This window comes from Streptopelia decaocto (genome assembly GCF_964273445.1).
Source record: "Streptopelia decaocto genome assembly, chromosome: 4".
NCBI lineage: Eukaryota > Metazoa > Chordata > Aves > Columbiformes > Columbidae > Streptopelia > Streptopelia decaocto.
The window spans coordinates 7,101,346-7,245,524 of record NC_138658.1 but is presented as its reverse complement, the minus strand read 5'-3'; the positions used below and the strand labels follow the sequence as shown (position 1 = coordinate 7,245,524).

At 44.3% G+C, this 144,179-nt stretch overlaps 1 protein-coding gene across 5 annotated transcripts; it reads left to right on the top strand.

Annotated features, from left to right (window-relative positions):
- Positions 1–73,591: 73,591 nt before the first annotated feature.
- LEF1 (lymphoid enhancer binding factor 1) lies at positions 73,592–141,781 on the top strand. 5 transcript variants are annotated; one of them, XM_082051943.1, is made up of 12 exons: positions 73,592–74,008; positions 74,381–74,609; positions 75,461–75,524; positions 77,031–77,164; positions 112,447–112,579; positions 116,365–116,455; positions 118,657–118,740; positions 120,579–120,701; positions 121,356–121,518; positions 123,448–123,555; positions 127,406–127,454; positions 139,482–141,781. In XM_082051943.1, the coding sequence occupies exons 2-12, from the start codon at positions 74,400–74,402 to the stop codon at positions 139,559–139,561; spliced, it is 1,239 nt and encodes a 412-aa protein (XP_081908069.1). In that variant the 5' UTR covers positions 73,592–74,008; positions 74,381–74,399; the 3' UTR covers positions 139,562–141,781. The 5 variants fall into 5 exon arrangements, with proteins under 5 accessions (XP_081908069.1, XP_081908068.1, XP_081908070.1 ...); XM_082051942.1 differs by having other exon boundaries at positions 74,378–74,609; XM_082051944.1 differs by lacking the exon at positions 73,592–74,008 and adding an exon at positions 128,117–128,157 and having other exon boundaries at positions 74,162–74,609.
- The last annotated feature ends 2,398 nt before the right edge of the window (positions 141,782–144,179 follow it).

Genomic DNA, 144,179 nt, shown 5'->3' with positions numbered 1-144,179 from the left:
ATATAAAATACATACAAATTATATTTGATATATAAACATATATATCTGTGCATGCACACACAATGACACAAATTGGCTGCGAAATCTTCTGTCAAGACCCCCACTAGTGAAAAAGCATTAGAGACACCATTGTACGCAACTGAAGGGACAGCTGAGCAGGCTGAGATGTGTCAGCATGGAGAGACACAACCTGGACAGGTGACACATGACAGAGGTCAGCAAGTTAAAGAGTGTCTTGGAAGAGGGAGATAAAAATTGACTGTTTGCTCTTTCTTCCAGCTAAAGGGCATCAAATGGAACTTGCAAGTGCACAGCTCAAGAAAAATAAAAGTTCTGTTTGCTGCAGAACTCCCTGTGAAAGGGTGTTGTGGATGGAAAATGTTTGCATGGGCTTAGAGGGAACCTGTACAAGGACCTTGAAGAGGCGTATATTTAGGGTTATTAAATAGAGAAAAAACACAACACATCACACACATCTGGTTTATGAAATGATGAACTGGGAGGGTACTTGAAGGAAGTATATTTCTTTCCTTATTTTTAGTCTTCCCTACACATCTGCATATAACCACCAGGATAGGGGGCTTAATGAACCCTTACACCAAGCCAGGGTAAGTGTTCTTAAATTCTTCAATTTGATGCCTATTGCAAGAGGACCTATTTTGGGTTCGTGTTTATGTGGGCCCCAAATCACTAGTCACACAGCAGTCAGTAGATGAGCATAAATTTGAACTTGGATCTCTCAAGCCTAGAACCAATGTTTTAACCACACCAGAGCTTTCCTCTCTGATACAGAGCATATTGGTGTATCAAGTCTTTTTCTGAAGGACAAAGTATCCCAAAGTATCCCAAGATATGGCTTGCAGATACAACAGCTCAGATTTACAGTACATTAACTATGGTCATGGGAAAAGGTTGGGTTTTTCCTTCTATAAAGAGGGTCTTGTGTAATATGTAAATGCCATGAGGGATTAGCGCAAGAAATCATTTTTGCAGCGTGTGAAAGTGTGCTGTGCCAATTCTCAGAAGGTCCAGCTCCAGCCAAGCCTCATGACAGACCCAGAGGCAAGTGCACAGCTCCCAATGCCACCACCCATTAGAGATGGGCCAGACCAGCTGAGAAGTCACAGAGAAACACACACAAAACAGCAATTTACAATAGATAGTTTCATTGCCCAATCTATCTGAACTGGCTCTGACAGAAAATCCCCTTTTTTGGTAACATATTTTAAAGAAATTCCATCTTATAGAAAAGTCCTATAAAGTTAAAATGAGTTGAAATCTCATATTTCTGTAAAAATTGCTTTCACCACCTATAAAACAGCAAGACTTTTTGTCTGAATTTTTATTGTCCAGATGCAGAGGTCTATTGAAAAACAAATAACATTTTAATTCAAGTGGTTAAAAAAAAAAAAAAACCCAAACAGTAAATGTTTTCCTGATCATGTTACAAGTGATTCTATGTGAAGACAGTAGCGCTTTTCAGACTGTGAGATAATTAAGAGGAAGCAAGATGCTTCTGCATGGCTTTTAAAGTATATGCAACACTGTCACAGAGTACATGAAATTGTGTAGGCTCTCTAAGACTGGGTATAATGAGATAATAAGGATTTTACCATGTTTGTTGAAATACATGAGCTATTTTTATTTCTAAAAAAGTACAACCTTACCCAATGCACCTGTTAAGCAAAAAACTTTATCCTGATATCTTTTTGTTAATTAATTCTTATTGTTGTGGGAAGAACCACATAATAAGTAGTCAGGTAAAGACCACAAGGCCTTTACAAATACATTTTTGAGCCTGGTATGCGTTCTGCACTTTATATAGCAAAGTAATACAAAAGGACTAGAAGATGCAGCCATGTCAGGAGTGAGTTTTTTATTATCTATGCACAACTGTGCCATGGTAAGCTAACTATACTTGTAAAAATTGAGCTTCTTTTTGGTCAAAGTACAGAATAGAATGGTTGAGGATAGACCGAGAAGTTATCTGAAGTAAGATCACCCTTTTTTATAAGCTAAAACAAAGGCTTTTAAGGACTGGCTTAAATGAGTCACAAGCTACCTAGTAGTTCCCAAAACAATGATGTAGCAGTTCTCCAAGTTTCATCACCTGCTATCTGTTCATATTTCTAAGTTGGGGTTTGGGGCTATAAAATGGTACTATGGATCAGATATCTCCCAAATGAAAAAGCCTAACCAAAAGAATGAAGCCTTTCTCACATTTGAAGACACCAACGTAAGGTAAACACCCCAAATAATTGTGAAAAAGAAAGGAAGTCTAGTAGACTACAAACACCACAAAAGAAGTTTGCAGGATTAGATACAGTTTAAGTAATATTCTCAAAAATAGAGTTTAAATAAGAAGAAAAATGTAGTGTGCCTAAGGACTTGAACAAGACTGAAAAACTACAAGCAAAGAGGGAAGTGAACAAGTCTATTTGATCTTTCCAGCTGACTTAAATGAAAACTCAAAAAAATAGTGACAACTAATTTACCATATAAAATTAACTAGTTATGTAAACTGGGATAGGTGTCTACCCAGACAGAATTCCTCACTTAGACCCACTGAGGGGAAGCAGGTGGATCAGGCTGACATTAATTTGATTCAGTGTTGGAAACCAAGAGTAAGATTTTCAAAGCTGTCCAAGAGATTTCAGCTACATCCCACATCTTCTTGGCTGCAACCTCTGGAGCATTGCATTTGCTTTTCTTCTACCTGGACTATTTTTTCCTGCTATGATACAGCATGTAAAGTCCACATGATGTTATTTGATTTGTCTACTTTTCTTGTAAACATAAATGACTTAAGTAAGGTGTGGATCAGATGTTACTCTTACGCTACTTCCCACCACATTATTTTGAGTCTATCCTAAGTGTCTTTTTGAAAGTTTTTGAAAAGGCAGCAGCACAGTTTGTGTCTCCTGGGTATACTGCCTACTCTGTATTAAAAACTCTAATACAGAGCCGCTGCTTTGGTTATGGAAGAATAGCATTTCTGATATATTAAACAAAGATAGACTTCCCAAGATTTTTTTTTTTACATAACCTCCTGGCCTGCCAAGTGGCCCAGCACATGGTGTATACAGATGCACTAGAAGACAGACAACTTTCATACCATAAATTCCTTCTCCGCTCTACTGCTGTGAATGACAACAACATTTTCCACTCATTTCAGTGCCAATGATTCCAGTCTTATCAAAGATTGCCAGTCTAGTTACTCAGGCTTAACAGCAGTTTGCATTTTAGCATAACTTTTTCTGATCCTCTTTTTTTTCCTTCTTCACTCCCCTTCCTCCCACCTTTTATTTTTAAAGCAGCAATTTGCTTTCTGCCATTTGCTTTCTCAGCAGGGCTGTTATCATCACCAGTCACTAAGGGAGGACAGCTGGTAAGGGAGGAAAAGTCAGATCCTTAAGAACATAACCATGCATTTAAACTTGTAAGCCTGTGCTGTAAATTGTTTTGTTACGCAATTTGTGTCAAACTTATTCCATAATTCAGGGGCATACCCTGCAGCATGTAAAGTTCGTAGAAACAGTCAAGACCAATAAGCACACACTTGTATGGATAAAGCAAAGGAAGAGACCATTTGTTGCAGAGCAGCATTTGTGACTCTGAGAACTGGCCCCGCATTCTGAAGCAGATAAAGTGGTTTGCAGAAAAAAAGACGCAACTCACAGCTGGAGGAAACACAGGTGTCAAAGTCTGTTGTTACTGCTTTTGTTGTGGCTCAAAACAGGCAGGTGTACCCAATATGCAAGAAAGACAAAAAAAGAGACATTTAAGCAAATTCAGCCCAGGACTAAATAGGTGTAGCAGCCAGGTGGGCCATATTTTCTGTTGCTTATTCGTTGCACAGTGCAGTCTTTTCTGGTGAAGACAACCCAGATAGTGCAATGCAAGGTGAAGTTCTGGGCCACTTAACCCAACTTCATCAGCAGTTTCAGAACTAGCTTTAAGTAAGAATTGCACTGACGCTGGAGCTGAATTTGACTCACTGGGAATTTTAAAACCCTTGTGCTAGTTTAGCTGCCTGGGTATTATCTCATTGTCTTCCTCCAACATATTCAGCAGCAAAGTTTCAAACTGAACACGGTGGTCTGAAGGGGAGCTGGAGCTTACTGAAATCACTACCCAAAAATCAGCTTGGCCCACTTACAAACCAGTTGACACCATTACTGACTTTCCCCTTTGGTTCAAACCTGTACCAACTAGCACATCTTGGCAGCTGCCTCCATTCTTTCCTATTAAAAAGCTCAGACTATTATACATTTTAGAGGAGAAAATGGCAGGGAATAAGACTCTGCACTGGCATCCCAATGGTTTAACTGAAGACGAATGCTTTGTTCAACTCTTGCCCCTTTCCCCGGGGTGGCCAGCATCGCTTCAAATGCCTCCTGACTTAAACGGTGACAGCTGCAGGACACCGACTCATGTATCACAAGCGGCGGGTGACAGGAGAGGCAAAACTTCAAAGCTGCTGGTTGTAACCACCCGGGCAGCACAGGCTGCTGCCAGCTGGTAGCTCCAAGCTCAAACGTGGGGACATGGCCTCACAAGCAACTGGACATTTGCCATATCTTGGAGGTGCTGTATATCCACCCCAGAGAGGGGCTGGAAGACAGAGGTGAGGAGAATGCTGACTGCCTTAACATTTCTACTGGGCTTGTTCAGCTCCTCCAAAAACTGATAGCAGTACATCAACATGTTTTGGTTTTATTTTCCTCCTCTTTCAAGGAAAGGACTGCAATAAAGATAAGAATTGAGCTGATTTTAGCTTGCTTCCTCCAGCACACCAGTTTCAAACAATGTTTTAAAACTGTGGTGGAGTAAGAACAACCACACTTTAAATATTATTTCTTGGTACTTGAAGAGTAGCTTGAAATTCTTCCACCTTTGCAGGAAATTGTCCACATCCTGATCAGTGTCAAAATCCTCAGGCAGCATTGGCTGACAAACACACATTGGCCTCTAACACCAATTTGGATGCATAATTTATTTTCAGATTCATGCAGAAGAATCTAGAGCAGAAAACAATTCAGTTAATTCAAGCGAGATTGTCAGTTGTATGGTGGCAGTGCTGAAAGAGCATGTTGGACGGGCTGACCACGCTCAGAAAATGCTTTCATAGGGCTTACCAGATCACTTTCCACATTTCAATTGTTGCATATGAGATCTAAATCTCCTAATTCACATACATCCTATGTTTCTACAAGTTGGCACCAAGACTCTCTTGCTCTGTGACGTCTCATGTTAGCTTTACCTGGCAAGAAGGGTCATAGGAAAGGAGGCAATAGTGCTCTGCAGGTACAGATAGTCTATCGGGTTGGGCCCTACCTCAAAGGAGCTGGGGTAGAAGGCACACCTTCCCCAACCATAGCCTCATGCTCAAGTTCGTTCACCCCCAAACCCATGGAGACAAATGCTAAGCAGCCTTCCTCCTTACTGCTGGAGCACAAAAAAACTACAGAATGATGGAAAGCTGATATCATGAATGCATTTTAACCGGAGGACCACAGTCCTATGTTCTTATTTCCATCCCAACTTCTGTTCCTGGGCTCACAACATTAGCAATCATCCAGTGCTTCAAATTAAGAGCAAATGAAAGGTATAACCACCAGAACTGATGGCCCAGTGTTGTTGAATGTTCTACATAATTTAATAGCCCACTTCCTTTCCCCCCCCCCTGCTGAAAACAATGGGGTAATTCACTCAACCACATTGGGCCTATAGCATTGTGGTCCAGATGAAAGAGGTTCTGGGGAATCTTCCACAGGTCCTTCACATTGCAAACTATTTAGGCCAAATTACTTCAGGAAACCATACAGTTTCATATCAGAGATACTAGATAACAATGGATCTACACTGATGCCACATTTTTCTGTGATATAAATAGGGATGCTCTGGACAGGCACCCCTGTTATTGTATTTTCTGTCACACTACACTTCAACCACTTCTTGTCCATGCAACACACTGTGCAACTCTTATGTTTAAACTCTGTAAAATACTTTTCAGCAGGTGTAGCTGTCATAACTCATTAATGGACAGTTCATAGCAGATCTGTTAGTAGAAAATAAAATCTTCTCACTATTTCTGTCCAATTAGGAAGACCTCCTTTATTCAGGTAGTAAAGAACTATGATTGCAAGCACAGGCACCAAAAGTCCTCGTTCCAAAATCAGCGCAAGTGATTTGGGTGAATGACACATTACTAGTGGAGCTTAAAGAACACTGATCTGCTGCACAGTACGAGGCACATTGGACTAAATTTGTTTATCTTTTGCAGGGTGAGATTCTGCTTCCAAGTATATGCATACAATGCCATTAATTTAGACAGCAGCTGGCCCAATGGCCTCATGTTAACTGTTCCAGAGCCTGTAGTGTGAAAACCCTCCAAGTGTTGAAAGCACCATATAGCTAGAGCCACAGAAGGGCACTACACAGCAATAGGAGAGACACAAAGCCATACAAAGATTTCTCACGACAAGACATTATATCAAGGAAGAAATCATCACTGCACTGCTTCTTTTTCCTTTCCACAGCAAACAAATTTCCAACTATCATCTGTATGCTAAATTCCACAAGGCTGAAAGCAAACAGATAACAAAACCACCATCACAGCACTTGAGTGAAGATCTTACTTAAAACTTTCCTATGATGAATAAAATCCATCTACTAGTATTAACTACCAGTACACTAGCAGGTTCTAATTCTCATTATAAAGGAATTTGAAGGGATATCAACAATTTGAGTGTTTACTCAGTTCCAGAGTACTTGACAGCACAATGAGGAATAATACAAGCATGATTGCTGTACTTGCAAATGTTTTTCTGTCTCTTAAACATCCCTTTCATTGAACTGATGAGGCAGGTACAGAATGACCAAATGAATACAGTATGATGACATGGAAAAGATTTTTTCTTTTTGAAGACACAAATTTCAGAGAGCAAACTGTGAGAAAAAAATATGTATATCAACCATGATTTTTTAAGGCAGCTTATGACTGGGAGCAATTGGAGCTGGTCATACTGCAAGCTGCTGTAAGTATGTACTATTCTGCATTTTATCCTCAGGCAGCCATACCAGTAGGGAGGCATAGTATAGCTTTTTATTTATTCTAACCTGCTCTGTTTTCTGTAGCACAGAGATCAGTAAGAATTTTTTTTCGGATATAGAAAAACATAGCCCAAATTTTTAATGACCTCTTCCAGTTCTGCACTGCATATGCAGTTAACTGGTTTTCACTTGCACATTTCCTGGGCCTTTCTTCATTCTGGTCAGTCAAGAAAACCTAAGAGCTACTAATAAAATGTGACCACTCCTCTAAACATTCTGACATCTGGGGAGAAGATGTACTGTGCACCAAACATTCTTCTGGTCTTAACTTTCAAAAGTTTTGAAGACAATACAACAGAGGTGGCACCTCCTGTAAAAATCAGATTTTCCCATTTGGATTCCAAACCAAGGCAGGAAGAGCAGAAGCAACTACTCCTGGGATTTCCAAGCTGCACCTGGCTGTGCCTCCTCTGGCATTCATTCCATACACACAAATGAAAAGGACAGAACACGAGACAGAGGAGGCTCTTTCAGAGCAGAGGGGAATTTTGCAAGAGTTTGGGGGAATAAAAGTAACTCAGAAGCATTATAACTCTGTCAATAGCGCATTATACTTGAAAGGGCCTGGGTATATCTATCACTTCGCAAGTTAGAGTCACACTTTTGCAGGAGTTTCTGTGTATAAACCCCTTACCTGATTTGATGGACCAGTGCTTTCAAGCTAGTCAGCACCTGCTCTCAAACTTGATATACTCTCAAACCGTTTTAACTGAAGCCAAAGGATCAAGACTTAATTAGCAGCAAAATACTTCTTACACTGATCGGTGTGCTCCAGATCTCCTGAGGGACATAGATTTGTCTCTATCTGGAATCCTCGCCCTGCCCTCAGCTGCTCGTTAGGAGGTTTGTGTTTTGTCGCTTGGCGATGGAAGGCGCTTTCGGCTCCGGGAGCAGGGGAGGCAAGTCCTAGCAGCTTCTTCTCTTACGAGCACTCCGGCTCTGCCAAACCAAACAAGACTAGGTGACATGCTTTTCTTGCTGCTCCTCAGTAGACAGACTCATTAGTTATTTGTTGGTCCCATGAGGTTTTGGGGTTTTGTTTTGCTTTTCTTTCCTGCAGGGATAACAGTCATTCAGGTGTAAAACTTCAATTAAAAGGTTTCTCTTCTCTGGCAGCCACAGCAGTGAGAGTCAAACCTCCACTCATGAAAAGAGATTTGCTTCCAGCAGAAGCACAGAGGTGAAGCTGTAGCCATTATGAGTGGGATTTTCACTGGTATCAGGTGCTCAGTTCAGTCTCTCACAAGGCCTGAGCAAATTCTTCAGCATCTCAGACAACATAAAGGTACAAAGTATTGTTATAAGGGAACAACACTGACAAGAATTCAGACCATAAGGGTCTTAACAATTTTGCTGAATAATGTGTGTTACTAACAGAAGGACTAAAAACCTCCATCAGAGCCCAGAACAGCTGAGCCCTGATCTATTGCTCACTTGCTGTGTCAATGACTTTTTTCTGGTCACTTAACACAAAGTGAGCTACCCTTGTCATTCCCTTAATTTTTGCAAATCTCTAAGAACATCTGTCTAAATATCCATGACCTAGAGGGGAAAAATAATATATTTAAAATACAGAATAGGTGCCAGATTTAACTCATCAGTCTCTCCTGGGATTCCTGAGAGTCTTGGGAGGTTGGACCTCAAGCAGTTTATTTTGGCATTGTTCTCAGCAAGGGAATCTTTTCATGGCAGTGACTCTTTAAGGAACCTACGCTTTGAGAAGAAAGCAGCGTAAACATTAACATGAGAGCAGAAGAAAGTCTTATAGTGCAAAAGCAGGAAAAAAGTGACAAAATTCATCTGACTCTCAGTGTTTTTCGTTCAAGGAGAGTAAAAAGGCAAGAAAAAGAATAAAACACAGTTAAAAGTTGTGAGAAAGTCCTTGTCATCTAGGTAATCCTTTTGACTACACAGGATTGCCACTACTACAATGTAGGTGTTTTGGCCATCCTTCCCTTCAATGTCCAAATGTAAGGAAACTATCCCAATCTATTGATCTATTTTTAAGATATTTTTGTGATTAAAAATGTTTCCATTGCTAATGCCATGCTACTTGTACTGGGTCTTGTAGCTCTGACCCAGGATTCAGCCTTAGAAACAAACAAAATAAAGCAAAAAAATGCTCCTGTAACGGGAAAGCTTATTTATCTTTTGTCTTCTGTATTCATTTTGTAGTCTTAATGTTTTTTAGTTTATTGTCTGATCTGACAAGGTGTTATTAAAGTTCAGTTTTCCTTTCTCAAGCCTACAACTGAGTAATCAAGGTAAGCATCAGTTATCTTTTTCAACTCGTAACTGTGATGAGTTCATCAAGAAAAGAACCAGGCAAAAGGGTGGTTTCTTATCTTCCTGCAGCTATTTTTAACATTGGGCCAATGTTTTCAGTTCTGTCTGAGGAGAGGGAGGAAAAAAAAAAAAAAAAAAAAGAGAGAAAAGCAAGTTATTACTAGATTTAGATTTATAAGTCTTCCAGCATAGCTGGAGAGCTGTCACTCAGGTACTAAGTGGGGCTGTGCCAGAGCTGGGTCCCCTCTCTGCCTTCACCTGGACAACACATGAGCCAGTGTCTGCCAGGTATTAACCTGCCAAGCTGTCAGTCTGGGGTCAGTCTGTCTTGGTCTCTCCCGCTCAATCTATTCTACTTTACATAGAATAAATCATTCATTAGGGCTCAGTGTGCAAAATAACTTCATCACTAAACAGTCAGGCGAGCCATGGGGGAAGCAGAAAAGGCTCACAGCCCCTGCTCCAGGAGGCATTGCCACTCTTAAATTAAGTAGTCAGTGTAACACAGCCTGGAGCACAGATCTCATTCTCCTAGGTGAGTGCAGTAAGCCACAGAATTATTCTCTCCATGGCGTCCAAAATATTTCAAGTATTTTCCCAATAAAAGTAGAACAAGAGGAGTTAAGAACTCCTCTCTCCTCCATCTAAATAAAGCCCTAATATCCGAGTGATATTGATTCAAATGTCCTCAAGGTGAGGAAAAAATGTAATTGTGGCCTCCCACATACAGAGTAAGTGCCCTAATCACTGAGTTCTTTGATGAAAGGGATTGCATCTACTTTTTAATTTCCTCTCCTTAAAACTACCATTAAAAAAAAGTTACATTTGACACTATTTTGTCCTGAATGATAAAAATCTATTCACATTGTAGTGGAAAAGAAATTTTACTTAGCTGAAGTTAACCTTTTGTTAAAAATTTCAGTTAAACTGATCTGAACTTCTCTAGTTTTTCCCATTTAGTTGCCAACCCAACCTGTAGTATCAGTGATTCACAGAGGCATAGCTCAAGTCTTTGTTAATCAATAAGATGATTTAACCAAAACCTTCTGTAAACAACCTGTTTGAAAAGCCAACATTTTTCTGTGTTGGAATATCCAGCCCTCCTTTCTTGGGGATTTATGTTGTAACATGGGAATAAAAAAAAAAAAACCCAGTTCTTATTGAATCTTGTCTTGTGCAGTCTTAGCTTGTAAGGAATTTTCTTTAATTAAATTGCCTATATATATATATATATATATGTATGTATGTATATACATGTGCATGTGTGCAATTTGCTTTAGAAGAGAGAGATCAGCTGGAACCTGCTTCCCACAGCCAGAACCAGGTTCTCTCTGTCATGCAGTCCTCACATGGATTGCCAACACATGGTTCACCAGGAAACTGGGTTAAACACCCATCCCACCAGCCAGCTGAACTTGTACCATTAAGTATCCTCTGTTCAGGGTTTCCAACTGTCACATTGGAAAAATTAAAGCTTCTTTTTTCAAGATATATAGGTTACTCTTTCACATTTTGTCTCTTATTTTTAAGATCTTCATCACTGCCTCTTATCTGCTCCTGCTGTTCAGAGACGCTACCGAGGATCCATCCCAATTATTCTCTGCTACTGACAAACCCAGCAAGACACCAAAATCCTCAGCCCTGACTTTTTGATTCACCCACTTGAATGGCATCTTAAAAAACAAGAAAAAAATCATTATTTATACTTAACGGGGCCGAAAACTCTTGCCATAGATATTGACAATATCCATTTCAGAAGTTCTGGACTTGGATACTGAAAGTTGCTGAAAATGTTCCCAGTCATTAATCCTGGTAGGAGCAGGGGCTGGAACAATCAGTGCCACCACAAATACACTGGAAAATCTGTCTTTTTATGGCCTGGTTTATAGTCCTCCAGCTCTTCCAGGATTAGAGAGAATCTGGAGAGTCTTGAAAAATCTGTGTCCTTTCCCAAAAACAAAGGAGGCTTTCTGAAAGGCTGGTATTTTTCTTGCTGTCCTTGGATATCCAAAGCTAAAAGGAGTTACTCAGCACTTGAACAAAACAATTGGCCATAGCTTACAACCACTAAAAAGAAAAAGCTCAAGGTTGCTGAAAATGGAACTTTAATTCAAAACTTTTGTATGTTAAATGATGAAAAGAGGAGAAAAGAATATAAAATTTCCTGCTCTTTCAGGAAAATCAGAGCTCCAGGCAGGGACCCAACGCCCCCAGAGGCAGGCTGGTGGGAATCTGGGATGCCAGACTGGCAGAAGCACCAGCAAGCCTTCCTCCCCATCTGTCAATGAGCTCAATGGGTTCCTGAAACACTGTTTGATTTCACCCAGCCCCTTCTCACAGCAAATTGTTAAGCTTGAACATTTGGACTAAATTTTTGAACCACCCTTGCCTCCCAAGTATCCAGTTCCACATTCCTTCCATAGCCCAGCTTCTCATGGGCAGCGCAGGACATTGTATGGTGCTGGTAGATGCAATTCTGCATGTTACCAGTACCTTTTAATACCACAGAACAGTACAGATGTAGTCCAAGAGGATGCAACATACTTTATCTACAGTATATTTTGGTAGCAGAAAAAAAATAGATTAGAAATGTTACTGCATATCTAGTCAATGGAATACATCTTTTCTGGAAGGAAGTATCAGTCAATATCTAGTACTGGCTGTGCTGAGCACAACCAGTACGTGTGTGTACACCTGTGTGCATGCAGATACGGACTTGTTTGTGCGTAAACAGAGCTGAAGCCTCTGCCATGAAAAGCCCACATTCTTTTAAAGCTTTTAGCATTTTTCACCACATCTATCGCATGACTCTCCCTCTTAGCATCCTGCTGACCTCTGCAAACTCACGAGAGCTAACCCCCTTCTTTACACTTTGCGTGCTGTAACGATTTGTGCCTTTGGGACTGCTGTATCGGGCATAGATGAGGTCTGCATGCTATGGACCGCAGCAAATGCAAAGGCACTGGTGAGCTTGTGGGGTTACCAGGGAGGCCTTTGAAACCTGCAGACAGGTCTGCCGAGCCACTTTTTCCCAACCAGAGCTCCCTGTGGCCTATGGTTATTCACCATTTAGACCCATTCAGCAACAGAACTAAAACACAGAGGCAGTAAATCCCACTGCAATCTTCTCCATATACGACACACTTTATTATAACAGAATAAGGGGTTCAGCTCTGCTGGACCAAATCGAGTTGGCCTGTGTTAAGTATCACATTTTAGATTCAAATCCCTGCTAAACCCTCTGCTTACGCTCATGGTTAACATTATTTTTATATCTGTCTTCAGAAATGAAAGACAGCAGCAGCTCACACATAACAGCAACAGCATCAGCAGCTTTTAAAGGCCGACTCCATAGATTAAAGGGTGATACACTGAGCACCAAAATCCCACCACCCCAGTGTCTACTGATTAGGTTGGGAGAAAAGCTGAGTGACAAACATATTTCCAATCTGCCTAGCCCATGCAGCGAAATGGAGCAATCTGGCCTGAAAAGGGATTTAGACTTTTGTTGTGCACAAGGGGGGAAAAAGCTGATTTAAATCCATCAACAATGCTCTCCCTCTTGGTGATCTCAGAGATAAGGAACAGAGTCTGGACACAGCTCATATCCTACCTCTCACCAGGCCCCACACTTCCACTCAAAGACAAAAGCTGGCAGATGAGGGCAAACGATGCTGCCGTGCTATTGAGCCACCCGCTCACACGAAAACACATTGTACGATGCACATAGCCTGCCGGGGGAATTTGATCCAGCAATTTTTAAACAGAGAGTGAATCCCCAGCCCATTGCAAGAGAAAAGTTCATCAAGACCATTACTACTAATTAATATGTATATAGCACTGTATGTGTAAAAAGGATCTTTTAATACAGACAGAAAGGTCTTGCTCCTACCTGTTTACAGACTAAACCAGACAGGCTTTTACACCAGGGAATAACAACCTACAGCTGGGTACAAGTGGGGCAGTCAATAAGATACATGGGAGGGGAAAAAAAAGGTTTCTAAGAGAGGGCTATTAGATCCCCTCACAAGGAAAGCAGATCACATGGTTTCCTTTATTCTGGTTAGTTAATATATGCCATCCCTGTGCATTTCACTGTGACTGCCATAAGGAGTGAGCCATTACGTTCTCTCTTTATCTCTTGTCATAAGGACTGAGAATGAAGGGATAACCCTTTTTTTTGAAACCTCTCTCAGACCCTTGGAAAAATAATATTGCCTTGTTTTACCTGAAGGAGATGAAAAGGTTAAAATAAAACACAATCTGGTTGCCTATAAACAAGCGTGCTCTTTGCTTGCCTTTAATTGTAATTATTTTTTAAATTGAAAGTAAAATGAAACAGCCATGCAGGGATGCATATATGGAAAGCCAAACCGTGCATAAAGCACAGCCTTGTTTTCTTGCGGCAGAAACGCAGATGGTGCCCTACAACAGTGGTGAAGAACACCAACAAAATGGTTGCTGGAAAACGGCAGCAGCAACAGCAGCAGCATCACCTCCGTCGCTCTACAGATGGCCCTCACGATAGACATTGGTGCAGAGCTTTCTCCTTCACAGTGATTAAAACAAACTTCAGCAAGCCCTTATTGCTACCGTCTTTGGAGAGCAGCATTCAGATGCAGATTGCCTTAAATCCCATCAACCCATCCAGGCGTTTGTACGCAAGTGTGTCTGCCTCTGTGTGCATGTGTGCGTGTGTTTAGATGCATTTATACACATACGCGATTCTCACAATGCACACACCTTCTCTCCACCCTCTCGTTCGGAGAAAAAGAGCCAAAATTGTCAAAGACGAGAACACATATTTTCCAGGCTACTTTGTCAGATGTTAGTGTGTGCATCTTATAAATATTTCATACCAAATATTTAACATCATTCCTTCCCCAATCGGATCAGCTTTGAAATGCTCCTCAAAGTGAATTCTCCCCTAACAATGGCTTGATGCAAAAGCCTTTTTTCTCTCTTAAGAAGAGGAGGCTGCACATGGTCTGCTGCCATAGCAGCATGAATAGTTCTTATTTAATGGAAAATAAAAGATACTTTACATTAATTCAGTGGGGGATGGAAAGCTGGGCACATGCGTACCTTGTGCTTCAAACATGGAGGAGCATCATACCTTGACCTCCCCTCTCCTGGTCCCATGATTATTACCCAGCTTGCATTAGAACCGTAATGGGAAGTGACAAGTTTATGTAAATGATCCACACAAGGATTTTGCTCTTGTAAAACAGAGCAGTTACTCTGGGCTTTCTAATTATTTCATGCCTTGTGGTTCTGTGATGGGGCAGAGATGACTATTACTTGAAAAGTATATTGTGATTGACAAGCCACTGTCCCCCTGGAACTCATTAAGGCCTGTGCTTTGCAAGAGGGGGTAGAAAACCCTACCAGGCACACCACGCATGCACACACACATCCTCGCCCCAGTGCCGGCTGTTCTTTCAGATCATTTGTTGGGATTTTTGCACCGGTAGAGAAAAGCATAATCTGCATGTATCTCAAACAAGCACCACCTCCTGGCTACAAATTGACCAATTATCCTCTGCTTTCCCATTCTTATTTTAAAATCTATAAGATTAAGAGCAGCACACCTGTCAAACAGGCAGTAGTCTTTGGATTTTAGCATTCTGGATGGAGAAGTCTATAATTTCACAGCACACTATTCCACAGACCAGGGAGCAGTGGACCAGGGCTACCAGAAAAGCTGCCATTGGGGCATTTCTGCTGCTACATGACTTGTGCCAAGCACCTTCCAGCATGTACAGACGGCCATTCTGCTGCTACTGTATGACCTGCTTGCCTGCCTTTCTTAATTGATTTTTCTGGCCTTCAAACTTGCAAACAAAATGACCATTTATTTGGCAAAAGCAGAGCCCCTGTCTTTTGAAATATATACTGTCCTCCAACCATGGAGAGGGGAAAAATTCTCTTCAGGCAACTGCATTAATGTTTCCCATTGTAGAAGTGGTTTTGAATTCTGCTGCTGGTTTGGGATGTAACACAGTTTAGCATAAAATCAATTCATTGTTAACTCCATTGTGGTTGGATCTTATGGGCACGCAGCATTTCTTACTTTTAGTTACGTTTGATTTGTGATTGAAGTAAATCCTCTGGAGATACTTATGAAAGGCACATCGCCCACTTCAATTATTCCTTTAGAAAACACAGGCACTTCGGTAAGTAAGCTGCCTCAAACTTTGCAAACAAATAAAGCAAAACCAATCAACTTTTTGGTTTTTCAGTTTCAATTTGACCAAGAGTTGGGTACTTAATTCATAACATTTCCAGCAACCCACTTAACTACATCTGCAAGAATTCATCGGGGAAATTTATTATTTTACTACTGTGATCCGTAATAGCAGTGCATTGCAATAACAGCAACCCATCAGCTCTAACACTTGTTGTGTCTATTTTATCAGTACATTTTTCCCAAAAACATTTGGGTTATGGATATTCAGTAAACAAACCAAATCTTCAAGAGCCCACTCATCAAGCTTATGCCAAAAGCTGTATATCATTGATGATCAATCAACATAAAGATAGAAATTCAGAAAGAGAGAAGAATAATAAAACAAATGAAAAAAAGGAGGGAAACACAGAAGCATCTCTGTGTCAGCTACATTTTTGAGCTGTGAAAAGTGAATACACCAGGAACTAAGGAGGATTTTCAAGCACACTGGTTATTGATGTGACTCCTCTGTTGTGAGTCTCATAAGCATAGGCATCAGTTAGTACAAGGGTTGCCAAGGTCTGCTTTTTGAGTAGGTGCAGTTTGCAAGCAACTTAACAGCACTCTCAGGCTGAGGATGAATTGCACGGCCAAAAGCAAAGCTCAGCAATCATGTAACTCCTGGGTCAGTCCAAAACTGCAGCTCTAGAAGTGAGCTAGCGGGCAGAACAGAGGGCAGTATTGCTAAGCTTCTCCGGCATACAGTTCTATGCCCTCCATCCTGCTTTTGCAGTGAGAGGCCACAATCATCTCCTGCTGGTGAACTCACCCACTGCTTCCCCTTCCTCAGCTCCCCAGGATACAAGTCTGATGTCTCTCAGCCACTTGAAAAGTTTGGCATGCAGCTCATTGGGAGAGGAAAGTCACTTACCCTTGTTCAGTGTGCTCACCTGGTACATCTCTCCTTTGAGTCAAACTTCTTGGAAGTGACAGGATGAACCTCATTTGACATCTCATCTGATTTGGAGGCCAGCAGCTAGAAAATACATAATTTTACATGTAAGCTGAGCAAGTACGCACTGAGGGACTCATTTTCCATAAAGCAGAACTGTCCACTAATCATTTCACACCAACAGTACTTTTCTACTAAGCAAATTTTTATCTTATCTCTGCTCAACCCCTTCCAGTTAACACTCCAGCAATAGCTTACCCTCCCCTTGAGTGTCCTTCACAGGCAGCAGTGGAGAGCTACTGGTTTTTATTGGAACATTTGTATAGCAGCTGAGAATCTGTTGTTTACACATCTTCAGTAACAGAAAATACATGGGCTGCAGGTAAGCCTTCTGCTATGTTTTCCATCCACAATTGGATTACAGGGCAGTTCTCAAATACTTATTCTGAGACCCAAACTGAAAACAGAGGACTCCTTGAAACAGAGTCATTTGGAAGCTTGGACCCGTCTGGCTCCAGGGGATAAGCAGACACATTTTCAGCTTTATTGAGAACCTTTTGTCACTGCTATAACCATTAGCCTTCGACCACACAGATACAGAAAGTGTAATAAGTACTTCAACAGAAAATATTTTAATAGACAAGAACACTGCAGTCACTTCTACAGAGACTGTCAAAAACATAAATGATAGAAAAAAAGAGCTTAACAACAGTTTGAGAAAAGCAAGCTCAACTAAATTCACCAAGTGACTTGGAAGAATAGGTCATTTACACTGGAAGGGCATTGAAAGGGACTGGTAAAACAAAATAAATCTATCGATTATGGTCATATTCAACATGCCTTTATTTTAACAGCCCGACTGCTCTGATGAAGTTTCATTATCATTTTGAAGAGCACAAGTCGCAATCACATACATGAAAGCTGATCTCTGGCAAGTCTTGATCATGAACATGTAACAGCCACAGCTGCTAAATGTGTGGAAAACACAATAGAGAAGAAACTAACAGTTTATTCAGAAACATCTTGGAGAGTTTGGTCATAAAGAGACACTCAAAGAGGCTGAACCATTTGCTTCAGTGCTGGTGGTAATCAGGCCTATTATATTACAAAAGAGAACTGCTGTCAGTGAAAGGCACGGGGTAAGTGCCTACAGCCTGTACTTTGTGGCTATAAGATTACCTATGGAAAAAGTTAAGACAGCTCAAGTTCATATCAGTACACTAATACAAATATTTATGTGAACTGTGCCTTTAGAGTCATCTAAGCTAAAATTCAAGCTAACATACTCTTGGCATGTTTATCTAGTCTCAGTGAAAGTGTCTGACTTTTATGCCGCTTTATGTGGATAATGCAAACTGTTGTTAACAACACACTTTAAGTTAAATTGTGCTTATTTTGGAATGAAGCAAGTCAGACTGTAAAAATCACATATCTTCTCAGACCAGTCAAGCCCAAGACCTTGCTTTTTATGAGAAAAAAGTGCATTATTTTACTAAGTGCTTATGCATATGCGTGTGTATAGATTTACATTGTATAACTATTTGAATATATTAGACTATATATGTAATAACTATATAGTGTACAGGTGTTTAAGGTCTTTAGACCTGGTCATTTCAAGTTATGCAAGTTTGATGATCTTCCACAGGTTTTGGAGCATGGGGGTTTAACTTCCTTTTTTGATATTTAAGCAAAGGACTCATTACACAGGGAAAACCTCAGTCTCTCAATTCCATAAAACTGGGCTGAAAGCCTCCCCAAGCCATATCTACTTGCAGTTTTTCTTGTACTTTTTCTGGTTTCTGAATTCCAGAAACAGGAACCCCAGCACATTAAAAAAATAAAGGGGGTGGGGGGAGGCAAGCAGAGCAAAATTTGATTTCAGCTCAGGAGTGCTGCCCCCTCCAAAAACCACAGTGAAGATGTCAGGGCTGCAAAGCTGAGGTGGTCAAATCCTCTGCCTCCTGGAAAGAGAAGCTAAACTTCTTCCAAGAGCTCAAACCACCCACACAGCACCACCAGGAGATACAGCCACAGGAAGAGTTTTAAACTTGAACTAGCCATTTAGTTTAAATACATTATTAACAGCAGAGGCTACAGCTAAATGCATCAATAAGCTAAACCCTGCCTATATGTACGAGTTCTGTCAGCTTCATTTGCTGAAGGTTAGATGAGTCCGGTGTGATACACAATTGCATCCTGAAGGTCTCAGTAAAGAACACTCACAAAACACGAGTCTTAAGCACTTGGGAACACAACAGAGGCTGTCCCATTTCAGAAGGAAAATCATGCAAAGTTTCAAACTCAGCTGCAACTAAATCGTTTGGATCTAAAATCTATAGCTGGCCTTTCCATTTACGTCTGTTCTTTACCTTGCCCCTGTCCTGCTGTGAAATGTGCAATAATTGCACAGCAGATGACTTTTGTTTTCTAAGAACATGACATGACCATTATTAGTGTGGCCTGGTACTAGTCTATTTTCCTTTTCATCTTTATCAGACATCTATCTCCCTCTCAGAGGTCTTGTTTACATAAAACAGTGCACTGGGTTGCATGGTGCTTAATGAGTTTCTGTACAACCAGAGCAGAGTGAGTAAAGTACACTACTCTTTCTAATTATGAATCATTTGGCTGTGTTAAGAGAAAGAGAACTTGAGCAAATGATGCCAAAAAGCTTTTTTTATTGCTATAAAGAACAGCCTTAAATTATGAGTTAGGACAATGTTGCTTTGGCTCCAAGCAGAAGCAGTAGGAAGAGAAAAACCCCTGGCTGTGCTCATATCTCATGCTCCAAGATCAGCAAGTAGTTCCTTCCTACATCTATAAGGCTCTATCAGTGATGCTATAATGACATTGGTCAAACTCCAGACTCAGTGGGTCAAACTGCACTGGGGATCCTGAAAGGATCACAGGTTCACATTCTCCCTTGGATGCTGGTGAGCCTCAGGTGTACACAGTCCATCCCACACCTCCTGCTTTCGATTGCAAGAAAACCCAGGTGAGGGGGCAGTGATGGAGTCACCATGTGCAGGTGCTCTGGACTGCAGAGCTCACAGGCCTCACAGACAGTGACACCCAGGCTATCAGTGACATTTCGATGGCCCTGGGCATTTTACTGCATACTACAAAACCTGAGGGTTTGTTATGAGAGTGAGACATGTTCATTCCATCATCCACACACCTACCAGTACAGGGAGAGAGACAGCATGGCTAACTGGCTTTATGCCCTTAGCAGACAGCATGGTTTCCACAAAAACCTACCCCAGAGGACACGATTTATCTCCTTTATCTAAATTTTGCTAATCCAGTTATAAATGACTGATTCTTACCATAAGTGAGGTAAATCATCACAATGTTTTACTGCTGGTTTCCTTGAGTGAGCACTACATAGTACAATCATGAGGATGGAGCCAGGCTCTTCTTGGTGAAAACCAGTGATAGGACAAGGGGTAATTGGTTCAAATTGAAACACAAGAGGTTCCACTTAAATGTGAGAAGAATCTTCTTCCCCGTGAGGGTGACAGACACTGGAACAGGCTGCCCAGGGGGCTTGTGGAGTCTCCTTCTCTGCAGACATTCCAACCTGCCTGAACACCTTCCTGTGTAACCCTATCTGGGTGTTCCTGCTCTGGTGGGGAGATTACACTGGATGAGCTTTTGAGGTCCCTTCCAATTGCTGACATTCTGTGAATCACAGGCTATCTTGTGCAAGCTTCCATAAAGCCCCAGCACAAAAGCACACCAGAGGTTGGAGGGGCAAAAGCAACAGCCCATTGCACATACTCTCCAATACTAGTCCAGGCCATCTCACCAGGACACAGAGGATCGTGTTTCTCAGAGAGCTGCGGAAGCAGCAGGAAAACAAAGAGCATGAAGTTGCTTTGGGGTCAGCTTTGTCCCCCTCCACCCTGCTTTCCCTTCCCCTACCCTGGGCCACATCCCCAGGAGAGCCAGCCTAGCTCTGTGGGGTGTCTGATGGAGTCCAGCACTACCAGGGTGGCCAAAGGAATACTTCTTTTTTTGGTTTGTTTTGCAATACAGTAAAATGAATCTGTCAGATTAGCCAAAATCGGCACCCTCAGCCCAGAAACCCAAATGGGATTTAACAGCAAATAAGAAAAGCAATATCATCCAGCAAATAATCGAAAGCCAACTTGCCTGAACTAGAAAATAATTTCAGAATATTATGCTGGTACTTACTTTGGGGTAACAGAAAACTCCCATTGCAAGTCAGCAATAAACTTTGATTTTGTCATCAAAACAAAGCAGAAACATCCTCACTTTTTGAATTTTTACATGACTGTTAGGTAAGATATTCCTTCCTCCAGCAGAATTTCCCGTTAAAATCAAAGCCTTGGCTATGTGTAAGAACTAGGTATATAAACTATCCTGACTTCTCATTTAACTTGTGGAACATTATGCCCTTGTTAGGTGGTCAGGCAGTTGGGAATATCATAGGTCATGCTGCATGCAAGCACTCTTAACTAAGAGACACATTATAAGATGTCAGAACAAATTAAGAGTCAATAGCAGCATTAACTCAGTCATCTATTAGAGAAATAAAATGCTCAGTGCTTTAAGAATCTCTTTACATCTGCTCATAGGTGTCATTTGGCCAGGACATTACTGATCTCAGGCTGGAGTATCATCTTTTAATTCCAATTATTTTGGTTTATTTCTACATGCATCATCCTTTTCAGATTAAAAAGGTCATTCTTTAAATTAAAAATTATTCAAGTTATTTCCCTGGCTGAAGACTGATACTTTGCAAACTTGCAGGATTAAAAGGCATGATACATGCTTGATAAAATAGAAACATGTACACAAAAAGAATTCCAGATAGTCACAAAACAACATTAAAACTGAACTTTGTGTGCATTTAAAAGACTGATCTTGCCTTGCAAAAGTGTCAGCACAGCTGCAGATAACTCACAGACTCACAGAAAGGTTTGAGTTGTAAAGGACCTTAAAGATCTTCTAGTTCTAAGCCCCTGCCATGGGCAGGGACACCTTCCACTAGACCAGGTTGCTCAAAGTCCCATCCAGCCTGGGCTTGGACACTTCCAGAATGGGGCGTCCACAGCTTCTTTGGGTAGCCTGTTGCCCAGCATTACCAATTCTTGGTATTCCAAGTGAGGAACATAAAACAGCAGTTTCCTCAAGAAATACCATTTAGGGGCTTGGAGCTCTAAAGGACATCAATCCAAAAATCATGTGAGAACAAAAGCCTGTAATTGCACCACAGTCTGAGCCGATGTAGCAGATACAGTAAAAAAGAAGCAAAGCAGTAAAGGGTTCAGGAAAGCAAAAAAGCATTTCAGAAGTCAAGATTTTCAGAAACCCAAAGCAGAAGAGAAAACATAATAAGGAATAGTAAACCATAAAGCAGTCCCTTTTTAACTTACAGAAAGACTTAATTTGAATATGAGCTGATGGTTATAGAGAGCAGGAAAAGGAAGGGTCCTTTTTTATTTAGCTTATGGTTCAACTCAAAAACAACTAGAAAACTCAAGTGCTTGGTGTTTCACATGTTCATCATAGATTCAAATGGTCCTGAGCAGTACACTGCTCAGTTTCAATGCAGCAAAAAAAAAATCCCAGGCTTTCTAGTCAAATAGGATATTTATTTCTGCAGCACACTGTCTGATTATTGTGGATCTGCTCCCACAGGCTTCATGCAACCCCTTCCTTAAGACTATTTCCTATAGCTCCATAATACACAATGCTGTTCCACATAATAACAGGCTAATCACTGCCCTACTTTTAAAAATGCAAAAAGTTTAACATGCTGTATAATGGTACTTCCCAAACAGCCCATAAACCTGTCCAGCAGATTCTTCCTCCGTTTCCTTGCTTGGTGTTATCTTCCTCAGCATCTTGTCTTGTAGAGTTCAATTTAAATTGCAAGGTCTTTGGGCCAGAGGCCATGTAAATCACCTATGGCTCCACACAAACATTGAGTAACAGCAGAATCTGACTTTGGAGCCATAAAACATTAAGCCCTAGAAGAAGTCTCAAACTTCCAGGCTTTCCTAGGTGGATAACTGAAAGGCAGTACTCCATAGGCTTTCAAATAAATGAGAATAAAAGGTGAGGGAAAAGGGAAGGTTTTCAGAGTCCTCCTGAGCATTTTTGCTACATTCCACAAGTATTCAAGCTATAAATTTAGGTTCCTTATCACATGAGTATACACCAGTAATTCAGTATCCAATTTTTTTTGAAAATAAAACTTTAAATCCTGGCTCTGTTGAAGTCAAAGATAATTTTGTACCATCATACTGGGAAGGTTTTGTGTCCAGGTGATAGGCTTGCCATAATGAAATTTACCATCAAAACCACTAATGTTCATGCACTGAACTTGGCGCCCCTTTCACAGTTGCCTTCCTTTACATCATTAGGCTCTATAGGAAGTCCACGTTTATCTGATAAAATTACACATTACAAGAAGTGCTGAAGTCCAAATTTTACAAGCATCTTCAAAAAGCTGAGGCATGGAAAAAGAAGTCTGAAGCAAGGAATATGTAATTCAAGTATAAAATAGAACTGTTGAGATCCTGAGAAGGAGGGAGGCAGTTACTTGCACCCCGCATCACCATATGATACTTCAATCCCCAATCCCATGAAATAAGGTACAAGTAAACAGGAGGAGAAAAAGGAGGTCGTTCCATCTTGAGCAGAACATTTGACTGAGGAAAAGAAATACTTTCTGGAGCATCCATAAGGCAAGAAAAACTTGCTCTAGGAACTCCAGAGGGCATGAGAGCAATAAATTACAGAAGTTAGTTTTTGGACAGACCTGTGGAGTGTGTGCAATAACCTTTCCCTTTGATCAGAATTACTTTATCAAAAAAACTTCCCTGGAATGAAAAAAGTGGCACTCAGGGATGTGCGTCACTGGTCCAGGTCAGTATGCAACGGTTGCCTGCAGTCGTGGCATGAACCAAAGCTCACTGATCTTGTTGTATCAGCTTCACTGAGCTTCTGATTAGAATTTTGCTATCTGCAAATGAAGTGTAAGGATGAAGTTATGAGTCCTGCCTCTAGTTTTTCGGGTTTTTTTTGCTCTTCAGTCAGTGTAAGAGAGTCACCTCTAAGTATGAGTGACAGTACACGGGCAACCACTGTTGTAAGCAGTCATAGGGACTTGAATTGGGAAGTCCAGATTTGGCTCTGAATTTTTTCCCCAAAAAATCAGTGCTGTTCAGATGTGGAGTTGAGTTTGGTTTGAAGCCAATGTAAGAGAGGTCAGTCCTGGTACACCACAAAGTCCTTGTGTCTCCCTGGGGAACAGTCCAACCCTTCAGACTGTAATACGTGGGAAATGAGCAGAAAAGAATAGAGACAAGAAAGGCTAAAATCCCCTTATTTTGCCTTGGGGGGTTGTACATGTGCAAGCTGTTCAGTCCTCGCTGTATGCTGTGCCATGTCAGGATGGGAGCCCAGTTTCCCATGACTTTTTACTGGTGTGCCAAACACAAGCATTGAAGGCTGTTGCAATGAAATGAGAACATGGATCAAGTAATTTACATATTTCTGCTAAAGCACAAGCAACTTTATTAATAATGTGCCTTCTAGGCTCAGCCTTTTGTCTCGGGCATCTCTGCTTCACACAGCCTGATCCCACATAAAACACTTTTCATCAAAATGCAGTTAGGTTTATCAGCATATGCTGTATAGATATAAATCAAATAGTCTTTGTATAATAAGGTGCTCAACTCCTGAATTCCGTGCTGTGAGATTGAAATTACCTATTCACCCCAAACACATTCAAGTATTCCAATATAAAAGGTGGTCTTAATACCAATATGCAATAACACCTCAGTAACATGTTATATGCTTGGTCTCTATAGTTTGAGATAACTGACAAATACAGATACACATGCTATATTCCTTCTTAGCATTCTGATGTTGCCATGGATATCTGGTTCCTATAATAATGCCCCTTAAAGACAGTGACCACAGAAGATATCTCTGGCACCAAGAAAGGGCTTCATGTGGACATTGTTCAAAAAGGTGAGCTCTGACATTCAGGTCCATAACTCCAAGTAACTGTAATTTTGATCTGCTCTGCAGAGCTGATATGGTGCCTGGCTGTCTCTTTGTTGTAAGAGTCTGGGAATTTCCTGCAAAGCATGTAATATGCTTGAGGCATCAAGGTTCCTTACATTTATTTGCCAAAAAAAAAAAAAAAAAAAAAAAAAAAAGTATTATTTGGCATTTTTCCATGGTGACTTAATTCAAGGGCTATGAACAAAATGGAAATGGAAAACACCTTTCAGTTACAAAATGCCACTCAAGTGCACTCTGAATCTTGATAGTTTAAACCACAATAAGAATCATCATAACCAAAATAAAATCCCAAATAGATAGATAGCAGTTTACTGTAAGCATCATTAAGCTAAGCACATCAGAACCCTTAGTTCAGCAGCCAATGCAATGGGGCTATGGTGAGGAATAGTGGTTTGTCCTCATACTGTGGTGCTGGGAGGAAAGACCTCACTGTGTCTTGTCCCAGCTTCTCCATCTCAGGCAGATGAAATGTACCTACCCTGTGGTCAAAGATGAGGCAGGACATTATACATAGTACTGCAAACTTACTTTCTCTCAAATCCTACGTTTAAATTTTCTTATTGCCCTTCTGGAGTGACAGGATTCTGTAAAAGTCCTTCTTTCCTTAAAACAGGTTTCAATCTCCCATCATTATAACGTGCAATGCCTTGAGTTTTCAGGAGGCAATGCAGAGGTGGCCACATTATCTATGAACTAATCTGATTTAAGAGCGTGCCTTGCTTTGAACAGAGAGATTGCAATATCACATACAGGAAAAGAAGTTTTGAGATCTCTAAATGAAACACTCTAGAACCAGGTCTTTTAGTTCTTTTTTATTTTGTCTGTTTGTGATTTCTTCATGCTGAACTTGAGATATCAGAAAGCACTAAGAGGCAGCAACTGAGTGTTTAGCTTTTTGCCTTTCATCATACTCCTTTAAACAGACTCCATTGTTATTACCAGCAATTTCAAGGAGAGTCTTGGTCCCAACCTCAATTTTAACAGGCCTAAATATCACTAATCCAAATCTTATGCTACCAGGATAAGCTCAAGAATACCTGTCCACAGTCATGCCAAACAGAAGAGACTGTCCTCGAAACCTTTTAAAAAGGTAAAGAAAATGGGGCTTTCATTTTTTAAGAAGGTGAAGTCCATTTCTCTGCTTTAGAAGGGCTACTTCTCCTAGACCACCAGAACAAATTGCTTTTGGTTTTTGTAGCATCCTTGAGGCTGAAATTGGGATAGTTCACAGAAGTGTCTATGAATATGAATATAAGCTGAATTGATGGTGTCCATCCATGGTGACAGCACTGCATAGCTGTTGGTGAAATAAACCCAAAAATCAGGGAAATGCTAAATGTAATGTATTTTTGTGCTCCTGGGGCCTGCCTGTCCTTTCAACTTCAGCCTTATCCCTTTGCTGCTGGTCACTTCATGGTCAGAGCCACTCTACTGTATTTACATAAAGTAACATTAGTTTAACTAGCCACTTCTATCCCAAAGAGGGTTTGGCTTTGACTTTTTTCATGTGCAGTGTAGAAAACAGGGTGATCCCATAACATTCCTTCCTCATGGAGACCCTAAACCCTCTTGTCCCTTCCCACCTTGTTTCTCAGATGGGAATCTCCTGCAAAGAACAGTGAAACCCACTAGCTACTCAAATCAGCTGCTTCTCTGAAATTTCTGTAGACAAATTTTCACATCCAAAACATCAAGTTAAGGTCAACAGTTGTAAGCGTCATGAGATAGATACATCAGCAGGGCAGTCAGAAACAAAGAGTAATTAACATCTTGGAAATCCAGGATTTATCACATGATTATTGCCAGAATTTAAGAGCGATCCTTTAATGCAAATGTGGAGTGCAGATTTCCTTGATGTAAACTATTTGTAAGATTAAGAGTTCACATGTGGCAATAGCTAGATTGATCATTAGCAAGTGAAGGAAGAGCATCTTCAGACTTCCTACAAAATAATGCTCTTCCAGCTACCATTAATACTTATTTCTAAGTTCTGATAAAAGGCAATCTATAATATCCCATCATACACAAACATTTCAAAGCCTAGATCACTACGCAGTTTTGTAGCAAAATTCTACAGATTTTAAAATAAACTATTAAATTGCTGTTGTCATTGTCTTGACTTTGTCTTTATTTCATACAGCCAGTTGATGTTCAAATGTGTTTTGTGATTTTAATCTTCTCCCTTAGGCTTACCCACAAAATTCTACCACATTCTTATTCAGCAAATTAACTAAATTATTTCCTTCCCAAAGAAAAGCTTAGATCTTCTTGGGGAAGGCTGATGGGTTTTGGCAGAAAAGTCTGGAATTACGGAGTCACTAACTATAAATCAGCTACAACCATGGATCAAGGAAGTGTGGATTCAAAGGCGGCCATAAAGAGACAAATCCTGATTTTGTTTGTAATCTGTAACTTCACTAACATCAGCTGAACTACAATCAGAGTCCTTCAAGTTCTCATGCCCACAGTACATTGAGCTATGCATATACAACAAAATTTATCTTTACCACAGCCAGCCCGCTAGGCTAACTTGTTCCCTTTTATGTCTATTAAGTGTATGTATTACAAGCATTCTATATTTCAAAGATATATAACTTGTAATTCATTTTTAAGAAGCATTGTGAAGCTCATTACATACAAAAAAAAAAAAACAGAACAGGGCAAATTCTCATTCAACATGTCAGTCTCGAGGTGCTGTATTTCAGCAAGAAGTAATCCTTCGTACAGCCATGAGGTGCAGCACAAGCCACAGCCACCCTTTGAAAGACAGACACTTTGATGGTCAGGCATGGACACACCAGTTGGCTGCCTGCCTTCTGGACAGGAAAACTTCACATCCCTTGTTTCCTAGGCATGACCACACTGCCAGGCCCTCTAACACAACCTCAGCAGGATAACTAGTTCTCCTCAGCAGGATAACTAGTTCTTCCTCAGCAGGATAACTGGTTCTCTAGAAATAACACTGACACACACAGCCCCCAAACAAAAGGTGCAAAGCCTCTCAAGCTAAGAAGCCCCTCGCCCTGCACTCCCTCCTCCCCTTTTCCTAGGGCTGCCAACAGCTCTGGGTAGGTCCTGCAGGACCCAAAGGTGCCCAGTTGACCAAGTGGGAATCATCCTTCTTTCAGCAGTGGCAGGACAGCTACCCTGCTGCTGTCCATCCCACACAGGCAAGGGAAGAAAGGGGTGGGGGGTTCTCAAAACCGCAAAGCCCATGCAACCCCACACAGTGCTTATCTCAGTGCTCTTTCATGGGCTCTTGGCTGCAACACTTGTACCTTGGCTATAACTTTCAGTGCCTACCGCTCTCTAAGCCTACTCAACTCATGGGTGGCCCTTTAGGCAGATGCTGGAGACTGTCCCCCACCACATATTCCAGTGGAGAGATTGCCTCCCAGGGCATGCTGTCTGCACCAGTGCTGGGCAGGATGATGGAGGGTCTTTGTTTCCTTAATTTGTAATGGAGGGATTTGAGTAGGAGCAGAATCCTGTCAAGTGCTTCCTGTCCTGCACACACCCCTGTCAAAGAGCTCTTTGGAGAATACAGAAAGAGGATTAATGCTAATAGCTATCTGCCTGTCATTTGAAAATCTCAAGCAGCACTTGCTGGATTTTCCTCATGAATCTCCGAGACACAATACTGTGAGGGCACCTGAAAGGAAACTTTGCAGGGAGTACACACAGCAAACAAGGCACCATGCAGTGGACAAATGACCCTGTAGGGTATGAGTGCAGATCACAGCCTACACACCAGATGTGATGAAGCCTTCTGGAGCAGGAAAAAAGCATGCACTTGAAGCCATTTTGCCATCAAAGTAGGTTTACCCAATTCATTCATTTCAATCGTGCTATAATTCATTCTGCTATGTGCTTTAGAAACAGTCACCCTGGGACTGCATACTTAGTAACATAACACTATCCAGGCAGTCCTTACCCATCACCAGATCTTAGACTTGAAAGTGTGTAACAGACATTACATTTCTTAGACCAGGCTATACCGCTTCATCGGTCAGGCCCTAACAGAGGGTTCAATCTTAAACCCATAGGAACCTTCAACAGGAGCAATTTCTGACCCTCAGGAGGGTGTTCTAGCTGTGTTTCACTTAAATAAAGAAAATAACCAGAGCATTGACATAGCATTTGGATATGCGGCATGTAATTCTTGGAACAAGGCAGCATAAGAAAAACACAAGGTGTAAAGAATTGATTAAGATGACCAAGAGCTCACCAGCTAATCATACACATTAGCACTCAGCTGTCAAAGAATGAGGCCACTGTCCAAAAGCCCTGTGGATTAGTGACATTACAAGAGGAAAGGACACTAATTTGCAGCACTTTGGATTTGTTTCCTTTATTTTAGCAAGGGGAGGACTGGAAGAACATTTATGGTGACCTCTTTGAAGAACATCCTAGCAACTCAAAGACACTTCTTTGACTCTGAAGACAGTTCCTCTACAAACTGCACTCAGCTGTACTCTTATTTACAGCTTTCTTCCTCTTGCCATGCTCCTACTTCACCTTCTGCACATTCTCCAGCTATCCAAAAAAGCAGCCTCACAAAATGCACAGCAACATGTGAAGTTTGACTTCATATTCTCAGATCAAATGCCCTCTATGGATTATTTACATTAGTCAGGCAGCCAGGTACCCAACACCTGCTCTCCCCTTGAAGCGCTTCTGCCCTGTTGTGGGTTAGCCCTGGTAAGCAGCTGAGCCCCACACAACCACTTGCTCACCCCCACACCCCCCAAGGGAGATGGGAGAGATAATCAGAAGGGTAAGTATAATATGAAAACCATGGGATGAGATAAAGACAGGTAATGGAAAAGCTGCACACACAAGCAAAGCAAAACAAAGAATTCATTCACTATTTCCCATGGGCAGGCAGATGTTCCGCTATCTCCAGGAAAGCCAAGCTCCTTCAGACATCACTGTTACTTGAAGACAAACACCGTAACTCTGAATGTCCCCTCCTTTTATTGCTGACTGTGACATCATATGGTATGGAATATCCCCTTCGTCAGCTGGGATCAACTGTCCCAGCTGTGTCCCCTTCTCAGCTTCTTGTGCACCCCCAGCAGCCTAAAACACCTTGACACTGCGCAAGCACTGCTGAGCAGTGACTAAAACATCAGTGTGTTACCAACACCATTTTCTCACAGATCTGAAACACAGAACCACACAAGCTCCTACAAAGAAAAGTAACGCTGTCCCAACCATGCCCAATACACATCCTTTTTGCAACCACAAAAAGTAACACTAGGATTGGTGTTACACAAACAGCAAACAGTTGCCCTCCATCTCATTAGGGAGTATTTTTTAGGCTTTTTTAAACCTACAGAAATGCAAAAAATAGGGTTTTTTTCTTTTTCCTTCTCCCTTTGGTCATGCTTTTCAAAAGCAACAAAAACACCTGCAAGATACGTGCTGAAGAGTGGGAAGCAGAATATGTTTTAAAATAGGAAAGTCACCAGCCACTGGTGTTCGGTGTTGTTCCTTCGCAATTAAAAACTTTGATAGCTTTTGCAGATTATGCCTTATTTACTTGCAGGAATTTAAGCAAAGAAATGCAAGAATTTTCATAAAATGGGCATTTCCACAAAGCTCAACACCAACCAGACTAGGTGTCAGAAAGAAGCACATGGATATATTTAAGACACTGCTGAAAGTAGACATTGTATAAAATAATTTAATTGTTAGCAGGGGGGGAAGTGTCTGAGCCTTAACTGAAAAAAATGGGCTATTCCAACTGTGTCTCTGTAAACAAAAAGAATGGCAGAGAGCAGAGAAACAGGCTGGGCTTGTAGCTGTGAAGGCCAGTGCTCCCCACCAGCCCCAGGCCAGAAGGCTTTTACTCTTTAATGGCTTCATGCCCTCTAATTAAGGTTTCCAAGTACAATCCCTTTGAACAAATGTTTACATTTGTCTTGTTAACTCCCATTACTTAATAATCAGAGGCCCCTGCAGTTACCTCAACACAGGAAAGATGAACCAAAGACATGATTGTATCAGGGGTTTTGACATTTAGATAGTCGATTTGCACAAACATAACAGAAGTGAACACCTGCAGATGTGAAAAATGGATGAGCAACACTGACAATGCACATTTAAACTCAAGTCTGAAAACACAACTCCTGGGATTATAAAATAAGGTATGACGTGGTAGCCTCATGTAACATCTTATTTAATGCTTTTTAAAAATATCTTGCCAAAAAAAATTCTTTAAAAAACAATGAGTTACCCAGAAAAGAAGGAAATTTGCCTTTTCCTTATAACAGATCAGACTCTGTCATTTGTTGTCTGCGCTGCTCCCCTTTGGGCAAGTCATTAAATCTCATTTGGGCTACATTTAGTCAAACAAATGGGGGCAACAGCAATTCCTCACTTCAGAGTGCTGTAAATGAGCAGTCAAAGCTGTGTTGAGGGAACTACAGAAGCACCTGGAGAGCTGAGCTAGAGGCACAGAAGTCAAGAAGACTAGAAAATCCAACCAGGGAAAGACCTTGTTCTCAATTATTTCTCTCTCTTGAGAGGGCATTAAAAGCTGTGCCTCTAAAAAAGAGCACAGAGCTACAGAAAAACACATAGGTGTGTAGGAATCAGTGACACTTTGTTGATTTTTTTTATTTCTGGGTTCTCGTGATGCTGGGAGACATTTAAAAAAAAAGTTGTTTTCTGTACTTTGAAAAAAGAAAACCAAACCAAAATCCACTACACAGGGCCCAACTACAATATTTTCTTCAAAATAATGATGCTTCCTTATAACTTAAATTCATAGAATGGTTTGGGTGGGAAGGGACCTTAAAGATCATCTATTGATAGTTCCAACCCCCCTGCATGGTCAGAGATACCTTCTACTAGACCAGGTAGCTTAAAACCCCATCCAACTTGGCCTTGTAATAGATATTTACATTTTTCCTCCCTCCTAACTTATAGATCACATACCTGCCTAGAGCAACATTTTATGGACAGAGGTAGAGTTTAGATAATGAAAGTTTATTTTAAAAATGCTGGCACAACTGGTACAACATGGGACAAACGAGCGCCATTATAATTAAGCAGACATTTAAACGGGCAATTGCTTGTTCAGTTAGACGCCCATTCAGGTGTACATTTCTCAACACCTCATGCTACCACCTTATCCAAACAGCTTTCACAAATAAATACGTGCAGCAACTGCTTTTTGCAGTAACAAAAATGAAACACAGGCATTCTCATGTTCTCCTCACATGCTTCATGCCAGGAGCTTCATGTTCATCTTTGCTAGAAGCAGCCCAACAAAATAGCTGTCTGTCCTTGGTACCTGAACTACAAAATTTAATCAGTCCTTCCTTTAATGGCAACACTTCCACCTATTTTCTGCTCTTTCTCCAAGGGGCCTGCTTATATCTTCTCAGGGCAGTATTTCTTGATTCTGCTGCTTCCAGCAATGCCCACTTTGCCAGCTGTACCATGCCTGCAGTAATACCAAGCCGCTCCAGATCCAAACACATGAAGATCAAGGTTGGCTGTACAGGTCTGCCAAGAAATCCAGCTTTTATGTGCACAGCGGGAGCCACATCTCCTCAGCTCCTGGGAAACCAGGTAGCCAAGCAGCTTGCAGCCCAGTGCCACCAGCACAAGGAACATGCATTATTCTGATGTACTTGCTGTATGGGGTGAAAGTGCTCCATAAAGCCTCTGCTCTCATTTACCCAATCCAGTTTTCAGTTGTTCCATGAAAGTTAAACTGCAATAGGCAGTGATCAGTCCTAAAATCTGTTAGGTAATCGGTAGCTTGTGGAGGAGGGAGGTTTTAAAGTACTGAACCAGTTGTTCTGTATGGACAGGTTTTCTTGCAGTTTGCTAGAAGGTCCAAAAGAGACCTTGCTCTACACAAATCCCCATGTTTTTCTTACTGAAGAGAAATGCTGAGGAAGGAAAATACTTTTACTGGCCTGAAACAATGTCTTGCTTGACTTATAATTTCTTAAACCTTTTGATACAGAAGCTGAAGGACAATGTTTTAAGATGGTCTTAGAAGAAAACAAATCCCTTTACAAAGGCATTTTTAAACAACCTGAAGACACAAAAATAAACTCCGACAACACTAAGTGGCATCACTGAATTCCCATTTTAATGCACACTATGCCCTTCACCCAGGCTCTACAGGTAAGAACCAAGATGTTTGCTACGCTCCTATATGCTTGCTTCCTCCAGATGATATGTAAGCTCAGTTTCCTCAGACAACCATATTCAGCCTTTTACCAGAAAGGTGCTCTAGGGGTGCAAACAACCAGCCATCCCCTGTGTTAAGACACTATTTTTTCATATACAATGCTTGCTCTTAGTGAGCTCTGCCTCTTTCTTGTTTCAGCATTGCACCTATTACTCAAACTTATTGAGAAGCAGCTTATCTTGCATCTTTTTCTCTCACTTATTTCTCTCCATCCTCCTGTATTAAATTAAACAATATCATTATGCAGTAAACAGCCCAATAACCCAAGTCAGCATATGGTATTCATAAGTTCTTACTGTGCAGCTCTAAATCTGTCACAGTCTCCATTTAAATATCCCGAACTTTGCAAAGGTCTGAACCATGTGGTAAAGATACAACCTCAACAGTGGGGAAAAAAAACCATCCCATTGGAGCTCAACCACCATCTAACACAGAATGGTCAGAGACTTCATATATGGGCAAACTGTGAAAGGCATGCGGGAGAGGGACATCCAATTTTACTGGAAAGTCCCAGGCCTACTCTATACGTGTAAATCAAATCACACTGTGCACACACTAAGTCTGCTCGAACCACGTAGAAGGCGGCCACAAAGCACAACCTGCTTCTGCTGGTAGGTCTGAGGTCTCTAGTGACCAGAACGTGTGGGCACAACTGCTACAAAGCACAAGACAGGACAGCAAGTATCCCCCTAACACAGCCTGCCCACAGGGTGACACGATCATGGAAGAAATCCCTTTCTCTCCTTTGCTCATCTATGATGGAGGAGTAGCAACAGTTGCCACCATAAGAATAATGCAAATCATTTTGTCATTGATCATTAGATGAAGGAATCCTCTCTTTACGGCGGCCATTGAGTCTGGCAGCTAATTTAGTCATATATACACAGAAAGCAACAGATATAGCAAGAAAAACAAGGCAGCACAATCCACTCCAATGTTGTGCTTGGCGGTGCTACACAGGTTACACTGGGAGCTGTATTAGCATATGACCTACATTTTAAAATTAATTTTGTTCTCAAGTTAGATGTTCAGGGGTTTTTTTCACTCCTGCAGGCAATTGGTGCTATTGTATGTGTATTAATATATCAGCTCCACCATGTGTTTTCCCTCCCCTCCAGTATTTGCAAGGGAGGATTCAAGGAGCAGGGGGAGGATCTCCTCATAATCAAGGTCCAAGCATTGCTGACTCTCCCATTCTGCACACTGCAACACTCATGTCAGCAAAGCAGCAGCAGCAGCAACTGATGAGTGTTCACACGGGACTACTCAAAGCTCCAAGGACCAAGAATAATCTGTATTGGAAATGGAGGAGGAGGAAGAAACTAAATGAGAAGGCAGAGCCAGTTAAGGTTTGCAAAGAAAAAAATAAAAGCCTATTAAAAAAATCAGGAGAAGAGGAAAAACAAGTTGATCTGGGCTGGAAGAGGGTTAGAATGAAATGTTTCTGCAAGTATTTGAAAGTGCAGCACAAATGTTGAAAGTTGATGTGAATAATTAAAGTTATTAACATAATAGATGCCTTTTTGAAATCATCTAACAAGAAGCAGAAACTTTGGATAAGTGAGAAATCACATTTGATTTCTGTTCATTTATCTTACAGGCAAGGTAACATATGGAAATGCTACAGGCTGGGATGACATTTTTTTAATGGGTTTGGGGAATTATGACATGGAGACATTTAGAGAACCTTTAAGAAACACTTTAAAAGTGCACTTGGGAAGTGGGAAAATATCAAAAGGAAAACACAGATACACTGCATTTGAGGCAAAGAAGGATGAGTACTTATAGCAGTTGTCACCCAGCAGAGCACTTAAAAATTACTTAGTAATTTCAGACACTGAGAAGAAATTATAGGAATTAATACTGGGGACCAGCCCTTAGAGACAGCATCACACCCACTGGATCAGTGTTTCATAGGACACTACAGGAACTAATACAAGCTGAAGCAGGACATTTGCCTGGAGGACAGTGTTCCCACCTGGGACTTATTGTACAATACTTTCTTGTATCACTGGCTGTCCTGCTGGGACAATGACTCTTCACTCTTTCTTCTCCTTGTGAACTAGACAGATATACGGAGTTGAGCAAATTAGAAACAGTCCCATCTATAAAAACCTAAACAGAATAGGTGATGATGCTGTTTGCAGTCTGTTTCTCACAAAATTATTTAAGTCAAAGAAAAATATTTTTTTTAACCTCACACTTACAAATTTAAAGTAAATATTTTTTTTCCTCTGGATGCAATAGACCAAACATAAATGTTCTTTTGGCAGGAACACTAAATTTAGTGGCCAGGCTACATCTGAGGTGGACAATTGGTTGAGACATACTGCCCTTGATAGGCACATTTGCAGGGTCTACATCAGGACACCTTCCCTCACATTGCCAGATATGTACTACTCACAATTGGAAGTATTCACTGGGTCCCACCTCTAACAATTTCCCCAGCCAGGGACAGGAAGGACTATCATGCAGCTCTTATCAGGCAAGCTCATATAGATGCACATGCTCCATCATATGGCACCACACATGCTCCTCGTGTGAGTGACGCTGTCATTTTGAATAACAAGAAGAAGCAGGTCCCCCTGCTTGTGCACTGGGACAGGAGAGGATTCGCACAGTTTTGAAGTGAAGGCAACAGGGAGTAGATAAGCAGGGGACAGCTTACCAGGGAGCTCTGACAACTCATACCCACCCCACAGACTACACAATGCCTTCTGCAAGCTGGGGTGCCCTCTTGACCTACATGGTAGAATTATCTTCATTCTTTTCTGGCCCTTTTTTCTTTCTCTCTAATAACGCTTGAATAATCTCCATGTTTCCTATACCTCTTATAGGAACTATGGGTATTCTTTAATTTTCCTTTCTCAGTTTGGATAACTCCAAGATAAATTTAACAAGAAACTCCTTCTGTAATGCCCTCAGGATAAAAAGAAGAAAAGGGAGGTTTAAAAGTAGATGAAAGATGACAGCTAAATCTTTAAAATCATAGTAACGCTAATCTCTGTTAAACTACAGTATCTCCAAACCACATGAAGTTCATTGATCAGAGCATGCTATTTGTCCTTCTAGGTAGAGAGAGATACGTTTTGAAAAGCTCTACTGTGAACCAGTGGTATTGCACATAGTGGAAATAATTAAAATGATAACTGTAATCACTACCAAGAAACACTTACAATTTAATTAAAAGGCAAGGATTCTTTGTCAGTGCCTAACTAGAGCTCTCTATGGACGTGATTTTCAGAAATACTGAAACTTCAGAGGGAATAAAGTAATTTTGGTCTTTCTCTTTGCCTAGCTTCCAACTCATGAGAAAGGCTGACAATATACGAACATATCTAGTTCTCAGAGGGATTTTTAGGTCATCAAATCCAGTCCCTTGCCCCAGAAATCAAACATCATATAACCTTTTTATAGACATACCAAAACCAGCGACAGCTACAGAGGTGTCCTTCAGCAGTACCATAGAACTTGGGTCACAGATGGTGAGCACCTGGTCCCACAGACATGGGAAGGTGAAGCTCAACTCTGAAAATGCTCCTTGGAAGGTTTGAAACAAATGCCTTTCTATGCTTTTAAATGTCACGCTCAGCGATGAAAACCAAAACAAGTAACGCTCCCGCTCTCACCCATTATCATCAGTGGTGCTTGTCAAAAGATGATCAATATCACTCATATACAGGAAGACAAATGAGCATTAAACAAATGCAAGCTTTAGGGCTCTCTTTTTTGCAAGATAACATCAGATATTAGTTACCATTTCTTGCCTCATCACATGCTGATCCCCTCAGTAATCAGGATTTTAATTATACAAATCTGTCTCCGGGTATTTTCTTGCATAACTACTAAAAGGCATGAGTGTCCTGAACTTGTGGCTATAGTAGAGATGTGCATTACAGACAAAATACCAATCAGGATAAGGTTTTCAAACTCTTCAAATTTGGGTATGCTGAGATGTCTGGTTTTATATCAAGGTGTTTAAAGATTTGGTTCTGCGGAATTTTTTACTCCAACCCTGGAAGGAGTCGTGGTAACTAGAGATACATGCATTCATCTGCATAATCAACATTAGTCTGCATGATAGGATGTTTATTGTTAGCAGTTTGAGGAGTGCTGGCTCTTGCTTTTGAAAACCTGTTGCAGGGAAACCTGACAGAGGATCTGACCTGTGATCTTCAACTCCTGACAGGACAACTTCAAGCAGTTCAGAAGTCTGGTTACTTCTGATAAACACTCTGATGTGATTGCTTAATGACCCCCATCTGGTGAGCCTTCAGCCTGAACCAGGCAACCCCTCAGGTTCAGGCCCTCTCCAAGGTTTAAACATTTTCCCATTCTCTTCCCAAGCCCTAACTAGAACCAAAAAAACCTGACACTATAAAGATAAAAATTAGAGATAAACTCAGCTCTTCTGCAGAGGGAGCAAAGGCAGGGGCTTAATCCTTGTCCAAGCACAAGGATTTTGCAAATCTCTCTCCAGTTCCTATCCCTTCAAGGCAGAGTATGGACAACAGCTACTTAGTTTTTAACCGGGTAACCAAAACAAGAACTTGTCTTTGGGGATTGTGAGACGAAATTCCTTACCTGATATTTTCTCATCCTGTGTGAGGATTATGAAACACACCACCCATTTCACACACTGCTTGTGTGAAAGCACTGCTGTTCCTGTGCTTCAGCACCAGTTAAAATGATGCTGGCAAAAAGCACCTGCTTGCTGCTTTTATTTATATGCCATAGGTGGATGTAGCACTACTCCTTTCACATTAAGCGCCCTGCTAATTCACATTAGTTTTTGCACAGATCTTTTTTACTATGGAAAAAAACTAAAGTTTGCTAAAGCTGGAGCCAAAATGGTTTCGGTCCTGGAGGCACAGGAGGCTCAGTAGCATCCCACATGAGCAGCTGCCAGCAGCCTGTGCTAGGAAAAGTTTGGAACAGAGCTGGACCCCAAATGACCCAGTCCAGCAAAACATGTGATGGGACACAAGCCTCAAGCTCTTCCCACTGCAGAAAGATTAGTTCACGGTTTAACTTCTTTCTTACCAGCCAGCTTTTGCTGCCACTCAAAGACAATATATGGATTGAATTATGATCTTTAACAAGATACTTAAGCATCACCAAAAGCCTTAAACTGAACTAAGATTAAAAGATAGGTTCAAGGGATATGGGGACGAAGAGGCAGACTGATGCTGAGTTGAGGTAAATATCCATGGAGGAAACTGAGGCATAGCTGGCCACCTTCCATTTCTGTGATATAGGTTGGTGAGTTTGCAAGGTAGAACCTTGTGTTGCAGGGAAAACAGAAGTTCCCAAGCTAACTTTTCTTTGCCTTTTGATGGTATTTGTTGTTTTTTGTGTGGTGGGTTTTTTTTGTTTGTTTGGAGTTTTTTTGTTTTACACTTTATTAGCTTCATTATTTCTCTCTTCCTCTCCTCAAAGTGTTAGGCCCCATCTCCTTCAGCAGCTTCACAAATGAGAGGTTTTCAGGTCTTCATATCCATAACGAGGGATTTTACAGGCGCTGTAATTCCAAAACAGAGAAAAATTTTGAAAGAGGAAGGCCTCTAGTATAGGTACTCTGAGTTTCTCCTCTGAGGAGCCTGTCTCTGCATTCACCACAGGGAGATTAAGCTCCTAATCAAAGCATTTCCAGTGCCCAAAGCCAGATGATGCAGAGCCTCCCCACTCCAACACCTCTCCTGTACTGCACGGGATGCACTAACGGGAACATTCCGCACACCAACTTGGAAGTTCACAAGACCTTCAGTTCCCATCCAAAGACAACAATGTTGAGCGCTTGACAGCTTAACTTGGCAACTTAAATCTCTCAAGGCAAGGCTGTTGGAGATCATTCAAAGACAAAATTATAGGAAGTCTTTCACTGTAACACTGTGCTGACGCACTTGCATCTTTCAAAACCAGCTGAATGACACCTCCACTTCCATATTGCTAGAGCCAAGCGGCGAGCAACACAGAAACACAACTCCCATCAAAGCCAACTCTTCTGCAGCAGAGAAGAGCTCACGCAAAAAGACGACAGCCTTGGGTTGCTTTTAATTTGTATAATATACAGCTTGCCCTAGTTTATACACACTGCAGCATTAGACAATTAGACATGCTGAAGTATCATTATCTGCCTGACTCACAACAGAGCATCCTCTGTCTCCACTCCCCTTCTCTCCCCTGAGTGTGGACCATTATCCTCATTTTTGCAACTCATGAAATAGCTGCCCCACAACTATAATTAGTCCACTGCTTGTTTGTTTTAATAGCTGTATTTTCTAAACCAAAATTGACATTCTTTACTCAACAATCTTGATTATTTGCAAATTTTTGCCTAGGATATTTCTTTCAACTGTTTTCCCCCTATTTTCACATCTTTGTGGGGAAAGAGCTTAATTGAAGTTAAGATTGCCAAACTTAAGTTCTGAGCTTAGGTAGGATTATGATGTTTCCATTTTCAAAAATTACTCATCTTTTGCAGAAGGTGTCAAAAAGCAGGAGAAAAAGGGCATTGCAGAATAAGTATTTGCAGCTGTTGTTTTATAAAGCAACTATTACAAGGTTTACAACTTTTTCCCAAGGCATAGAAACAATGAATGCTTCCCCGTGACCTGGAGTAAAATTAATATAATGGATGTATATACAGCCAGATACTTATAAATTGTCTGGCTGTTGGTAAACTTTGCCATACAGAAAGCACATGCAAAATGCACAATATATAGCAAAATACTGTGAAATGCAGTACATATAGAGTGCTTGGGGATGGGCATTGGAAAACTCTTTTCATGTTATTTTAAATTATATGCTACGTTAAGGTAACAATAGTGTCCCATACTCATGCCAACAAATCAGGCCATGTGATTTATTTACAGTATCAGATTAATGTTGGAGAGACTTAAAATTGCTTGCTTGGACTCCTTTTTGTCTAAACCTACACTGCATTAGTTACCATTAATCCTGCTGTGTGGCTCCCAAATGGCAAGAAAAATAGACATTTTGAAAAATGCCTAAAAATGACACTACTTTAACATCCATCATCTGGCTCCTTTCTATCCCTAAGGAGTTCTTGTGTAGTCCTTTGGGAGGCTTAGAATAACCATCACTAATAGCAGAAATGCCCTGGTTTTACATCTATACGCTTGTGACATATAGCTTCCTAAATCTAGCTTCAGTTTATTCCTAAATATGTTCTTTTCTGTACATTAGGCATTTGTAGTATTTAGAGATGCAGGTGGGAGAAAGAAGAAAATCAGGCTACAATTTCTTAGCTGGTTAAGTTCTTTTCTGAAGACTTTCACATAAGTTCAAGGGATTTATTAAGGTAATGGCAAAAGTGAAGCAAGTAAAAATAAACTAAGTGTGGTTTATCACACGAAGTTCACTATGCCAGACACTAGAATCCATGAAGCATTAAAACAGAGAAATAACTTAACCTACACTTTCAGTATCTTTTCCTATTCATTGCATAATATTAGCTAGCTAACTCCCTCATGTGGGGTGAACATAATCTTTGTACATTTTTTCTGAAATGACTTATGTATTAAAGCTCTATCACTTCTGAGGATCAGTATTGCTGAAACTGGACAGACGGTCCAGACAAGTTTCCAAGCCACCAAAAGCAGAAAGAGTGAAGAGTAGTTCAGCACATCCAGTCCAGACAACTTCCAGTTCTACTCATGATCCTTTCAAAGGCTACAAGAGTAGATTAATGTGGATTTATTCAGAGAGTTCAGAGCTTTTCTGGCTCAAGGGAGACTGAATAGCTCAAGGAGGAGTATCTTCTCAGGCAAAAGCTGGTGAGTTCGCTGTAGCTGAACTTCACAGTTCAGAGCCTCCTTATTTTTTACTCCATCCACCCAGGCAAGACACAGGAGTACTGGGAGTTGAAATCCGCAGGGATTTCTTATCCAAGCTGAAAAACTCTGCTCTGAAGATCTATTCCATTTTTACTAACGCTTGCTCAGGTAGAGTCATATTTGAGCAGAGATACAATCACCAGGGGTATATTTTTCTCCAAATAAAGCCATTAAAAAAAATTTCAAACCATGGACTAAAACAGCCAACCCCAAAACTGAGGTATTTCATTAAAAAAAAAATAAAAACCACACAAATGCAAAAGAACACACACAGAGTCAGGTGCATCACCATTGCAAGTACCCAAGAGGCACTAGGAGCTACCCGGCAGGCTCTTGTGCCATCCCCAGTTTCTGGAAGCTCAGCACAGAGCTGCCCCTTGCAGCTCCTCAAGGATGGAGGGCAGACAGCCTCAGTGGGGAGCCCAGCAGGCTCCTGGTGCATCTGTCCTCTTATTTCTCCTGCGTGGACTTCCTGCAGCAGAAGGGAACAGGATGTTCATCATTCGTCAGCCACCATCTGCAGCTAAAACGTCAGATGGCAACAAAATAGGAAAGGGGAGCTGCTATTCTCTTCCAAGCCTATTTTTTCCAACAAGATGGAGGTGACATTCAAGACATAAAACAAAAAAAATGGCCATGGCAGAATGGAAGTTTAGTCTATGGATCTGAGTGGCCAAATGTGACCAGAGCCCATAGATGGACAGTCTCTTTGATGCTCTGGAGTCTAGTCTTAAACACTCCTTGAGAGCTAAATATCAGGAAAATACAGACTTGTCTGCAACAGTGGTCATTGATTGAGGCAAAATATATTTTTGTATTGGTCATATGCCACAATAAAGATATGCAGGCAAGAAAGGAATATTATGCAGAGGAGAAAGAAACCAATAACCCATCAAATTGAAACACTTTCAAAGTCTCACATCACAGAGGATCATGATTAAAAAAAAAAACAACACACACACAACCCCACACACTGACACCTGCTCCTGCCCCAACAAGTGCAGAGGTTTTCCTTGAAGACCTCAGCATCCAGTTAATGAAACTGTTCAGTTGCCATAGGGGGTTAGCAACAGGGTTTAACCTTGGGACTATTTCACATGGAAACATTTTGAAAGGCTCAGAGAGCATAACAAACCTAGAGAAAAAAAAAATCTGAGCTTGTGTGGTTTACCCACAGCCTTTTTAGCAGAAGCAATATGATCTGTGATTGTGACATGACTCAATTACCCATGTGAACATGCACCAACATTAATAGAACTCTTTGGCTCCAGAACAAACCAGCAGGAGATAACCAAGTACCCAGCAGCTTGGGCCCTGTGTTCTTCCAACACTACACCGGGGCTTAAGCAAATTAACATGATTTGGATGGATATTTTCAAGTCTCATACTCTACCTGTTGGATGATAGGCCAGCCTTTTTTCAGATTCACAGACCTCTGACCATTCATTCACATTCACTTGCAACCAGTGGAGCAGAGCACCAGTGATGGCCTGTTTACCTGACACAAGAACTTACTTCACAAAAATGGACCCACCCCAATTAGTACAAATATAGTGAAAAGAAAAAGTAAAATTGGAGGTATTGTATCAACTCCAGTTTTATACTAGACTAGAAAACTGAGAGGAGTGCATTAACACAGAGACAGAGAACCTTCCAAGTACCTAATTCATTCCTTTACACCTTTCCTTTAAGTGTTATTCTTAGACCAGTTTTAAATATCCCAGGCTATGCCTTCAGCCCTTCTGGAATTCAATCCAGTTTCTATAGAGCCATCTCTAGCACATCTGTCCCACACCACAGTGTAAACCAACCTGGGGACAGTGGAGCTTCTTCATATTCTTAGGAAGGTAGAAGGAGCTTAGAAGGCTTTTAGGAATCCCTTTCAGAAAACCATCCACAAACACACAGATTAGACTATGGGAAGTCACCAGTATTGCTGTCACTTGTGTCATTTGGCTCATCTTCAGGGTTTTTTCCCATATTCTTCAATGAACACTAGATGTTTATCAAGCATAAAAGGAATTATTATTAAAATCCCATAATATTATAATTATATATATGCAAAAGTACACAGTAATGAAATAGAGAAATTAACACTGAGCCAAGACTATATATAACATACAAAAATATTTCACTGCTGAACTCCAATGGAGATTAATAAAGATAGAGCTTTACACAGCATTTAGCTATGGATAAATAATTCAATTAATCATGTGAATTTGAAGGAGAGAGAGAATATTATCCCTTCCTGTTCTGTAACACTGACAGCCTTAGGTTAAATATCATTTCAAAGCATTTCTTGGCTGAATCTTGTATTCCACTCTTTTGAGTAAAGTTGTTGTATCCCACTTAAAAGACTAATAATACTGCAAAGAGGAAGACCACATTACCACAAGCAATTAAGAAACCCTCCGACTATCAGTTATTAGACAACATTCACCAACAGGCCTGGCATGCTTCAAAATCAGTTAACATTATCTTATAGTAATTGCAGGATATGTTGCTGTTTAAATCACACACTAAGCACAAGAGATTAATTCACAGGAAGAAAAGACAAGTCTCTTGGTAGAAGCTCCAAAGCCCTCAGCACAGTAAGACATTTCATGATCTGTCCCTTACACGTTGACATTATTCCCATAGTCCAGCTCCAGGCACAACTGATTTTTCAGGTTGGCAACAAACCAGGGAGGGCAGGGGAGGGTCTTGACTGCAACCTTTCTGAAATTTTGATTTATTTTCTCACAACAGTGAAAGCTGAGCCATTTCACTGGGCACAAAGCATGTTCTCAGTATGAAAACACTTCATTTGTGGGCACTTGGAGGTGAATCAAATGAAGCAAAGGGACAGATGCACAAAACTGCAGAAGGCCACTGCATGTCTCACTTATTTAAAAGTGGATAGAGCACTCACCCAGTCTCAAATCCCTTCTATGCCCAAGAGGGCATAAATCATCTTCATGTACACAAGAGTATGCTGGATAGAGGCCCTTAGTGGTACCCTGGCAATACAGGAGATGGGAACCCAGGAAGGTTGTGCTGATGGGTACTATACGGTCCCATATAAATTGGAAACCAATTCACAAGAGCAGAGACCAGAACCTCTCTGCTATGTCCTGACAATCTCACAGCAGTGGAGGTGACTGCCTCTGAAATGCTTGGCTTGCAGTTTTTCACAAATTCCAAGTCTCATATATAAAATACTTAGACATGAGTTAATAAATTGGTGGAATCAGATTTTTTCCTTAACCAGAGCTCAGGACAGCTCCCTCAGAGGTAGGACCTCTCATGTCTATGCTTCACTACACTCTCTTAGCATCAGGAGGGAGGACTGAAGGGTGCCCTTGCTTGTCTTCTTGACTCCTCCTGCCAGCATCTAACAGCTTGCTGGAAGGCTGTGGGTTCACATTTCCACCAGCAGAAACTCATTGACTTCCACAGCCCCATCTCCAGCACTAAACAAGATGACTGAGACCAGTGCTCCCCCAGAGCGGCCCTCCCCTTAACACCTACCCCCACTCCCTCTCTCCACACACTTTGTCCACCCAAGAAGTCCATTATAAGCTAGACAACAAACTTTACCAGAGATATCAATAGCCTCTAATTTGGGGAAAATACTCTCTTTCCTCTACATTTTCTCTAGTGTGATTTTGTCCCTTCCTTCTGTGAAGAGGCTGCTAATTCAGAAGGTGACTCAGGCCAGGGGACCTACAGGTCTGCGCTCAGGAAAGGTGATGCCCACGCTTTCACAAGCAAGTTGGTTGGAGACTTGCCTACTTGTGCAGTCACCCCTGCTTCCTCAGGTCTTTTGCTTCTCACAGCAGAGGAGGTATCAGCCCCCACTCTCTACACTTGGAAGACTAAGCCTTACGGACAGACTGTTGTATTATTGAAAAATATCATCTTTCCAACTGCATCACTCATCACACTGAAACGTTCCTGCTTCGGCATTCCAGAAAGCCTTCTGTGACCCTCCCTCGGCACGCTCTGCGCCCCAGTGCTCTGCAGCCACCAGATAGCGTTGATGTCCCCTAATGAAAACAAGCCTTTCCTTTTCCCGGCTGTGACTCAGCAGAAGCTACTGTATGAATAAACACAGTGGGACAGATCCTCCTCGACACAAGCAGCCCTTTGGCACACTCCGGCAATGCCAGAGGGCCCTGATATGACCACATGTGTGCCTTATGCCAACTTTAAAGGTATTTTTGCAGTGCCAGGGACATGTAAAGTAGCCTCAGAATAAATGAAATCAGGCCCAGCAAGGGCAGAAATGCTACAATGGCATTTCTGTGGGAACTTTCCCAGAAGTCATCTCCCACTGAAACTCTACTCTAGTCTGATGCTCATGCTGCTGGTCACATGTGGCTCCCAGACCTCTTCAGCTCATCAGCCTCTGAACATATGTGATGGCGTCTCTGTGTGGTGGAGGAAAAAAAAAGGAGCAAAAGAAAAAAGGTGGCTCTGCTTCTAACTCCACAAAGGATATGAGCAATCTGCATACACTTCTGCAGCCCGTGTCAGCCTGTAAAATTAGATCCTTACAGCCCTCTCCCTTGAAGACACATAACTAGCTACACATCGAGCTGTACAAGGATGTTACAGAGGCACAAGTGCAGCAGGGGAATGGTAAAAACAACACTGGCTTAATTCTGCCATTGCCAGGGTCTTTCCAATAGCTGGTCATCTCAAAGGCAGTGAACAGGCTGCAAGGGCTTTGTGGAGATACAATGGGTGCTTCACAGATTACTACAGTTTATATCTATAGCGTTTTCTTTTTATTATGACATTCTGATGAGCTTTTTAAGTAAAACATAGAAATAAAATACTTGCACACTCAATTATTTTAAATTGTAGATTCACTATTTTGTTTTCCTTGCTTGCTTTTGTTTCAGTTTTAAGATGAAAGCAAATAGCCCAAGGTTATCCTGAAGAGAAGCCAGGTACGCAAAGCTCTTGTTAATTCTGCCTATAGGGAAAAATAGGTTGCTTCTCTTTAAAATAATGCTTCATACCATAATCAGTGCAATAGAATGAACAGATTGATGGTTTGAGAAGTGCAAGAGGTGCTGATTTTCCACAGAGATGGCCAGTGCTGTCTATGCTGAAGATTACGCTCACGAGCCTTTTACAGTACTGCTGACATTCCATGCAAATTCCTTTACCAACTGTGTGTTAAAAACATTCAGTGATCTTTTTAACCTCTGCCTCTGTGTCCTCAGGAAGAGGGAAGTTGACTGAAAATGTGGAGATCCGTGAACACTTCTATGAAAGTCAAACTGAGGATGTCCCAAAGACGTATGTCCTTTTGGACACTTGCTGACTTTTTCTCTTTAAATTAAGCCCAGAGCTTAAAAAAAATCAAAACAGGAAAAGAAAATAAAAATAAAATTAGGGATAAGCCTCCTGAAAGGGTTAAATTTTTCCCCTACGGCTTCTCTAAGCGGAACTGATATTCTTAGTCTGACTTAAGGATATGGAATAGAAAGGCTGCCAACATCTGTTGTGGTCAGAGACAGATAAAAGAGACTAATTCAGAGCTGGAAGAACCCATGTACAGCATTCTGTGTTGCATTACCCTTTTCATAAAAGCATGCAAAATAGTACTTGATAGTATGGAAGATAGATGCTCACCTAAACTTCTCCACTGTAGAGACCTAGGAGTTTCTTCACATGTATACAGGTACCCCCATCAGCACATCAAGGGACAGAGAGGGCACAACATGAAACATTTAACTTCTAACTGGGGAATTCCAGGCTGAGAATATTTTAGGAACGCTGAGCATATAATCACACTGCTATATAACAGAATGAAAGAAAAGAGACAGGTGATTTGTAAGCAATATTGATTTAGCCTGCCAACCATGGAAAAAGTTACCACTGAACAGATTAAGATGCTAATTAACTTTGGATGTAGATTAGCCCAAACTCTATGAAGGCACTCAGAGCAAGAGTATCCACACAGAGACTTGAAGAAAAGCTAACGTGATTTACATTCACACCCTAATTCAGTTATTAAACACACTCCATGTAGCCAAGCCTTCAAATTACTGCAATCAGCAATTATTTCCAAGGAAGCCAGTTGCATTATGACAGTATATAACAGGCATACAGTCAAAACCGGGTCAAAAACCTACAGACTACAAAACTATTATATCCACCTGTATTTACTTTTGCCAGGAGTGATCTCACTATGGGAAGGGAACTTCAGTATCTGAAATGGATTTCAAAAAACAGTTATTTTACTACAGGAAGGGAACATCTTACAGGCAGGTAGCTTAACCACATTACAACTGAGACCAAGTGACACCAAATGTTTAGTGTCTAAATGTTCTTCTGGTGCATGCCCTGCTGTCCTTATTCCAAGGAAGCATCCAGTGAAGTCGGCAGAAACTCTGCCCAAAGAAGGGCAGCCAGCCTGTCTCTTTTGTCATAAAGCAAGAATTATACCTCACCTTCCATATGTATCAGTAGATAGGATGGAGGTGTAGAACTAGAACTCCCTGGCAATGGGACCATGTTTTGCACCGCTGCTGAGGGTAGAGAACAAGAATGGTCACAGCACTGGGCCAGCAGCCCAGTTTCTAACAAAGGTAGAATTATAGAGAAGTCCTGACCTAATGTCTTCTAGGAGGTGTCCCAGTCCTTACTCCAGTGGGTGACTGAGCTTAGCAATATTTCTCTCTGTATCTTAAACCCTGACATGCCACTAAAAGCACTTTCCTTAGCTTCCACAAAGGTGCAGAACTTTACTAGCATATATAGTAACCAGTCAAAATCTCACCAGTTTAAAGAAATTCTCCTTTAGCTGCCTCCATCCATTTTAAAATTCACCTTGCACTGCTTGGCTTTCACAGCCTAGAGAGCCCCACCAAACATTCATCACTTGATACAGAGCAGCTCAGCTGGAGGGGGATCTACAATGATTATCTGGTCCAACCGCCTGACCACTTCAAGGCTGGCCAAAAGTCAGCATAGTATTAAGAGCGTTGTCCAGATGTCTCTTAAACACTGACAGGCTTGGGGCATCGACCAGCTCTCTAGGAAGCCTGTTCCAGTGTCTGACCACCCTGTCAGTAAAGAAATGCTTCCTAAGCTCAAGTCTAAACCTCCCCTGGCCCAACTTTGTCACATCATGAAGCACAGGTTTGCCTCTGCACTGGATCAGTAATTAGGGATTCTTAACATAAACACCAGTTTCCTCTCATACACTTATAATTGGGCATGCCTTTCACAAAACAAGAGTAAACTTGGGAGATGGTGTTGGAAACTCATACCCCATTGCCAAACTTTTAATTAAAACTTTTGAAACTCAATAGCATGCTTATGTATTAAATATGCAAATAATTATAAAATAATATTTATTGCGGTTTTATCACTGTTAGAGACATATTTTCAACACTAAAAGCCTCCAAATATGTTTTAATTTATTTATAAGTATTTATTTTGTCATACTGGTTTTTTTTTTGCAAATATAAATGTTTTGAATAACGGTTCTTTAGATGCATGGAAATCAATTATTTAAAGCATATTTCGAGGTTTAAACAGCTATACCATATCTACCCCTTCTATAATTACAGGCTTCACATATCAAAATCAAGATGCGTGCTGCCACTTAAAGACATCTTGCTAAAGCTAAATGAAGCATCTGATACAGCTCTTAGATCCCACTGCATGTCTCCAGTTGTTAAATAATATGCCCGGGAGGCTAACAGCAGTCTTTGTGCAAAATGAGATCCAGTAGGCTTTTGCCATCCAAAACCTGCCACCCTCCAGATCTGTATTTCTGCAACTGCAAGGGCAGCTCCCTGTGAAGAGACAGGGTCTGGGCAAGAAGTAGGAGGCTTTTATGCACCACACAAGTTCTTCATGTTCCACAGTCCAAAATAGACTTGTCTGGAGCCAATTACCGAGTGTAATTTATACCAGACCCTTGCTGAAATGACTTGCAGTCTTGCAGCTCTTCAGATGTATATCCAATAGGGAGCTGTCACTCTGTAGGAGTTTTCATATAGAGGTCCAAGCACAAAATCCAGCATCCTGAGAGACCGTGCAGCTTTCGCAGCTCTCGAGAGAAGCAGAGCCAACAGCTCAGCAGCTGGGCTGCACACATCCTTGGGGTTCTCCTACATGTGACAGGTATAATATGAATTATTTCCTTCTTTGTAACATTTGACAGTGGTCTCCAATAACAAGACCAAATAGTTATAATCAATGTTTCAACCTAATTAGTTTGGTTTTAACTCTCTTTTTTTCACAAGTACAGACCTGGTCCTTAGAGATGCTGAGCATTGGCTACTCTTATTGGAACTGATGCATGAGTAATATACCAACCCCTTATGAATCTGTAAGGCCCTCGTAGCCTTTTTCACAGTGTTTATGAGCACAAAATTCAAAAGGCGCTATGTAAGAGTCTCGTATATATCTCATGCCCAGTTCCAGACGTCACATACAGAGAAACTGAACCACAGTTCATGCACGATTACAGCAAACCTGGAATGTCATTCTAGACAGAGTTTTGTTCTCTTTACTACAAAGAGATGACCTGCATATAACCTGGAACAGCAGCCACTAATCAAACATAAATAACAAATTGTATTCACCAACAGGAGTTGTGCTTGTGTTTTTGTGTATTTCCTCCTTACACAACACTAGTCATTTCCACAGTTGAAAGATAAGCAAGAACTCACTTTGTATTTAAGTGACCAACACAAGGCAGCAGTAGTCACTAAGGACTATTTGCTGTACGTGAAGGACCAGTGCTCAGGAAACCATCTGCTGAAGGTTTGCCTCCCCTGCCCCCTGCAATGCAAAGCAGGTATCAAGCTTTCACCAAACCAGTTCCCACACCAGAAGCAGCCCCAGCTTGGCAGCACACAGCTCAGCAGGTCACCTCCCTATGAACACTGCAAGAGAGACCCACAATGAGCAAATTTAGTTAATTTTGTTGCAATTATAGTATCCAGAAGGCCTTAACTAAAAAAGTAAAGTAACATTCTTGTTCCTTTTCCTTCAGAACGCTAGGAGCAGCTTTTGTGCAACCCACTGCCAAGTTTTCTAGATGTTAGTATACAGAAACTAGATTATGTTCCCCTGCATGGATACCTTAGACCATACTACCGCTGTACTATCAAAAGGCAGTTTTCAGCAGTCTCACACCACCGCTGTGTCCTCATTATGTCTGTTTTTCAACAGGAAGATGAGGTAGAGGGAGGCTAAGCCTAATATCAGACAGGCAGTCAGTTAAGGAGCAAGGAGGTGGACTTAAATCTGTCATATCCTAGAACACTCTAATTTCCAGGGCATCCTTTTCCTTTGGACACAAGCAAGAAGCTCTCTTGAACTCCATGCCCAGCAGTTCCTGAACTACAAAGCAAGACACCAAGCTGACGAGGCAGCAAGAACTTCACCGAAATTAAAACAAGGAGGTTTTCAGTAGCTAAATATGCAAATGACTTGCACCATCAACATGGCAAGTTCTTAGTCATTCATTTTAATAGGCCCACTCCCTTCTGGGAAAGAATTAGACATCTCTCCTGGAATTTATTTTTTTTTTTGCTATAGTCGCTGAAATTGTTATAGCATCAGGTAATCGGTATTTAAGGCTCTTGTATTGCAAACCCTCAGCCACACACAACAGTCTCACCTTTGAGTCTTGCTTTGATATTTAGCAATGCTAGAAAGTCCTGTTAAATCCTCAGAGCGGGCAAAACAGGGCAATGACCCCAACCACAGGGAAATGCAGTTACTGTCGAGACAGGTGGTGTTGCTGCCCAGCCCCACAGAGCAGGGCACCCACAAGTAAAGAAGGGCAACAGCAACACCAGCATAGAGAACCCCAACCCTCATAGATCACCAGTCACTTTGTTGGGGACGGTGTGGTGGCCCAAGTATAACCCACAGCTAAGACTGCAGGAAGCTGAGATGGGGAAGGGTGAGGAACAGCCCTTAGGTAGGTGCTCAACTAATCAGGTACTGAGGAAAAGACGGACACAAACTCCCTGTTTCATGACAGACCTTTGTCTCCCTCTGTTCTTGCAAGTCTGCCCCATGCAAGCTTGGTCAGGGTCACCAGACACAACCTGCCAAAACTCCCTGCAAGACAGCAGCCATCCCATCTCTCCATCCCAACACAAGCCATTACACATTCACTCAAGTGCTTATATACTAGTTAAGCAGTATGAAAGCAGGCTTGCTGCCTCCTTACTTGAAGGTCTCACTAGCCAAGAGACAACACATGCTGCTCCAAGAGGGGTCTTGCTGCTGATAAAGAAGAACATGAAACTCTAAGCACATGTTGAAATGCTATTCTGAACCAAGAGGGATTTAAGCTTGTGTTTAAGATTAAAATTTGCCTAGTGCTTTACTGAATCAGACAAAAAAAAAGACACCAAAAACCCCACCAGAGAAAGCCCGGGTGAGACCAAGGAGAAAGGAAAAGCCTGGATTCATTATTATTTTAACAGCAGCCCACTCTTTCAAATTAGTTGATACTTTTGAAGGCTGTTTAAGTGGTGGAACTGTTTCTAGGCTATTAAGTTGGTGTAAGTATTTACTCTGAATAATATTTTGTGATTCAGCTGCCGGATCTCTTTTATCTGTAGCAATTTCCAGTTAGTAGGTGTCATTTGCACATTGCTTTACACATATTTAAGATTTTATGGATTAGACGTGTGCTTTCCAGCTTTGTTACAGCTTTCCAAGCCTGTTGCAAAAGCTGATTCAGCAGTAGGACACCACGGGCTACAACATCATCAAATACATCCTGGGCAATAGATACATATTTTGGCTTTATTCCTTACAGTGTATCAGAGGTGTGTAAAGTATTAGGAATATGAGCTTTAGAAAAAATAACATATTGCACTCATAAGATCACACATTAAGGTATGAGTTAGTAATGGAGGACGTGCCTACAGCATTCCAAAGATCATCAACATTTTAAACAAGTAAAATAAAGGAATGCCTTTCCATTCTTTAGCCCTCACACACCATGATTTTAAAGCACTTTTTACAGTCTGTGTCTAACAACACCTGTGCTTGCCACCAAGCAGTCACAAAAGACAAGAACCCAGCCTCAAAAGGCTTACAGTTAAAAAACAAAACAAAAAATTATCTCAAGAAACCCTTGTGAGATCAATAAATATTATGCCCCCATTTCATAGATAGACAGACCTCTCCGTGCTGTATTTAATAGACACAAACAAGGCCTGTAAAATAAAATAGCACAGGTTCTAGCAAGGCTAGGGATTAACACAAGCGAAAAAACATGGAGAGTTTGCCTCAGTTCTTCAACTAAGCATCTCAGCAAAAAAACCCAATACTTCTATTCATCACAGACTTACACCAACTTAGATACCTCTTACCCTCTCCTCCTTCAAAGCCTCAACTTGCTCCATGGTACAAGGAGAGCAGCAATCACACACATCAACCCCTTCACGCAGCAGGGAAGATGGGAATCCACATCCTCAGCCCTTTATAGTTTGTTTTGCCACCTGGTGAGAAGCACAGCTGGGATGAATCTTCCAGAATCACTCCACCCAAAACACAGGGCTGTGTAATTCATAGAGGCTTCATGGCTGTCAGAGCGGGAGCAGGAGCCAATTCACCGCAGCAGCAGTTCTCTCTGCTAACCAGAGCAATAGCGAGTCCCACAGAAAGCCCAGGATAAAAGTGTAGTGAGCTCCTTGAAAAGGTCCTGCAGAAATCTTTCCATCCTTCTGAAAAAAAAAATAAAATACAATAAAGCTACTCCCCCTCTTCCACTAGAAACACTGATGTGCTGCTCACAGTCAAAATTATTCTGGTGCTTTCTTGACACAGACCTTTCCCAAACACAGACCACAAGAATAATCAAGAGTTGTCAAATGATGGTGAAGCACCAACGTTTGCCCATGGCAAGAGAACAAGCTCTCATCAGCAGCCTGAAAAGAAGAGGGTTGTTTTTTGTTTATGATACTTGAATGTGAGAGCAAACTGGGCCACCCGTTTAGAGCTGGATCCCGCTCCCTGACTGCACAGCTATTTTTAACTTCTGTGTTTTTATAACAAGTCTGGCTACGAACTTTGCTGCAGCTCCTCATACAAAGAGAATTCGTAGACTTTCAGTAAGACTGCTGTATTTTAGATTAGATGGCAATTTCATTTGAAAAGTGACAAAGAAAAAAGTGGCTTCTCTTACTTGGCAGATCTGTGCCCTGTGTGTATTCGGTTATAATTTATTCATGCCGGTGATGAAATACATTCCCCTGATCTTCAATTGCTCAGCCCCGCAGAGCTGGCAGAGCTCAGAGAGAGAAGACCATCCACATCTCAGGGCTTCCCAGTCCACATCTGTGTGAAACTTGAAGGCTTTGTGTTTTTCCTTTTTCTTTTTTTTTATTAATTTGGCTGGAAATGCTGCAGGTAGCGAGTGCAGGTGGATGTTCCCTACAGCAGCCCCACCAAGCTTTTGCGTGTCCAGATGCTTGCGGCACTTGAGACCCACAAGATCTCTTCAGCTAGCGGTAGGTAAAACATCATCAGATTTTCACAGACATCCTTGCCTCCAACAACTAGGGCTTCGAACAAAAGTTGTGAGGTTTATTATAAAAGCCACCAGGGCTGTCAGCAAAGCGTATAAAAATGCCACTAAGCTTAAGCAAAAGCTTTACAAGAGCTGAGTCTGCAAAGGTAGACAAGGGTGGCCATGCCACCTCTTTGCCACAACAATCAGCTTCATCTCCTCCTGCCAGTAAAGCCCAGTGCCAGCTAACGTGTCACAAATGTCATCATATTGATTAGCTACCATGTATATCGTGTAATGTGTTTTTTGTACAGTAAGTCAAATCCCAACTTTTAGAAGCATTCCTGCAAACAGGCACACAGGGAGAGCAGAGGAGGAGCAGCCCTGCCTGCCCAGGGACGTGGTTGACTGCTGGTTTTGAAAAGAAACAACGATCCTGCAACATTTATTGCATGCATTTGTTTGGTGGCACATCCAAATGGTATTCCTTAGGGACAGCCACGAGGTAAACCACACAAATGACACACATGGAGGTGAAAAATACACTCCTCCCCAGTGGCTCCCTCCAGAGTCCAGCTTTTAGCTTCCTGAACTTTAGGGGAAAGTTTTGTTTTGGGGCGGGCAGGGACGTTGGTGATCTATTTTATTAATTTCTGTATCATTCCAGTAGATTCCCTAAGATAGGAAACATTACAAATCAAGCAGCCAAATATATAAATAAAAGGAGAGAAAAAAAAAGAAAAATAAAATGATGTCACCCTCAAGCAGTTCCATCAAGGGATGACATTTTAAATCACATCATGTCTCACACCCATTTCTTAGTGCAAAATAAATCACTTGAACAGAGTGCAAGCCAATTTTTACTTTAAAAAATGTTGTGTCCTAAGGCTCTCTTCTTGAACTTCAAAAGCATACTTCATAATTACTCTACCTATCAAAGGAAACTCAATATTTCACCTCCAACCTCTCTCTGCTTGTGTTATCATTTTTAATTGTTAATAAATTATATTAATTTTAAACTGGTTATTCTCTCTTGAAATTACATATTTCAAATTAGTATGCAAGCTTATTTTAAATTAACATATTTACCTTAAAATTATATTTCAGTAATTTGTTTATGCTTTTTCTTCCCTGTTAATTCTTGTATTAGGATTTCAATCTTGGGATACCCCATTTAATTTTATTTGAATACTACTGTCTCGATTTAAGAGTCAAAATGTATTTATTTCATAGAGCTTGAGATTTCTGGAAAGCAAATATTTCTCTTTTCTTAGCACATTTATACATTTCAGTTTGGAGTCATCATTGTGCACTGCACAGGCTTTTGTCATTGTGCACTGCACAGGCTTTTGTCACTGTAAGCTTCAGAGACAGGAGGAAAACTTGGTGGTCTTACAATCTAAAATCTACTCTTTCAGATGCACCCTTAAAGAATATACCATATCATTATTTTAGGTTGAGCTACATTAATTTCTTTAGCTAGCAAGTATTTTAATTAATGCTCAGTCCTTGCAAATACATTCAAGAAGGCCAGATCCAGCAGGCTTCAGAAATGCTATATTCTGTAAAGGTGAGTGTGTTTCTGAAATGAACTGAATTAAGGTCTGATAACGAAGGCATCATTTTTCAAGTAGTCCAGCAGTCAGCATTTAAGCGTTCTCACTATTTTTTAAAGGCTGTTCACGTGCTGGAATGGATGAATAACTGTTGCAAAATGACAGAAAAATGTCAGTACGCTGATGACAAAGAATCGGTGCTCTTAAAAATTCCAGCATGTAGAAATCACCCTCATGGCAAGAACAACTGAAGCAGGTTGTGCCTGAGAGTGACCTGAGCTGGGAAACAGGCAGAGAAGTTCACACCCAAGCAGCACTCTATTGGCTTCTGAGGCTCTTGGGGTGGACCAAGGCACATTGGAGCACGCTTCAAAGGGAAAAGCACACCCAGCTGGTGAACTCAACTACATGGCTGAACAAACAATTCCCCCGTTGAAAGAAAAGTCTTCCCAGAGAAGCCTTTGGGATTTCTGGGCAGCACACAGGAAAGGAAAACAAAGCAGAGATTGTCCCTGGAGAGCACATTGAGAATGTTACATTAAGACCAGTGTCTACAAGACACCACCCAGTGCCAGGTGGGTGCTTCTATAGTCTACAGGCTCTGCAGGGGCTTTTTATTAAAAAAAAATAAGAATAAGACTGTCTCAGCATCTCAGTAAATTACACAGACATATCTGATTTTTTTTTTCAAAGTATCAGTAGAGAACTACAAATTGCCCGTACTAGAAGAACTCTGGCTATCAAAGGTGGGAGACAAATAGCCTGCATTTCAGAGATTGCTGCTCCCCAAGACTGCCACATTTTGTCATCTTGCCTTCATTATTCCTTATACACAACAGTCCTCCTGTAGGAAAGAAATCTGTGTTTTGCTCTTCCTTCAGTCAAGCTCTCTGCTCACAATCAAATTCACAGAGTCAACAACTTTTTCTGAGTCCTGACGACACCCATCACCGGTAGATCACAGAGGGCTAAATCACAGGAAGATGGAAGAAGTATAAGCACAGCAAAGAATAGTTTCAAACCAAATTCACGCTCTTGCATAAATCTCAAGACATGCTCCCAAGTCCCAGCTCATCAAGATCAAAATGTAGCTCCTAATTCTTCCCATATGTTTCAAACAGAATGTTGTGAATGAAAGACGGAACTTCTTCCCAGTTGTTCCCTTCCAGTGCAACCCACCCAACTCCGGATTAACCCACTTTATTCTAGTTCGGTCTCCTCTGCATGGTCAGAAGCAAACGAGGGAGCTGTGCCAACAGGGACCCTGGACTGCTCCTCACCAAAGGAAAAGGCACATGAGGTAGAAGGCAACACAAGCTGGAAAACTCAGATGTCGAAACACGTGTTTTTCTCCAGCAAAATGAGAGAGGGAGGGCTCATGTGGAGCGAGGCAGTGCAGTTCCTCTCTTTTATGTTGCGAAGGGTTCCAAAAGAGAAGTGTCTTTCAAACAAAAGTGAGGCACGGGTAGCTTTCCAAATGTTCTCATTTATTTCTGATAGTTGTCTTCATTTAAGGAGCAATGTGTTTTCTCTTGAGTCTGGCATAGCCACCGGCTGAAGCAACAGATGTACCACATTGATGATCCTGAAGAAGGAAAAACACATCTGTCTGCAGTAGCTTTTTTGGACTCTGAGGACCGAGTGTGTAAGCCTGTGGGAACTTCACAGACACTTGAAGTCCTAATTTATTCATTGTTGATTTATTTATATTCCTTTATGCAAGAGCCCTGGTGATGTACAGTAACGTATATAGAAAAGTTTTAGCATATAAATCACATTTGTTCCCCATTTTAAGATACCAAGATACCAAGAGGCTGTAGGTATCTGTGAAGTGGCATGTCATTAGATCCTTGGTTATTGATGTGGGCATCGGACATTTTATAGTATACACAATTGGCACAACTGGGAAAATGCATACACTGCCAGCTAAAATGCCTAATCTCTTCTTTAGCACTTTTGTGGTTTAATTATAAAACCTAGCGAACAATTAAAATTCAGGTCAGCACACAGCAGCAATACCAGCCTTTGATGTGGGGTCAGTCTTGGTCACAGTCCTGTACTCATTACATAGGTTAATCAACTTAATGGAGTAAATATGACAGGACTGACCAAAATCTATGTAATTGCAATCGCTTTGAGATGGTGAAGCAGGGCTGTTTTATTTGTTTGATACATGAGCGTTATTTCTTCTAAATAAAACACAGATCCGGAGCTGTTGCTGCAAAGCAGATTTTTGCCCTCTCGTAGCCGCCGTTTGTCTGCGCACGCGTGTGCACGCAGCAGGGTGTGCACCCCCACGTACACTCGTGCAAACACACCCCCACACAACACTCGTGTCATTAGATTTGCACAGGCGACCACCTCTGCCCCCACGGCACCCCACTGACCACAGCCCATTATGTCCTGCGCTGACTCGCAAAGCCGCTGAGCAAACCTCGTTGCAGTAATTTCATACGAAATAACACACGTATCAATTTTTGTCTCAGCAAAAGAAAGGCACCTGTGTGACAGCGGCACTGAAATGGGCTGGGAATATATGGCAATCTATGCTTGTGACTCCCCCAGCCGCCTTCACCCGGCACACAATACCCACTTTCTGTCACTGCAAATTTTGGGGCGCCTTTCAAACAGTAACTACTTAACGAGAATGGATCACTACAGCCAGATCGAGTACCGCTTTCTCTCGCCCAGACATAGATTCTCCTTGACCCCCGAATAAAGGAAACCCATCACAAGCCTCAGATCAGACTCTGTCCAGCTTGAGGGATGTAGCTAAAGGCAAAATGTCAAAACCCTCTGCACTGGAAAAGAGAGATTCCTGCTGACTTTTGGGTAGGATGCACAGTGCTTGCTTCCCGGCCAGAAAGCCAGGTGTTATCAGGCTGTTCAGCCTGGTATTTTCACAATAGGCACCCAATTCCCCCTGATAGGAGAGTGACAGCTAGAAGGTTTGAGCTGGGATTTTTGCAACAGTCACCAAACTCCCAGGGAAATTCAGTGAAAGCTGAAGAGTTTTGATCCCTCACATGAAAGTTGATAGCAAATTAATATGCATTTAAATGGGGGAAAGAGTGGGTATGGGTGCCACACTCCCAATAAGCTCCTTTGAAAATCACAGCCTTAAATGGTAATATTCTGAAATTCCAAATATGTGGAGTTAGGAATTTTTTTCTGATTCTTAAAAATGTATTAGTCATAATTTTCTTCTGCCTTTCAATCTAAATGAGATAAAAGGAATCTGGCTTTACAAGCAGCAAGATTTACCAAAATAGCCCCGGAAAAGTTTTAAACCATTTTCTACAATATTTCCAAACTATTTTCCAGTTTTCCTTGCTGTAAAATGTGCCACACAGGGTGTAGGACCGTGGGCATTGTCCCAGCTGGGCATGTCTGGGCTGACGCGTGTGTGTCAGGTGAACATTGTCACTTACCTTGGTAGCATCGTCCCTCGGAGCAGCCAGCAGCCATAGGGGACAATTAACCAAGGAAGGAGGCTCCAGAAACACACCGGAGGGTACACACAGCCACAAAATACATGACAACAGAGTACAGTATATAGCATTGTAGTGGCAGGCTGTGTTTTCATTAGGGTGTGCCAAAATACTAAACCAGGACAAGAAAGAAAGAAATGTTTTTGTAATAAACCACGGATCGCCCCTTTGTAAAACAAAAGCTTAATTGCTGTAGAGACAAGGTCTGTGTCTTCTTGTGTTTGTTTTCTGGTGTCTATCTCAACAGCCTCTTTATATACTATTGAAATAGCAATAAATAACAGGAGCCTTTAAGTGCTGATGCAGCGTTAACACTTACTACTAGTAATAGGTGTTGATGAACAGATCTTTACTGCTCATTTTCTGTTTGAGCCCTACTCCGTACAACACTCTGCTCTCTCATTCTCCCCACCCACTGCATTTAAATGAACAAACCAGGTTTTCTTTCTGTCATCTCCATCCATCCTAAGAGCTTTGATCACCAAAGGGAACATGCCAGAGCTGGCAGTGTTCTCCTTCTGGGGGAAATGTTGATATTTCAAACTTATTTTTGCTGTGCAGCTGAATGACAGCAAGTATTGTCAGTTGGTTTAGTTTTCCAGGGAAAACAACACCCTGGTCAGGATAGCTTATTTAGCTTACATTTAACATATCATTTGTAATTTGACTTATGTTATTTTTTTCAATGACTTTTTAACTGCTTCCTAAAAAAATACAAAACAAACCTTCAAGAAAAAATCGCTTGGAAACAAAACACTGAAGCTGCTTGTTGTGGCAGTAATCAAAAGGGACATATTAGTATCTTGCTTTTATATTTTCAAATAAAATTCACTGAAGTGGCCACAAACCAAGCAGACATTTACCCTTTTAATAAAAATGGTATTTTTATTGGAAACACATTCAGAATAATTTTTCATGGACTAGTTGAAGGGACAAGCACAATGTCACCCTGCTATTTCTCACCTCCCTATGACCAAGTTTTCCTGCCAGCTCTTCTGTGGACCTCAGCTGGGTCACCATGGAAATATGAGAACAGAAAGTGTGTTACGACCCTCCTGAACTGAGTTAGTGGAGTACAAATACTCCATCAATGACTATATAGATATGTATCCAAAGCAGACCGGGTAGCGTCAGTCACCAGTGCTGTCCCTGTCACCACTGACAGCAGCAGAGCCGGTCACACACTGACCATTTTCCTTTACCTAACAAACCTCGCTTGGCTTCCGTCTTTATTCCCAAGCCTGGAAAACAGCAATGCAAGGGCAGTGCAGAGCAGAGCCAGCAGGAGGTGCTCCTATAGCAAGAAAATATGTCCAACAGAGTAAATCATAGATATGTTGCACCCAATTTCCCTTCCGCTACAATATCATAAATGTCTGGCATACTCAAAAAAGGGGTTTTGGCATAGCAGGGAAACCAGTTTGAGCTCTCTTACTGCAGAAACGTAGACAGCTGCAATATTTCTCCTGTTTTTAAGTTACTGTAATCAAGCAGATTGCAAAAGAGGAAAAAAATAAATGAAAATACGTTATTAGGTCCTAGTAGACTTGCAATTTCTGAATTTCTTTTACAAATGCCCATAGAGTATTCCGTCTTTATCCTCCCAAGTCACTGAGAATAACACATCAAAGAGCATGTTTGCATTTCTATAATAGATAACAGCATTGACATAAGCTTCAGGGTTCATACAAACTATAAACTGAATTACCAATCTCCTATCTCACATATTTATAAACTGTGAGTCAAGCCTGGAGAAAAAATTCCAACTCCAGGTGCAATAATTATTCCAGAGCTTTCAGAGTCACTTCTGAGCTGCAATCTGAATTCCAGTGCATGTGAATTATCAGTTTGGTTTGTACCAGCCTCTGCTCGTGTAGCAGGAGACAAACAGCAACCCAGACTCTGCTGATCACTGCCTTGGCAAGGTGGGCATCGTCATTTGGACGAGAGATATTGTAAAAGCCATGGGTCTCTGTCTCCCCTGGTTGAGGAAAGAAGTGAAGCTCACACAGAGAGGGCCCATTTTTGGCAAGACGAGGCATCTTCCAACCTTCTTTGACACCAAAACACCAAGGGGGGACCCTGCCTAACAGATAGAGCGCTTCCACGAGACCACAGGTAACCAGCCCAGCAGCAACTGACAAAGGCCAAAATGGGAAAAGTCACCAAAAGCTGCCTTTCTCCTGCTGGGTTGAGTGTGACTCACCTAAATAACAGGGCTGAGAACATAGTTCTCGGGTTAGGGTGCACATCGGTGAAACACAATATCTGAAGGCAACATGAGTCATTCACGCGGCAGCTCTCTATACAACCACATTCAGGTTTCATGCACTATATTGTCAGAAAGAAAAACAAAGTGGAAAGGAAAACATTGCTAAAAAAAAAGGCTATTGTTTCACCTCACGCAAATACTTTAAAAGAGAAACCAAAAATCTTAAGCCAGTAACACTTCTGGAGCGCCAATACTGGTCTGAGCCACCAGCTCCTTGTTGTAACTCCCCAAAATGTCTCTTCTGCTACTACTGTTCAGCATGCCCACAAGGAGAAGAAATAATAGGTGTCAGAGGAACTAACAGTGTGGGATTTGATGTAGGATGTTCTTTTCCTGTGTAGTTTGACGAAGACTGACTGGAGTCCAAGGTGGACACATCTGTTTCTAGACCTCACACAAAAAGAGTAGACCAAATATTTTATGTGAACTTCTCAGTAGTATTTGATTCTGGAATATATAACAGCATATAGGCATTTAAGACATGCAAAATTAGGGGACTCCAATTATTATGGTTTTGTTTTGAGAATTCAGACTTCTCCTCTTAGGGTCTTAAGAAACTGTTTTGATAGGAATTGCTCTAATTTTTCATCTTAAAGAATTTATGTTGCATCAGCCCTATGGTCCCTCACCACAACACAGGTAGAAACAATCCATTTCCTTGCACCATCCCCTATTGCATTATGTGGTAATCCATTAAATCCACTGTATTAACTACCTCGCAACTGAAATAATCAACTATTTTTATTTCAGTGATAGGTCAAAAAGTTCTTCTCAAATGTGTTGCTAATTTACTGAGCATTTACTAATTTAAAAACCTTTCCTGACAGGACCAATTCCAAACCAGAGCAGGTATAACACACCCAAAGTTTTGCTGCTTGGTGACAAAACCAGCCTATAAAATGACCTTTTGGAGGTTCTCTTAGCTTCAGCAGCGTGATCAATTCTTGTCCACTTACTACTGCACCAGTAAGCGCAGAGTTGGCATTAGGATTTGGGGTCAGATCAGCAGAAGGATTCTGGTGACAATAGCCGCATTCACGAGCTCTGTCAACGCAGCATGGTTTATTTAATTCAGCAAACACTTAGCCCTGATGGCAGAGAAAGGCAAAGCAATGTAGACAGAAACATTAAGGTAGAAGTGCAGAGAAAAAAATTTCCCATGGCTAGACCATGTCTAGATTCAAAGGAAAATTGAGAGGGAGAGCAAGGGATTTTTGTTGTTGTGCCTGGGTTGTTTTCTTCTGAAACAGAGTCCTGTTCTTGTGCTGCAAGTGGCAGAAACATGAGGTGAGGATCGTTAAGTGATGAAGGCTCTGTGGCTGACAGATTACAGGACAGAATCAGCTCAGCTTCTTTAACTGAAACACTCATTGGAGTCATTATCTAAGAGGATCGATAGGAGAGAAGCAAGTTCAGCTTTCAGGGAAAGAGACACAGCACTGGAAAGACACCCAAAAAGGCACTAAAAAGTACTTGGCTCTTGAATGGGTTAGTATTTTAAAAACTGGACTGTGTAAGTGAAAGAGGAAAAACTGTTCCAGTAGAATATGCACCAACACTTGGAAGTTTACGAACAGGAGCCCTTTTGTACCGTGACACTGTTTTGTTTGGGGTTTGAAGGCTTTTTTGTTCCTTTCTGGCTCAAAATTGCCTTAAAAGAAATTAAAAATAAATCTTGCTCAAAAATCTTCCTGAAAAAAAAGTGGGTTTAAGTTAAAACACACAAGAAAGCACATACAGAGGATGGGATAGTATAATATGTTCGACCAACTCTCCTGTCAAATAATTTCAGAATCAGGACAGCATCAGCAAAGGCTCTTTATGCACTGCAAATAACATACATGTAGGCTGCAGTCAGCAGAGGTGGGTTTCTGAAAGGGGATCCGGGCTTGCAGAGTTGAGTGAGCAGTTTTGTGTTCTTCTAATATTTTCATTTGGTTTATGCACTTAAAGCCTTACTAACTTACAGAGCCTTCCTTATAGTTTTAATGTAAATGAAATAAATCTGTATTCCTGCAAAACTCCTGCCAATAAACCCTTCCCGTTATGCCGGTGTGTCCAAATGGCCAAACCTTCTCACCATTACTAAACAAACGGCAGACTGTTTACAGAAACCCTCCTAGGTTAAGTATGGTTAATGGTATAGCCCAGCACAATAGCTTGCTTTTATATACAGTAACTTGCACAGAAGAAAAGCTTTCATTGGAAAGGAAAAGTGTAGCCAACAAACTAGCCCAGTTAGGTGTAAGTGCATTGCCCCACCACCCTCCAGATGAGCTGATCAAAGAGTGTAAGCAGCATTTATTAATTAAAATAACACATGTATTTAGTATTTGTGACTATCACGGACCTGCAGTGCTAGAATTGCCAGGAAAAAGGCATGCCAAATACACTTCACCTGAGCAAAGAAGCGGGGAGAGCAAGGTTCCTCCTGTGGCAAGGCAGGGAGCTGTGCTGCTGGCCCAGCGAAAGGAAGGCTAGCCCAGGCCCTTCTGGCCACTGCCTTGGCCACAGAGATGTTCACACCAAGCTGCTCAGCCTGATTGTATATGCTATATGTATACAAACACTTATATGCACATGCACATATAGGTATATATTCAGACTCTAATCGAGATTGGAGTCCCGTTGTGCTCCCCGCAGCACAAATACAGAGGATACCATGGGTCTGCTCCAAGAGGCATGTCTCTGAAACCACAAGTAAGGATTAATTTTAAGCAACTGCTGCCAAGACCACTGAAAGTATGTGCCTGAAAAATCTTCCATTGTCCCTTGTGCTGGGGGCCGAGAGATTAGGAATGAGAAACCAGCCTCCTTCAAATGGTTTCTTACAGGACCCTAAGCCCACTAGCACCACAGTGGCTCTGGCAATCAGTTCCTTGACTTGCTCTGAGAAGTGTTCGTGTCTTCTGCCCTTCACTGAGCACCCATTGACATTAAAGGCTCCTAGGTCTTGGTCAATGCTGTTTGCTTTTTCTTTGTTGGCCTCATGTCTGAGTCTCATAAAACTGAGACCAAGAGACTGTAAGTGACCTTTGGGCAATTTTCGCACCATCCATCTGTTGCACATAACTTCACAGGCAGAAGAGCTTGCACCTCCGGTACGGAGAGAGAAACTAGAATGCTCTTCCAGCCTTGGGATGCTCAGCAAGCCATTTTCAATGATTTTTCCCCCATCTTCTTCAACAGCATTTGGTTTAGCCACCAGTTGCTCCTGTGCATTTCCCAGGCTCCTCTGCCAAGCACACCACCCTGCCGCATGGTCTCTGTCCCCAACCAGCCTGGCCCTTCTTCCCTCAAAACCACTTCCAACAACCCTATCAGGGCACAGGCATTTTCCTCCTGGACCTGACAGTAGCTCACGCCTTTCTCTGTGATCGTCCAGCCACACAGCGATCTTGAAGGAAGCTGAGAACCCATGTCAATCTCAAGCCATGCTTTTTCCACATCACCCAAGTGATGGCCACCATTTAGGCTCCTGGCGGAACCAAAGGGGCAGAGACATTAAAAGTTAACTATTGCATGCTCACTAAGCTATTTTATATTATATTAATCTCCTCATTATCATTGGAATGGATTTCAGAATCAGTGTGAAAATTGTTGCTGCTGCCATTTCCTCCTGTACCATGTAGTAAACTGGTATTTGCGCATGTGATGGGAATATTTATGCAGACCACCACTGAACTGACATGCAGGCATTGGCCCACATGTGATAGTTACAGGCATTGCTCCACACTGAGTTGTATACTCAATGCAGGGGCCTAAATTACACAGCAGATGAGAACTCCCTTTGAAAAGGCTTACAAGGTGTTACCTGTTTCCCAGGTCAGAGTCAGGACTTTTGAAAGCACCTATGTTTTACAAGATCCAGATCAACTGAACAAAGTAACATCAACAGGAGCCCCTCTCCTCCTTGGGCACTGGGCATGATGCAGCTGCCCTGCTGCCCGGCTTGAAATCGGTGGTCAGTCCCAGGGGATGTTGCTGATGCGGGGAGAGCTCATAGGCAGGATGTGCAGCAGTAACAAAGGAGACAAAAATGTGACTGAGGGGACAGGGATCTTCTGAGAGGTGAGGACACGAAGGACAATTCATGTCCCCAGATGAGGATCATTCAAATATGTTCAAAGACAGGAGCAGAAGCTTCTCTGGGGCAGAGACCTGCTAATTCGGAGGGCATCCCAAGCACAGCAGAGGCTGTGTAGGCACCTTCATAAACCGTTGGGACATCTTCTTGCCAGAATCAGACCTGAATTCAGACCCACAACATCAAATCCACCAGCACAGGTCACAGTGCAAATAAAAGAAAACCAGCTCACTGCAACCCTGCAAAAGAACACCCCCAAAAGCTGCTCTGCACCCTTCCTCTGGATCTGCCTCTGGACTCTGCCTCAGCTGTTTTTCAAACACCATAGTAGTTCCTAAAGCACCATCATATTAATATCTAAATACAAAATCTCCTGATGTCTTGGGCTTAGTGAACCACAAACTACCTTAAAAATGCAACATAAAATTAAAGAATTCACTGTTCATAGCTCCAAGTAGGGAACTGAGTAATTAATATATAGCTTAATCTACAGCTTTGGATATCCTTATACAGCTCTAGTGCTCTGGCCTGCAGCCCCTTTGCTCTAATTGCTCTCGCTAAAGATAGCACTCTTCTAATGCAAAATAATCTTGTGAATTCTACACCCGTATCAAGGCTAAATGCAGGGTGCATAAGAGGAAAAGAAGAGAGCTCAACATAACAAGGAATTTGCTTGCATTCAAGGGAAAACAGAAAGGTTTACTGAAAGTCAAAATAATATATCACAAATGAAATTAAATCCCATTAAAAGCTAATTTTTCTAGTCATCTCATATTATTTTATTGTGGTGGATGTTTCATGGGTGATCTTTTCTTAACACATAATGTTGAGCCATAGCCTGTCTGCATGCCAATGATGCCTTCTTTAAAGAAATATAAATACCATGCAACACTTCTGATCTTTCTTGTGTAAAGATTTTGTTTTATGAAACACTATTTAGATGCTTCATGGCCAGCAAACATAAATAAACGTTATAAAAAGTAGTCTTGGCTGCGAGAGAGGTCTGAAAGACTGAATTCCTCAAGGGACAGACAAATAAACCAGGGAAAGTTTTATTTCATTATCAACATAGTAGCGGCATACGCACATCAGCTGGTATTAATCTTGGTTATAGCTTGAGGCCAGTGACTGACGGCATGCTGCAAATCCAAATTCTGAAGGGGAAAAAAAAGGTGATCCTCTTGATTGATATATTAAATCTCATTTAAGTTAGATTGGATTGCAGACATCTGACTTTTCCATCACAGCATGCGTTTGGGTGGGTTTCTGCCGTTTTTGGTTTTCCTCCTCTGCTGTGCTACCTTCCCTGTGCCTGGAAGGCCTGCCTGCAATTGGAGGTTCAGGGACTTCTTAAACTGGAGATTGTATCCGACCAGTCATGTTTCATAGCCAAAATGAATTTGCCTAATCCTTTTCTGAATCCATTCATCATTTCGGCCTCCATAACATCTTACAGCAAGGAGCTTCATAATTTAATTACACATTGTGTAAAAACATACTGAAATCAGTAAAAGTTATTATTATAAAGTATTTTAGCCAAGAAGAGTATTACCAGCTAGAGTCCCTTGTTTTGTTGAAAAGCCTTGCTGGGTGGGCAAGGCTGCTAGAGGCTCACCCAGATACGCAAGCTTTGCAGTTTGTCCTTCCTTCTGGCCAGCACGAAGCAGGAGAGGAGGTAAGGAACATAGCGGGGAGAAAACACGGCTTTCTGCGGAGATGTGCAAGCCCAAACACTGATGATCAATCACGGCGTAACGGGCTGACATGGCAGATGGGCAACAACAGCCACGGTCTGGACCCTGTCTGGTTTCAACCCTCAGCAAGTCGTCTGGCCGCTCTCAACAGGTCCCTCCTCTCATTACCTTCTCCAGCAGGGCAGAAACCATCCTCCTCCTTAGGAAGGGCTTATTCCCATGGGGTTGAGCACCCACAGCTCTGGCTGAACTCAGCAGGAACCACAAGTGGGCTCAGGCCAGCACCACATGGGGAATTTTGGGACGGTAAGTGCAACCATTCACTTATGGTTTTCTCCTCTACTCCACACTGCTTTTAATGTCATCCTCCTCTTTTTTTTCAGCTCAGGGTCTCATCTATAAGTCCCTGCTCCAGCACAGTTATGAATCAAGGTCTGCAGAATTTGACCAAAACCTCCTTGTGTGGGCGGTTTGCCCCACTTTAACAACCCAGCCATACCTGCAGGACTTTTGCTCACATCCCTTTAGTTCCCTCATCCTTAGAGAAATTCTCAATTGCAAGCTGAGATTGATCTCGCTCTTCATCAAAAGGTGAGCCCCAACTGCTGTCCCCATGCGTTGTGCTTCTCTGTACTCCACACACCACGAATACACGTATTTTTGGATTGTTACTAGACTCAAAACCATGAAGCTGCAATGCTGAGGTGACATGGCTCTGAAGAATATTCCAGACTCCTGCAAGTTTCTAACTTTCTTTTGGCGCTTCCCTAGCAATCACCACCACCTTTGAGTGGCATTCAGCTTTTACTGTTTAATACCTCCATCGGGCAAATTAATGGCCATTGGGAAGAAAGAGATGGTACTTCAAAATAAAACCCACCTCCAAATAACTTCCTCGGCAAGAAGCAAAATTCGCCACCTCGTTACTCGCCTCAAACACTTCCCCTGAGGGAGTGCCACGCGTTTCTCCGAGCGCAGCGAGATCCCCGGCTGCTCTCCCCTCCCCGTCCAGCTGCGTATGTGAGACAGACTTGGTCAGACAGGGGTCAAAGAATTGTAGAAAACTAAATAGGAGTCGTGCACTGGGAGCCCACATTCACTGCATTGCTGAACTGTCTTACTAACCCGGGAGAAGCCTCCCACACTCCCATGCCATTAGTGCACAGCTGCCGCTGGAAAGCTGCCCGCGGAGCCTCCCTCCCCTCCCACCTCTTTCAAAGGACCTTGTCTGGAGCTACCAGGCTTCTGCTGGCAATATTTGACAGGGCACAGAGGACTACTGTCACTTAAAAACAAGTGAGGGATTACGAGATGCTTTGATTTTGTTGGGAGCGCAGAAAGGGAACGGCCGCCTTTCAAAAGCTGGGGGGAAACGCTGGTGCACACTCAGCTCTGCATGTTTGTTATGTATTTGGCAGAATATTACCAATTGGTTTAAGTTGAACTCCAATATAGGCCTAGCTATAGCCAAGGGCTTTTGTAGAAGGATGACCTGCCCAAAGTACGTCACGTACTTCAAGGGCTACAGATACTAATTTGGCACTGTACAAGCAAGTACCAATAGAAATAAGCATTTTCAGCGTGAGGCTTCTGAGAATGTGTGCGTGAAACCCCTGGAAGAAGCCCCTTGGTGCCTTTCTATGGTTCATCCAAAAAGTCGCAGCGTGAGAGACGCACCAGCACTTTGGAGCGAAAGTCCAAAGGAGCAGAAGCAGGATGTGGTCAGAGGTGCCTTTGACAGTGTGTCCATGGACCCTGCCCCTGGGTACAGCATCCTGGCTCTTGGGTATGGAGAAAATCTCATTCCTTCTGGGCCACATATAACTTTTATTTATTCAGGAGCGGAACTTCCACCTCTAAGAAAGTAGAAAATGTTGACGTAGATGGGAAAACTGCTGCTCTGCAACTAAAACACGCTTCTTCAGCCAGAATCTCTCATAAATGCAGAGTCCAACAAAACTACTGAAGTTTGGATTTTCAAAGGCCCCCTCGGGGATGTAGCACTCTACTCCCTTTGAACATCTGTTTGGTCCTTTCAAAAATCCCAGCCTAAAAATCCCTGCTGGGGGGCAGTGAGTTGCTATGCTCTTTTCAGGTCTTACCTTTAATATATTAACCTCGCATTTTGCATTCTCCCATGCGTGGCTTTCTGGGTTTGGTTCTGACTCTGAGTCTTCCCTCCGCTTTTATCCACATGCTGTGGATTATCTGATCTGATGAGCCATCAGAAATAGAATAACCCTGCAATGACACTGTAAGGGTTAGTTCACAAGCTACTTCATGTCACCCTTTATTTGAACAAACCATGCCACTTCCCCTGTATTTTATCTTGTGTTTAAACGATGAAAAAGAAAGCAGCCCCTGAACTGCTAACTATTTTAATCTCAAAATAAGATAACATATTTGTGAGATCTGAGCCACCAATGCCTTCCTCTAAACAAAAGCTCTTACAGTAAAAATGCACTGGTGAGATTTGCCCACTCAAATCTCATAAAGCCCATGTTGTCGCAAGGGCTAAGAAAACCTAGCTCTTTAAATAGAGTAATTCTGAGCTAAGAACATTAATGGCATCCCAGAACTGGAAAGCTGGATGTGTAAATTAAAAAGCAAAAAGCATATATACACTCTTAATATCCTAATACCTATTACATGTGATCTCTTTCAAAGTAGCTTTAAATGAGAAGTGCAGTTACTCTTTGATATAGCTGCTAGAAACATAGTCAGGATGCCCTTTGTTATAATTTTAAAAAATGAGTCCGCATTTCATAAAGAGTCATAATAAATTGGTTTTCAAAACCAGCACACATTATTCCCTTTTTGTTTTTTCCTCCGTTCCACGCACAAATCTGCAGCAGATATGAAGCTCTTCCCTTCGTTCGGCAGTGTCCTCTTGATTTCGCCCAAACACGGACTGTGAGAAAGAAGCTGTCTTAGCTACCAAGGATGATACACGCGGTGAGAAATCCTCCCCACATCACCCCCGCCTGAGCTCCCCCAAAACTGCCGCGGATTGGCATCATTGCTTCATCATCCAAGACCCCACAGCCCCAGCAGTGTCTGGAGACCACAGCAGGTGACCCACACCGACAAGCAGTTGGATGTGGGTCATGGGGATGGAGGCCACAGCACCTGCAACCCAAACCTGGACCCAAATCCAAAGCCTCACCAGCTATCTGGACCCTGCGTTAGCAAAATCACTGAAAAGGGACTGCACTGCCAAAGGGACTGTCTGCCTGGTAGAACACAAGACTGATGGTGCTTTGGGGTTTGCCCCAGAACCATCCTGATCTGTTATTTACAGCTTTTCCTACGACATTTATCAGAGGAGCACACGAGCCTCTTATACACAACATCACATTTATTCACACCGTGAAAAAGAGGCTTAGTAGTATTATCCTTGTTTTAGAGGTGAGGAACAGGTCCGTATTTCTAAATACACTTGTGCATCCTGAGCAGCCCAGGGCTGGCTCCCCGGCAGTGCCGCACAGCAGCCGAGCAAGCGGGAGACCAAAGCGGTACCGCTGCAGAGCCCAGGGCTAATTGTCACATCCCTGCTTACGCCCCGCTCGCCCCACGTCCTGACGGAGGAGGATTTATTTGCTTCAGAAGGAACTTGGGAATTCAGCCTATATATTCAACTTGCACATAAATCATGGATGTTATCTAAATAGGGTGGCAAACACAGACCTGGGGAACATGCATAATTTGGTCACATTGCCTCGAAAAGGCACTGTGGCAGCTTGATTTGAGAGATTTTGGAATCCTACATCCTCTTGCGTGCTTTGGAGTCCTGGGGGAGCAGCGGGAACCCAGAGGTGGGTGGCTGTCCCTGTGGGCCTGGGGTGTGCAGGGTGGTGGTGGGGTCCCCTGGGGCTCCATTCCCGCGCCCCAGCTCTGCCACCCATGCACCTCATAGCTCATAAAAAAGCCGTGGTGCACTCCTGTCCCGTCGGGGAGCCACAAGGCGCAGCGTGGGGTGCCACAAAGGGCTCTTGCCCCACAGCGCATCAGGGGGCCACCCTCGACATTTTCCCCCTGGGGGAGACAAACCCGTGGAGGGTTTGCCTAGAAAGACTCCCTCCAAACTGGCACTGGCCTCTCGGGCGGTGGGGTGGTGGGGAGGCCTTTTTGCTCGTTTGTCGTCAATATAAAGGAGCTTCCCCCCCAGGGCCGCGCAGCCCCGGGCCAGCCGGGCGCAGGGACGTGCCGTCGGGGCGGCTCTTCCAGGCACAGCCCGCTTGGCTCCACAGCCCGGTGGTTTTAAACAAAAGGGTTGGGGTTTGGGTTTGTTGATTTTCTTTTTTTATTTTCCGTCTCAAAAAATAACTGCAACCCCCCTTGCAAAAATATTTACTTTTCCCCTCCCGGAGAAAAGCAGCTCCTTCCCGCCGGTCCCTCCCCACCATGTGCGCAGCGTTCCCCTGCTCTCGCCCATGCCTCCGGGCTGGCATGCGTCCAGGGCGGAGGGGTTTTATATTTTTTTCTATTATTTTCTATTTTATTTCCACCGCACATTTCGGCTCCAGCTCCCCAAACTCTTTGATCTCCCCCGCTGTCTCCTTACCCGGAAGAAAACCCTTGCTCGCTCAGCTGGGAGCTCGGCGCACACGTGGGCGCCCTGGCGCGCCTCCATGCTCCTGCCAAATTTAGTCACACAAAGGGCCCGAGGGGGACGGGGAGGGGGGATGAAAGGGGCCGCCGGCGGGACATCAAAGCCGCTGCCGCCCCGCCCCGCTCCCGCCCTCCCCTATATAGGGGGCGCCGGCGGCGGACGGCGCTTTGCACGCGAGTGTGTTTCCCCCCCCCGCCCCGTTTATTTCGCCCTGGGGGGGCGTCCTCCTTGGGAGCCCCGTTCTCCCCGATCACCCCCGCGGAAACTCTGCGAAGGTCGCCCCGCTGCCCCGAGCGCTGATGTTCGGTCCGCCCCGGGAGCGGCGGCACGTTTCCCGTCTCTGTTCCCTCCCCGAGGACGGGCGAGCCGGGCTGACCGGGGAGTACTGAAGTGCGGTCCCTCACAACGCTGAAAAAAAAAAAAAAAAAAAAGCTAAAATGCCAAAACCCGCTCAAGCGACCAAAAAAAGCTAAAATGCAAAAACGTCCAAAATGGAAAAAAAAAAAAAAAAGAAAAGCACAAAAAACCCACAAAAAAACCCCAAACCAACACAAAACCAAAAAAACAAAACAAAACAAAACAAAAGCTAAAATGAAAATTGAAAAAAATAAAAAACGCAACACAAACCCCAAACCAACCAATACCTAAAACGCGAAAATAAACGCTGTTAAGGTACTAAACCGCGCTGCAGCCGGTGCGGGGTCGGTGGCGACAAGCAGCGGGCACGGCGGGGCGCGCTCCCGGCGGGCGCGGGTGGGGGTACCGCGGGTCACCCTCCCTTCCCCGGGCCTTTCCCTCCACGCCGTGCCTCCCTCCCCAGCCCCTCGAACTGCGAGTAAAGCGACAGCTTTGTGTTGTCTGCAGTCAAATCTGGCGTTGGAGTTGAGGTTTCCTGAGTTTATCCTCTTGTCATAAATCATTACGGTCTCCACCTCCGCCCGCCCCCCCCACCCCTCCCCGCCGCCCCCACCCCGGCCTTTTTCTGCCTTCAAAATCTTTCCACCAAAAACTGATCTGGGAAAAACTCCAGCTCACATGAAGGGGGAGACCCTGGGATGGCGAAGGGGCGGGGGGAGGCTGCTTTTCCAGAGGCACCCGGTAATGAAACAGAGGGGTGGCCTCGCTGCCGGCTCCTCCGGCGGGGACCCCCGCCTGCTGCCGGGCCGGGCCGGGCCGTCCCGTCGCGGGAGCGCTCTGCATCGCTCGGGCACTCGCCTTAGGGGGAGTTTCCGAAAAGAAGCGGACCAGGGCACCTTCCCCTGGCCCGGGTGCCCGGTGCCCGCCCAGAGCCGGAGAAGGGAAGAGGGGCGGGAGGGATGCGGCGGCATCTCCGCGAACAAACCATCTCCGAGTTGCCGTGTGCCAAACAATCGCTTCCCAATATCCTCTCTCCAGCCGCCTTCGGGAGAAAGGGGGTTTTCCCTCCATCCGGCGAGCGTTGCACAATTAAGCCCATTCCCAGGGTTTACATTTCTAATTTCTTTCTTTCTCGATTACATATTTTACGCGCTTGTTCGACTTGACAAGTCCATCCCCCGTTTCCCGCTACCTGCTCCCTTTTCTCGGGGTTTGGTGGGTCTCATTTCTCAGCTGGATTTTAATTACTGGTTCGTGGGCAAGGATGCAGGGACGGGAGCAGCGGTGCGGTGAGCCGGGCTCAGCCCGCCCGGGTCCCAGCCAGCCGAGCCGCCGCCAGCATCTGCTGAAAACGGATTGAGCATCCACATGTTCCCCTTTCTCCGTCTCCCGGCGCTTGAAGGTTTAGCAACCTCGCGGGGCATATGCAAAGCACGAAGCACACTTTTCCGATGCCAAAATCGTGAGAAGTTGTTTCCTGCAAAACGTGCGCCCATCGCAGTCAGAAAATAAAAGAAGTTGCGGATCCTGACGTTTCCCAAACGCAGCGCCTGCTTTTGTTATTTTTTGTTTATCTTTTTAATCTATGTGTACCCTTCACCGCGGAGATGCCGTGTCACACGGGAGCTAACGGGGCAGCGCGGAACGGGACGGGGCGAGAGGTGAATTTCTGTTGCTGCTCTGACACCATTTCCCGGTCTGAAGCAGGGGAGAGCTCACCCCAGCTGTTTTTTTCCCTGTCGCTCGGGGGCTACTACACATTCCTGCCGGGCACTTGCTGAATCTAATGGCGATGTGTAAATCCTGCCCTTCGTCCGAAGCGGGCGCGGGCAGCGTCCGGGCAAATCCTCGCACATTCCCCCCGCTCCCCTTTCCCGAGCAGCGCCATGTGGCCGCAACACCACCCCCCCGCCCCCCCAAAAAAGGGGAAGTCTCCACAAAGCAGCCCAGAAAAAGCAGGTTTGTCTGCTTGGAGATGCGGCGAGTGCCTCTGCCCTCCTCAGCGGGCTCCTATCTGGGGGGAAGAGGACCAGCAGTGCACGCACACGACCGCACACCCATGTACATGTAGACACAGACAGACACACACAGGCTGCTCGGCGCAACCTGAACAAAGTTTGCCCGGGGGCAGCCCCGCACCCCACACCCCCCTTCTCCACCGGCCCCGGCCCTCTCCCTCCGCCCCCGCCGTCCGGCCCCCCCGACCCGGGCGCGGTGTCAGTCACGGCGGCGGCTCCTTTCATCTCCGCCGCCCCCGCCCCGCCCCGACGGCGGAGGGAGGGAGAGCGGGAGGGGAGGGCGGGCGCGATGCTGAAGTTGCGCCGCCGCCGCTCCGCGCCCCACCGCCGCCCCCCGTGGGGCGCCGCGCACGCCGGCTGTGGCAGGCGGTCCCGCGCCGGGCGCTGAGCGCGGAGGCGGCCGGGGAAGCGGAGGCTCCGCGGAGGCAACTTTTCTCCCTGCCCGCGGGCGCGGAGGGGAGCGGGGGGACGCCTCCCCGCCCGTTCTATCTCTCCCTCATCTCCCGGGGCAGTTTTTTCCTCTTTCCCCCGCCCCCCGCGGTGCCGCCGAGCCGAGCCCAGGCGTGCCCGGAGCCGCGGCCGAAGCGGCGGACAAAGGCGCGGTGGGTGCGCGCCGAGGGCAGCGCTGTCCCCGTCCCCCGGGGCTCCCCCTCCTTCTGCCCGCTCTTCCCCAGCCATTTTAACTCGGGCCAGTCCGGGTGGCGGCAACTTCACTCGGAGGCAAAACTCGGGCGGGGTCCTCTGCCCTCACCTCCAGGGTGAGCCCAGGCCCCGGGGGTGTGGATTGAAGGGGGGACGGGGCTTCTGAGGGGCGGGCCCCGGCGCCGTCCTTGGGGGCGGGCGGGACACAAGCGGGTGTATTTCGACTTATTCCGGCTGTGCGGCGCGGCGGGGCGAGGCTTGCTGGGGTGCTGGTGCCGTGCGGGAGCGGGGGTGCTTCAGCCCGAGGGGGCGGGCGGGAGGGGGTCTCCAGCTGCCGAGAGCAACCCCGAGGACTTCACGGGATTTTTCCCCTTCTTCTCTCCTCCTTCTCCTCCGCTCTCCTCCTCCTCCTTCTGCCTCCTCCTCCTCCCCCCGCTGCTCCTCCCGCTCCCGCTCCCCTTCCCGCGGCGGGCCGGCGGCCGCAGCAGAAGCCGCGCTGCCGTGAGGATGCCGCAGCTGCCGGGGGCCGGGGGCGGTGGGGGGGACCCGGAGCTCTGCGCTACCGACGAGATGATCCCCTTCAAGGACGAGGGGGACCCCCAGAAGGAAAAGATCTTCGCCGAGATCAGCCACCCCGAGGAGGAGGGCGACCTGGCCGACATCAAGTCCTCCCTCGTTAACGAGTCTGAGATCGCCCCCGGCGCCAACGGGCACGAGGTGCGCGGCCGCGGGGGCTCCGCGGGGCAGCGCGGAGCGGCCGCGGGGGCGCGGGATGCCGACGGGCGCCGGACGCTGCCGGGAGGGAGGGAGCGAGGGAAGGAGCCTCGGCGGGGCATCGGGGAAACTCCTATTTAACGAATTTCCCCCCCCCCCAAAAAAAATCATCCCACACCAATTACTGTTTGCAGAGGGGCAGCGGGCAGAGCCGCGCGGGCTCCGCGCCCCTCCGCTCTCGGGGTCGGGCTTTGGGGGGCGGCCCCCTCCGCGCTTCGGCCCGGGACCAGAAAGTTCCCGCGAGTCCCCCGACGGTGCGGTGGTGTTAGACCTCAAGCAACCATGGAATCTCGTCGGTAAAATCAGCTGGGTTGGAGCATTAACCGTAAACTCTTTAAGGGATTTGCATAAAACTGGGAAGAAATTCCCGGCGCTAAGAGAACTTCAGGGTCAGTGGAGAACCTGCCTATTTTTCTTTATTTTTTTTTCCCTCTTTCCCTAAAGATCTGGTAATGATGCAACCTGATTTTCGTTATTATTTTTGTTTTGGCTGCCGAAGCTCCAAATGTTTTCCAGAAAAAAAGCCCCTTTCTTTAATGTAGAACACTTCTGCTAGAAATGCTTTGCAAAGCCCCATAGTTACCAGTGCTTTCATAAGGTCATCATTTAAACGAATGTTTCTGGTACAGTTGCCTTCCAAGTGACTTAAGAGGGAAAAGAAAGATGCTTATCTCTTGCCTTAACTTCTTTATTTCTACAAGAAGCTGTAGTGCTGTGATCAATAAATGAGCATCCATACAATGACGTTTCTTCTTTTTCTTCTTCTTTTCTGGTGCTGGATTCCCTGCGGTCAGGTTTCCAGGCAGAACCAAGCGCAGGATTCCTACCATGATAAAGGCAGAGAGCACCCTGAGGAAGGTGAGAAACGCATGGTCCTGTCTTGCAATATTGTCCCGCTTAGTCCCGCTGGAAACCTCCGCACGGTCCTCCAGCTGGAGCTTGTTTGTTTTGTTTTAGTTTGGTTTTTTTTAAAACATAAATTTAGTACCTTTTGGGGAAGGGGGATGCCAGGGTTCTATCAAAACGCATTTAAAAAGGAGATGAATGCGCAGCACGTTTATCTTGAGTGACCAAATGGTATTTCAGTTGTTTAGAAACTGATAAGTAGGCCAAATGGATCTTCACTGAAGAAATAACTATTTTTAGGATATCAGCTAAAAGACATCTATCTCTTCACTCATACAACACAGCCGAGTTGTGCATGTTCAGAAACTCATTGCTTTTTTCCCCATAGCCAAAGTCTGTTGCTTAAATCTCTGCTTCCAAATCTAAGCATGAACAGACCTCTTGATTTTTTTTTTTAGTGTACCAGCTGGTTAATTTTGATTAAGGAGGACGGAGGAAATAACAGAGTTTGTTGAATATCAGTTAGGAAGCTGGACACACACACAAAGAATCTGTGCTGTCAAGGATGGGAGATTATGTTTAAAATTATCATCACGAACTAAACCAGATCATAGATTCCATGTAAAGACAGACACAGTTCAGTTCTGGTGTTTTCCGGGACTCTGTAGTGACTGTTCTCCAAATTGGTCATTAAACAGCCTAAAAGCAATAGTGGACATGCTCGCAGCATTTTGGCAGTGAGGGGGAGGAGATCCCTTCTGTATGGTTTTCTTCTCAGCCTTGAATCCTCTTAAAACCTCACCTTTGAGTAGTATCATTGTCAACAGTCATGTACATGGGAGACCTATTCACCCCTTTTTACAGGAGCTGGACCCAAATTCTTTATTTTCCTACAAAATAGCCTCCCTCACTTGGCTTCTCTCTTGACTGTAGTGCTGTGTGTGTTCAGCAGCCCCCCCGAAATGGTTAGGGTCTCCTTCCAAGTCAGCCCTTGCCCTCTAATTGTTCCCGGTGAGTGTGGCAAGAATTAATTGTTTGCTGTACACAGTGGCTCAGCAAGAGAAGGAAATTATTATATCTAGTTATCATTGCCCTGTTCCTCGCTTTCCTAACAATGCTGTTGGGAACCTGTCCTGGCAATACTTCTGAATCCACACATCCTAGAGGGATGTATAAAATGGGGGAAAACTGCTCTTGAGAAATGTGATGCCATTGCTGATGTTTCCTGCCTTGATGTGAACAGGGACTAGCAAAATAAACGGATTACTCTGAGGCTATTCCATATTTTAACCATAAACTACTCACTGAGAGTACTTGGTCCTTTAAGAATTAACTCTTTTAAAAAAAATATTATTGCAAATTGCTGGGGATCACTTTCTGTCAGAGGTAATTTCCATGAGTAAGGACACGTTTGCATGCAGAACATTTTTTATGAATGCACAGTACCTGTTTAAGTGCTTTACTTCACAAGAAATGTGTATGTGGGGAATAATGTAATCATTGTTTCCTCTTCCATAGGAAAGCATCCAGACAGTGGCTTATACAGCAAGGGACCATCATACTCTGGTTATTCTGGGTATATCATGATGCCAAATATGAATAACGACCCGTACATGCCTAATGGATCTCTGTCGCCACCCATCCCCAGAACAGTGAGTTATCTCTTCCAAAGACCGGTTTTGGCGAGCTGGGTTTTCTGCTGTTCGGTCTGCAGTGCATGTTCACGCCGGGGTTTTTTGGGTGGCTTCACTTGCGGTGAAGGTTGCGCTTCTGCTGTTCAGAGCCTTCGTCCAGTGGAGTTTGAGAGCTCTTAGAGGTGTTGGTAGCAGCCGCGGTGGAAAAGCTGAGATTAACGTCTGCAGCGTCTGACATCCTTTGAACAGGGCTGGGGGCTTTGTTGGGGGGAGCCCTGGTTTATGACTGTGGGATAATGTATGATGGAATGATGCAAATGCCGTCTTTGTAGTGACTGGGACAGATGTGAATTTTCTGGCTTGAACTCTTCATTTGTTGAGGAAAATGAAGGGCTGGAAGCAGAACTGCTGAAGTTGCTTGTCAGTAAGATGAAAAGATTAGATTCTCTATTTTTTTTTTTTGCCTTCATATATGGCATTTCTCTTTACTGGTTGATATTTATTTCTGCCATCAGTTCTCTACGTGAAGGCTTTAAGTATCTGGGAGTATTGCTTTGAAACATATTCCATATCTTCAGCCACAAATTGTGAAATGGTTGGTGAGGAATTAATATCAACCGTGACACAGTAGTTTCAGCTTTCTTCTACGTTGTGGCGGGTACTGATACTTGAGGTCGATTCCTCTGTTTCCATTGGTGTAGATGCATGTTTGATGGATTTTAATGTACTTTTAATTAGTCAATTCGCGTATGTTTTTGCAAACCTTTTGGTATATGTCTAGAGTGATGGAGGGGCAATGTTAAAATGAGCTGTGGAAGGGTAGGACTGGAGTGGAGTGGGAAGCAAATTAGCTTGTAGGCATCCTGCTGAAAAAATGCCACTGCACTTGTGTGTGCTGTGATACAAGAAGTTGGATGCTGTTATTTCCCTGTGATAAAGCAGTTTTCTGTCTTACTGCCTCTTAGATTTTTACTTGGCGGTCTCTGTCAAACAACTGGCATTATTTTACTCTCTGACGTTCTTATTTTTCTTCAGGATTGTGGCTTTTGTCTTCAAAAATAAAAAAGGGAGAGCCTGATCTGTGTTGGTAATTTGACAGTAGAAAAGCATGTTAGATAACTGGATGTTTGGATTCAGAATGACAGGGCGGTTTGGCACTGGGAAACACACAGATCTGCCCTTTTATATGTCACCGTTTGTGTTTGAAAGATGCAAAATTCCTGCAATATATTGCTTTCCACAGCTTTGTTTTTAAAAAGGACCTTGTTTGTTTATAAATTACAGTTCAGAGGCCTACAGCCATTTAGGGTGAGGTATGATGACCACTGTCTGTTGATATTTGTTGTTGTAAACACTGCTCTACAGAAAACTTCTGTTGGGGTGAATCGTGGGGAAAAGGATGCAGCTTCTTGAGATGTCACCGAGTCTCAAACCTGTCCGGTTTTTGAGGACAGGGAAACTTCAGCCTTTTTTTTAGCCCATGTTACCTTGCTAAGAAAGTCCCTAGTGCTGGTTTGAACAACAAAATCCAGTTTAATTATTCACTGAGGATTTTCTCCATGTATGCGTGTCGTGGGGCTGCTGCTCTTTGCTGATCTCAAATAGTTACCCCAAAATATCAGCTTCTTGCAGAGGCTGCCTGCTCAGGTACTTTAGGAACCATCCTACACGGGTACATTGGAGGGGAGGAGGGGGGAAAATCCATCTGCTTTCTGATTGTAAAGCTGCCTGCTGAACATGTGAGGGGCTAATGTAGCTCAGTGTTGCTCTTGCATGTTAGAGGAGCACCGCTGTTTCGGCAAAATAGTGCTGTTGCAGGGCCGCGATGTTGACATAAGCCTGGAGTTCTTTCAGTTTAACCACAAGGCTAGACGCTTGAGTTATTAAATAATTTTTTTTTTTGTTTAATTGAACTGTAATCTTTGTCAGTCTCCTAGCTGACAGCTGGGGTTTAATGCGTGTGAGATCAAAACGCCACATCCAGATGACACGCTCACTCGCCTCATGGCGCCTGCATTGCTGCCTGCTCACCTTTGCGGGGTCCCAAATGCTGCCCCCCGCCTTTGCTGTAGCTCCTGGTTTTGGGGGACTGTGCCAGGGCTGGGGGGCAAGGAGCAGCCAAGATCAGCAAGGCCTGAAGGTGGAGGTCTCCCCTGGGGTGTCAGTCCCCCGCCATTTGTGCGGGGAGCAGCCCTGCGGTGTGTACCTTGGCCCTGCCATTTGCATGACAAAGCCGCTTCTTGTTAATGCATCTGTTGCCTGGAGGTGTTAGGCAGGATTAAAAAGCCGCCCTGGGGCGCTGAATCTTTTTTTCTCCCGGCACAAGCCCTTGGAAGGACCCGGGGGAAAGGCAGCCAGACCCAGGACCATCTCTGATGGAGGTGGCCTCAGCTTGCTACACCAGTGCAGAGAGAGCAAAGCTTCCTTGGAATGGGAAAAAAGTTACCTTCACCAACACATATAGGAAAGAAAAGGAAAGAAAAAATGCTTTACATCTTTGCTCTGTAAAATTAAAAATACAAATCTGCAGTCAGACACAACTTGTCTAATAAGCCTTAAAAGGAGAAAACTATAGTGTAATTTCAGTGCAGCTTTTAGAGGGGAGAGGGTGTATGAAGAGGATTTCAAATTTTCCTAATCTGCTGTTGTTAGAGTGGTCTCCTCTACTCCTACTCTTTATTATTATTATTTTTTTAATTATTTTTAGTTTTTTTTACATTACTGGCAACCGATTTGCCTTTTACAAGTCAGATTTGTAGGAGCGGGAGAGTGTTAATTACAAGTTCAGCTACAGCCCTGGCACCACAGTAGGTGTTCTTATCAGATGGGTGAGTAAGTGAAAAAGCGAAGCAGTTTGTTTGGGAGGCTGCAGGAGAAGTGGCACATGGTGGTACTAAAACCGCAGTGACACCTGGTGAACGTGCATCCTGTCTGCTCGAGATATCTTTTGGTGGTTTCTCAGCATCGTGACGGTACTGAAGATGGGAGATGGAGACAGACGGTTGTTTTCTAACACGTGTGGGTTTTTCTTACCTTTTCCTTAACAAGACCAGTTTTGAAGTAGCAAACCTTTCTTATCCTTGTGTTGGGAATGTGAGGACAAAAGAGGTGACTGAAGAAGAAATGTCTCTATCTTAAATTCAACCATAAAATAATTTTGTCTTTGTTCCTCTCTCTTTCCCAGTGAATTAAATCTTCTGTGGGAAGACAGAGGATATCTGCAACCTCCCTTTTTTTCTGTTCTTATCTGTTCTTGGGGTCTGGGCTTATTTCTTTGTGGTTAAACTGTCTCTTTATAGCAGCTGGAGGTGTTAAATAGGTTGGAGGGTACAATTTGTAAACACCTTACAGGGACTTGCAACACATAGCATATCCATTTGCAAATGATGAGGAATCCTGCTGAAACTGTTTGAATGCAAGGAACAATGTTTATACGCAGGACCTCCCTACTTTGCCCAAGTTTTGGATATTCCTTGTGTGCTTCTGCCTGGCATGGGGTATGGACGTAGGTCCTGTCTTGAAGAGCTAATGTTCCAGGAAAAATCTTGCAGGTAATATGGACAAGAGGAAGGACGGGGATAGAAAGAGCAAGGAGGAAGGATGAGGGTAGAAACAGCAAGAACGAGTGGCTACAGAGCCTCAGTAAGAGGGGTTTATTTCCCTAGCTACATCTTGCTGTCTCTCTGAAAGCAGGCTGGTTCACTTGCTTGTGGGGAATTTTTGGGACCCCTAGGGGAATGTACGGGAGTGTTAGAGCTAGCATATCCAACTGCAGAAGGACGTGAACCTGATTTTTCATAATATTACCTCTTCCTGAGAGCCGGCTTCTGCTGACTGTGCAATCGTAGGCACTTGCTGGAAGCCTTGATCGGCTGAAAGCTCCCAGGCCCAAAATGGAACGGGCTTTGTGGCACAGATGCTGGGCCTCAGCTCCCGCTCCCGTTTCACCCATCAGAAAGCTTTGCAGTAATTCCTGAGTTGGCATCGGAGCGGGATGCTCCGAGGGCCGTAGGCAGCTGTGGTCCTGTTGCACATCTCTTCCTTCCTCCTGCAACCCCAGGTTTGTGCCTGAAGAAATGCGTTGCACGGGCAGCGCAATCAAAAACCCCACTCATTATATATTTGTGTATCGATATGTGTGCATGCTCACGTCCTAAATCTGCTTTTTTAGCTATATATCTAGGAACTAATTCAATATAAACTGTAGAAGGTGGAGCTGCCACTTTCATTTTAAGGCAGTTTAAAAGCAAGATGTCATTCCTGTTGTTTTGGTGCTCTGCCACCTCTTCTCCAACTTAATACCAGGCAGAAAAAATCTTAATAGCTTGTTACAGGCTGCGAGTGCCAGGGACGATATGGCTCAAGAAGAAAGCGTGAAGCTCCATAGGTTCAGGCATCAAAAAAGGAAACGGCTTTTTCTAGATACTTGCAGCACTGCATGGCTGCAGGCGTCAAAAAGCCTGGGTATTGCAGGGCTGCTCTTCCCAAGTACTTAACTTCTGTTTATAGTTAGGCAAAACTCCTTCTGATACAGGAAGGAAATAACCCATACAACAGCCTTTTACTGCGGGTGTAATATTTCTGAAATCCCTTTAAAGCATGTGCTTTTTTTGCTAGTAGTAAAACACTGTGTCTCTCAGAAGATGACACACGTGTGAGAGCATCCTTTAATATGGACGCTGAACATTTTGCATCCTGAGGTTTGTGCGCTGTGTGGCCCGCTGTGATCTCCCCCGTTGCTCTTGCACAGACGGACACATCTGAGGGAAACGCTGCTGTGAAGCCGGGCAGTCTGCGGGCCCTCGACCTGGTGGAGGCAGGTTGTCCTCGGCGTGTGTCCTCCCCACCGCTGCAGGGAAGCCATGTGTTGTGATGCTCCGGTTGTGTGCGAATGACTCCCATTTACCCCAAACTGCCCCTGTCTTGGCTAGCAGGCAGTCATGGCTAAGCTGCTTTTGGCCATAAGGCACGTTTGGCGTGAAGACTGTTCTCATCTGGCCGTGGGGTTTGGTCCCTTCTTGCGGGACGCAGCTGTTTGGCGTGCAGCTCCTGCCCAGGCAGCCGGGGATTAGTGTCTCTGTCACTCCGGCCCTTCGTGAGCATTAGATTCACTTAAGAAAATTGCATTCAGAATAAGTTAATCTAGCAACCCAATGGCTTCTATTTCGAGACTTGGATCTTGTGGATATGTTTATTTAGTTTGGGTTTCCCACTTCAAAGGAATCTGTCCTCTCAGCAAGAAAGTGATTGAGCACTTAAATAAAAACGTATTCATTGAATCTTTGGGATTGAGCTGAAAGTGCAAGAGGGAGGTAACGTGTGTGCCGACTGTGCTAATCAACGGGGGATTGCCTGTTCTCCTAAAGGGGAAGAAAAGTGGTCTGAACTGCCTGAGGAGTACCTGCCTTCGCTGGCTTCTGGCAGTGGTGTTGCTCACTGATGCTTCAGCTTGAGATGAAGGACCTAGAATATCTTCACCTGTGATCTTCAGAGATACCAAATCCCTCGTGTAGAAGAGCATTTTCATGGGGCTGAGAAGTCGATTAGGCGTTTGTTTATTTTCTTTAAGTGTCTGTGGGTATAGATGAAATCAAGGCATAAAATCAATAGAATGAGCTTTGTCAGCACGAATTACGAACTTAAAGTTACGAGGCTCTGATTGAATATTTATAAAATGGGCAGTTAAACTTTAAAAGTAAGTGTGCTGTTGTCACCATCTGTAACACGTAAAACAGAGAATCGCTTTGGTTGGGAATTACCAGGCAAGCCAGAGAGCAGTTAATTCCCAAAGGCGTCTGTCTGTCCAAGCCCTTTCAGCACTGTAGCCCTGTACTTCAAACAGCACCGCACAAGCCAGCAGGCCGGGCTGCTTCACCCAGCCTGGTGCACGGGGGAGAAGTCCCTTCAGAGCCTGGGATTCCATGCACGTGTTTGCCACGAAGTACCTTGAGAAAGTGCTGGAGCTTCGAACGAAGCTGGTGGCAGCTCAGCTCCCCCCTTGGCTGCTTTGAACGGAGCTCTGGATGGGGACGCAGGGTTTGTCCAAAGAAAATCAGTCTGGAAATGGTCTGATTTGTCACATACGTCCAGAAAAACAGAGGAGGTGAACATGGGGCTTCTGTTGGGCAGTTTTGTTGCCTCGGCGGTGGAAAGCTGTGAGCCCTACAAAGCTCTTCCTGTAGGCCCTGTATTTCTGGTTGGGGTCCTAGTGACACGGGCTGCTCAGAGCCAACGCTCTGTCCCAGTAACTGGTCACTTAGCTATGCTACAAGACTCTAATTCTTCAATTTTCTGCCTCCTTCTGTATTTGAAAACTGCCTCAGAGATTTATCTTTGTGAACGTCTGTTGTCTCTCCGCAGTTTTGGCATATCATCTTGCCTTGATCTTTCTTCATCCCCCCTAAATCTCGCATTGGCAAGCTTTGTATAGCATAAAAAAAGTACAAAACGTGGAAGTGACGATTAAAGGTGTCAACACTTGTCAAATGCAGACGGTACTTGGGGAGAAGGTCTTTTCCCTGGTGATGGGCTAAAATGCAGATAAACTATGTCCAGCGGTGCAATTGTGTTTACTTTGTTAAAAAGCCACAATCCAGTGATTTGTTTAGGGTCTCTAGTTTCTGAAGTTTGACTGGTGCTGTATCAGGTTTAGGAAGCTGCAGTTACAAACGGTAACTGTGTTTTTGGTTGCGCTCTATCCCCCCCATCCCCAATCCTGTACTGTGTTCCTTGCAGTTTCGCATAATGTACCCCCGTGGTGAGCTGGATTCCCACTTCTGACCTGTGTTACATGCCAGGCAGCCATCCCATAAAGCAGCACCTTAGTGCATCTTTCCCCCTCGCAGCTTTCCAAATTCGGTTTTTACGAAGCGGCTTCCTTCTCACATCTGCGCCCTCTCCTCCGTTGAGGGTTTGTGGCAGCTTGTTTCATTGTGTGCTGCTCCTTCCAGCCTGGTTGGCGGCGTTTCTGTTTCTTAAACTGAAGAAACCCTTGTTACAGAAAAATTGAGGTGAAGCAGGGAAGTAGACGTGCCCCTCCGAACTGAGGGAGACTGATTTCTCCCTTCAACGTCTGCACGTGAATTAATCCCTGCGAAGAGTAAAGATGGTTCACGTACGGGTCCTCCTCTTCCAAATAGAAACACACATGCAAGTTCAGCCTCTTGAGGAGCTTTTGGGAGCAGGTGGGTGAGGGTCAGGTGTAGGGGCCCAGGGCAGTGGGACAGGCTGCAGCGTGCCCAGATCCCCTCCAGGGATCGGCATGGAGAGGAAAAGTGAGCTTACCAAACCGGCACTGGGGAAGCTTTTGAGGATATTTGATGATATTTACCCTGGAGAACGCCCCTAAAGCTTCCTGTGCATGCTGCGTTGTATTTGTGTCTGTCCTTTACCGCCCGATTTCCTCCTGCACACAAGCGAAATTCAGCTTAAAAAGTACGTTTGAACCGAGCATGTTGGATTTGGAAAATTTGTTACTCAAAACCTTCTCTCTCATGCATTATTTCATGTCTTAAATACCCCGGGTATAGGGAGAGAAGGAAGCTGTGCAGGACTGAAAGGAAAAAGGAAATCAAACTTTAAAAAGCTTAGCTTTTAAGTGTGCGGATTTTTCTGGTTTTGTTGAGATTTTTTTTTGTTCTCTCTCCGTTATTTTGAGGATATTTCTAAGATAATAGTGCAGAGATCCTGTTTTAGATGTAAATCTTCAGAAGGAAAACTTGGAATAGGAGAAGCGTAAAAAAATGCTAATTTGTGAGGCAACTCCTGAGACACTTTGACAGCACTATTGCAAAATGGTTTGGGTTCTTTTTACACTGGCAACTATTAAGCTTCTTATTGGAGTGGCCTGTAAAAGATGACTTCGTACTTTGTAATAAGGAAATATTAAGAGGCGCTGGTCAAAATGCTGTTTTGCATGAAACATTTTTAATTCAAGGGCCCTCCCAAAACAACTTGTGTAGAAGGCTCCCCCTCTGTATTTGTGACTTTAAATCCTTCCTTTACTTCCTTTTTCTTTCCAGTGATATGTGTGTAAATGAGAATATTATAGGCTAATGGGAGAGAACAATAAATACTCAGTTGGGAAATGTGGTTTAATAAAGGCCGGTTCAGAAACCCTTGTGTTTGAGGCACGGGCAGACTTTTTCGGAGAAAGAGATTTCAGAGGAGAGCTTGTCTTCCAGCTCTAGCTCCAGGACTCCTAGTAAATACATTAAGTTAGTTAAACAGTTGTGCTCGCTGCACAAAAAAAATGCCCTTCTCCATTAAATTAATCTTTCTGGCCAACGTCTACCGGACAAAGCATTTTTTCAGATTCAGGCAGCAGAAGAGCCTGTGGATGGGTCTTACATTTTTCATCTTGGGGCAGCATTTCACCCATGGGCCGACGTTGGTCTTTTTCGTATTACCTTTATCCCCTCTCCTCTGCTGGGCTCTGTGGGTTCTCCCAGGAGGGGGTGGCTGGTTAAGACAGTGGCTGAGATTTGAGCCTCGGGAGTTAAGCCGGGACTGGGAGAGCTGCCTTTAGTAATGCGAGTGCTGCTGGTAGGTTATAGCTGTTTTGGGGGTGGAGCAAAAGTTTGTTCCTGTGCAATTAAGCATGAAATAGGTAAATTCTGTGTATAATTACCCGACGTCGAGTCTAGCGTGAGGACGTGACCCGTGGAAATTGCAGCGCGTCGGTGGCTGCCGGCAGATTCCCGGGAGGTATCCCAGGCACCCACACTGGCACTGCTGGGGGGGGTCATGTCCCCTGCCGCCCCTCACCCTGCTCCCAAAAGCAGAGGCACAGGGTGGGAGGAGGCTTCTGCAAATGAGGACCTGAAAAAGCAACGTTTATTCAGAGACTTGGAGGAAGGTGGTGGCAGAGATGGGAACAGAATACACGTTTTCCGCATTTGCTTCAGGAACCCACCTGGAATACAGCTCACCTTTACAGATATATTATTTGGGTTGTAGGTTTGTTTGTTTGTTTGTTTGTTTTCATGAGAACAAACCAAAAGTCTGAGAAAGTAAAAACTTGGATGTGCATGATGGGAGGGAATGAGAGGATTAAAGCCAGTGCCAAAGAATGTTGGTGTCCATGCTGGCTGTGTCTGTGTTTCATACCCAACCTTTCAATTCAGGACCAAGTAATCATGTTGAAGTTTCTAAGTAAAAGCAAAGAGGGGCTTAAGAAAATTAGTTTAAAAACTTTTTGTCAAAAATCAGACTTTTTCTCATTTTCCCTCCCTGCCATTGCAGCAGCACATGTATTTTCCCACTCTCTTTTCAGTTTGCTCTCCCTCCACGGGAGTAATGGGCTCAGCCCTCAGGGTTGTTATTTGCACCCCACCACTCTTGTCGCGGTCCCTATCTCAGAAATTCAGTGCAAACGCAGTGAGATAACCAGAACGATGCACTCCCTCTCCCGGGAAGCCACCATTAATTCATGGCTCTTGCACTCAATGCGCTGGGAACTGGTGACCAGGGCTTCTCAGCCAGGTCCCCAGGGCACCGGCGTGGTGCAGCATTTGTCATTTACCATGGGGCTGGGAGGCCCTTGCTCAGCTGCTTCTCAAAGCCGCCTTTTTGGGATGGCGTCTCGGCAGCGATGACACCTGTCTTCCTTTTCCAGCCGCGGCGGGCACCCACCGTGGCCTCGGCGATGTCCATGCCCCGCGCCTCAGCAGCTTCTGGTGGGACAAGCCGTTTGCAAGGGGGTGCTGGCTGGTTTGAAGCTGGAGGCTTTCCATTTCTTTCCGAGCATCCTGAAATACCTGCTTCTTTAATGTATGCCCAGCCTGTGCTCTCTGCACCCCAGCTCTGTGTTTCTTGAGCAGCGTGCCCCGGTGGCGTCGCCTCCCTGGGCTTACCCTGATCATCCATGGTGTTTTCCTTTTTCTTCACAGCTCTGTAGCTTCAGCTTATGCATAACGGCCACAGCTGGCAACCAAATATCCCCCGGCACCACAGCCCAACCTAAAACTCAGTTTGTTGCAGTCATGCAGGTCATTGCTTTACAGGGATCAGTGTTGAAGGAGCTGGTGAGGTTTGTTGTCGCGTCCCCTGGCTGTCCCTATTGAGGTCACCAAAAATCCTGCATGAGAAGCTGTGCCTCTGCTTGGGCACGGAGAGCTGCCTGTGCACGTAGATGTGGTGGGCAGTGCAGGATGAAAACCTGGCTGACCAACTTCACCTGCCTCTTTTGGGCTGGATGGTGTCTCTTAAAGTTCAGTGAATAGCTGCACAAAAAAAAAAAAGTAGCAAGCTTTCAGGCAAAAGTATCAAGTAGCAAGTGAGTCCTCTGCAAATGAACATGAAAGTCCCTGCAAGGGGAAATAAGCGGTAATTACAGTAAAACAGACATTTTCATCACAGTAATGGTTTGACGCCAAAAGGCAGGGTTGCAGCATCATATAAAGGTGATGGCTCTGCTGCTGTTTCTTCGTAGTGGTGAGTGTTTTGGAGACCTTTGCAATACTACACATGTTGCTTGCTCAGTTTGTGGAGGCTGACATTCATTTCCAGATACTTGAGACTCCTTGTGGGATAGGCAGAAGTTGAATTAGCTGCCCTGCCGACATGGCAGCAGATTCCTCTATTTACAGCGAGTGCTCCAGCTCTCTGTATCTTGCCGCTCTGTCCTCAGTGTTGCTTTATGAGCATCCCTCTGGTTATCAAAGTGAACACCAGAGCCACAAAGAATTAGTCCTGATTTAAGCAAGCAGGCTGTGCAAAGGAAGCAGTAAATATGCTGGGGATGGCAGGAGCATAGAGGCGAGGGAAACCCCAAACCTTGGATTAGCACAGAAAAGACTAGTGTATTAATACCACTAAAAAAACATAAGCTTTTACATCTTGGTAAAGAGCTTGCTACATTTGGCTCTAGTTTCAGCGTCAGTATGGTTTGTGTGTGTTAAGGAACAGTCAAAGTAGAAACGAGACAGTTTCGCAGCCTTGAAATGACAGGGACATAAGCTCTGTGTCCACAGGGAGGGAGGGCAGATCCCTTCGCTGTTGTCTTTGAGTCAGGGTTTTAATGACTACAGGGAAAAAAAGGAGAGTTAGAACAGCAGAAGAAAACCGATACGGCTAAGAGGAAATTATTTTTATTGCTAATACATGGGTGCTCATAATGTTTAATTCTTTACAGCTTATAATGTTTAATTCTTTACAGCTTATTCTTTATTTGCACATTCTTCCTCACCGCTCTGCACGCTGTAGTGGCAGCTACCATATTTCAAAATTACTGCTCTTAAAAGCTCCTATTCAGTGGTTTTAGCATGAATAAAAATATTTGTCGAAGTAGCAGTGGTGCTCAGACTGGCCAGTGAGTGCTTCAGCTGCTGCCCCCTCCCTGTTTAGTGCTTTTTACATCCTCCTTATCCTTATTCTTGATAGAGATTTACTTTTGTTTTCACTAGTGAAGCCAGATGAGTGGAGGGGAGGAGCGTGGGAGCATTGGGTGCCCCCCAAAACAATATTGTGACAAGAGTAATTTTAAGCCAGCCTAAGAGTTGTCTGTCTGGAGGAGAGGGAGTCTTAGTGGAAGCTTTGTGCTATTTTATGCTTTTAGATCATTATTTATCTTTTTAGATAATTAATAGGGATTTAGTGTTCGTTTGCCATGTGTCTGGTTTAGGGTTAGTGAACCACTATCGGTTTGCTACAAGGAGCTGCAAAGGGAAGGCAACAGCCTGGGCACCTGCATTATTTTTCGCCTCGCATCAGGTGCTAAAAGTCACTAAACGTACCGTGGGTCGCGATATTTTTTCCCAATTTGACTCGCTTGCCCAATCGTATTTTTACTTCAGCCCTTAGGCTTGAAAAAGCATGTGCATAATCAGTTCATTTTGTGTGGTCTAGGCTATAAAAATGCCCCCTCTGTTCTTTCCATATGAAAAACGTGTTTTTAATTTTAGGGAACTTATATAATTTTCTGTGCTTTCTTTTGTATCTCAGATTAAAAACAAATGCTCCCTTCCCCTAACTTTGCATGTTCCAATTACGGAGTTGTGAAAATAAGTCATCCTTCAGCTTTTGTTACTTTAAAACAGCTATCGGTGATGTCAGAGTCAATACTAAAAGCATTAAGAATGCTGGCAGAATGTAATGCAGCTGCAATCCAACATGATGTTGGAAATGGGGTTGAGAGCATAAAGGCTTTCCATATTCCCAGGGCGCACAACTGCTCGCGGCCTTGGCTTTGATCTCTTCAAAGGCTGCTGCCTCCTCCTAGATGGAGAGACTTGGCTGCCACTCGCTCGCATTGAAAAAAGGCAGAGGTCTCTATTCAGGCAGAAATCAATCACTGTGCAGAAACAATTATGTGTAATTCAACCATCATGAAAACAGGGCGAGATTATGGGTTTGTTACCTGAGTGACTGCGTGGAGATGGGGAGCAGCGGACGCGGGAGTCCTGCTGACATGCCACATCTTGATGACAATTATAGACACATGAATGATGTGGCGGGCGGGGGCGGCAAGATGACAAATGCTGGTCACGCTGTCCAGCAGAGCAGAAAATGAGGTTACAATTGGGAGATAATGTTTGCATATGTAACCATATTTCAGCAAGCTGGGCAACTTCAGGGAATAGCGGAGCCGGGCGATGGTAAACAGAGTGGGTGTGTGCCGTGGCTATCGGCTTTCTATGATACCGAAATGCCTACGTGCGGTGAGAAACCTGGGTGCTGCGTCCCGAAGAGCTGCTTGTTTAAAACAGCCCAGCGGCGTTTTTGGGGGTGGGGAGGGAAGAATTGCCTGGGAAAAGGACAAACCTCCCGAGTTTGTCCATCAGAAACAAATAAAAACCCTCCTCTGCGTCTCGGGACGGGGTGGTATCAACACGGCGGTGAGGGACCGCTGCTTAGGAACAGCGTCGACGAGCCGTCTGGCATCTCTTGCCTCCCCCTCCCAGCGGGGATTTAGGCTGGCCTCGTGGTAGCACATCTCCGAGCGAGCGCGTTTTCCGATTTGCATGGTAACATTTTGGCTGCTGTAGGCTGTCGGTAGTGTGACGTGATGCTCAAAATATCTCCTGGTGTGTAATGGCCTCCTTTAATTAGGAACTTCAGGTTTTTTCTTCCCCTGAGTGGCGAGCACTAGCTGACTGTCTTTAAAAAGAGAACTGGCATGTGTAGTATCTGCCATGAGAATATTTATTTAAAGCATTATTGCCTATAAAGTCTTAAAATAGTTTTCCTCCCAAAAAGGCAAAATAAAACACAGATGACTGATTATAAAATGGTATTCCCGCTCAGTTCGGTACACAGGATGAGCTTTACCTTTTATACTGCTCAGGCTTAGACATCAGAGGCGCAAGAAGCTGCTTTGAGTTACAGATCTTCAAACAATAAGTCAAAACAAAAAATCAATCCCTCCAGTCCCTGGGTGCAGTTAGCTAAAGATAAAAGAGAAAAATAAAGTTATGCTAAAGCAGATAGAGGAAAGGAACAGATATGCCAAGGAAACACAGAGGACAAGTGCAGAGTTGAAGTGGGCCTAGTGCGAGCCAACATCAATGAATTTTTATCTTATCAAAAAGTTTTAGGGTTGCCAATTCTTTTCAAACTGGATCCACACTGCTCCGGGGCTGCTTGAAGCGTTGTCTTCAATAAAAGTTCTTTCTCCCCACCCTCCGCACATCTCCCTCTTGCTCTTAAATGCAGTCACACACAGGGATTAGGCTGCTCTTCATTCGAGGTACAAAACTTCCTTCCAGACTTCAACACGAAATTAAGGACTCTGATAATCCCTTGTTATTACAAATATGAACCAAGATTTCTTTTTAAGTATTTGGTGACAGATGCATCATCTCAAAAAAAAAAAGTCAAACTGTTATTTCTCTGGTGATATTTCTCCCCTTCCTCTGCCTCCCAAGAAATATAAATTGAAAAGGAATGTTAAAATATTTATTTTAAAAAATAATGTATTTTTTAACCCTTTATGACAGCTGATATATGAAATTTTCAGTGCCAGTTAATTGTCTTGGTTGAACCAAGTACGTGGCTTAAGCCTTAACCTTCAAAGAAGAGAGCATTGCACTGTGAAGTTCCGATACGCAAGCTAAGCCCCTGTGTCCCTCTTCAGGATCAACATCTTGGAGTACAGTCAAACCAAAAAAGCTTTCCTTGAAAGAGGTCTGTTGGCTTTGAGGTTCTTCCATTCCTGTTGCATCTTTAAAGGTGTTTATAACAGGGACCAGCGCACACATTCAAGTCCCGTTGGAAGGAGCTCAAGGTGGCTGTCAGCATAATAATTATAATAATAGGCATGGATCGTACATTGTGTGCAACAATGTGGAATGAGCTAATATTTGAAGGATTTGGGAAAATCTAGCTGATGCACAACTTCAGCCCAGTAGCTGATGTCTCAGAGCCTGTTTCCCTCCAAGTGTGGCATGATACCCATATCATAGATGGGACAACAGAGCAGAAGCGGAAAAATAAAGGATTCTGGATATGCAGATGCAGATAAATTGAGGCAAGGGTATTGATGTTACGTCTTGCTCTCCACCAAGAATTTGAGGAGGCAATTTCAGGCAGGCAGGTGGTAACCTGGGGCTGGCTCTGCTCACTTCAGACTGCGGAACTGCTGCCTTCACTGCTTCGAGAAAAACATAAATCACGCTTTTCTGTGTAAACAGTTACATGAGCTGCTACAGAGGTATTTATGGGATTACGAAATGAACAGGAAAAGGGTTAGTGAGTATAGATGTTTATTATTAATATGAGATACGGTATGGAAGATGTGGCCCGCAATGTGAAAAAATGATACCTCTAGTATCTCATTTTGATAAGATAGAAGTTACTGTAGGTAACTCTACTCAGAAAAAAAAACCAAAACAAAACATAAAAATCTGCAGCTTGATAATTTTTCCCATTCATCTCCGGGTAGATTGCATCTTAAAGATAATTTTTTTTAGTTGCTTTAATAGCTCTCCTTACGGTTGTGTTCTTTGAAGTGAAAAGCAGCATGGCATGATACCCCTCATCAGGAGTGGCTGCACGAAGGGCTGAGCTGAAGCTGGAGGCTGCCCAGCTATAGCTGGGTGGTGTGGAGCCGCTTTCATCCTTTACCAGTTCTTGTTTCCTCCGGTCCCAGCTGTAGGTGAAGCCTTGTCAGCAGCAATGGTCAGTCTCCCAAAGGAAACATTTTATGTTTTGTGGAGGCAAAAATGTGTCCAGGGCTTGGTACTCAAAATGCTGGGTATGGGACCACTGTGGTTTTGCAGAAGTCAATGGGAGGAAGACCAGTAGTCTTTGGGACAGCAGATGCAGAGCAAAGATTACTGCAAAATAATTAATCCTGCCCAGAGAAGGAAGGCATGGGAGGCATGCGGTGTGTTGTGGTCATTTCTGTGACCTTCCTGAAGGATGATAAGCACAAGCTCCAAAATGTGCTGGTTTGAATCAGGATAAACTAGATGTACAGGGCTTAACCCAATCTGAAATGGAAAGCGTCTTAACTGAACTTAGAGAATATTGTGCTTTTTTTGTGTTTGTTTGAGGTGCGTGTTGAATGGAAACAAAGGGCAGAGCGGAGGTGTGTGCCTGTCCTCTCTGCACCCCCACCCTAGGAAAACAAGCCTGCACCTACTCACTTTGGGAAGCATCAGCCATCAGCCCTTCCCTTTTCAAATATGATGATTAAAGTATTGGAGATGAATGTGTTGACTGGGCCTGGTTCCTCTCGGCGTGGGGCTTTTCTTTCTTTGTCTTGTTTGATCTGGCCTGGCTGAGCATCCCAGCACTAGCAGCTAATTGATTTAGCCTGTGTCAATTCACTGCGGTACAGAGACTCCGTTATTTCAGCATTCCCAGTACAGCGTGCAGCGAATAAAAGCAATAGCCAAGTGCTGTGTCAGGCTGGGACGGAGCACGGGCTAAACAGAAAGCAAGGGCATGGCACAGAGGTGCGTGCTGAGGATCTGGGGGTCCGTCCTGTGGCCTCCGGGGAGCCCCCAGAAAGCCAGAGCTTGGGGGATGGCAGGGCAGGCGTGATTTCTCAAAGCAGGCGTGATTTCTCAAAGCTGGCCTACTTAGCCTCTAAAGTAAACACCAATTTGCGGTCTCTGAGTAGGGAGGGAGCAGTCCAATAACGCCGGGATGACTTTCTTGCCAGCAACACTCGTCTCTCATCGTTCAGGGCAGCGTTTAACTTAGTCTAATTGGGACACTCAGGTTTCAACAGTCGGCTTGCAAAAATGGCAGATTGCCTGAAGGTGCCAACTGATTTGTTCGGTGCTGGTGATACATAGCCTGTGTCTCTCTGGGTGAGATACTCCAGCTGGGTCCTCCTGCGGGTGGCAGAGGGCCGGGGGCTGCTCATTGTCATGAGCAGGTACTTCTGGTGGAGAGCAGGGCAGAGCCCTCTTGGGATGGGAGTGGGAGCATCAGCGGGCGCTCAGGGAAGAACACAGAAATATGAAGTCACTTGTGGTCCTGGGAGTGAGGAGTGACCACCCTGACCTCCCGGCGGGCAGGTTTCTGCCCTGAGGTGGCTCCAGCAGCAAGGATCCCCCTGCGGATGCACCGGCTCAAGGGTCTGCCCTGTTCAACTTCTGTCCTGGTGGAGCCAAGCCTTAAATAACAGGCAGATGTTTGCAGAGCGTGTGTTATGGAAATCAGACCAGTCATAACTTGACTGCTCTAAAATAATGCGTGTCTCTTTAGAAGAGTGGCGGCTTAGTTTTTTTTGGCTGGAGGCAGAGACAAATTTGTGTGTGCAAGGCAGTGGCCTGTGTGGGACGGCTGGGGGCCAAGCTGTGCCATTCCCACCCCTCGGGGCACTCGGGCTGTCCCGGGGTGGCCCTGGCCCCACGGTACATCCCCTGCCCTGGCGGGAGGGTTTTGGCTCCTTCCCGCTCCTCCTGGCTTTCCCCCTTGGCCCCTGCCCTGAGAGAGCAGTGGCGGCCTGGCAATTAGGAGGTTGCCATCACAGCAATTAGGAGGTTGCCGGTGCAGCCGTGCAGCTGCTGATTTGCATGTCTGCCTACGTCGGGCAACTTTCGTGTTGCTGCACTTTCCTCCCTGGGGCCACCAGTGCACAGCCGTCTCTTGCCAGCTCCTTCCCACGGCCTGGCGGGCGATACCCGGCACGCGTGTGACACCGCTTCTGCCCCCGGCACCCCAAGTCGGTGGGTCCGGGTCGGCGGGGTGGCTCAGCAGCACATGGTGGGCTGGAAACCTATGGCTGCCTTGCAGCGTTTTGCTTTCCCTGGTCCTGGCAGGTAGGTGTGGGGAGCACTGCCTCATAGTCAGCGCCTGCGCAGTGTCACCTGCAAGAGTAATTCAATGTTGAAAGTAAGCCTTAGCCTCGATTTTTGAAACTTCATTTTTAACATTTCTTGCCTTTCTAAGCAACCTGACCCCCTGGCCATTTGCATCGCCCTCTCTTCCAGACAAGGTGTTGGCACAGCGGTTGTCTCCTGCTCTCTCCCATAGCAGCCTCATCAGCTGGACCTGCAGAAGTATTGAATTAGCTTTATTATGCTGCTGATTTGAAGTCATTACTGGTGTAAGCCGATGCAGTCCCATTATTGTTGATGGGATTGGGGCTCTTCATGTCACAGGTGAATTGGACTCAATTAACCAAAGCCATGGTCTTAATTAGAATCTCGGCTTTCAGTGGTTCCTCCCAAGCGCTGGAGGTGGGACACTCTCCACCCCACGGGGCTCTGCACATCGTGGGGAAAGGTGCCACTTTGTCCCATGCAGCATCCACAGAACCGCGTGGCGTCCTCCCCTCGTGCTGTGCATCGCCTCGGCTTTGCTCTGGGAGAGAGGAAACACAGTGTGGAATCTGGAACGTGCAAACCTGCCCCTTTGGGCTTGCTGATGCAGAGACCGGTGTCTGTGTCGTGTCAGCTCCAGATCTACCTCCATAGTCTAAGTGGTCCAGCCAGTGAATGGGTGTTTTGCTCTTACGTGAGAGATGGTTAGTGAAGGGTTTTGACAGATGTTTGGCTTCACAGGCTAAGTGGGACATACTGTGTTTTCACTAGTGGACAAATTTTCAGTGGCCTTTATTAAACATGCCTTCCTACAGCCATGCCTGGCTCTCCCAAGTGCGCGGATGAAGCAATATGTCTGTAAGTGTTTTACGAAGAACATGATTATCATTATTGCGCTGAGACAGGTGGAAGACTCGGGCACAGGGAAGGAAGCATCCACTCGTGGGACAGGCCATGGCGCAGCTCGGCTGCTCCAGAGTAGGAGCTGCTGCCCAGTGGGCTTGCGAATGGTCTCCTGCCACCTGCCTTCTCCTTTCCATAAGAAAACGCAGCTCTCCTCAGGCTCCAATGGGGCCAGCTTGAGGAACCATGCTGAGGGCTTACCCTGCTGCTGGAGGGGACGACGGCCCTTCTGAAAACGTGCGCCCTTGTGCTAAACATAGCATCAATGCGGGCTCTATTTTTAGCCTGCATTTTAAGTGCGCTTTTCAGCAGGAGCCCTGCAGGATTTCGGCAGCAGACCCCGCGGCTCGGTTTCCCAGGGGTTTGCGTCCTTTCCCAGTGAGGAAGGATGTCCCAGGGATGGAGAGCTCACATGGTGCTCGCTGGTGGCCCCATGCACCGTGTGCTTGTCTAGCTGGCTGCTGCAAAACAGACAGTGTAGCAGCTGATTGCTGCCTCCTGCTAATTAAAAGCTCTTTCCTTTGCCTGGCTGCTGGGTTTTTTGGTCCTTTCTCTTCCCTTTGAAAACCAGTAGAAGTGTAGTCACTTGGAGACCTTTCCCCACTGCTCAGGTGTGGCCATGGTTGTCCAACATGCTCCCAAGTTTAGAGGGACTGAGCTGCAGGCGTGGGCTTAACCTGCACCCTCAAGTAAATCCCTTTCAGACCACTTCCCCAGTCAGGTTAGGATTTGGTACCATTGCTGTGTGTCCAGCTGTGGACTGGCATTCCCTCTAGACAGCGAGGAGGGAATGAGAAGATGAAGACTTGGGCAGCAGGGAAAGGCTCAGCACCCCATGATTTAGGCTTGTCGCATGGGACCAGGTCATTCTGAGCTGTTTCTGCAGATGCTCACTCAGTTGTACCTCAGGTAGCAGCTTTCCTTGGGCCAAGCTGGAGTTTGTTCCCACCAGCAGCCTGCAGGGAACCATCCCTCCCTGCTCCACGGCTGGTTGGGAAGGGCTGCTCTTTCTGGTAGCCATCAGGAAGGACTCCGTGGTTCCCCTGGGTGCAAGACAATGATAGGAGAACCACACTTAGTGCCTCTGAGTTTGTGATCTGTAAAATGTACGTGTAGCTGTGCATGCTGGCAGTACCATCCTGCATGTGGCCTGTGCCCGGGGGAGGCAGGGGAGAGAAAGGTGCTGCTATTTTTGTTCCAGTGGTGGTTTATGATGGTTGTTTCATTGCCTAGATAGCTTACGGTGGGTGGCATTCACATCAGACGCTACTCCACACCCGAAAAACAGAAAACAAACAAAAGCTGAGATAAGCGGTACTTTAAGGAAGATCAAAACCATATCTGCCTGTTTCTTCTTCTTGGGGGAACCTGTGGTCCTGCTGACAGATCAAATGCAGGTTTATGTACGGTTACACAGGACTCCCAGCAGGCCCCGTTGTTCCCCTCTAAAAGTAGCAAATGAGCGATATTACTGAGAGGATATGACAGGTTTAGTATGAATCACCCCATCAACACACCAAAACAGTATTCCCTCAAAAGCTTATTTTTGTACCGATGTAGCTGGTCAAACATTGCCTCAGATCATTGCTGGGACAGCGCAGTATATGATGAGGGACGGCTGCTTTTCAGGTGGTAATCACATAAAACACACTTCTTGTCACTTCACCTCCCTTGCAAACTTGCAGTGGCACACGTCATTGCTTTCTAAGCCTGCTTTATTCGTGTGTCAGCTCAGCTGTACTGGAGCAGCGCTTGCTTGTGCTCAGCATACCACGTACCTATCTGTGTATTTCCAGCTCTGTTACCCCAGATGGTTTGAAACCTGATGGCTGAAGGAAGAGCGTAACATTGCCCAGCTGTGTTTTCTTGCTGAAGGTTTACTGTGAATCTTCATTTCACTTGCATAACTTGCATATGTAGGGGCTGCTCTCTGCTGCTATTGCTATGCAAGAAGTCAGCCTCTAAACTTAGCCCTGATCCAAGCCACCTTCCCTCAAAGATGCATCGCGCTTCTTTTCACCATCATTGCGGACAGGCGAATTGTATTTAATTTGCATCAAAGATCCTCTTTCAGTGCTCTCGGTGCACATGTTTGAGTTTTACCCTCTTCGTCCCTTGCAGCATCGCCTGAGGTGCCAGGCAGCGGGGCCGGTGGGTGTCTGGCACGCGTGACTGCCGGAGCTGCCACCGGTGTTTCGGAGGGCACAGAGCTGCCTGTCCCCTGATCTAAGCAAAATCCTGTGCCAGCTGGGTAATGGGGAGAGATTAATGACTGCCTTGGAAGCCAGTTTTCCAGCACACTGGCCGGAGGACAAGCATCATGATAGTTGTAGCAGCTGGTTTGGAGAGGAGGGAAATGAGGGGAAGACAAAATTGCACGCCCAGAATGCCAGGGTAGCCTGTGTCCGTGCTTTGATGTCTTCTCCCTCCACACCCTCCTGTGGGTTAAAAATGAAACTAGACTGCATTTATAATGGGTGTGTGAATATCTGTATTTAGCTCCAGCGAGCAAGCTCCTGGACTGGATCCTTATACGTGGAGAGATACAGTTTGGCCAAGTGCAGGAATGGGTGTTTTCTGTGCCCTCATTGTGAGGACGGACGAATGCATGCAGCCAGACACACACACATCGGTTCATCAATTCAGGCATCGCAGCCTAACAAATTCTGACACACAAGTATATACTGGGTTATGAAAGGGGATAAAATGAGATTAAACAGCCTTTTATTCCTCCTCAGTGGTCCTAAAGTGTGTAGGTCAGGGTGTGGGTTCTGCCTTCCCTCCGCCGTCACCGCTTTGGGGTCATGGCTGTGGGCAGACAGCCCCGTTCAGGTCTGCAGCAAGGACATGGGCACCATGCAATGAGCAAACGTGGCTGCAGACCAGCCTCAAAATCTCAACAATTGATTTGCGCGACCAGAGAAGCGGGGGCGAGCATCCTCCCTGCAACGCTTGTCAGAGGGGGCAGGAGCCACCCTCACACCCTCCGGAAGGCCAGGGCAAAAGACGGGGCTCCTCCAAAGCGGCAGGCGGGTGCAGGGGTGAAGGCAGGTAGCTCAGAGGAATTCAGTTTCCCTCCTGTTACTGTGCAACACTTCTGCACGGCGTGCTTTAATCAGCAGCACTCCCCCCTTGGCCCCCGGGCCTTGAAATTCCACAAAACCCAATTAACAGAGATGAGAGAGCTCTAGCATGTATACATATGAAATTTCAGAAGGCTGAAAAAGAGACTCTTAATACCATAAAGCCTGCCCTAAAGTAAAATTTGCATCTGAAATCTACATAGTTAACCCCCGTGAGGAAGACTGCATAGCTAAGCACAACTTTTTTTTCCCCCCCAGAGGGGTAACTTATCCAGGTCTGCTGGGTTTGGCATCAGCCTGCTTGCAGCTGAGGAGAGTGCTGCAGAGCGAGCCCCGCGCCGCCTGCTCAACCTGCAGAGAGCACCCAGGAATTGCAGCTCCAACCTCAGACACTGTACCTCAGTGGCCAAAACAAAACAAAACACCAGTCCCAGCCTGAGAAGGTCATGCAGGCTTCTCTAGGTTGGTGACCAAAAGCAGGCTGGGTGGACGTGGTGTTTGTGTAGACTTATTAAAGGAAGTATTCAAGACTGATGCAATTATTGCTTGCAGATTCAGCACGTGCAACCCAGAGCTCCAGGTGTTTCACGCTTTACTAATCTGGTACTACACCGGTTTGTTTAAATCACCCATCATGAACTGTCCTGAAAAAGACACAGCCTGCCTTAAAATAATTACAAACAAAAACCCTTCAGCAAATCCACTCTGTTCTGTACAGATTCAGTGTCCAGAGGGGAACTGGAGATAAAGCTTTATTCCCCTACTATGCTTTTATTTATCTCTTTTGCTATCTTGTTTGTGTAAGACGCAATATTTCTCCTCCTATTATCCTGCTTACAGCTTAATCACATACTAATTGGAGACCATACTTGTGTTGCTCTTCTGCCTTTTGTGTCTCTGTATGTGCATCTTCCAGAAGAGCTGCACACAAGTACCCTCTTCAATTAAGAGAAATCAAACAACTCTCACCTGAACGCTTTATGTGATTCCCCTAGTTGACAGTGGTGGGTTTGGCTTTAAAGCGGGTGGTATCTGGGCAGGGTGGTGGCTGGGACTGGGCAGTGTGCTGGGAACACAGGTAAGTATTTCCCTGCAAAAAAAAAAAAACACAAGGCCTCAAAGCTGCTTTTTTTATTACCTCCGGATTCTGCAAAGGGCTGGTTATCTCACGCTGCGAGCCAGCATGATCAAAGCCCCAGGAAAGGTCAGGCATTCCTTCAGGAGCGACACAGGGCTGCCGGCAGCACTCCTCCAGCCCACAGCTCCCACAGCCCGGCTGCAGCACCGCACTCCAATCCTTTATCTCCTTAACGAGTGAACCTACAGATTAGCCACCCTGGCCTCAGCTTGATGTTGAGAGCATGTAACACCTGGCCTGGGTTTTCTGTAAGAGGAAAGGTGGTTTTTTTTGAAAAAAAAAAAAAAAAAAAAAAAAGGCGGGGGAGGCAGTATTTCCTTCCTCTGATTTAGTGTGAGAGCTTGATGCTGAGAAAAGCTGTGCTCTGCCTCTGTGCCACACCGAAGGAGCTGCTTTCCTCATGTTCTCAGCTCCTAGTTTGGTGCGAGTGATACAAACGGTGAGTTCCAAAATATTGGTTATGTGAGCAGTTATCCACGGTACCGTCCAGAGAGAAGATGTTGTTCTCTCACTGTTTTGATAGTCTGGTATTTAATTATTCATGTTGAGCTGGTTATCCCCCACGAGCAGCTTGTGCGTGGACAGGGGAGGGCGAGCGGAAGGAAGAGATGTTCGAGATGAGCAAATCCCATCTCCGCTTCTGCATGTTAGATGCTGTATTTCTGCATCTGTGCTAGTTCGGTGGTTGAGGGGCTGCACCCCTCGAGTTGGGGTGACAGGGATTCACCCCATGGCTTACAGCCCCGTCTCTGGCTGTAGCTGGAGGCTGACTATCCTGAGTCTGGTTGGTTGGTTTGGTGTTTTTCGTAGAATCATGGTTATATTTTTTTTAAGACTTCTTGCCAGCTTTATCCTCAGGCATGGGTGCTGAAACTACATGAAAGGCAGGGGGGATGACTTCTGCCTGCGTTTCACAGTGTGATAGCATCTTAGCTGTGACCCAGCACGTGTGAGATGGTGGAAGCATGTTAACAGCCTGAAACTTGGGGTAGTTTTTATTTTTAAATGAGGCTAAGGTATCCTTCTCCTAGGTATAGGATAGGAGTAAGAGAGACCTGGACAAACTTTGTCTCCAGCAGCATACGGTATTACATAGCAAGGACACTTAGTGCCTCGGAAGGGGAAAATTAGTATTTTTCTTAGAACGCAAGCACTTTATTCCCTGTTTAAACGTCTGAAATAGCTGCCCCTGAATCTGTCTCCCAGCTTGTTTCTTAAATAAAGGGACAGCAAAAATTTACCTCATCTGCAAATAAATGTGGCAAGCTGTACAACTTACCTGTGGACATGTGGCTGCTCGAGCAAACTGAAAATACATCTGTGTGCAGCATTCACAGGGCCTGCAGCAGGAGCACCCATGTGTGCTGCCCAACCCCCAGGTGATCCTCAGATCCCAGAGCATCGAGCTAAAAAGCTAAAACAACATGCAGGGGAGAGCAGTGTGTGTGCAACAAGCAGGTCTTGTGGAGATACCTCTTGTGTCCACCCCCAAAAAGAAAGGGGTTAGTGTTGCATTTGGGCACCTCTGTCAGTGGCTGGATGCTTCCCCAAGCTCTCCTGGCATGAGCTGGTCTTTTGCCTGATAAATTGTTGATCAGTCTAACACAGCCGTATTTCTCTCAAGCGTGGCTTTTATTGCAGGCAAAAGTACCGAGACGGGATGCAGTTATGATAAGAAATTGTCCATCTCTTCCTCTGCCACGCTCTGGCGGACAGTTAATTGCACAGGGGAGTGCTAATTGCATGAAAAATCAAACTGTTGGTAATGATGGGGCAACAGTAAACTTCGGAAGTGCCTCTTTAAGGGAATTGAGCACAACTCTCTTGTAATGTTTGCTGAGTTTAGTAGGGCTGAAATAGAATTGCAAGGTAACCCATTGCTACTAGCGGGGCTCCGTGTGCAGCTGTAAGCCCATCTGGAAGGGTGATTTACTGGAGGCTTGGGCAATCTGGCAATTTAGGTTCTTTTTTTACGATGTTTAGACTTCTACCCATGTTACAAAGCCCAGCCCAGGGTTTTTATGAGGATGTAGGTGCCTGCTGCACGAAACTTAGGTTGTGGAATGGGTATGTTTTTTTCCTTTTAAGAGTGATTTTTTTAAATTTTAAAGGGCAGCTAGCTCTTGAATTAAAAAAAAAAAAAAAAGTCTAGCAGCAGGCAGAAATATCCTATGCAGGATTTAAAAGGCATCACATGCATTGTGCATACCAGCAACCTTTTTTTTAAGCCCTGTGGCCAACTGGGGAAAGTAGCTTAGTAGTAACAGACCAAATTGAGCAGGGTGGAAGGGGAGTAGGTGAGTTCCACGTTTATCCCCATCTCCAGGGCTGCCCAAACTGGGACCACCCCAGCCACTGGAGAGCCAATGCCACCAACACTGGGAAAGATGTGTTTTGGGTCCTGAGGACTCCCTGGGTCACGAGGGTGTTTTGGCAGGGATGGGCAGCTCTCGGAGGCTGATCCGGCCCCACAGCTGATGTAGGAGCATCCTTCCAGGCCTCCTTCGTTGGCTGCGCTCTGCAGCTGGAGGCACAGCTTGCCATGAGGTTACATCGGTAGCTCAGTCTACAGTGGTGTTTTGCGGTAGATTTATCGATCACGTTTGCACCAAGAGCCCTAATGAAGCAGTCGGCATCAATGGTTTGGGCCAAAACAAGCATTTGCAGCTCTGCTTCTTTGAGCCTGTGCCTTGTTCAAGTCATTCTTTGCTCATCCTTAGCGCTGTGCTGTGATTTTTATATTTTTAGCTATATGTAAATGTAATTTTAGGGCATGTTTTTGCATATTGTTCACGTGATGGACCCTTGTGGGACTGATCTATAAAATTAAATCAGTAGCTTTTCAACACTTCTGTTTGTACTGAGATCATTTTGCACAATGTGGTAGAACAATAGTTCCTTTTTTGACCTTCTACTAACTGATGGTTCAAATCACCTGTTGAAGAGACTTTCTGTTTCTGGAGGGCCCTATTGCTTTAATTCCTGTTAAAATTGCTTTTGCCTTCTGTGGAACAGTGCTGCAGAAATTAAGTACTTGCAAATGCGTTTTACCTCGAGATAAACGTTGCAGTTTGCATTTTCAATCCTAGTGAAGCTTTAGCAGGCTGCTACTTTTGGCCTAATAATTTGTACGTTTTTAGGTTTTGGGGTTTTTTTTAGTTTAAAAATGAATATTTTATTTTAAGCCTTTAGACCATCTTGCCCACATCCAGTGATGGATGTCTAATGAGATGACTTTTTACCTCCACTAAATGGTTATATTGTTTGCACTGATGTATGCTAAGACTTGATGCATTAAATCTTTGGTCATTAGCAGATGCCATTAGCAGAAAAGTCCAAATCACTTAGAGCTGGGACTTAAGACTTTTCATTAAAACCTGAATTTGCATGTTATTGGATAAATCTGTTAATACGGTTTAGCCAGACTCAGGGAAGTTACTTGAAAACTTTTTCCAGTGCATATGCAGGGTCAGCGGTACCTGAGAGCCTCAAATTTGGAGAAAGTGGCCCCTTTGGTGCTTCTTTCATACGCTGTTGTGGTGAACAGAGGTTTTGCACATGTAAAGGTGTGTCAGGTGCTTTCATAGGCGTGCAAGCCCTTGTCCTTACCTTCTACACGCCAAAGCTAAGGTATCTTCCCAATGCATGTCAAGCTCTTGCATTTTCTTAATCAAGAACACTTCTCTTCAGTGTATCTTAAAAACTGCCACTCAAAGAGAAGTTGACCCATTTCTCAGTCTTCGGGGCCTCTTGATGATCTTTGTTATGGCATGTGGTGTTGAATAGGCTGTAATGTAGACTTAATATAAATACATTTGAGAGAGGTCCTATTTCAAGCACTTTTGATCTGCCTTGTGTGCAGTGTCGAAAGGCATCTTCCTGTCACCAGGGTGCAGGACGGGTTTTTGTCTGGGTTCCCCCCAGAAGCCTGGGTCCGTATCCTGTGGGACATGAGGAGGCCGATGAGGAAAAGTCGTCCCATCCTGTGACGCATGTTGTCTGCCAGAACAGGAACGCTGGGCTTGAGAAGCTGCTGTCACACCGCCCGCTTCCACACAAAACTTGTGTGCTTATGGAGTAGATGGTGTTTCACTTGCACGAGCACTTTTCTTCCTTGATTTAAGTGGGTGTTCAATGGTGCAGAGGCATCCATGGTTTGAATATTGGACCAAAGTGCATCCCTTTGCTCAGGATAGGCACATCAGCTCATGGTCCTGAGTACCCCGGAGAAGATATCAAAGCTGCTGTGAGTAGGGATCCTGATAACCTCGAGGCAAGCAAAACAAGCTTGTGTCTTTGTCCTAACTCAGCAGGCGGCTCTGATGACAGAAACCAGAGCAGCTTTGTCACCAGGGAAGAGCTGAAGATGGCACAAGGGGTGATGCTGAAATGAACTCCAGCATCTTTCCCACCACCCAAAACTGCTGGGGCTCCCTGGCACATAACACCCCTGCAGATCCTGCCCCTGTTGTCCCATGGGCTTCCTCTGCTGATTTAGGGCCATGGTCCTTATGATCAAAGCAATTAGTAAGCCAGACCCCTGCGACTCAGAGGCTTGAGCTCGTGCTTGTTAAAACATTGTGGTGCCTGTGTTCCCCTTGGCCAATAAAGACCAGAAAGGGCTGGGAGCAGCTCAGGAAATGATGGGGGAAAATGCCTTTTCGGCTGATGGGACCAGCTCGTGTGTGACGAGGGAAGCAGGGATGCTGCTCAGGGTGAAGGCTGGGGAGGTGCAGCCCATGGAGCGTGTTGTCATCCAAAGTATTTCCAGTGCTGGTGGTCCCATTTACCAGGTTTTGGGGGTGCTTAGTGACTCCTGGGGTTGAGTGTATGATCTGATGCTGCAGGTTGCTGCTTGTTGGGTGCAGGATTCTTGATGTACATATTTACATCAGGAAAAAGATGAACTGTCCAGGATGGGCAAAGGACCGTCCTGTAGTAACTGGAGCTTCAAATGAGCATCGGCTGGCAAACTGCAGAGCACTTACTGGCAGTTAGATAGGAGAATGAAACAAAACATTGCAAAATATTTTGCATTGGGGAAAGCTTTCCCTGCAAGCATGTGGCTTTGCTGGCAATTTAATGCCCTGTCAGTCATTAATACGTATTTCTAAAACTAACGGGCTGTGCAAAACTAAGTATAATCTGTGTATATGTGAACTTGTAGTACTTAAAAAGGGGCTTCTCCTTCCCTGATCGGAGCCTTGCGAGACCTGCCTGGCTCCCTGCGTGGTTCACCAGAACTCCAGGTCTCCCAACAGCCTTCCTGAGCAGGCGAGAACAAACAAATTAAAAAGTCACGGGAGAGAAGAAAACATAGATAGCAGGGGATTTCTAATCAAGCTATTTTAATACTGGGTGTGCTTTAATCACTTACTTAATGGCGGTGCTTAATGAACACTTGAAATAAAGCATGTTTCTGTCAGAGATTCAACACCCGTGTTCTTAAAGCTGTCTTGAGGGAACTCAGATGTTTATTACACCTTTTCAGCAAAAACGCGTCACAGTTGTGCTATATTAATTTCCAAGGTTGAAGGGGAGGCGGAAGAAAAAGATGGAAAAAGACAAGAATGTAGACAAGGCATTAGCGCGATGTTTTCTCACTAGCACTGCAATTAACCTGAATCCAGATACTGATTGTAATCCGTCTAGATAGATGCTTATCCCAGGCTTTATCAAATCGCATTTACTCTTTTCTTTGCAATGCTCCTGTGGCTGTTGTACTCGCCGACCCTTCGGGCTTCAGGCAGAGCGATTTGCTCTGACTCCTCTTGCCTCTCCTCGTACGCTGCCCCCGTTTCCAGCCGGGACACCCCCTTTGCCACAGCCACTTGCTGCTGGGCTTCCCAAAAAGGAAAGGCGGGCTGGGTGACTGGAAAAAGGGCACAAACTTTTCCTGCTCCCGAATAACCACAGGAAGGTCTAGCGAGGGTCTTGGGTGTCTCCTTCGCCTGCTGATGTGCTGGCGGCTTCTTCTGTCCATCTCCCGGGGGTCTCCTGGGATGCTGTGACTGTGGTCGCCTGATGCAATGTGTCCTGGGAACGGGGGGGAAGCTTTCAATGATTGACTTAAATTAACTTTCTTGTTCTCCCCTTCCCTGGCTCCCAGCACTAAATACAACTTAAGTACATGGTGAAGCACCTGAAGTACAGGGAGTGAGGAAAAGGGGGACCAGGAGTTTTTATTCTGACCTTAGCAAGCCATCAGTCTACCCCCCAAAACATGTGATTTTGACTCTAGTTTTGTTCTGGCTAAGTGTTAGCAGTTGCAAAGCTGTAAATCTTTGCATTGGAGTAGATGCGGCGTTTCACTTTGCCTCCTTACCGTGGCGAGTCCCTGGGGTGTCACCCCCGCTGTTTTTAAGCACGAAAGGTCAGTGAGATAAATGGCCTCCCATTGCTGAGTTGTGAAGCAGGGTAAAAAGGCTGTGCTTGTTTTAGTTGGCTTTCATAAATCACAATATTCCTAAGCCCCTGTTTCCTGTGAGTGGGGTGTTACTGTGAGCATGTTTTCCTGTCCCTGCTCATTTTGGCTTCAGGTGTGGCTAAAAGTTACAAAGCCACCACCCCCAAGACCTGCTATGTCGTTTTCCCAACTGTATTGTCTAAGGATTGCAGAAGGTTTTGAAAATTAGGCATAAAATTATCTCTGCTGTTAAGAGCCTAGAAGGAGGTTGGTTTTTGACATAAAACTATTTGCTCTAAATAGATGGTTTGGGGATGAGCAAGAGTAACCTGAGCTGTCTATATATCAAGCTGTCTATATATCAAATCCTCTGCAAAATTGTCCATGGAAGGACATTATGTGATAGCTCCCAGGGAGGTGGGAAATTGTAATTGCAATTATTGCTGTTGTTGATGAGCTTGTTTCATCTATCGGTAACCTAGTTCTGGCCAAAACACCTTGCTGTTACCTCCTCTTCTTCCACTTCTGGTCTGCATGTGCTAAAGCTTGTCCATGATGAACACAGGCCTGGTTTTGACATTGCTCCAAAACGACATTCTTCTTGGTCTTGCATTTTTATTGCAACAGCTGGTCAGCAAAGGCATAAATGCAGAGTTAGTTTAGCCATTTAAATGCTATCGCTATTTTGAGGACAACTGAAATAGCCGTCTTCTGGGTTTGCCAAAACCTTCTGCTTAAGGATGATTTCAGGGCTCTGGAAACTAGAAGTTAAATAGGCTAACAAAGGATGGATTTTTCTTGTCTCTTAAGGTCAAGGTATCCCCAAATCCTCCAACAAGTCTTTGGTCCTTTTATTTTGAGATACTGCTATAGCAATAGTGGAATGACTTGGGGTTGGTTGGTTGTTTTTTTGGCATGTTGGTTTTTTGTTTGTTTTGGTTTGTCATTTTGTTTTGGTTTAGTTGTTGTTTGTTTGGTCTTTTGGTTTTTTTTTTTTGAGGAGCTATCTCTTGTTGTGTTTTCCCCCTGAATTTAACATTTGCTGTCAAAAACTTGAAGCCACGTTTGTTTCTAAATAGCCTTCTCTTTCGGGAACAAAATGGAATGTGCGTGCGTTTTTCCATTCTTAAATTTTCTTTGTTTCGTTGTTGGCTTGTATTTGTTTTGGTTTTTAAATTGGCTTATTTTAGTTTGAATTGAGAAGACCATCTGCTAATGCCTGTACCCAATGTACAACTTGTTGACAGGAGAGGGAAAGACTGGGGCCTTTTTTTGCTTTTTCAAAGCAGCTTTATGTTTAAAGAAAAGAGGAAAACCAAACCCAAAATGAACCCAGCACCTCATTGGGTGTTGACCCAGGGACACTTGGGTCTCATGTGTAGGGGCTCACTTGCTCGGGGTTCTCTGCAAACCTCCCTGCCCGTCTGTGACCGCCTTTGTAGATGCCCGTCCTTTGAAGGGTCGTTAATTTAATATCTACTCTGTGCAGCAGCTGGAACAAATGGTCCCTCCAGCTCCAGCGGGACCTCCCAGCCACCCGCCTCGCCTGGCGCTGACCTACAGGCATTTTTGCCATGTCTGTCTCAGGCTTTTTATAGTTTTAGCACACATGTTGCATGTAGGATACCTTACAGGTGCGGGCCTTTGCTGAAGCGTTAGCTAGATGTTTGGGGAGGGCTTGGGGTTTGTTTGTTTTTGTTTTTTTTTTTCTGGTAGTCTTGCTTTTCTTCAGAAGGATTTCAAAAATGAGGGAAAACTTCCTGGTTTCAGATGAAATCCGAGATGCAGCGTTTCACCATCAACTCGACAGAGATTAATTTGTACTGTCTCAAAGTGGATGAGGGGACAGGTACATGTTTAAAATGGTGAGGAACTCTGCGAGCCCAGGTACAGTCTTGCCAGTGCAGAGCCCTTGCAGGGGTTACCCAGCCGTGTGGCAGCAGCTGTGCCAATGCTGCAGCAGGGGGAATTCTTCCCCCCATCCTTGCCCTTCCCAAAGTGCCCAAGTACAGTTCAAGCCTTACCACTTGCTGACTGTGACTGCTGTTTGCAAGGGAAACACTTGTTCTTGTACCAAACTGGGTGGTTTTTCCTGCTTCACTTAAACACAACAACAGTTTTAAGCTGGTCTGTGGTGCACAGTGAAGCTCCTGCTGGGGTAGTGCTGACTGCTGGGTCAGGGTCTCTCTCCTGTGAGCTCTTACCCTTTGCCCACCAGCATTTTATTAGGGATTTTGGTTTTTTTTCAGGTCAGTCATAAAACCCAATAGCAGCTTCATCCTAGCACTAGCTGGCCAAATAATTCAGCTCCTGCTGTTTCCAGAGCCTGTATATTCTGCCAGTCCTGCTTGTTTGCCCGGTTGGTGTCCCTTCAGGGGACTGTCCCCTTCCTCCACTGCCTCACCTCAGCCTCAGCACGTGATCTGGAGAAATGAAAAATACTGGTTGAGAAGGCAAAGTGATGAGCAAATGTCCAAGGAGCAGAAGTGCCCTGGGGAGAGGTCCCTTGAGTCCCAAAGGGTGCTGCCACAGGCTGTGCTGCAAGACTGCGCACTGGAACTGGAGCCCTGGTGGGCCAGTGGCCTCTGAGATGGACGCCACCAAGGTTTAGTCGCTCAGAGCGAGTGTCCCTTTGAGCTGTGTCCCTTGGGGCACAGCTGGGTGTCCCTAGGCCAACAGGCATGGGTGATCCCTTTGCCATTAACCTTTAATGTTAACGACTGGTTATGAGACGTGCATGACAAGGCGCCTTAAAGCATAACAGAAGGTCTCCAGGTTTGTAAACCAGAAGTCCTCATTGTTATTTACTTATTTATTTTTGAATTCCTGGATCTTAAGCTAGGCTGTATGTTCAGTTTCCTTTACTTCCCGGGTCATATGAAGAAACTTAGGCCCAGAGTTTAATGAAAGGGACTAGACTGATGTGGTGTACATCACAAATGTAGCGTTTGAGTTGTGTTAGGAAACATTTCAACAAATGTCCAGCTTCTTCAAATTCTCTTGGAAATGAGAATTTTATCCTTATCTACTTTATTGTGTTTCTAGAAGCTGCTTAGGTACCACCTTGCACTAAAATACTGCCTTTTGGTGGGTGGATGAAGTATAATTTCTGTACTGAAATACTGAAGAACCTCATGTAGGACAATGGGTAATTATGTAATTGACCTACTGAAGGCGTGTGGACTGATCGGGTTTTGCAGGAGAAGATTTTAAGGTTGTGTTGAGGAGAAAAGCTGGTCTGCAAACTATGCCTATATTAGACATAGATGTCATGAGCATGTCGAGGAGAGCCTTGGTGGTTGCTGACCTGGTTAGCAGTGGCTGAGCGAAGCATGGAGGACTCAGTTACCCCTGCATGGAGACCACATTGACCCAGATGAGTGGTCACTCAGTTCAAGTCTCTGTCAGTCGCTCAACTGTTTCTGCAGATTTATGCACCATTTTCAGCAGATTTGGAGAGACAAATGTAATGTAGTAGGGATGGCACGTTTGTAGGAGGAGGAGAAGCCATGGGAAAAGACACAGGGCTGTAGTAGGAGGATTCTAATCAACACTGTCTTGTGCCTCAGTGTGAGACGGGATTTTGGCCGTGTCATGCAGCCCTGAAAAGCCTCTGGTGTGGTAATGCCCACTGCGAGCAGTAGGCGTTAGAGGGGGCTTTGGCATCATCCCCAGATGTCCCCAGGGCAAAGAGTCTGGGCGAGCATCCATGGGGCAGCCGAGGTGCGTGGGCCCGATCTGCTCCTCATCTCACCCTGGCCTAGGGGTGGGAGGGTTGAGGGGTGGCGAGAGGGACATCCAGGACTGCATATGAGGTCTTGGTCTCCTGCCCTGAACCCTCTCTGGTAGGAGGGCACACATAGCCTATCTGAGTTGTCTTGTGGGGCAGCTGCCATAGCAGAACCGATTTAGTCTGTAGGGCTTTTGGACAATATGTCATCAGCCCTTTCTCATCCTCATTTCATTTTGCATGTGGTGCCCTGCGTTTTCTCACCCTGTGAATCACTGTGGTCATCCTGGGGGGACCACAAGGAATAGAGGATCAACCTGATCCCCCATCCACTGGCAGACCTGGGTGCCCACCAGGATTTAGCTGCCAGATCTACCCGGGTCCTCCTCAGCGGTATGGGGCGGGTAGGCCAGACAGTTTTTATTATTGTTATTATTTATTGTTACTATTTTTTTTTTTTTCCTGTTTCTGGCTCTACAGATCCCCAAACGCTCTTAATGGAGATACGGCCCGTTTATATGTTAATTTTAAGCCCACTGACAAGCGGTTTGCTTTTCTCCTGACTTCTCACGGTTCCTTTGCCCGTTGAAAGCTGCTGCCGTGGGCTTAGGGGATAAGGTGCCGAGAATTAGAAAATAAAATAAGATCTGCAGGATGCTGGAGAGCGAGGGGATACGCGGGGATTGGCTTGCTCGAAGTGCAAACGGGTGATTTCTGAAAGCGAGCAACCCTGATACCATGGGCTTGCATGACAATTACATCCAGTATAATACAAAATGTTAATTACTAAATTTTGAGAAATTAATGCTGATTAGCAGCTGTGTGTGTGACCTAAATACATCTCTTGCTTGATCTTTATTCATAATATACAGTTTATTGTTGATAAAGCCATTGCTGAATGGTGGGCTGGCCCACAGTCTCGTAGCTAAAGACTGAGGCATGATTTGTAAATCATCTGAAATTTGTTGGCATCAGTTTTTTGTTGAATTTTTACAGACAGGGAAGATGAATAGCACACTGAACCATCCCCTTTACAACTCAACTGATATATATATTATTGAGAATTCATATTGCTTTTATTATTTGGTCACAAAAATGAACCTAATGCTTGTTGCCTTTTAAACACCTACTAGCACTGCTTTCTCTCTCCATCTTGCAAAATATAAGACAAGGCCGAAGCTTAAATTAAAATCCTCAGGTTCTTATCTCTTTCCCACAGGAAAGCAAATCTGTGTTGAAAACCGTAAAATTAAGAGGAGAGCAAGGATAGCATAATTTAGCAAAAATTCATGGCACCAGATTCTGAGCTATATGACTGGAGGGATAGGTCAGACATTAAGAAGATACCGCCTGCTAATGCAAGTTCCTTAAGGTGGTGCTCTGGAAACAAGGCAAGCAGAAAATGCTGCACTGGTTCCCATTTGCTCCCTTTCCTCTACTCCTACCAGCCTTAACAATAAATTGAGTTGTCCATTCAATAACCCTTTTGCTTCCAGAAGTCTAGAGAAATCCTGGGTTTATACTTGGAGTATTGTCCTAACATCTGTTTGTGCAGGGATTTCAATAGTGAACTCAAAGAAAATTAATTTCATTGCGCTCTTAAATGATTTTCTTAAATCCTTATATTTGACAGGCTGTCCTTGCTGAGTTTTATCACCGTTTCTGTCTGAAGGACAGGTTTTTTTTAATTATTTCTTTTTTTTTCTTATTTTATTAAAAACCTATTTGTGCTGTACTTATTTTTGCTAAGGGGAAGGGTAGAGCGGTGAGGTACAAATGAGGAGCGCCTGTTACATGGTGGCATCATCACTATGGCTCATCCCACCATGGGGAGACCAACTTGTGTTTCAAGCAGCATTTCTTCCAGACGGACGAGTCCTGTTGTCTTGCAGCCTTGATCCCAGAGCATGATTTTGGGCGGCATCACGCCGAGTGTTCCCTCCCCTTCACCTCTGCGGGAATGGCTGATGGGAAGCGTGTGTCTTGGCCTGCATGGACGTCACCGTTTTGGGACCCTATCAGTCATTCGTAGCACTTTGGTTTCTCCTTTATGTGATGTGGCAAGAGGCCTCTCAGCCACCTCCAGGCGGTCAGCGCGTCTCCTTCCTAATTGACCCCTCTGAGAGGCCGCTGCCAACCACTTATGTATGAAATTAGGCTTTTAAGGGTGGGTTTTTAGTTACCTGCTACAGAGACCAAGAGATTTCAACCAAAGTTTGTAAAATTGCAAGGGAAAAAACCCACCATACCATCTGGAAACAGTGGGGGCTTGTCCCCACCACACCATGCCATGGCCATGCAGGAGGGCTTTGGAGAGGAGTGGAGTCGAGGAAGCTTGAGTTGCTCTTAAGGCTGGGTATGTGGCAAGCCTGCACCTTAAACCCCTTTTTTTCTTTAAATGCTGATCCCATAACTGAGGAGTTTCCTGGGCGCTGCCGCTGGCTCTGCCATCCCTTGTTCACAGCCCTTGGTCCATGGTGCCCACCAGCCCAGCATGATGCTCCTCCTGCCCTGTAGCTCTCCAGCTGCCGCTTCCCCGGCCCCATCTCCATGTCTCCCAAACACCTCTCCTCTTGCTCCCACCCCCCACCCATTTTCCTGCATTTCCTCACCACCGGCATCCCTCCTTAGGCACCCGTGGTTCTGGCAGCAAATCTGGTTGCCATCCACCAGCCTCAATGTTGTGTCTGTCCATCTGTTCCCCAACTTCAGTAATACAAATATATAAACATCACATTTAAGAAGTGCCTTTTTTTTTGTTTTGATGCAGAAGCCCCACCACTCTAACACCGTTTAATTTAATTTCTTTCTTCTCTTGCAGTCAAACAAGGTGCCAGTGGTACAGCCTTCTCATGCGGTTCACCCTCTCACCCCTCTTATCACCTACAGCGATGAGCACTTTTCCCCAGGGTCGCACCCATCTCACATCCCCTCCGACGTCAGCTCCAAACAAGGTGAGTCCCCCCCCAGTCCCAGCACTGTGGGGATGCAGAGTGGTCCTGGTGTCCCCCCCATGCTGCTGATAGAGCTTGATTTTTCATATTTTAGAGGGAGGGTTCCAGGCATGCATGTCTGCTTTCAGAGACAGTAATTCTGCTGTGATGCTGATATTTAACTTGGCTGTTTAGATCTTCGTGTTCTTTCTAATGTGATAGTTCAGGCTTGCTTTACTCATCAGGACATTTTAAAATCTCAACAAGCAACAGCCAGTCCTCACCATCCCACAGAGTGCCCAAGACTTGCGGCATGCAGATGTGGAAACAGCAGTCATCCCTTACCTTCCCAAAAACAGGGGAAGAGTACTTTATTAGTGGTGTTATTGAAACCTTTCATTTTTCACTTTACTCAAAATTGTATTTTATGCCCCTGTATTCTGTCTGTTCAAATTCTTCCATACCTCAGCTGGCATAACTGAAGTGTAGCCCATAAAATACAGTTCTGAGCCTGCACAAGTTAAGGCTTTGCAAACGTGACATTTTTTAACCTTCTCATGCCTGCTGCCTTCTGCAAATAGCATCGTTTTAGATGTCTGACTTGCGGGTGTCAGTTTTCCCTGCGCCTCAAGGACTCCTTAAAACAAACAAAAACCCACCCCCCCAGTCCTCACCTGTGCTGGCTCAGTCTGAGACCCCCAGAGAGGCACCAAAAAGGTCCAAGATGCTGAATCCAGCCTGGACTGGGAGCTCCAGCCTGGACTGGGAGCTCCAGTCTGGCGAACCCAGGGGATTCCTGGGGAGGGTGTGCTGCTTGTCCTGGGATGCAGGAGCTGGGGGGAATGTGATGGTTGTGCAAGGGGCAGACTGACCCCAGCCAGTGTGGGTCTGAGCCAGGGTTTGGGTAACTGGCCCGAGCAGGAGAAGCCTGCGCAGTAGAGCTGGTGGTGAGGAGGGAAAGGGAGGGAGCAGAGGGTTTATGAAGATGTTTGCTGTAGTTAGAACATTGGTGTGTGGGCACGAATTCTATCGATGCTGGGGCTGGAGGGTGCCTCTCCCTGCCTCTTTCTGCACACACACATGTCCCACCACCACATGGTGTGACACCTAGTTGACAAGTTCATGAAGCTCTGCTTTACCTGGGCACACGTCTGCATGCACAGTTGTCCTGTTAATCTGCAGAGGTATCTGGCCACCATTGTCCAGAGAGAGAGACTTTTTTTAGTTCTGACTTTCCCTGAATGCCTAGTTTTTCTTTTGGCCTTGCTACATGGATAATAACATGGGCTACGTCCAGAAAATACCATGGCCGTGTGGCTTTGTGTTTTCTGTTGATTAGTTGGTTGGGTTTTTTTAAGGAGCAAGAATACAAAAAGCACTCTGCCTGGAAAGCCTGGCCTGTAAATACATTTTCAGAGTTGGAAGAAGCAAGTGAAGACCTCTTGTCCTCATTTGTCTTCCTCTTTTGCATCGCTGCCCAGGAGAAGGATATTCACACTCGTTCCTTGAAATCCCTTGGGTGCTGTGCGCGTTAGAGTACAGGATTTCCAGCTCTTGCCCAAGCTGGCTGCGATGGCAGGGGCACACCCCGCTGCTGCAGGCCGTGAGCTCAAGAGCTTTTCCTCTTACTGCACCCCAGTTCTGTGCCTTTACCCCCAGTACTCCTCTCCTGCAGATCCAAACGGAACAACATCTGGTGTGTGGTTTCTGCTGCCTGTCCTCCCTTTTGCCTCATCTCGCCCTCTCCAGCCCAGTGCATCCCACTGCTCACGTCCCCATCCCCGAGCAGAAGCCACCAAGGGGCTGTGCCGGGGGCACCCCTGGTGTGGAGCTCGTGTCCCTTTGGCATTCCTGAACGGGCTCTCGATCCCTTTGCTCAGCGTCTGGCGGAGCTGGGGACGGATAACATGGGCTGGAGACTTCTGGTTTTGGCTGTGACGGTCTCCTTGATGTGTGTGGTCTTTCCATGCTCCCCATTTCGGTGCCGCTGGCATGTGGGAGCAGCCCCAGTGAAGTGGCCCATGCAGTTGCTGTGAAGAGAGGATTTTTTTCCCTCAGGTCCTCTGCCAAATGCCTCCAACCATTGTTTCTGTTCTTGCCTCCCGCTGTGGGTCTGGAGCGAGGCGCTGCCCCGGTGCCCCAACCCCGACGTGCCCTCCTCCCGCCAAAATCCCCCAGCAGGGAGACAGTGGGGGGTCCACAGCATCTTCACAGCGCTGCCACTTGCACCCTCCGCACTTTGTGATGGACACACAGCCACCACCTTGCTAAAGTGTGTCACTTTGTTCTTCCCTTTCATTTTGTTTTCCCATAACCCTCCTATGAGCAAGACGTTGCTCTGGGGAGCACTGACCATACGGTAACCGCATGTGCTCCTGCTGGGCGGTAGGTAGCTGGCAGCCCCCTGTAAGAGGCCAGAAGTTTTGGACTGGTGATAACTGCAGAGAGAGCAGCGTCATGTCATCTCCATGGTCAGGAATGCAGCTCTACACCTGCGCATCGTGTCATCTCTCCCAGGAGCATCAGCCAGCACCAGAGATGAGAGAGAACTGTTCTCTCTCCTGTCAGCAACCAGCTGTTTCACACCTTTAAAAAGACAACTGGCCAGAAATTTGATCCTCACTCAGGTTGTGGTCCTAAGTCTGAGAATTTAGCTTTTTTGAGACAGTAACACCACCACTATTGTTTTCCATCCTTTCCTGTTCACAGTCCTGAAAGATATTCTTCAAACCTTGTAATTAAATTCGGAAGATTTAAATACAAACTAGGGCAGGGGGGAATAAATCACTAGCATCAATCTATAAACCAAGTCTCAAGGTAGCACACACTCAGTCTTGGACCTTTGGAGTGTCGCCACATAAATATTTAATACCCTTTTAAAGCAGCTGATTTAACATGTGAAGTAGACTTAACAATTCCTTCTGCTCCAGCCCCCTCTTCCCCAAACACATTTAAATAAAGCAATGTCTTTGTGGCCTCTGCAACTGTAATTCCATGTCTCCTGGGGGCACAAGGTTTAGGTGAAGAATGGAGACCACAGACCCTTTTGGGACGAGGATTAGCTTTAATCTTGAGGTGATTCTTGCAGTTGTAGGACTCTGTTCTGGGGAATGCAAACTGATGGATCATTCCTGATGGGACTTTTATTTTTCCATTAAATAATACCAATGCAAAACAGATTGACCTTGGAGCCCACAGGAGTCAACTTGATGAAGAGCTTAGTTGGAGCTGGAGTGACAATTGGAAGCCAAATGAATCATATCAAGTGTGACCATTACAGGCCTGAAAATGATTCTTAATTAACCACTGATCCTCAGTGGTAGCAAGTTTCCAAAATCTGTGAATCCATAAGGGAACCCGCGAAAATGTACAAGGAGCAATTTACCCAATCTAATAGCTCTGCTGTGTTGCCTCTTTGACAACGCTTTGTTTTCCTCTTGTTCCATGCTGCGTTAGAAAAGGTTCTTGGGATCTGATCAGGTTTGGTGAAACCATGGAGAGAACACTATTGCCTAACATGCTTTACAGGAGATCTAAACCTGCACAGATCCTTACCCATACATTTATTTCCTCCTTCCGTTTTGTTTTTTTTTTTTCTAGTATTTCCCTTTTAATTGCGATATCACATGCAAGTTATTATTTTAAAGGTGACATGGGTAATTTTTTGCTTTTATCACTAACCAAGGTGGTTCTTTCTTATCCAGAGCCCTAATTCCATTGTTGCATTGGCTGTGTAAGCTGTGAACTGTAGCTCACATGCAGTATTTTGAGGGGAAAGTCATTTGTTCTTCTGTGCTCTTCAACAGGCATGTCCAGGCATCCTCCAGCTCCTGATCTCCCTACCTTCTATCCCTTGTCTCCAGGGGGGGTTGGACAGATAACACCACCTCTTGGCTGGTAAGATCTTTTAGCTTCTTTTCAGACAAAGGTGCATGTTCACACCATTCACTGGTGTTGAATCAATCGCAGCATTTACAAAATAAGAGTGTTGCTGCAGTAAGAAATTACTACGTTATTTTAGTAGAAAAGATCAAAAAATGCCCATCTTTGAAATGAATTGAATCTGGTTTTTGAACACGTACAGAAATTGAAGTGTGTAGATTGCACTTTGAAGTCTCGTATTTCTTATGGCTCAGATTTGTGGCTCTTGGCATTTGGAATGATAGCAGAAAACAGTTCTCAAGGAATTAAATGTAAATTTTTAATAAACAAAAATGCAATTACTGAGGGGAGGGGAGGTAAGAAGGAACTTTGAAGTGTGTATGTGTGGGGGAATCTTGAAACTGAACCAAAATGGCCAACAAACTTTTGTAGTCTGCTGCTTTTTACATTTTCTGTATGGAGAGAAGGCTCTGTCCTTGGGAAATTTTGCTGCTCTGGCTAATACTGGCCCTCTCAGGATCTTTCTTTGCCATTCAGGGTGTCATTTTCCTTTTGGGGGAAACACATGGTATTTTCAGAGTAATCAACTCGGCAGGATGCTTCAGGTCTGCTTGGGTTAGATAGGTACCTACCCTCGGATATGTTGGAGCAATGAATAAGGAAGCTCAGCAACAATTTCAGTGCTTTAGAATCTGTATCTTGACTAATCTGTGCCCATGCAACGAGCAATGCAGGTTGGGTTTTTGGTTTTTTTTTTTTGGTGGGTTTTGTTTGTTGTTTTGTTTTGTGTTTTTTTTGTTGTTGTTTAGTGTGTTTATGGGAGGGAAACATGATCCAGGTGACAACGGGCATGGCAAGTAGAGAGCAGAAGACGGTGAAATGCTGTATTGCTGGCCAATCTTTGAGGAAGTGCCACATGCCTTTTTGGAACAAATTATCATCAGATACCAGGCTAAAATACGGAAGTATCTGACTCTCTTTTTGTATTTCTTATTATTTTTCCCCCTTCCTCCCCATTCATTGCTCAGCTGACTCCCCACCACCACTGGGCAGTTCTGGTGTTCATTTTCCAGATGTGGCCAATCATTCCTTTGGAATGGTTTCTCAATGCAGAGGCTGGGGGGAGGGAAGAAGGAAAAGAAAAAGAGAAGGAGAGACAAGATCTGATCTTACAAGGCTTGGTGATGCGTTCAGCATCAGGGCAAGACGTACCCAGCTGTCCCTTATGCTATATGGCTTTTTCCCTTTGAGCACTGCTCATTTCCATTAACATACTCCAGGGGTGAAACCTGTATCCTAAACCTTACAAAGGCCAACATCCCATTTTTCCCTGCCACTGAAAGCTGATCTGCCAGTCAGTAAGTAACTGTGTGAATAGGATTGATGCATGCAATGGTTTTTCTGGGCTGGCTCAGGTATTTGGGCTGAACTGGTGTTTTTTTGCATTACCATAGCACGCGACTTCAGGGTGTTAATTGTAGTCACAGCCTGAACCGTCGCTAACTGAAAGTTAACCAAAATGTGGTGATGATGGCAAAAACGAGAGAGTCCAAATAACAGACAGGTGACAGAATATTCTGTGTATGTGGGAGTATAAAAGAGCTAAGAATTTTACACAAGCTGCTTTTAGTTTGAACTTTAAGTAGATAAGATGGACTTGTGTTGCTGTGGGCTTTTAGGTGATTGTGGGGTTTTTTAATCAAATAAACTTCTACTTTCTTGAAAAAGCTGGCCACTTGTACCTCACTTTAGAAGATGCAGATGGAGAGAGTCTGAAGTTTTTCAAGAATTAATAAAACTGGTCAAAAAGTTTCCTAGCTTGACTGTTCGCAGCCTGGCGTTCTTGCACTGATCTACAGTAGAACTATTTGGGATAAAATGCCTCTTTCCTAAGAGCTAGTTAACCAAATCTGATTCCAGTGCTTTTAAAACTAGGTGAGAAAGGGGTAGAGCGTGTGTGTGCATGTGTGTGTGCTTTGGGGGGAAGGCCGGTTGTTTTGCTTTCTTCCTCAGTGGAAACCCCGACTGGGAATATTTCAATAGCGAGGGAAGTCCGAAGTGTTCATTAGCTTTGAATACAGCAGAACTCTTGAAAGTTTTACCTACACCTATTTTTTGTGACTACTACTGAGTTCCCATCAAGTGCTTGTAACTCTAGAGTAACTATTGAATACCATATCGTATGATTGATGGGTTCCTTTCTTCTGTGACCTCAGGCAAGGTCAGCCTGTATATCCCATCTCGAGTGGATTCAGGCAGCCCTATCCATCCTCACTCTCAGTCGACCCTTCCATGTCCAGGTAGGTGTAGGAGGTGAATGACTGGCTGGGGAGTAACTGCTGGCATTAGAGGGCAAGTTGCTCTTCTGCTTGCATCTTGGTCTGCCTTTGCTTGCTTTTCAGTCAGCTAAAACTTTATGCATATATTTTTATTTAATATATTTGTGTATATACAGTTTGCCTGGATCCCACACTGGTCTCATTCAGCATGTTCTTGGCAGTTTCTGAAGTGTTGCAATCAGGAGCACCAGTGAATTGTCAACAACTGATTGAGCTATTTAATTTGAAATAAGTCGTTAGTTCATTTCTAGATGCAACATATAGTGTGCATCCGTGGGTTTTGCTCATGCAAGTATGCAGCCAGGTGGAATGTCACTCTAGTCTATGTTCTCTAGTTCTAATTTCGTTGTTGGTAATTAGTCTTGAATCATTTAGGTTTCACTCCATGTGGAAACTTGCTCATAAGTAGGTATTTCATAGCCCAAAGCCACTAATGGCAAGGGATGCCAGCACAGGGTGTTTGTACTGGTGTGTGAATCAGGCACTGTGTCTTTATGTCTAAGTGCAAGCAAGCAATGCTAACTGAGACTTGGCCATGACACACTCCAGACCTTCTCTCCTCTGCTTTTGCACTCTACAGACAGCTTCTGCGTCCTGTGCTTCGTGTACACGAGGTTGAAATACCCCATTCTTGGGCTTTTTTTTGTGTGACCTGTAGAAGATACATCCTCTTGCATGGGGACTTAAGATGGGCCACTTGATAAGTGGTGGGTCCTCTTGCCTCTGTTTGTGTGGGCTGTCACTATCCCTTCACTTCTTTACAGGGGAACGATAAGCATGCGCCTGTCATGGTGACTGGGAAGAAAACCAATCCTTTCTCCATAATAGAATGACCCGATTTGGTTACAGGGCTTTGTGTTTGCTTTATATTGATGGCATGAAGGAAAAGTGCAAGGTGACACGGGAATGGAGAAAGGAGAGGCTGGATGTGGTCCCTTAACCAGCACTCATTCAGCACAGCTTTGGAGCATGATCTTGCTTTTGCTGTTAGTGGTACTTTCCACCAGCTCAAAAGAAAGCACGCAGGTTTTCTGCTGCGCTTGAGCTTGCAATGCTCAGCACATTCAAGATCCATCCTTGAGGATGCCATGGGTCAGTAGGGTGGGATGATTGAGTTAGTGGTACTTCTAGTTTTCTTTGCCGTTTTCCTTCTTGTACACAGAAAAGGAAGGTTTATTTAGGACAAAAATATCTGCCTCTCTCCTCCCCTTCTTCCAGGATGCAGGATGTTTTAAATTTACTTTTCTTTTAAGCATTTGAGGGAAGTATAGTGAGTTTAGCTGCTAAAGACTTGTAGCTTAAGTACCTTGGAAAGTAAGAGATTCCTTAGAGAGCCACCAGGGACTTCTTGAAAAGACTCTTCTTTTATTTGTTTCTGCATGGCAGTTCCCTCCTTTGCATTGGCTGGTGGTGGATATTTTACGAATGTTTATATCTTGGCGTGGAAATACCGTTTTTGGTTAAGAAATGTGTATTTTTATTGCTAGTCAGTGCAACAGTACAACCATTAAATGTTTCTCGTGTGCATTGCTGAAACAGTTTGCCTAAAAGGTAATAAAATAATTCATTTACAACCCAAATTTTCAATGATTTGTTTGTCTGTTTGTTCGCTTGATTTTCTTGAATAAATGGGCTACAATACACAAATCTTAGCCAAATATTTTTCATGCACTCTGAAAGAATTGTCTTCCGTTGCAAGCTCTGTAGCGTTTGCATTCTTGGGGCATCCGGCTGCAGTCATACATGTTTGATGCCTGTCTTCAGCAGGGTTACAGGCCTTCCTTTGTTTTCTCTTTTAGGTTTTCACATCACATGATTCCTGGTCCTCCGGGCCCTCACACAACTGGAATCCCTCACCCAGCTATTGTAACACCTCAAGTAAAACAAGAACATCCGCACAACGACAGTGAGCTAATGCATGTGTGAGTCTGCCTTTCTGCACTAGCCTTTGATGTATAAATATTTGAGAACTAAATCTATCTGAAGAAGAGTCAAGGAGGTTAGAAACAAAAAAAAGTGCATTTCGTGACCTTTTTGAATTTTAGTTCTTCTGTAACTAAACTGATCAGCAACAGTCATTTGATTCAGATGTGATCATGGACCTGTCTACCTGTGGATGCTCCTTGAGTGTGAGCTCACAAGCTTCTACCGGAAAAGTCTTAACTGCAAGATCTACTGGTAAAAAGCAGCCTTTTTGCTGAGTACTTGAAGGCAAAAGGCCTAAGAAAGAAATGGATGAGGAGCTGTCCTCCTGCCTGGAGCAGTGGTCTTGTAGGGTACCATAGGTAGCCTTTCAAAAAGAGAATCGAGGCAAGTGATGAATTTGGAGCAGATTCACAGATCAAATGTTATTTGCTAGAGAATGTCAACCTGCCACCCCCCTGAGTATTAAATTAAGTCAGTTCTCTGAAAAGATATAAGAGTGAATATGACTGCTGAAATTCTCATTCTTACTACTTAAATGCTACTGTAACCACAGGTTGGTAATTTTCCACTGGGCTTTTTTAGGCTGAAGGTAAATAGATGCTTTTTTTTTTTTCCTCCTCCTCCTTTCCCTTTCCCCCACCACGTTTTAGGAAGCCTCAGCACGAACAGAGAAAAGAACAAGAGCCAAAAAGACCTCATATTAAGAAACCTCTGAATGCTTTCATGTTGTACATGAAAGAAATGAGAGCGAACGTCGTAGCAGAGTGTACTCTGAAAGAAAGCGCAGCTATCAACCAGATTCTTGGCAGAAGGGTACGTACAGGAGGGGGTGTGTGTACTCGCATGTGCTGCTAATTTGTGTGCGTTTCCCTTTAGTTGGGTGTGATGGTTCACTTTCTGCTTGAGGTGATAACTAATGTGCAACTATCAAATTAGCTACAGAAGATAAAAAATGCAACTAAAAATAAAAGCAGTAGCTTGACTTTCTTTTTTTCAGCATTAGCAACGCCGTCAAATTGGTGCCTGTTCCACTCATGTTATGGTGTCGGCACCTCAGGCATGAAATATCGTCATTCACACATGGTAGGAACACGCAGATCACCCTCTGGGTCCTCCCTTAGGCTGGTGTCTATCAGAGCAAGGGGGAGGATTCAAAGATGAACGCTGGATGCCAGTGGAGATGCAACTCAAAAGTGAATATAACGTGGTACAGTTGTAAAGTCACGTAGGTTAGGTGGGACATATGGAGGTCATTTAGTCCAACACCTGCTCAAAGAGGTCTGGTTACATCAGGTTGCTCAGGGACTTGTTCAGTCAAATTTTCAATGTCTCTGAAGTCAACAAGTGAGTACTGATGATCCCAGTGCACGTCCCAGAGCCTTGCTGAGAGACACTTGCTTCTGTGGCGTTGTAGGATGTTTTTTTCTTTCCATGCTCCAAAGAAAAAATATGCAGACCAACCCACAATTACAAAGTGCATGTTCGCTGTCAGTGGTGTTCTTCCAAGGGAAAGAGGCAAATGCCTGTTTTGCTCTTGACTGTCCCAAAAATGAGAAAAGGAATGACTTTTGTATCAACCCAAGTTTGAGTAGAGATTATTCAAATCCCTTTGCTCAGTGAACCCCTCTTCTTGGCCACTAAAGCAGTATTGAGCGGCACTGCAGCTCTCTGAAAATCCTGTGCTTTTGGCGTGGGAAGTCAGTAAATGACCTTAACTGCTACTTCTCTGTTACAGTTTGAAGACTTGCCCCCCCCAGCCCAAACAAAGCAGAAATCTGCTGGTACTCATCCTGGTTCCTGCAGCCTTCTGCCTTCTATCTGATGTTGTTACCTCCTGTTAAAGGACATCTCGGTTCTTGCCTTTTCCATTGTTTCATGCAGTTCTCTAGGATTATGTTTTACTTCTCACTCTCTCAATAATCAATCTGAGTTGCTTAGGGCATCAGCCTTATTTTCTTGGCCTGAATGAGGACAGTGGCATATAATGAATCAAGCCTCAGTGTTCATTGCCTGCTTTATCCACACCTTGCACTCTTGCTTTCCAAGTCACTGTTCTCCATGAAAGTATCTCAAATTCCACTTTTACTGTGGTACAGACAGTACATAAAAGCAGGAAGTTAATCCCTGCTTGGCTATAGGGGTCAACTCATGTGATATGGAAGACTATAGTTCTGTGGTTTCTGTATCTTAGAAACTTTTTGCAGTTGCCTTTTTCTTCTATTACAAAAAGAAGAAATCAGAAAGGAGGTACCTTTAAGCTCAATACTTAGAGGTTGAACTTGGAGCAGGAGCCCAGAAAGCCCTCTGTGTGAAAACCTGTGTGTAGCTGCTGCTTAAATACAGGAGAGCCAGCCCTTCTCTGGTGGGGAGCTCACTGCCCTTTAAAAGCAGCACAGAACCTTTCTGATTTATGAAGAGCTAAAAGGTGCTTTTTGGTTGTTTGGGGTTGGTTTGTTTGTTTGTTTTTAAAGTAGCATTGGGAGAGCGTGGTTCTGTGAGCAGATTATTTGGTGAGCCCCGTTTCCATAAATGATTTTTGTCTTGCTCAAGGCACTTGGCAGTTGCAGAGCTGACAACTGCCTGGAAGTTCGTTAATAAACACGGGTGCTTGTAATTGCTAATGAATTTCATTTTTGCAGTGGGGAAGGACTAAATCAAAGTCACAGAAACACTTGCTCGTGTCGTCCCTTGCATAGGTGTGAGCTATTTCCTAGCCCAACGCTATGTTTGTTTTGTTTGCAGTGGCATGCTCTCTCCCGTGAAGAACAAGCGAAATATTATGAACTAGCTCGTAAAGAAAGGCAGCTACACATGCAGCTTTATCCAGGCTGGTCCGCAAGAGACAACTATGTAAGTCACTCACTTAAAGGATCTTTTTTTTTAAATTAACTTCCTTTGCTTTTACATTTAAGCCTTATATTTGTTTGCACTTCAAGCATCCGGAAAACGTTGAAATTTTGTTGTTGTTGAGATGCTGCTTACGAAGGTCACAGTTTTTGAGGGGAAAAAATTAACATGGATTTTTTGTTTTCTAAGACAATGGCCAGTACTGTCTGAAAGCTTATGCTCTACTGTACAGCTATGAGTTTTGCATCATTTTCAATTGATCACTTACTATCCAGAAATCTTGTTTGGACCTGAGCAAAGGGGTATGTTCCAAGAGAGCCGAGAGCCATGGGGTCTTAATGAAGACTGAATTTAAGCTGAAAGCAATTCAGAATAATCAGTTTCTGAAATAAAGCCTGCAAAATGTGTATAAGTAAACTTCCTGACAGATTCTGCTTTTTGGTGGAGCTAGGAAGTTTTCCTACAGTTACTGTTATTTGGTTATTAAATATCATACAAGTATTACTAGCACGTTGCGCGGCTTGCACTGCACAATTAAACTGTCGTGCTTGCAATGAGCTGTCAGTGCTGTTTATGTTACATTATGAAACTTGTGATCCCGAGAGACTGAACCGAGCCTGAGACCCGTGCTCCTCTCCGTCCCCCCATCAGCTGTGGCGTTATTTCCTGTGATAGGATGTGTATGTGCTATATCTGCCTCAGTTTCCCATCTGTATCAAGTGGACAGTGGGATTTTTCTACTTCAGTGTTGTCTTGTGGACATTAAAGATTGAGGTACCTAAATACAGCGTTAACAGAAACTGTAGAAGTACCTGACCATTTCCAATCCAGCACAGCTACTGTTCAGCTTAAACAAAATCTTCCTTGTAAGCTAGAGTTAGGGAGATCTTTGGCACTCAAGGCTTTGACACAGAAACGTGATCGTGTTTGGAGCAAACGCCTTGGCCTTGCTGAGATCCATGCCCAGTTTTGTAAACATAGACACTACCGTAAGCCCTACCAGCTTGTTTCTGCCTGTTTTATACCATCGCCTTTTCTAGCAGATGAGCTGTCATGGCCTTACATAGGTAGGGTTTTGTTTTTCCAGTAACCAGGCTGTGTCAACAGAGCTATCCTGAAACATACCGGGGAACAAATAGGGTGATATACTCCCTGAAACAAGGAGATTTCAATTGTCGTGAACTTGATGGAAAATCAACACAATTTGGAGCCTGGTCAGCTCATATTTATTGGACATCAGCCTTCAAGGTTGTCCTGTGATGCTCACCCATGTTGACTTTGAGAACATCGACTACTGCCATACAGCAGAAGCAGCGGGCCTGCCGTTTCTTAAATGCCTCGATAGACATTTGGAGTGTGTAAGGTGGCACGTATGGATTCTCTCTTTGATGTGCTTCCAACCTACATCCTGTGTGACAGTATAGCTCTGACATACGCCAGTCCTATATGTTACAATGGAGAACTCTACTAGCTTCCTCTTGCAGGCCTCCTCGCTGCCTCGCTAGGAACGCATGTTTGTTGCAGTGGTGGCGAGGTGATGATTGTAGTAGATGACAGTTATCACTGAAACCTTTTCAGGTATTTATCATCTTTATTTTTTTTCTTTTCCTTCTTTTCATTTTTTCTAACTTGTGCAGTCAAACAATGAAATTGTATTCTTTTAGCACAGATATTACTACAATATTTTGAGAGTTGGAAGTCACTTAGGGGTGACTCTTTTGTTTCACGTGGCTGAATTTCACAGAACAGCACAACTGAAAAATATGTACTACTTGGTGCTAAGTCTTTGAGTTTGGCTTGACTGGTTATTCAGGATCTCAGAAGTTTCAAGAAAATGTTAAGCATTGCTAGTCAACTGTTGACAGTATCTCTGTGCTTTTTATTATGTTTTTGTTACTGACACACAACTTTGCAGGACTACTTTGGGTGATAGTCTCAAGAAGCACAGTATTTCCATAAAGTGATGGTGTCTGTGTGTGCTGGAGCTGTCAGAAACTCCCTCATTTGGGAATCCTGACAACTAGTTTTCAGCACAGTCTTTTCCTTCTGTTCTTCTGCTTCTGGCATCTCATAGATGGACCTTAGATTAGATCAGCTTTCAGTATGTTTTAGCACTTGAAGACAGCCTGCCACAGAGAATAAAACAGTATTTTAATGCTAACATCTGCACTAAGGCACTTGCCTCTGTGAAGAAGTATTGCCTTGGCGCCTAAAGGATAAAGCATGTGGCTGTGAGTTTCTCAGAGCCCTTGAAATCCGCTTTCCAACTTCTAGTCTGGGTCCCATCTTTGAGGGCTCACTCACAAGGCATTGCCCAGCCCTGTTGCCAGCCTCAGGATAAATAAGGACAGGAGCTTAAGAGTAAGGCAGGCCCAGACTGTCAGAGCAGACTGGACAGATACTTTAAAATATACATGGATATGACTTTTTAGTTTGTTTGGTTTTTTTAAAACAAACAAAAAAAGCTCTGACTGACAACACACGACAATAAAGCCAAGTCACATGGAGCAATACCAAAATGGTAATTAGGGTGATGCAAGATCACAGAATCACAGAATGTCAGGGATTGGAAGTGACCTCAAAAGCTCATCCAGTGCAATCCCCCCGCCAGAGCAGGAACACTCAGATGAGGTTACACAGGAAGGTGTCCAGGCGGGTTTGAATGTCTGCAGAGAAGGAGACTCCACAACCTCCCTGGGCAGCCTGGGCCAGTGTCTGTCACCCTCACTGAGAAGTTGTTTCTTCTCAAATTTAAATGGAACCTCCTGTGTTCCAGTTTATATCCATTGCCACTTGTCTTATCATTGGTTGTCACCAAGAAGAGCCTGGCTCCATCCTCAGGACACTCACCCTTTACATATTTATAAACATTAATGAGATCGCCCCTCAGTCTTCTCTTCTCCAAGCTCCAGAGCCCCAGCTCCCTCAGCCTTTCCTCACACGGGAGATGCTCCACTCCCTTCAGCATCTTTGTTGCCCTGCGCTGGACTCTCTCCAGCAGTTCCCTGTCCTGCTGGAACTGAGGGCCCAGAACTGGACACAATATTCCAGATGCGTCTCACCAGGGCAGAGCAGAGAGATGATCGAGGTTCAAAATTGTGGGTCTAAACTGACCTTTTGTTTCCTGAAAGACTCTGTGAACCAGGAGCTCTGGCCTTTTCCGTAGATGGGGTGCAGGGGAAGGCTGAGCGTGTGGGCTGGCACAGCTGCTGCCGCCGTGGTGTGGCGGAGAGACCATTTCTGTCCCGCACCTTGGCCACGTTCAGGGTGCTCCGCTGTACCGCAGAGACATGTGCTCATTGCACAGCACGTTCTCAGGGCACAGCCATATGAGACTTGGCTTTTGTTAAGGTACAAGCGTTATCAGAGCAGTTTTAGCTGGCTGGTTTGCACCCTGGGGACAAGCCATGGTTGTCCTAGGTATTTTCAACACCCTGTCTGGTGTTGCTATGTATGACAGGGTAAGTATCTGGATGTGTGAAGAGTTCTTGTAAGAGCCATAAATTATGATATCAAAGTATGTGTCATCAGATTATTAAGCGTGAGAAGTCTTTTAGATGCTTGCGGCTGCCAGTGTTTGTTGAAAAACTGCCAGGAATTGTAATTCCATGTGGATATAAAAATGTGTATTGCTTCTGTGCATATTCCTCCGTAGATGCTGAGAGCAAACTTTGTTACCATTGAAACAGTTGCATGTGGGTTAGAAAAGGTTTTGGTTAACCTGAAATCAATTGTTATTTTCCTAACCGCTTTCTCAGTGTCCAGATGGCGCTTGTTTCTCTGCTGTGAGGTGGGGGAGTGACCAAAAAAGTTCTGTGTGCGTAATGATATGGTAACATTTCCTATTTTTCAGGGGAAGAAAAAGAAGAGGAAGAGAGAAAAGTTGCAGGAATCAGCATCAGGTAGGTCACGACCAACTCTTACTTACTTACCTGTCACCTCAGGTGTATTTTAGAAGCCAGGGCTTGCGCTATTTAGCTTTCCTTTAACACTCGCTTCTGATGGATGTTTTAAGATACTTCACTTTGAATGCAAGCTTGTGAAAACACACACAGTATGTGTCTCCTTTCCCTTACGCCTTTCCATGCAGCGGTCCTGGCAGCATCAACATCTTTGGCTGAACTTCTGCATTGCTGCAATCACTGTCCTGCTTTAGCTTTGCTTTTCTCATCAGTGTCGTATCATCCTTAGAATTTCAGCTATGTCTCAAATACTGTGTGGGGTTATTGGACACTGGGAACTTTACACTGACCTTTTTGTAGCCGGTGTGCTTTTTATCGCTGTGTTTTACGTTTCTGTGCACACTAACAGCTGCCTAGTAGGTTGGCTAAAAGCATCAGTGAGGTCTCCTCTTTGCCTGTAAATGATACACAAAGAAACACACTGTTTTCCCCAACAAAAATGGCTGGTATAAGAACCATAAAAAAAACAAAGAAACCATAAACAAATAACAAAACCAAAAATGCACCAAAAAATCCATGTAACACTGTAGCAAGCAAACTTATTTGGAATGTGCAAAAACCTCTGTAACAGAAATTTGTTAAAGGAAAACAATTTTCTACAGGTACAGGCCCCAGAATGACAGCTGCCTACATCTGAAGCATGGTAAGAACATCTCTAAAGCTTTCCTGGTGATAAAACTGAATTGTAAAATAAGCTTTCTTATCAATTTTATGCAATAATATTAATTTAGCAAAAATGGCAGAAGCATCCTATCCTAAAGCTAATGTTACTTTGACTACTGATGGTTTTTATACCGGCTATCTATTAGGTGTTCACCATTTCACTTCTTAACCTTTTCAAATTGACCACGTACCTCACTGAGTTGCTGCAAGTCTGCCTGTGAAGCACAGGGATGGGTTAATCCCATAGTGCAAACCCTCCCAGCCCGCAGACTGTCACAGGAGCAGGTTAGACACTGGCTGCAGAGGACATTTTATATGCTGACATCTACAAGGTGCTGGCTGGGTATCACTTTCAAAAGGTTTATTCACCTGTATACTAACAAAACATCCGCCGAGAAGATGGGACTGTATTTGAGTTATATCACAAATTTCTCCCTCAACTGTACAGTGGTATTTCATGTGTATTTCATTTTTGGTGTTGTCCAGCGTGTTTTTTCTCTTCATATCATATCATCTGCACGGAAGGTGGAGTGACGAGTGGTTCCACATACCCAGTAACACCATTTAGGCTGCTTGTACATGCACACAGTGCCACAGTGAGCTCCTCCTTCCAGAGCGCTTGTGTTGGAAGGCTGCTCCTTCTCTTCCTTTCACTGTGATACATTTTCTAGTAGGAATGGCATTCATTGACATAATAGTTGCTTCTACACTGTCTAATTAACCTAGACTGCTCCGGGGAGATCCCCAAGAATCCCAGGAACCATGCAAAAAAATAACGCTTGCTAAACTCACTTATGCATTATAACAGAAATGGGCTGTTTGTCCCCTCTCCCCCTGATTTGTTTGGCCACAGAAAGCCCTTGGAGTGGTCAGCACAGTGGCCTCCTGTTGGCTCTTCACTCTGCTGGGACCTTCAGCCAGGAAAAGCCAAGTTAAGCTGGTTCTGCGCAGTGTGTCAGCTGTCAGTCAGTCAGCGTGATCCGGGCATCTTCTGTAGCTATGCCATTATGCTGGTTATTTGTTGTATTCGTGTTATGTTATGTTTTGGGGTTTTTTTTAGACTGAAGTGAAAAGGCAAAATGTGTGTTCTTTGTTTCTTTCTGCTAAGAAAAAGATTTTGAGGCAAGCAGACAGTCTTGCCCTTCGCAATATGCCTGACTCGTGCTGATTTTAGATGTGGATTGTAGCGTTTGGGTTCTGTAGCCTACATAGCAAATGAAGCTATAGAATCTCATTAATTACAGTGACTGCCATAAGTATTATACATATTAAAAAAAAAAAAAAAAGTCAAGTGCTTCAACCTTTAGTTTTATAATTGATATTTCAGCTTAGTTGCCCAGGTCCACGTTTGTTGAATTTTTCCCTTTGATGTTGACACAGTACGAGTAAGCAAAACACATATAATGTTATCTGAATTGATGCAGAGAACTCAATTAGGATTGGAATACAACTAAGGTTCAAGTGACAGTTAAAAAATGGGTGATATTTGGTTTCTTGGATGCCTTACCATCTAAGGATGACTGCCTTGCCTTCACTGAGCTACTTCTGTTGGAGTTTCTGTGTTTGCTTTTTCCATAGTAGAGGATGAGTTGAAATCGAAGAGGAAGAATGTTCTGAGTATGTGGGGTTTCTCCCTTTCCCTTTTACCTCTATTCCTCTCCTTTCCTCCCATCCCCTTAAGCTCTGTAACAGTGTGGAACCTGCTGGTAATACCTATTTTGTGCAGTTTATAACACGGAGTGTGAGAACAGGAGGTATCTTGTCCCACTGAAGGGGGAAAGTGCTGTTGACTCCATCTATGAGCATGCAGGCAGCCTCGCTGGATGTTGCGTGCCAAGGGAAGGCTCTTTGCAGACGTACAGATGTGCTCTAGCTGGAAGTAAATGCACAGAATGATTTAGGGAACCCAAATCAGCTCGACTTCAAAGTAAACTTTTGAAGGTTAAGACTCTTGCCCTTTGCAAGCCTAATCCAAAGAATGTTTTGCCCACAAGCGTAATATCTTACCAGGCCCACAGCAGAGCTGTTGTAGTCTTTACTGGATGGAGATAATAAGCTTGGGAATGCCTTTTGGTGAGTGCCGCAAAGAGCTCTTGAAGACAGGAAAACACCAGCTTTCTGACTCGTGCGGATGGTGCAAGGAAGAGGGGGAAGGAGGGTGGGAGGTCTGGGAAGGAGACAAGCGTTCTGTTATCTGAGAAGAATCAGAAATGAGTAGGTGGCAAGACCAAAGAAAGAATCTGGAGATCAGCACAAAGGAGATCAGCCAGGGCTGTAATTACGGTGATGTAAGTGAGAAGGATGAAACGGTGGGCGGGTTGTGTGGTGGGATGTTCAGAGCAAAGTAACGGAAGAGACATGCAAACAGAAGTTATTTAAGATACTGTGAAAGTTTTGGGTCGTGGGTTTGGGTTGGTTGGGGTTTTTTTTTTGGTGTGTGTCCGTGAACACTTGAGCACACAACTGATTTTAAAGTAGACCTCTAACCTGCTTTTTGGCTTGAACGTTACTGGAGTGCTGAAGTCAAGGTAGCACTGTTGAGTTGTTGTTCTTCTGGGGTTGTACACAGCAGCAGGCTTCTTACGGCTTCACTGCGCAGGATTTAGCTGAGTTCCACCATCCCATCCAACCTGCTGAATGGCCAGATTGTAAAACACTTTAGTATTAGAGTGCTTTCAGGAATAAGGTGACCTGCTCCAGTCTCTGCTAAATTACCCTGCAATACTCCAAAGCACGTGGCCATTCCTGAAGAGCTGTAGAACTGTCCCCAAGCAGGATTTTGTTTCCAGTTGACACAATGCTTGAAATAATTTTTATTTCTTGAGGCAGTAACTTGTATTTATTTGCTCCTTTTTAAATCAACTGAGAGTGGCATAAAACCTGATAACGCTAAAATGAGTTTAGGAGAGGCCAGGAGGGAAGAGATAGTGAGGAAAGCTCAGCTTAAGGATCGTCTGTTGAGCACCTTTCAGAAAGGCGAGTGTTTTCTTGTTGCTTTAAGCACAACTTTCTAGAAGACTTGTAAGCGATTGTGTGTCAGAAGTCGAGATTCCTAATTTCCTATATGATTTCTGGAAGGAAAAATGCTGATTTTTAGCATCTCAGGTGTACTTTTAAATCACCAAGGAAATGGAAGAGTAGTAACAAAAATTCCTCCAGATTGTGCTGCAGTGTGGAAATAGTTAACTTCTTATGGCTTGCGTATGGTAATTGCAAAATGCACATCATTGACACATGGCAAGATGCAGTTGGGAAGTCCTCAGACGCTACGTAATTTAACATTGTGTTTTGGCATATCTTGGTGGGCTAAAAAGAGTGATAGAGAAGCTTAATAGACATTTGAAAACCCGTGAGAGAAGTGTATTTGTGGCTTGCAAAATTCCATGACAATTAGCATTTAGATTAGCAAAGCTTTCAAAAATGAGAACTTGACTAATACTGATTTACAATCAGGACTTAAAAGTATCAGATGGTTTAACTTTAAACAATGAATTATCTATAATGTTTCAGACTTCCTCAATGAAAATCAGAGCCAAACTTCGGTGCAGATGTTCTGATAGTGTTGTAACAATTAATTTATGACTGGATTATCTCTTCCGTATTACTTAGAAATAAAATGGAGTGAGGTTATGAAAGCAGACTGTAAAGTGGACTGATCTACAGCCAGAATACTGTGGAAAAGAACTGTCTGATGACTGTGGTCATGGTTGACCATGGGTTTCTGGCCAGCATCCTAGGTAGGACATGCAAAGAGGATGAGGTACCTTGATTCCTGAGACACGTGTTTTCTAACCTGGCTTGTCTGGCGCCCTTGAAATTGCTGCTGGAGTAGCTGAAAATGAAACAAGCACTCCAGCCCTTCCCATAGCCCTTGACTGCTCAGAAGCTTTAAAGGGAGCCTGAAGGATTTGCGCGGAAGGTAGCGCGTGTGAGAATTTGTGGCGATGATGGTGCAGAGACGTGTCCTCGTTTGCTTTAAAATTATGTGTCTTGTGTGACCCATGTTTTGCCCATGAACGGTGGCCTTCAGCATAGGCAAGCGGGACAGAACGAACAAAAGAGAATTTCCTGCATCGAAACATTTATGTTATTGAACTCTTCAGTTAACTTCAGGCTTTTTCAGGTAGGTGTAGACATTTCCAAAAACAAGAGGTACAGCCCTCAGACACATCCCCTCCTGTAACTTAATTCTGACGTGATGTTGATCTTGGGGGATGAAAGAGAGAAAACTGCCTCTCTTTAGGGCTCTCTGACATCAAGAAAAGCGTCAAAGAGCAAATGAAGAAGAAACGCCGGCTCCCATTGAGGCGTCAGGTACCAATGGGCACTGACACTGCTGGGAGAGATGTGGGGGAGCAGAGCTCCCCATTTTCCTTGACCAGCCTGGTGGAGGAGCCTTTGTGAGGGAGACGGAGTGTAACAAAGCTATTTTGGGTGCAATCAGAGACTACGAGAGGGATAAGGGTAAGTCAGGGTAGGGCCAAGCATAGGTTGTCTAAATAAAAGAAAAGAAACCGAGCAAAACACTTTCAGCTAAACAAATCAGCGTAGACATGGGATTGGAGAAACAGGAGACATTTTTTTGAAGTATTTTAAAAAATGTTAGTTTTTGCAACCAAAGGGTGTAGCAAGGTCAGCTATGAAGTCAGCGTTTTATGTTCTAAACTGATAAAGGGCAAAAGTAGATGACTCAGTAGGTTAAAGTCTAGAACCTGGTTACTTTGGCAGAGATGCTCAAGTTGCAGATGCTGCTTGTCCAACCGAAATGATTCTGTGATTCTATGCTGTGAAGTTAGGGACACAAAAATGAAGTTTGAAGTTGACCCAATTTACAAGATAAAAAACAATGTCATTTCACTTCTGAGGTGTCAGCAGTAGGCAGCTCGGCCTAGAATGAAGGGACAGTGGGACGAGTATTGTTCTGTCTCTTCCTGTGGGACAGGGTGGGGACGGGGAGTTGACTGTTGCTGCACCATTCTTTTCTGGATGAAAACCATGTATTTTAATGGATTGGGTAAACTTGCCACCAGAATGAGAATTCTAAGGTCATGAGAAAAACTCCAGAGAAAGAAACTGTTTCATAAAGAAAATGTAAGATTTTGAAATGTGGTTTTGTTCCCAATTGGAAGAAAGCATCAGCATTTTAGTGTTGTTCAGATCTGCACTGCATTTTCTTTCTTTTTGTGGTGTGTGTATTTACATGAAAGATTGCAAAATGTGAAATTTAAACTGGCCACCTAGAAAGCAAGCTGTTAGGACATTGCTGAAGTCTTTCCCATTTGTTTCTGGAGACCGAGCTTGGGTAAAACCTGTCCTCTAATTTCAACAGAATGGTATTCAAATGAAATTCTGCCAAAGCTTAGCAAACTCTGGGACTGAGTTTTGTTTCTGTCTGCCTCTGACTGTTAGAGACTGATTGGATTGAAGAGGTTTTCTGATGTACATGAATGCAAAAACCAGCTACTCGGAAGACCAAACCAACCAAAACAAAACCAAAAAGCCTAAATTTGATGTTGCAAAAGTCACTGCTAACAGAGCCCACCTTCTCATACCAGTCAGTTCCTTAATCCTGTAATTCCAGACTTTTTACACAAGTCACCTTTGAAATCTCTGATCCTTTACCCATTTGTTAAGACTTGTTTTAGTCTGATCTTTTGGGGTGTAGCGGGTGAGCAGGGTCAGATGCGGCTGAGGGAAATGGTACCAGTGACCATGTCAAGTAGCGTTCTTGCCACAGACATCAGCAGAGCGGTGTTGGGGGGTAAGAGAACTAAGGAGGTTTAACTGAGCAGAGAGACGTATTTTCTGAAGTTGCTTCCTCCTTGCAAAAGTAAGATACGTGTTTCTTCCTTAACATTAAAGTTGCATCGGAATTAAGCTTGGGAGTTTTGAGACATTCTGTGATTCTGAGAGACCACTCTACGGTTCATCTCAGGGATACCTGAGATGTCATGAGGTAAAATGTTATTGCCAAAATATCTACATGTACTGATGCTTTGTTTTATGGTGTGTGCATTTCCCTTGGCACTAGCTGAGACCACGTTTTGATGAATAGTTGGGTTTCTTCCCATATGTGTGTCTTTTGAGATATGCAAAGAGGCTTGTGCACTTCGGACTGGTAGAGATTTTCTGATGAGATGACTTAATGGCATGGAAGTGGAGTTAATGTGTTTGAATTCTGTAGTGGTTTCTGTACTGCTGTCTCGCACTGGTAGTGTTGCTGTGCGAATGCCTGACGGCAGAAGAGTTGATGAATCTCAAGAAGAAAGATATTCAGGTTACATCTCACTTACCTTGGGTTGGATGAAAGCAACTATTTAAATTATTCCATGTGTTAGAAGATTTAAATGTTGAGATTGTCTTGCAAAGTACAGTGTAAATTCTAGCCTGTGTTTTAATTGTGGCAGAAAAGATGATCTACAAGGGACACTTCACCTATGGTATTTTTTTTCTTTTGAAAGAATTTTCACGTACTACTTTACCAGTACGTCCTGTCTTTTTTGTTACAGCAGGTGAAAACTGAAGTAGCAATTTCAGTGCCCCTAGAACCGATGCATCTTTCTTCACAGCTCTCAGTCTATAAATAATTAAAAAAATAGTCTTCTGAATATTTATTATATGCCGTAAAGATACAAAAAGGGGACAAGCCGATTTCTTCCTCCCTTGGAGATCACTTTTAGTACATGATTCTTCTTTAAGAACCTGCTAGAGATGGCTGTCTAGAGGTAATCAGTTCTTTGTTATAAACATGGAACCCCTCTCCCTGTCCACCCCCAACAGGAAAAACACGTCCTGGGTCTTTTAGTAGAATCACTTTAAAGATCGTAGCACAGTGATAGAGCTTCTAGTTTCATGCTGCCTACACTGGGGGCTTTGATAAGATCCACACCTGCTTTGGCATCACCGACTTCAGCCCTACAAAGAGAGAGCCCTGTGGTACCTGGGCGGGAAGAGGTCTCTGAATCACACTGTTCACCTAATGCATCTTACTTAGGTCGAACGAAGAGGACAGAAGTTAGGACACCAGATTCCACCTGTAGTCAGTGGAGAGGTATTTTCAGGGGTAGTTACTTCGGGGCATCTAAAACACTAGTGGATAATTTGTTACAGGAGCCTCCATTCGCAGTTACCAGCAATGGGGGGAAAAGAAGGGAGCAAGACAGGAGAAGGACAAGGGAGCAAGACACACACAAAGCAAACAAAACCATTAATACTGACATAGCTTCTACATGGCAGTATCTGTTGCAGTTTTAGGGTACAAGTTTGTGTAATTTCTTTGGCAACTTGAAAGGTTTCCTCTGCTGGTATCCAGCTCTTGCAGGGAGGCTTATTCCCATCTCCTGTAGGTCTCCCCATCCGTGTGCTGTAATAGCTTGTGGGGACCCTGCAGCAAATTGGATTACTAAAATGACTGGGGTTTTGTTGGGAGGTGCTTTTTTTGGTTGTTGTTTAGAAACAACAAAGGTTGTGGAGTGTTTGTTTTTGTTTGCCCAGAACATTTCAAGGGTCTGGTTTAGGCTCACCCCACAAACCATGGCACAGCTGGGCAGGAAGAGGAGCAGACGGCAGCGCCGGCATCGATCTGCCTGCGCCTGGAACTCTCTCCAGCTCTGCTGCTAAAGAAAATACAAAGGGGCTTCACAAACAGCGGGAACCTTTCTGATAAATAATGACCTGGTTTTGCATACCCAAGTTTCTGGAGTATTGGATAAACCCTGGCAGTAAGTCAAACGTGTTCGGTTTGGACTTCAAAAGAAAATGACAGTTTCAGCTGCCGGGTCCCTGAGTTTGCCACGTTGTTTGAAGTACTGGATTAAAAGCCAGGTTTGGAGACTGACTTTTTTTTAATACATATAACTGCTGTTACATGCAGTCTTGTCTCCTCTTGCAACTGCATGAAAACTACCTATGGTGGGGAAAGGTGTAGAAAAAAAGCATCTGGTTTAAAACTTACTTTCTCCTGCTTTTTTGTGAAGGGTTAGCTATGTTTTTTACTCCGTAATTACTCCCACACCAACCCAGACACTCTTGACTTTCTTCTATAACCTCTTCTGATTAGCATGACCTGGATGAAGCTGCATAACCCTCTCATTCTAGAGCAATGGACGTGAGTTAAAGACTAGTGGAAGAACACAAGGCCCTTGTGAGCCCACCCCTCAATCCATCCCATTCCCAAGCACGGGAAGGACTTCTGATCCCCCTCTGCTCTTGCCCTCAGCCATTGAGCCCAGGCTTGCTAGGAGGCTTCAGTTTTACCGCAGTGATTCCCGAAATACAGTTTTATCACTCCAGTGGTAAGGCTTTTCTCTTTACACCGAATTATCGTTGAATTTTATTTCTGTTTCTTTCTCAAAGCGTTCCCCCCCCACCCCCCTTTCCTCCTGCAGTCAGATGTACGCTGCAAATGGCACAGACAGTGCCTCCTATTATTGTGGCTCAGGCTCAAGACTTCACATATGTAAAATGTGACTTGCAGCACTTTCTTTGAAGCCTAACCACAGCCAGGGAGCTGTAATTGCAGCCTTTGATTGCGCCGACTTCACTCGTGGATTGGGCTTTGCTAGGGCATGCCTCGCTTGGCGAGACTTCAGCTACAGCCCCCCAGTGAAGCCTTAGATGTGGGAAGTCTTCAGTCTCCTTAGCACATGCCTGTGGTTTCTTGCAAAGAATCCTGATTTGACCTGTTTTATATCTGTAAGGCAACACCATCATCAGTCATATTTTTTAGGTATTATTTGGTTTATCAGCAGCAGGAGCGATTTCCAGCGCGCGGCCTTAATGTGCAGCTGGGGAAAGGCTGGGTTCTAGATGCTGTTTTCAGGGTAGCTACTGTGTAATTTGTTGTACTGCATTATTCACTTGGAAATAGAAATGTTTGGGGCTTCACTGTGCCTGACTTAGAGTTCCAGTAGTGTCTGCAGCCTCCGTATTGGAGCGGGGGATAATTTGGTGCCATTTGGGGCTATGTAAGGAGGCAGGCGCTGCGAAAGCTGCCTGGGATGGAGAAAGAAGCGATGGTCACCGCTTGAAAAAGCTGAGGGCCAGAGCAAGGCCACAGTGGTTATTTTAACCTCCTGACTTCAAAGCCAGCTTGCTGGTAAGGGAAGGGGGGAGGAGGCAGGGAACCATCTCAACAGAAGAGCATTTCATTTCCTTCGGTGAAGGAGACATTCCTGGCTGCTAATGGGGAGTAGCTCTGAATCACGGCGCTTGTGTCAGGCTGCTGTGAACTACTGGCCTGGCGCCTCAAGGCCATTCCTCAACAGGAAGCTGAATGTTTTCATGTAAGACTGAGAGGAAAACCTTCCCAGGAAGAGCAACCTGGACCAAACCTTTGAAAATCTGGGATGAAAAGGCACAAAATAAATATAAAGCTGCGGGGTGCTCTCCCCAGTGTTCCTCCGCTGTTTGCTTGGCCTCTCTTTCGTGCTCCTTGGGAAGGTAGAGCCCTTCGTAGCTCTTTGATCCGCATGTGTTACGGAGCACTGTGCTACTCTATTAAAAAAAAAAAGGCAGGAAGCTCAGAAGGCTTTTTTTAGTTGAGACTTGGGCTGGTTTTATGAGGAAATAGGAACTGAATTAGTCAATACAGACCACCTCTGTTGAAACCGCTGCTTTGCCAGTGGACTTTCAGCCATGCTGTTTAATAGGCCACGGTGGCTTTCAATGTCCTTTTGTGGCTACCAGCAGCAGGTGAAAATTATTATGTATCAGGGGAAGGTGGTAAGGGCGAGGGAGAGTGTCCTTCAAACTAGAGCTAGACAGGACAATTGGATATAAATTTGTGCTTGCTCTTTCTACCTTACTGAGTCTGTAGTTAAATTGCTTTGGCGTCTTCCACCATGTTTTCCCCTAGAACAGTGGTCACGTCGGTGGCCTCTGACAAGAAGACGACTTGTTTGGTAAGATCTCAGGGCATCAGCTTGCGCTCACTAAAATCAAAGGGTCCAAAATCAATTTTGGAGGCTTTCTGCCCTGGAGTATATTAGCCTGTGTAACTCCTGATTCAGGAGCTGCACTCAACCAGTGTGGGGAATATGCTTTGCATTGTAGTGGCTTACAGGGAAGCTGCACAGATGGGAGGTGGGTGCCCAGTTCCAGATGACCCTGGTTTAAATATTTGCTGATTAGTTCTCCTCGTGGCTCTTACAGGCTCAAGCAGTCTATCTATTATCATCAGTCTGACAGAAGTTTTGCTTGCGGTTTCAACAACTCCATTTCTTCACAAACGTGTTCTGTCTTGCCTTGTGTGATTCAAGGCGCTGGCAGTGTTTCTTCTTTGCGTGACTAAGCATTTTGTGTTTCTCCTGGTGAAAATTCACTCGCCTTCTCCACCGAACTGCATTCCTGTGCTAATTCTGGTCATTCTTAGAAGCTCTGCTCATCGAACCCTCTACTTGTTTGGCAGCTGAGTAGTACCTGGAGGCCTAGAGGTTTAAAGCAGATTTTCTGAGATGCCAGTAATCCTGAGACCATTACCAGTCCATCTCTGGAAAACAGCCCGACTCAGCAGACAGACTTTGGGTGGAGTCCGTGCTATAACGCAGTTGTCTGGGTCAGAAGGGCAGGGGCGATGGTTGAGTTAGCAATTGCATAAGTTAGCTGATGTAAGCCAGAGACCTAATGATGCAGAACTGTTCTTCTCCAGATAAGCAATACCTATAAGGCTTGTACTGTTGGCCTTTTCGCATGCTATAAGAATATATATCCTTCCAAGATCCTAGTGAGCTTTACTGCCAGGTAAGAGGTTCATGGCTCTTACACAACTGGAAGACATACCCTACCCTACAGAACGAATCCTCCCCCGTTGTGTGGATGCGTGGCAGGGTTAGTGTTCACATAAGCCTCACCCACCACATTCATCTACCCAGCTGCTAAGAGAAGACAGCATTTCTTTGGAGAGCTCGAGGCTCTGAAGTAGAGGCTTAATCGACCTCAACCACAGTAGTACCAATGCCTGAGGATGTCAAGTTTTGTAACAGGTATCTGGGTCAAATGTTGTAGCTAAATGAAGTCCAGTACCAAAGGGAGTTACTTCTGTAATACGTTGAATGTCTAAATAGCTTAAAACCCCACCTTTCTAGTTGGTGTGGATGTCTGTTTACAAAGTTCTCTCCTCAAGCAAGAGCAAATAATACTCTGCACTTAACTTTGACATTGCAAACGTACGTTCCACTAATACAGTTATGATGTCAGAGTTACAGTAACCCATCACCAGCTTCTCTGAAGGATTATTTTTTTTAGGGGAAAAACAAAAAGGTTTCATAGTCTTTATCACTCTTTCTCTCTCTCCTTTTCCTGTAGGTGGGAAAAGAAATGCTTTCTCAACTTGCAAAGCAAAGGCGGCGACACCAGGACCCCTTCTGGAGATGGAAGCTTGTTAAACCCTAGGTGTGTCCTTCATCCACACAGACCACCCCCAAGGAGTCTGTCTAGGATGTCATTCACCCTGATGTCACTGCTAGAGACACTGAATCATAAAGACAATCACTGCCAAAACCCTTCACTCTCACAAGGTCCAGCCCCAATATAAATAGAAGAAATGAGCTCCTGGGTCAGCAGAGCAGCTTTTGTCTTCACCTCTGCCTTGCACTCTTAAGCCCCCGTCTCATCTGTGTCCATAACGAGTCAGCAAACCAAGTAGCGTGGCTGTCTCTGCCTGCTTCAGCCACCAGAATAACGTAGAGCACAGCTGCCCCATACAGCACACGAGGAATGGAATTCGCCTGGACCACGACGACACACTCGACTTTCTTTTTATTTAATGGTGCGACAGGATCAATTTTGGTTTTAGCTTTTTTTTTTTTTTAAAGAAACTTGAATGCTTTTATATTTTAACTTTTAGTTTGTAATTTCTTTGGTGTATATTTTACTAGGTATGAGCTTTTAAACAAGTGTTTTCAGAAATCTGAATACTTTTTAAATAAAAGGTGTTTGTGGTTATTTTCTCTTATTTTTTTTTCTGCCAGAGGAAAAACCTGTATGGACAAAAGGTGGCTTTTTTGTTAAACTATTTGTAACAAATAGTGGCCTCTCAGTCTATATAATACAGTGTCCTGTAGAACTAAATCAATGTAACAACAGTCAGCTGGTCAGTAGACGCATCTGTCTTGCATCATCTACTCTGTAAACATAAGCAATACATCCAGCAGATCTGACTGCAGTGAGTTCTCCTTCTCACCCATTCCCCTTCTCCTTGTAAAAAGCCCAGCACTTGAATTATTACTTCAATTGTTCTGTATTTGTATCTGTTTTTGTTAGCCTGTTAGTGGGATTTTATGCCAGTTGTTGAAATGAGCATTGATGTACCCATTTTTTAAAATAGTAAGGCACAGCCTTTGCCAAAAATACTGTCAACCAATTTTTTTTTTTTTTTTTTTTTTTGTCATTCCAGTTTGAGTTAATGTGCTGAGCATTTGTTTTTTAATAAAAGCTTTGTAATAAAACTGAACTCAATTGCCTGGCTTTAAAAAAAGATGAGAATGGCTTACATTTGATGGAGGAGAATCCCTCACAGGTAGAAGCAAGTCACTTCTAAGGCTGAAGACTTGGCTCAGTCTTCCCTCGTAGGAAATACAATGTCTGTGTGCTCACCTAAAGTCAAGTCATTTTGGAAGATGACTTCCTTTTTCTTCCTGAAGAACGCAGAAGTCTTGTGTTTTCATAGCAGGAATAAGGTGCCAAGTGGAAGTAGCAGGGTCCATGATTCTCTCTCCCCCCATCTTCGGTGTCCTACTAAAATCTCAGAGAACGCAGCAGTGGTTTTAAGCTGATGATTCGGAATATGGATTCCCATCTTTCTGGATGCGGTCCATGCCCACACAAGGGGTAGGAGCCTCCAGGTAAATTTCTTACAGCTGTCTAAATGTATCCTGCAGTGAGCTGGCTGCAGAATTTGTCTTTCAAGCCCCAAACGCTACCAGCAATTTCTCTGACACTGGTCCCCATTTGTTCAAGGACTGGTATTCCACAGCTTTGAAAGAACACACAGCGGCCTCACTTCTTCTAAGGGGCTTCGAAGGAAAACAACACCGTACCCATAGATAAACTATTCCAGTTGTTTGTGAGCACCACTGCAAAAGATGGATTATGAACTGTACATTGAATCAGCATGCCTTGTATTCTAGCTCCTGAATCTTGTTTTGATGAGCAACTGGACTGAGTCAAGCTTGGGCCACAAGAAATTACATTGGTGAGTTACTGCCTAAGGAAGCTTTGAGATTAGATTGTTTATAACTGACCCTTAAACTCGGTTGCATAAGAAATTTTGTAATTAAAAAAAAAAAGTTATAAAACAGCTTCCTCTTAAACCAGCGTGCACCGCACTTGTCAGAACGTAACCAGCGTATTAGTTCTTGCAATATTTACTTCTAGCAACTAGTGATTACCTTAAGAAAAGCAAAACAATGGACCAGGCAAGGGAACACTCTCAGACAGTGGGAGAAAAGACCTTTGAGAGAACAGCAACTGTATACAGAGTTTTGCAAGACTTGGCTACAGTTCCGTTCCAGTTAATGATCCCAGCCTTTGCTGGAAACCTGTCTGGGTTTTGGGTTGGGGTTTGGGTTTGGTTTTTTTAAAGGGAAAAATACTCTAGCGCAGTAATTGTTCTAAATCAAGGATTACTGCAGCGAGTTCTCTAAATTACATGTTCCAAAGATAACAGTTCTTTTTAAAACTGTTTAAAACATGACTACTTTATTTAGATTTTTTAATGGCTATTTAAAAAGCCACTTACCCGTTTTCCAAAGTATTGTTCCCAACAGAGGTGTTAGCCTTACGTAGCACATTGTCCCAAACACACGATGCAGCAAACAGTTGCCTTTCTTAAGGGCGAAAGGTCCTTCAGCTCTAATAGTGAAGAAGAATTCAGGAGCTAAAAATAACATCTCTACTGTTAACATACAGTGAGCAAGCACCATGTGTTGGGCTCATTCATAGATCAAAGACCTTTCACATACAGCAGCTATGGGAAAGGCTGACGAATACACAAGGCTTAGGATGCTCCCATGAGAGTACCTGAAACAGAAACCTGGCATTTCCTCTGTGACTTGGGTCAGTGTCCACTCCTGCCCCCGCTGCTCATCGGCATTTGTTCTTGTGGGGCTGAAACAGCAAATTCACCTGGGCCCTCGCTGTACCACACCAGCTTGTCTGTGGAGACTGATGAGCTAGTAAAATGGCCTGGTGATGATGGTGTTTCCCCTGGCAGTAAAACTAGGTTTAAATCCTCGTGATGCCAAATATTCCAGGTGAGACTCAAAAACTACACCTTAATTCCTGATATGCAATGTAGGCAGAAGCCAGCATCTAACAGTGTCTCTCTTGGGTGCCTGAGGAGGTGATTACCCTGTATTTCCCAAAGAAAATGTCTTTAAGGATATAAATGGCTCTACCTAATTATCCAGATGCTTCTGTACCAGCATTCCTGAACCCAGTCTCTCCTTCTGTACTTTCATTCCATGGATGTACCAAAACCAGTTCTGCACAGATGGCGGCACAGGTAGCCCCATTCACCAACACAGGAGATACCCTGGAAACACAGAATCACAGAATCGACTGTGTTGGAAAAGACCTCAGAGATCGAGTCCAACCCTTGGTCCAACTCTAGTCCGTTTACTAGATCATGGCACTAAGTGCCATGTCCAATCTCAGTTTAAAAACCTCCAGGGACGGCGAGTCCACCACCTCCCTGGGCAGCCATTCCAATGCCTGACCACTCTCTCTGTAAAGAATTTCTTTCTAATATCCAGCCTAAATTTCCCCTGGCAGAGTTGAAGGCCATGCCCCCTTGTCCTATTGCTGACTGCCTGGGAGAAGAGACCAATTCCCACCTGGCTATAACTTCCCTTCAGGTAGTTATAGAGAGTGATGAGGTCACCTCTAACACACGTCCTTCCCCGAGAAAACGGCAAAGGGCAAAGGCGCAGAACAGGGCAGTTGAGCCAGGATTATTTACAGCTAAACCAGGCTGACATCACAGGATGGTCTGGCTCCTCAGGCTTCTGGGTCACCTGGCCCAGAGCCACTTCCCCTCCTTTACATAAAAGAACAATGCCCCGGGCTAACTTTGGCTTCTTACACGGCGAGTGATGACAGATTCACTAGTTGTGCTTATAGGCACTCACCAGCTCTAGAGAATTATCTCCTGTCGTAGTTTCCGCTTTGGATTAGCTAACAGACAAGGCAGTAAGTTAGTTATACCAGTGGCAGCTCAATGGTTAGGTTGATTTGCAGCAAAGCTGGGGCCCTGAGGACCCAATCCCTGCTCCAGGCTGTAGGACAGCAGAATCTGGAGTGTCAGTCATGGGCACTCCTTTGAAACCACCACAGTGCACAAGGCTTTGAAGCGAGTGTTCCCCATTTCCTGACAGCCTCGTGCTAAAGCAACACCGGCAGAAAATGAAGGACGGCACAGAGACCAAGCAATACCCAGTAACCTCTCCAATAACATAACGGGAGTTTGTTCCCTTGCGCTCACGAGGGGGCTAAAGTGTCAGGCAGCCTCTCCTCCAGCACAGGAGCTAACGTCACAGGGAAAAAGAAGCAACCCCACAAATAGGTAGAAGCCTTTTGGCTACGAACACACTTCTCCCAAGTTGAGTCAATGACAGAACTACTGGGCTAAGATGGGAGTTAGCCAAAAGGAAAATGGGCTGCTGCAAACACAGACCTTCCCAGATGAAGCCAAAAATCTAGAAAGTGTGCCCGAACACATCCATTTTTCCACGACAGGCCAGGAAGAGAACCTCTGGATTAATGTATGAACTCACCGTGCAAGTCTCCTCACAGATGCAAAGCTCAGCTTTGGAAAGCTTTCAAAGCGGGTCAGAGCAAGGCCTCAAATGCTGCTCCCCATCCTCCCAGGTGAATGCTCGTACCCTCAGGCCATGGGCTTTAGATGATGTCTCTTCTCTCTGGCTGGCACATTCCTGCAACAGCCATAACTTCACCGAGCCACAGAAGCAGCATCAGCTTGGCTGAGATAATAGTCACTGCTTA

What these genes read in the sequence shown, in the direction of transcription:
- LEF1 (XM_082051943.1), top strand. Translation starts at nt 74,400, where the DNA reads ATGCCGCAGCTGCCGGGGGCCGGGGGCGGTGGGGGGGACCCGGAGCTC. An exon ending in GACAGTGAGCTAATGCATGT is followed by an intron (nt 120,702 to 121,355) that starts GTGAGTCTGCCT and finishes ACCACGTTTTAG; the next exon opens with GAAGCCTCAGCACGAACAGA. An exon ending in GGTCCGCAAGAGACAACTAT is followed by an intron (nt 123,556 to 127,405) that starts GTAAGTCACTCA and finishes CCTATTTTTCAG; the next exon opens with GGGAAGAAAAAGAAGAGGAA.